This window comes from Suncus etruscus, chromosome X, assembly GCF_024139225.1.
Source record: "Suncus etruscus isolate mSunEtr1 chromosome X, mSunEtr1.pri.cur, whole genome shotgun sequence".
Classification (NCBI taxonomy): domain Eukaryota; kingdom Metazoa; phylum Chordata; class Mammalia; order Eulipotyphla; family Soricidae; genus Suncus; species Suncus etruscus.
In genome coordinates this window covers 51,804,705-51,929,810 of record NC_064868.1, presented here as the reverse complement: position 1 = coordinate 51,929,810, position 125,106 = coordinate 51,804,705, and the positions used below count along the sequence as shown (strand labels likewise).

Here is a 125,106-nt window from a genome sequence, read left to right as displayed (position 1 = left end):
TCTCTGCTAATTGGTTATTTGTATAAAGGAACGCTACTGTCTTTTGTGTATTGACTTTGCAGCTGGCCAATTTTCTGTATTGGTTAATTGTTAATAGGAGTTTTTCTGTGGACTCTTTAGGGTTTTCTATGTATATCATCATATCATCTGCAAAAAGAGATAGTTTGAGTTCCTCTTTCCCTATTTGGATTCCTTTGATTCCCTTTTCTTGTCAGATTGCTATTGCTAGGACTTCTAAAACTATATTGTATTCAATATAGTGTGAGTGGAGAGAGTGGACAGCCTTGTCTAATTCCTGACCTTAGTGGAAATGCTTTCCTTTTTTCGCCATAAAGGATAATTTTGGCTGTGGCCTTATTATAGATAGCTGTAAATATCTTGAGGATGATTCCTTCCAGTCCTAGTTTGCTGAGTGTTTTCATAATGAATGAGTGTTGGATTTTGTCAAATGCAATATCTGCATCGATTGACATAATCATGTGATTTTTGTCTTTCTTGTTGTTGATGTGGTGTATGATTTGATTTGATTTGTGTATGTTGAACCATCCTTGCATCCCTAGGATAAAACCTACTTGGTCATGGTGTATAATCTTTTTTGATGAAGTGCTGGATTTGGTTTGCTAAGATTTTGTTGAGGATTTTTTTATCTATATTCATTACTGAGATTGGTCTGTAGTTTTCTTTCTTGGTGGTGTCTTTGCTATCTTTGGAAATGAGTGTGATATTAGCCTCATCAAAGGAATTTGGAAGGATTCCTGTCCTTTCAATGTTTTGTAAGAGCCTGTGGATCAGTTGTAGTAATACTTCTCGGGATGGTTGTAGAATTCACCTGTAAAGCAATCTGGACCTGGACTTTTGTTCTTTTCTTATAAGAATATCTTAATTTGGGGCTGGAGAGATAGCATGGAGGTAAGGCGTTTGCCTTTCATGCAAGAGGTCATCGGTTCGAATCCCAGCGTCCCATATGGTCCCCCGTGCCTGCCAGGAGCAATTTCTGAGCATGGAGCCAGGAGTAACCCCTGAGCACTGCCGGGTGTGACCCAAAAACCACAAAAAAAAAAAAAGAATATCTTAATTTAAACATATTGATTACAAACATGATTGTAGTTGGGTTTCAGTCATGTAAAAAACACCCTCCTTCACCAGTGCGACATTCCTAGTTCCAAAGTCCCAAATCTTCCTCCTCCCCAAACCTCCCCAGCCTGAAAACTAGAAAGGCTTCATACTTTCCTCATTCATTCACGCTGTTATGATAGTTCTCAGTGTAGTTATTTCTCTAACTGCACTCACCATTCTGTGGTGAGCTTCATGTAGTCTCTGAGAATTATTGCAAGAATGTCATTTATTTTTCTAAAACCCATGAATGAGTGAGGCTATTCTGCATCTATCTTTCTCCCTTTGACTTATTTCACTCAGCATAATAGATTCCATGTACATCCATGCATAGGAAAATTTCATGACTTCATCTCTCCTGATGTTTGCATAATATTCCATTGTGTATATGTATCACAGTTTCTTTAACCATTCATCTGTTGAAGGGCATCTAGGTTATTTCCAGAATCTGATTATTGTAAATGGCACTGCAATGAATATAGGTATGAGGAAGGGATTTTTGTATTGTATTTTTGTGTTCCTAGGGTATATCCCTAGGAGTGGTATAGCTTGATCGTATGGGAGCTCAATGTGCAATTTTTGGAGAAAACTCTGTATCACTTTCTATAAAGGTTAGACTAGATGGCATTCCTACCAGCAGTGGATAAGGGTTCCTTTCTCTCTACATCCATGCCAGCATTGCTTGTTCTCATTCTTTGTGATGTGTGCCAATATCTGTGGTGTGAGATGGTACCTGATATTTGTTTTTATTTGCATCTCCTTGATGATTAGTGATGTGGAGCATTTTTTCATGTGCCTTTTGGCAATTTGTATTTATTTTTTGTCCAAGTGTCTGTCCATTTTTTCTCCCCATTTTTTAATGGGATTAGATGTATTTTTCTTGTAAAGCTCTGTCAGTACCTTGTATATTTTGGATTTTAGCCCCTTATCTGATGGGTATTGGGTGAATAGTTTCTCCCACTCTGTGTATGACTCTTGTATCCCGGGCACTGTTTCCTTTCAGGTGCAGAAGCTTCTCAGTTTAATATATTCTCATCTGTTGATCTCTGCTTCCACTTGTTTGGAAAGTGCAGTTTCCTCCTTGAAGATGCCTTTAGTCTCAATGTCATGGAGTGTTTTATCTACATGTTGTTCTGTATCCCTTATGGTATCAGGCCTGATATCAAGGTCTTTAATCCCTTTGGATTTTACCTTCATACATGGTGTTAGCTGGGGGTCTAATTCACATTTTTTTGCAAGTGACTAACCAGTTGTGCCAACACCACTTGTTGAAGAGGCTTTCCCTGATTCATTTAGAGTTTCTTGCTCCTTTATCAAAAATTAGATGATTGTATCTGGGGAACATTCTCTGAGTACTCAAGCCTATTTCATTGATATGTGGGTCTGTCTTTATTCTAATACCATGCTGTTTTGATAACTATTGCTTTGTAATACAATTTAAAGTTGGGAATAGTAATGCCTCCCATATGACTTTCCCCAAGGAGTGCTATAGCTATTCGAGGATTTTTATTGTTCCAAATGAATTTCAGAAGTGTTTGATCCACTTCTTCGAAGATTTTTATGGGTATCTTTAGAAGCATCACATTAAATCTGTATAGTGCTAAGGGGAGTATTGCCATTTTAATAATATTAATCCTGCCAATGCAAGAGCAGGGTATGTGTTTCCATTTACATTTGTCCTCTCTTATTTCTTAGAACAGGGTTTTTATAGTTTGTTTAAATTTTATTGTTTTTTATTTTTATTTTGATCATAGTGGCCTACATATATTTCACATTAGTATTTTAGGTACATATTAACATTGAATCAGGGGAATACCCACCACCAAATTTGTCTTCCCCTCTTCCCCGTTCCCTTTCTGCAACCCATATACCCCAGCATCACCCCCCGTGCTGCTAGAGTAGGTGGTCCCCTCTTTCTAGCTTACTATCAGTGATCATACATCTGTTTGGTCCTGGTGCCCTCCCTTGTTTCTCCCTCAATTTGAGAGGCTAAGCTAGATAAATTTAGTTATGTTGTTTTGTTTGAGGGGGAAAAAAGCAATAAAGTGGGATAAAGAATAAGAAAAATAATTAAAAAATTAAAATATGCTGAAAATGGGCAGAGTCCTTCTAGTGGCTATCAACCTCAGTTTGGGAGACGACATGAAAAAGGTAATTGAAACACCATAACAATACAAAAGTAAATGTCAAATTAAATATCCAGTGAGCCCTACAGTAATGAAGAGAAGCACCACACAATAGTCTCAGTTCTGAAATCAAATCATGCCAGAGTGCAAAAAGAAAGAGAAAGATAAGATAAAATAATATGGGTCCGGAGAGATAGCACAGCGGCGTTTGCCTTGCAAGCAGCCGATCCAGGATCAAAGGTGGTTGGTTCGAATCCCGGTGTCCCATATGGTCCCCTGTGCCTGCCAGGAGCTATTTCTGAGCAGACAGCCAGGAGTAACCCCTGAGCACTGCCGGGTTTGGCCTAAAAAACAAACAAAAAAAAGATAAAATAATATAAAATAAAAAGGAGATATCAAATTCAATATCTACACCAAAATAAGGACGTCAAAAAAACAATATATATAAATATATATATGTATATGTGAAAATGATTATTTTGTGCTTCTTTTTTTTTTCTTTTTCCCCCTGCATAGGCACAGTAACTATTGGGGGGATATTATAGAGGGAATTCCCTTGGCCTAGGAGATACAGGGTTTCTCCATCCCTGAAGTATACTGTCATGGGATTAACTATAGACCCCTTGCATGATCATTTACTCTCCCGTCGGTGCTTTTGTGGTGTATGGAAGACTTCTGCTTCGTCATGGCTAGTAAAATCAGACCTCTGTATCTAGAGATCTCGGTGACTGTGCATCTCAAGGAATGGAGCTTATGATGAAGGCTTTCTTTGTGGTTCTAGCAGTTCTGCTTCTTTAGTGTCCTTTTAATTCATCTTCTGTAGTTGGTGTAGAACAGGGTTTTATAGTTTTCATTGTATAGGTCTTTCACATCTTTAGTCAAGTTGACTCCTAGATATTTGATTTTGTATGGCACTAATGTGAATGGGGTTGTTTTTCTTTCTTTCTTTCTTTCTTTCTTTCTTTCTTTCTTTCTTTCTTTCTTTCTTTCTTTCTTTCTTTCTTTCTTTCTTTCTTTCTTTCTTTCTTTCTTTCTTTCTTTCTTTCTTTCTTTCTTTCCTTCTTTTTTGGTCTTTAGGTCACACCTGGTAGCACTCAGGGGTCACTCATGACTCCAGAAATCGCTCCTGGCAGACTTGGGGGACCATATGGGATGCCGGGATTTGAACCACCTACTTTCTGCACACAAGGCAAACACCTTATCTCCATGCTATCTTTCTGGCAGGGGTTGTTTTCTTAATGTCCATTTCTTCACTATCATCATTGTTGTATAAAAAGGCCATTGATTTTTGTGTGTTAATTTTGTAGCCTGCCACATTTCTATGTGAATTTATTGTTTCTAGAAGATTTTGGTAGAGTCTTTAGGGTTTTCGAAGTAGAGTATCATGTCATCTGCAAACAGTGAACGCTTGACTTCTTCCTTTCCTATCTGGATTACCTTCATATCTTTTTCTTGCCTAATTTCTATAGCAAGTACTTCCAGTACTATGTTGAATAGCAGTGGTGAGAGAGAACAGCCTTGTCTTGTACCAGAATTTACAGGGAAGGCTTTTAGTTTTTCTTCATTGAGAATGATATTTGCCATTGGCTTGTTGTAGATGGCCTTAACTATATTGAGAAAGGTTCCTTTCATTGCCATCTTGCTGACAGTTTTTTTTGTCAAGAATGGGTGTTGGAACTTATCAACTGCTTTCTATGCGTCTATTGATATGATCATGTGATTTTTATTTTTCTTCTTGTTGATGTTGTGTATTATGTTGATAGATTTAAGGATGTTAAACCGCCCTTGCACTCCTGGGATGAAACCTACTTGATCACAGTGAATGTTCTTCTTGATGAAGCAGTGGATCCTATTTGCCAGGATTTTGTTGAGGATCTTTGAATTTGTGTTCATTAGGGGTATTTCTCTGTAATTTTTGGCAGAATCTCTGTCTGATTTTGGTATCAAGGTGATGTTGAATTCATAAAAGTTATTTGGAAGTGTACTTGCTTTTTCATTTCATGAAAGAGCCTGGCCAGGATTGGTAGTAGCCTGTGGCAGACAGAGTGGCAAGACCACCCAATTGAAGGATGAAAGAGAAAGAGAAAGCAGCATAGATGTGTGCAAGAAAAATAATAAATGAGTTTATGAATTTTGGGGGAAAAAGGAAATTTTGTGAAAGTGTAACCAGTGACTTCAAATTGGAATGATGGAAAGTTCCAAGACCAAACAAAGTAAGGAATATGCAGAAGGCTTGGGGTTGCTATAAGGATGAACCTGAATTAGAAATAATCCAATGTTTTGTGTAAAGAATCTATGAAAAAGGAACTTAGAAGCTCTGAACTTGTGTTATGCTGCTCTTAGAAAATTGGACCTATAGAAATGACCCGCCTGGTGTGGGGGGAATATTTTGCCTTGTGTGCTGTTAAGAAATATTATAATGTGTTACAATCTGGGGACTTGAGGGACAAAGTAATTGTACATGGATTCTGTCTTATTTATCTTAATGTTCTTTGGCTGAAATTTCAAAGTTAAGATATCAGCAAGGGGACTTCTGAGAATTATGTTATGGGTGATTGTCCTTCCACTGTAACTTTACCTTGTCCTCTTTCTTTGCATCCTTGTTCTCATAATTAAAAATAAAAATTAAAAAAAAGAAAGAAATGACAGGAATTTCAAGTGGAATTAAATACTATATGCATAATGGTTGACCATGTGTCTATAAATTGAGAAACATTTGCTTTTTCTCTTTTCTTGGCATGTTTGGTATTTTTATGTTTCATGGCACTATACTTCAGTTTTATACTTCATGGCACATGTATATGTACATGCAGAAATTTTCCTCTCTGTAATGGGGATTACTCTTTATACAGTTAGAAAATCTTAAAAGTCAGCTAGGGGCCACAGAGCTCTCTTCCATGGAAACATAAATGAAATGGGTTGAGGTTAAAAGACAGGAGCAGATCCAGTAATAATGAGTACTGTTACAAGCACTCTGCTAACTTCAGGGAAACCAGCAAGGCAGACTAGGGAAATCAGAAGGCATCTAAGAATGTCTAGATCTGCAATGACTGGCCACAAACTTGCCCCTGTGTTGAGAAAAGTTCTGGAGATTAGAATGTCTCCCCACTCTGGAGAGGGCAGGAAGAAACCCCCTCCTTCCTTGAAACTTCTAAGAGGATTAGAGACCCCTGACTATTTTCAGCTCATCATGCTGACCTGCTCTTTGCATCTTTACATTGGCCAGGCCTGATAGCCCTGATGTGACAATTAAAGCATTAATGTTTTATTAATAAACCACCTGCTCATTTCTAGATCAATTTCCAGAAATTTTGTTAATAATTGGGTGCCCTGTGAATGAATCCTCAGGGTCCAAAATCAGGACCTGGAGATATGTTGGTCTGGGAGAACATTTCAATGAAAGAAATAATCCACACTGTGAAAGGGGGCAAGAACAGGTTCAACAATTCCAACACTCAAGTCAGAAACCCCAAAACACAAGCCTTTCTGCTCCTAATAAGGAAAACAGCTTAGTGGAGGAAGACTGTAAAATGAATGCAATGCCTTCTTGAAACCCAGGCTTTTTATCAACAAAAAAGACCACACCCTAGGGTGGAGAATGAACGCTAAACGGGGAGGGAAACAGTAATCCAACACCAGATCACACTTTAGTGTGGAGAATGAATACTGAGTAGTGTAGGACCCAGGAATCCAACATTTCCCCCTAATTGGCTTCATAGAAAAACAGTAATTCATATTCCATGGTTCTATAAAAAAAGCAGATGTCCCTAACAAAAAGATAAAGGAGTTGGTAATATATTGCATAGGTGCAACAAAAGTTGGGAAAAATGTTTGGCCTAAAAACAGGGTATTTGTACCCATGAAGCATCCTGCCATAAGACCAACTGCAGGATCCAGGCATACTAATATACTTAGCCCCAAAGTCTTCCTTCAAGGTCCCAGGAAAATTTTGCCAAAATCACGATTTTCACTGTCAAGTTTCAGTAATTGGAGAATTTCGTGTTAGCACATATCTGATGTTGAAGTCAGGATGTTCTGATGCGTCTCCTAGTTTCAGTTCACCATTATGTGGCAAGGCAGGGAAATCTGTCTTCAAAGCAAATAATTGCTGATTCCCAAGCCATAATCAGGTTTCCATGTTAGCCCACTCAGGGGCAAGTATGTGCTAAGGAAGTTCCATTCATTCCTAGACAATCTTCAATTTCCCTAGCCCAATTTACCTTTATAGTTTCCTTGTCACATCAGGGTTACCAAGGCTTGACCGATGTAAAGGTGTGAAGGTCAAGACAACATGATGAGATGGAAGGTTGCCTTAGGATTCTCATTCTTTGTAGGAGTGTCCCGGTAGGAGGGGCCTGTCCCATCCCTCTTCAGGGTTGGGAGAGACTCTGATCTCCAGAACATTTCTTGATGTTGAGCTCAGATCCGAGGCTCTGGTCAGTCAGTTCAGATCCAGGGTCTATACAGGTAGAAGGTCGATTCCTGATGTAGGTACAGAGAATCATGCCAGACCCTAAAATGAGATCCAACCACTTTTAGGGGTAATCTGCCAATATCCAAGCAACTAAAGCCTAATTCAAGTCACTACAACAAATGTTCAGGCTAGAAGGCCCACTGTAGCAAGAAATTCCTGAGTGCACATCCCTAATGAATAATAACTCATCTTAGTATCAAATATTTTCAGATTTTATAGTGCCCTTGAGAAAGGAGTGGTGCCATAGGATACTACTGGGGCTGAAGGGTAAGATAATAACAAACCAAACAATCCCTGAACTGGTTCTATAAAAAGCACAAAACTTCAAGGGTACTATCTATACAATCTTTTAAGAATTCCTACTAGTAAATTTAAAAAGGAGGAAAGCTGTAACTGCATAATGAAATATACAATAAAGAAAATATATGTTGAAGAGATACACTTAAGAAGTTTACAAAGAAGGTATACATATAGGTATATGTGTATAGGTATTTTAGATAGTCTGGTGAGAGGATAAATTCTTGATTAAAAACTTTAGTTGGCAACTAGTCTTGTGGACTCTGAAAAAATGGCTCATAGCAGTCACAGATCAGGAAATGATTTAACACTGAGGATCCCTCAAAGAGAGATGGAAAGAAGTAGAGGAAAAGACTCTGTGGACTTCAGGGGAAACTTCTACGTCTGTCTGCCTGTGCCTGTGCTTCTGAATCCCCGAAGGTTTCCTCAGAGGCCTAGGGAGCGCACCCCCAAAAAACTGCATTTTGAAAAGGCTGAGTGAGAATATTCTGGCTGCGGGGGTCACTGTCCAATAAGCTGAGGTCTCTGGCCTGTGGAGGCTCTGCCCTGTTGTGCCTTTGTTCACTCTGAGGACTGTCAACTAGAGGCAGCAGAAGAGCGACTTTGCTTCGATTCGCTGCTGCACACTCTTTCTAACCAATGAACCCCACCACAACACGCAGGAAAAACCACACTACTAGCGTGACAATGGGGAAACCACGCAAGCAAAAACCATCCACAGAGAATGAAGATGAAAGCTCGGATGACCTAATAAATTCCAACAACCTGATTAACCTTTCAGATAAGGAGTTTAGAATAGGAATATGGTATATGTTCGTAGAACTCAAAAAAAAAAAAACATAGATCGATCTGAAGAGAACACAAAGACAGAAATAAGAAAACTCCAAACTGAAATAACATATCTGAAGAACACGGCTGCTCAACTGAAAATCTCAATGGATAGCCTCGCCAACAGGGTATCAGCAGCTGAGGAGAGAATCAGAGTACTGGAAGATGTGATGCAGAAAAATTTAACACAACAGAAGAAATTGGAAAAGAACCTTAAGACAAATGAACTGGCAATGGGAAAAGTACTCAAGGCATGCAAACAGATGAAAATAGAAGTCTTTGATAAACTCAACAGAAACAACATAAGAATCATTGGAGTCCCAGAAACCAAGGAAGGAGATCTCCAGGAAGAATCAACTGTCAAAGATATCATCAAAGAGATACTCCCAGAGATAAAGACTACATGCAATCAAATCCTGCATGCCCAAAGAGTACCAGCTAAAAGAGACCCAAAGAAAAACACCCCAAGACATATCCTCGTTACAATGACAAATCCCATAGATAGAGATAGAATACTGAAAGCAGCAAGATCAAAAAGGGAAATTACATTCAAAGGAGGATCCCTAAGACTTGCAGCAGACATGTCACAAGAAATTCTCAAGGCCAGAAGACAGTGGTGGGATATTGTGACAAGACTGAATGAAATGAATGCCTCACCGAGAATACTGCACCCAGCCCAACTCACGCTCAGGTTTGAAGGAAGAATACACAGCTTCATGGATAAATAACAGCTCAGAAACTTCACAGATGATAAACCAGCCTTAAAGGAAAAACTGACATGTCTACTCTAAGACAAGAGAGACCAACAAACACGCAAAATTATCTACAAATATGGCATTAAATTCTATGACAATCATCTCCCTCAATGTCAATGGACTAAATTCACCAATTAAAAGACACAGAGTGGCAAAATTGGACAAAAAGATGCATCCAACCTTCTGCTTCCTACAAGAAACACACCTGAATAGTCAGAACAAACATAGACTCAAAATCAAAGGCTGCAGGAAAATCATCCAATCAAACAACACTCTCAAAAAAGCTGGGTGACCATATTAATATCTGATGACACCAACTTTATACTCAGAAAAGTGGTAAGGGACAAAGATGGACACTAGGTACTAATGTACTATGTACTATGTACACTATGTATTAATCAAGGGATATGTGCAACAGGAAGAAATCAGACTACTAAACGTATATGCACCCAATGAGAGACCAGCAAATTATCTAATGCAATTACTGACAAATCTGAAAGAAGAAATCAATAATAACACAATCATTGTGGGAAACTTCAACACGGCCCTATCAACACTTGATAGGTCAACCAGACTGAAACCCAACAAAAACATACTAGCCCTGAAAAGAATTATGGAAGAAAGAGGACTAGTAGATATATACAGGACACTCCATCCCAAAAAACCTGGATACACATTCTTTTCCAATGTACATTGGTCATTCTCCAGAATAGACTACATGCTGACGCAAAAAACATACCTCCATAAAATCAAGAGCATAGAAATCTTGCAGGCTACCTTTGCTGACCACAAGGCTCTGAAATTAGATGTCAACTACAAAGCCACACAGAAGAAAAACTTTAACAATTGGAAATTAAAGACCCTACTACTGAACAACCAGTGGGTTCGAGATGAAATCAAAAAGGAAATCAAAACTTTCCTGGAAATAAATGATAATGAAGACACAGACTGCCAGAATCTATGGGACACAGCAAGAGCAGTCCTGAGAGGAAAATTTATAGCTCTACAAGCACACATCAGGAAGGAAGAAGGAGCATACCTGAATAACTTAATGATGCAGCTCAAAAAATTAGAAAATGACCAACAAAAGGAACCAAAAAATAGGGAGACAGAATGAAATAACAAAGTTGAAAGCAGAACACAATGAAGTAGAAAACCAAAAAGCAATCCGAAAGATCAACGAAAGCGGAAGCCGGTTTTTTGAAAAAATAAACAAGATTGATAGACCATTGGCAAAACTCACAAAGAAAAAGAGAGAGAGAAATCTGATAAACCGTATTAGAAATGAAAAGGGGGAGATCATGACAGAAATTGCAGAGATCCAAAGGATAATCAGAGACTACCTTGAGAAACTTTATGCTACAAAACATGAGAACCTAGAAGAAATGGAAAAATTCTTGGACATTTATAAGCTTCCACATTTAAATAAGGAGGATGTAGCATATCTAAACACCCCCATCACTACTGAGGACATTGAAACTGTAATCAAACATCTGCCCAAAAATAAAAGCCCAGGCCCAGATGGTTTTCCTAATGAATTTTTTCAAATCTTTCAAGAGGAGCTACTACCAATCCTAGCCAAGCTCTTCCATGAAATTGAAAAAACGGGAAACACTCCAAAACAGCTTTTATGAAGCCAATATCACCTTGATACCAAAACCAGACAGAGACGCTGCCAAAAAAGAAAATTAAAGACCAATATCGCAGATGAATGCTGATGCAAAGATCTTCAACAAAATCCTGGCAAATAGGATCCAAGTAGGTTTCATTCCAGGAATTCAAGGATGGCTTAACATCCATAAATCTAATAACATCATACACAACATCAACAACAATAAAAATAAAAATCACATGATCATATCAATAGACGCAGAGAAAGCATTTGATAAGGTCCAAGACCCATTCTTGATCAAAACTCTCACCAAGATTGAAATGTAAGGAACCTTTCTCAATCTAGTTGAAGCCATCTACCACAAGCCAATGGCAAATATTATCCTCAATGGAGAAAAACTAAAAGCCTTTCCTCTAAATTCTGGTACAAGACAATGCTGTCCTCTCTCACCATTCCTCTTCAACATAGTACTGGAAGTTCTTGCTATAGCGATCAGGCAAGAAAAAGATATCAAGGGAATCCAGATAGGAAAGGAAGAAATCAAGCTCTCATTGTTTGCAGACGACATGATACTCTACTTCGAAAACCCTAAAGGCTCTACCAAAAAGCTTTTAGAAACAATAGATTCATATAGCAAGGTGGCAGGCTACAAAATCAACCTACAGAAATCAATGGCCTTTTTATACATCAATAATGATATGGAAGAGATGGAAGTCAGGAAGGCAATCCCATTCACAATAGTGCCACACAAACTCAAATATCTTGGAGTCAACTTGACCAAAGACAGGAAGGACCTATACAAAGAAAATTATAAAGCCCTGCTCCAAGAAATAAGAGAGGACACACGGAAATGAAAACACATACCCTGCTCATGGATTGGCAGAATTAACATCATTAAAATGGCAATACTCCCCAAAGCATTATACAGATTTAATGTGATCCCCTTTAAATACCCATGAAATTCTTCAAAGAAGTGGATCAAACACTTATGAAGTTCATCTGGAACAATAAACACCCTCGAATAGCTAAAAAATCTCCTACGGAAAAGAAAAATGGGAGACATTACTTTCCCCAACTTTAAACTGTACTACAAAGCAATAGTTATCAAAACAGCATGGTATTGGAATAAAGACAGACCCTCAGATCAGTGGAATAGGCTTGAGTTCTCATAGAACGTTCCCCAGACATACAATTAGCTAATTTTTGACAAAGGAGCAAGAAATCCTAAGTGGAACAGGGAAAATCTCTTCAACAAGTGGTGCTGGTAGAACTGGTTAGCCACTTGCAAAAAAGCGAACATAGACCCCCAGTTAACATCATGTATGAAGGTAAAATCCAAATTGATTAAAGACCTTGATATCAGACCGGATACCATAAGGTATATAGAACAACACGTCGGTAAAACACTCCATGACATTGAGACTAAAGGCATCTTCAAGGAGGAAACTGTACTTTCCAAACAAGTGAAAGCAGAGATCAACAGATGGGAATACATTAAACTGAGAAGCTTCTGCACCTCAAAAAAATAGTGCCCAGGATACAAGAGTCACCCACCGAGTGGGAGAAACTATTCACCCAACACCCTTCAGATAAGGGGCTAATATCCAAAATATACAGGGCACTGACAGAACTTTATAAAAAAAAAAACATCTAATCCCATCAAAAAATGGGGAGAAGAAATGAACAGACACTTTGATAAAAAAGAAATACAAATGGCCAAAAGGCACATGAAAAAATGCTCCTCGTCACTAATCATCAGGGAGATGCAAATCAAAACAATGATGAGATACCACCTCACACCGCAGAGATTGGTGCACATCACAAAGAATGAGAACAATCAGTGTTGGCGGGGATGTGGAGAGAAAGGAACTCTTATCCACTGCTGGTGGGAATGCCGCCTAGTACAGCCTCTATGGAAAGTGATATGGAGATTCCTTCAAAATCTGGAAATTGAGCTCCCATTCGACCCAGCTATTCTGCTCCTAGGAATATACCCTAAGAACACAAGAATACAATACAAAAACACCTTCCTCACACCTATATTTATTGCAGCACTATTCACAATAGCCAGGCTCTGGAAACAACCAAGATGCCCTTCACCAGACGAATGGCTAAAGAAACTGTGGTACATATAATATACATAATGGAATATTATGCAGCCATCAGGAGAGATGAAGTCATGAAATTTTCCTATACATGGTTGTACATGGAATCTATCATGCTGAGTGAAATAAGTCAGAGGGAGAGAGAGAGAGACGCAGAATAGTCTCATTCATCTATGGGTTTTAAGAAAAATAAAAGTCATTTTTGTAACAATCCTCAGAGACAATGAGAGGAGGGCTGGAACACCAGCTCACTCCATGAAGCTCACCACAAAGAGTAGTGAGTACAGCTATAGAAATAACTACACAGAGAACTACCATAATCAAGTGAATATATGAGGGAACTGGAAAGCCTGTCTGGAGTACAGGTGGCGGTGGGGTGGGATGGAGGGAGATTGGACATTGGTGGTGGGAATTTTGCACTGGTGAAGGGGGTGTTCTTTACATGACTGAAACCTAATCAAAATCATTTATGTAATCAGGATGTTCAAATAAAGAAGAAAAAATATTCAAATCAAAGTCAACAAGAATAGACTCAAGTAACCCAAGATATAACAATCTAAACTTAAAATGCTCTTGTTAAACTGTCAGTGCATTGAGCTAAGTGAGGTGGTATAAGATGCACTCTGGGGCCTGGAGAGATAGCACAGTGGCGTTTTCCTTGCAAGCAGCCGATCCAGGACCAAAGGTGGTTGGTTCGAATCCCGGTGTCCCATATGGACCCCCGTGCCTGCCAGGAGCTATTTCTGAGCAGACAGCCAGGAGTAACCCCTGAGCACCGCCAGGTGTGGCCCAAAAACCAAATAAAATAAAATAAAATAAAAGATGCACTCTGGGAAACTTTGGTGGAGGGAGGTCAATACTGATGGTGGAAATAGCCCTAATTCATTGTCATTGTATTCCTAAAATCCAAATATGAAGGACTTTGTAATTCACAATGGTTTCAATAAAAAATTCTTCAAAAGAAACTTTGTTTGGGGACCACACTCTAGGCACTCAGGGATTATTCTTGGCTTTATACTCAGAAATGACTCCTTGAGTGGGTCATGAGACCTCAAAAAAAAAAAAAAAAGAAGTAGAGGAAAAAAGAGAGAGAATAAAGGAAATGATAATTTGCAAAAATGGATTCAATGAGTGGGACCTGTAACATAAATCTGTGGTATGCTGTTGACTCTTTCTGAATGATCATATGCTTTCCTGTGCAAGGTGCAGGGTTCCTTCTCTAAGATACAGCCCTTAAGTACATGGGCTGCTAATGTCTTCTTCTTCTTTTTCTTCTTCTTCTTCTTCTTCTTCTTCTTCTTCTTCTTCTTCTTCTTCTTCTTCTTCTTCTTCTTCTTCTTCTTCTTCTTCTTCTTCTCCTCCTCCTCCTCCTCCTCCTCCTCCATTTCTCCTCCTCCTCCTCTTCTCCTCCTCTCATCCTCCTCTTATTATTATTATTTTTCTTCTATCAATTCAGTCATCTATGTTAAATAGAGCACACGCTGTCAGTTTCTCTTTAGGAAAGGAAACTCAATACATAAAATGCAGCAGATGATACTACATCGGGTAGCCACCACTTATAGTCCTCACTACCACATTGCATAGTACTCTACACCTTAAAACTATGCTTATCCTAAAATGCTCCAACCATAATCTAACCGTGAAACCTTAATTTAGCAAAGCCCACACTCGTCAGTGATGAAGTGCTAGAAATTGGAAAACCTTCCAATTATGACCTACTGGCCCAATTTTTTTAACTTATTTTTACTGTATTTACTGATATTTCTTTTCTCTTCTATCTTATCTTTTGTTTTCCATTTCTTTCCTAATCTCTCAGCAAATTATTTATCTTTTCTTAATTCAATTATTTCTTAAAAGCTCAGATCCATCTTAGGAGTGTCAGTCCTCCAAAAACAACTTAAAATAGATCTCTAATGTCTATTTATATGTGGGCATAAATTTGTAGACAGTGGATTCCTCTCTGGTTGCCAAACCTAAATTGTAAACAAACCATGCCTATAGTGTATATACCCCTTTTATATATTATCCATCCTCCACCCGTCGGAAACACTTCTATCCTTTCTTCCCCCAATCTTGACCTGATATCCCTATTTATTTAACTGTCTTTACCCCTCAGTTTTTAACTCATTAGGTACTGAGAACAACCTCCTGCCCCCAAAAGCCACCACCCAGCTCCCAAAGCAAAAGGTCCCACATCCCGTGCCCCGGCAAGAAACTACAGCCAACACTCCTGCTACCCTATGCTTAGTGTCCCTTCTTCTCCCCCCCCCCCCCAATGTGGACTGTTGCATGCTACTGGATTCAGCTCCTTAAGGACACTCATCTCAAGGATCTGATCCCTTACTGCTGCAAATAATTTCTCAAACTCAACAAGACCACTCTGTGTGATGAAAATGTGCCCTGGATTTTATTCCCCACAAGAATATCTCAAAAGACTTAATGGGGAATCCTATATTACCTCTATAATAATACTTCTTAGTGTGTTTATTCCCAAATGTAAGGTAGCCTCTTCCAACACTTTTTAAATTATTTTTTAAATTTTATTTTTATTTATTTATTTTATTTTATATATATATATATTTTTTTTTTCTTTAACATTGCCTGTTTTGGTTCTGCTTGGTACGAAAACCTAGAAGAAAAGTCTTGCCTGGGATAAAAGCTCAGGTCAAAACCAGGGCACAGAGATTGTGTAGCCTGTCATTCTTACCCCCAAATACACCAGCAATACAATATGGCACCATTCCCTTTTACAAAGACATACTAAAAAAAAAGGAAAATTTTATGTATAGAAACAAGCTCTTATCTACTAAGGATAAGAACTCTTACATTTTATAATACAGGAGCACCTCTCACCCTGAAGATGTGTCATGTGAAGCCAACTTAGACTCCATGTGGTCAGATAGCGACTATCTAACTCAGAACCCTAGATCCCAGACAGAACCAACAAAGTTCCCTGCAACAGCACCAGGAACCAAACTTCCCCTGGGAAATTACTAATATCTCTCTGGCACAAACTTGCACAAGTTTTGATATGACATAATGACAATGAGGAAATGGCAACAACTTGATCTAAGAGCAGTTTATCCTATCTCATCACCTAACGATGAGATGAAATCAGAAGACATGCCATCCTTTGATCTGTGCAAAAACCAAGATCGCTAACTGCAGAAGACTGACGTTGACAACCACGATTGGGATAAACTTATCCTAGTACCAATAAGAAAGACCCTAGCCTAGGCTTTGGCCTAGGATTTGTATAATAAACAAGATCTCTAATTCCAAACTTTGACAACTGTGACTGAGCAGAACTTCTGGAAACATAATGAAAGACTCTATCCTTAGGCTTCGTCCCAGGATCGGTGCAAAAACCAAGACCAACAACTACAGAAGACTAATTACAACAACACTGAAGGAACAGAACTTCCAGAACCATAAAGAAAGAGTCTGTCCTAGACTTCGTCCTATGACCTGAACAAATACCAAAATCTCTAGCTACGGAGGTCTGATTTTATCAATCCACAACTGAGCAGAAAGTTTCCTGGCATCATAAAAAAAAAACCCCGTGGGTTGTGAAAATGAGCATGTACAGAGCCTGTAGTTGTCCCCATTACAGTATGTCTCAAGTGCAGAGAAACCCCATATCTCTTAGGCCAAGGGAATTCTCTTTCTAATTTCCCCAATACTTACTGTGCCAATGCAAAAAAAAAAGAAAGAAAAGAAAAGAAAAAAGGAAAAGAAACAAACACAAAACCTTGCCACACCAGCACTTCTTTCTTTTTATCTTTTTTTTTTTTTTTTTGGTTTTTGGGTCACACCCGGCGGTGCTCAGGGGTTACTCCTGGCTGTCTGCTCAGAAATAGCTCCTGGCAGGCATGGGGGACCATATGGGACACCGGGATTTGAACCAACCACCTTAGGTTTTGGATTGGCTGCTTGCAAGGCAAGCGCCGCTGTGCTATCTCTCCGGGCCCTCTTTTTTCCTTTTTTCTTTTCTTTTTGATCATTGTCATGGTTATTATTTGTTTTTTTTGTTTGTTTGTTTGTTGTTTTTTTTGCTGTGGTGCTGTTTTTTTGTTAGGTTTCTTCTTTCCCCCCTTTCTTCTTTTAAATTGATATTTGTAACCCCTAGATGGATTTTTCCCAGTTACTTTTCTTTTTTTTCCATCAGTACCACAAAATTTGAACCATCTTGTTCTGTCTCATAAATTTAGGGGGAATATGGATGGTACTAGGACCAAACTGTCATATGAACATTGAGGGAAGATAAAAAAAAAAGGATAAGACTTAAACACCAAACCCAAAGTCAACAACAACAGAATCGTTACCCAATCTACAATAAGCATTACACAGAGGGTACTAGTTACACTAGCAGTCCAGGGGGCAACGAAGGGAGATATGAGATGCATGCTGGGAACAGGGGTGGAGGGAGAACAACACTGGCGGTGGCCCTGATTCATTGTCACTATGTACCTTAAATATTACTGTGAAAGATTCATAATTCACTTTGGTCACAATAAAACATTATTAAAAAAACTGAAATCAGGGCCCGGAGAGATAGCACAGTGGCGTTTGCCTTGCAAGCAGCCGATCCAGGACCAAAGGTGGTTGGTTCAAATCCCGGTGTTCCATATGGTCCCCAGTGCCTGCCAGGAGCTATTTCTGAGCAGACAGCCAGGAGTAACCCCTGAGCAACACCGGGTGTGCCCCCCCCCCAAAAAAAAAAAAACTGAAACCAGTTGTGAGCAACAGTCTTTGGTGAAAGGAAGTAGTAAAAAGTGACTGTCAAGACCACATCAGCAACAGCAGTGTGCCTGCCTTCTACTTTGAGGATGACTTGCAGTTCAATGACTCTAGTACCTCCAACAGCAGCAACAGTCAGAGCGATGACATAGAGCAGGAGACCTTCATGCAGGATGAGCCACTGGAGAGGAACAGGAGCTGCTCAAATTCCAATGGTGCTGACAAGCCCCTCTCTCCATGCAGTGGGTGGTCCGCAGCAAAATCAGCTGAGTTGACTCATATTGATCCTTCAAACTTATGCTAGAATAGCAGTATAAGCTGCATTGTGGCCTCTGAGGCAGCAGTTGCATCATCTTCTCCAGAGAAATAAAGGGCCATATACAAAAATGCGCTATATATAATATAGAGACATAATCACACTAAATAAACATAGAGGTGGCCACCACACACACACTCATATACACACATATAGATGGACCAACTTAAATCTACAAGTTGCATTAGGAAAATTGACCCAGGTGGAACAGGTCAAAGCACTTCAAAATATAAAGCTGGCATGTCAGGTGTAAAAATTGTATAGTTCCTTAGGGTAATCGATGTTGATGAAGGGGTAACTTTGCTGAAAAAAGGCTTCATGATTTAGAAATTGCATAGAACATTCTTAAATAATCATAACATTGAAGGCTAGAATACTAAGCAATATGGTGATGAGCACTGTAAAAAGTCTATGACAATCAGATGCCTTATCCAAGGATCTCTGGAGAGAGACATTATATCAAACAAGCAGTTGTAATAAAATGGAAAATGAATAATTTAAAATATTTAGGACATTATCATAGTGAGCATTATATTAGGAATGCAATAGATAATATCACTGTAATGTGAAACTAGGGTATCTAAGTTATCTCCACAGATCACTGTTAATAACAGTATTAAAGGTTATTATAAACATAATAATATAAAAATTAAGCACTAAAACATTCTAATAATGACACTATAGTGGGTGTCCACATTCTGCTGGTTTTTTTTGTTGATTAGACATTAGACTATTACAATAGACATCTCTAAAGAGCATTCAGTTAGATATCTGCTAACTTAAACATTTGTATCTGTTGCAGCAGGTCTCTTTGAAATATAAAAACATATATAAGCTGCTGAAGATTTTACAGAAGAGTTGGCAATTTCTGAAACTTCTTGATCATAAAATTTAGACCAATGTTGTCTTGCTGTATTTTTTAAAAAAGGCTGTGCAATGATCCTTTTCCATTTCACCATAATAGTTAAAAACAGAGAATAAATTATATTCTTCATGGTTGTTCTTAGAGTCCATAATGTACTGTGATAAGGGAAAGTTTTCTCAAGAGAAGTCTTAGTAGTCTGTAGTTTTTTTTGTCTTCTTGATGTTGTAGAAGTGTTTCAGATGCATTAAATGCATAGGTGATAATTTCCAAATTTCTGTCCTTTTAAGGAATCCTGCTGTGTGTTCCAGTGGCTGCAATAAATCCTATTATTATCTCAGTTCTTCTTTATAAAACACTTTAAGGCAACCTTAAAACATTGCTTTGACATCTCTAGATGTCAATTGCAAGGATATATAAGTAAACATCTTCAGTGTCTGAGATTCTTGGTGGTAGATGAAGCATAGACTTGTGGATTTAAGCTGGCCTTGGAAAAGGAATAATAGATTCATTAAACTGCTTGAGTCTCTGCCAACTTTTTTTTACAGCTTTTTATTCAACCACACGATCACTATTTTTCTCTATATGTTTATTCCAACTCGCCAGCTTTGTTCAAGTTCTGATGAAGACCCTCTGTCAATAATAGAAGTAGTTCATGTGGATCCTGCTATCTGTCTCCTGCAAACTGATGATTTATCCTTTCAATTGTCATCTTAAAGTCTTTTGGGTTGACATACCTGTGCTGTCCTACCACAAGGCTTACCAAATTCTTACCAAATTCTTCCACATTGCTGTTATGTAACAACAGATTTAAAGTATTAATGTTCTCCTTATAATGATTCTGGTAAAAGTAATCAGTCAAACTGAAAACATTATAGAGGCATCGTAGCACTGAGTTCATGTAACACGTGTTCCCTAAATTATGAAGTCTGGTGAGAGCAGGACCCAATACCTCATCTACATATTTGAAATTGTGGAGCTGTTTATTTCCACTCCCGAGTTTCTGCCTCAGTGTGTGCTGTCAGTTTATTGTCCCGGTTACTTGTTGAGGTCACAGCATTTTTCCTGCTCTCATACTTTTGACTGAGTAATCTGTGTTGATTCTGAGGGAGGTTTGCAGATTTATCAGCCATTTGTGTTTGAGTTTTTCATTTGTGGGAATCCTGCTTCTGACAAGGTGTAGTGGGACCCAGGCTTTCTTGCAGTGTTGCCATTTGCAGAAACATAAGCATATCCTTTTCCTCTAATGAGGAGATTAACAAAAATACATTCATTATCCATTTTCCCAAATAGGTGAATTAATTGCCTTTTTACCCGAACATCATATTTGAAGTGTTTTCTGCAGCTATATATGATTCTCCATGGGGTAAATTTAAGAAGTTTAGTGAAAATAATGTTAAGAATAATGTGTCCATGGTGGCATGCCCCATTTCCAGTCAGCAATCTTGCATTGGGAGACGGGTACATGCACATGCAGCTCAAGGAGGGCTGGTTCCTCCAAAAATGTAATGTACCTTTGCTCAGAGGGCAGAGGTACGTCAGAAATGGTACTTTTCTGGGCTTGGGAATTAGGAAGAGGGAAGCAGTGTGGATAAAGGGTCAGGATTCCTGAAATGAACTGGTGAGCTATGAAGATTCAGCTACAGTAGGGTAGGTCCCTGCCAAAGAGTGATATACTGGGAATAGATGGCAGACAAACAGGACTGGCATTTCTTTGGGCCTGGGGCATCATGTGGCAACAGAGTCAGTGACCCTCTGGAGGCTAAGAAATGCAGATTCAGCTCCAGCAGTGCAAATGCTGTCTCACCTGGGCTTAGAGGGCCAACTGTCATCATAACTGTTACCTTTCAGAACCTGGGCCTTGTGAAGAGGGGAGTAGTGTTTTGGCACTTTCTAGGTTCTCACTTTGAGGGTTTAGGTTATGCGAATTCAAGTCTAGAGCTCAGGTCCTTCACCAAGTGTGCTGAACCTTGGCTCAGAGGGCAGATAGTCAGGTCAGTAGGCTTTCTGGACCTGGGGCTTGGAAGAAAGGAGTGACCCAGCTGCAGGGTTAGGGGTTCCATGTTTGGAGGCATGCACATTCAGCTCCAAATGAACAGATCCTCATCAATTATGATGCATTTGGGTTTAGAGGTCAAACAAACATCACAACTTTGATCTTACTGGACCTGGTGCTTGAGAAATGGAAGCTGCATGACTACTAGTTCTGAAGTCTTTTGTTCAGAGACGGGAGCACATAGTTTCAGGCTCAGTAGTGCAGGTCCTTCCGCATTTGTAACACAATTATTATCCAAATTTAGAAGGCATCAGGATAGTGCCACTCCAGGACTTGGGCTTGAAAAGAAGGGAGCTGCATGATTTCAGGGTCTGGGATCTTCTTAAGCTTAAGAGGCTTAAGCATGCAGACTTAGCTTCAGGAAGGCAGGACCTTCCAGAAACTTTTCACACCTGATATCAGAGCACAGCCACATCAGGACTGGCACCTATATTGCCATGCGCATTGGAAAGAGGAGAGCAGTGTAGCTAGTTTCTAGAGTATCACATTTGAGTCTTAGGTATGCATATTCAACTCCTGGAGGGCTAGTCTCTTTCAAAGTGTGACAAACTTGGAATCAAAGAGCAGCTCTAAAGACTTTCCAGATCTGGGGCTTGGAAGAGTGGAGTGATACAGCAAAAGAGTTTTGTGTCTCTTTGAAGGAGGGTGGCACATGTAGATTCAGCTCCAGAGGTGAAGGTCCCTCCGCAATTAGCATCAGAATGCAGACAGTCATCAAAATAGGCAGCATTCTGGGACAGTGGCTTGGATAGAGTAGAGGAGTGTGGTTTCATGGTCTGGCATCTTCTATTGGGAAGATGGGACATGCATATTCATCTCAAGAAAGACGTGTTCTTCTCCAAACCATCTCTGCATCAGAGATCAGTAGAACAACAGACATCATGGCTTGTGTCATTTGGGGACTAAGGCTTGGAAGAGGAGAGCAGTGTGGCTACAGAGTCATGTTGGAAGGCTGGGACATGTAGGTTCCACTCTAGTAGAGTAGGTCCATACTTATATAAAGCATCTGGGATCAAAGACACACAGCAGGATTGGCAACTTACTGAGCCTGGGCCTTGGAAAGGTGAGAGTAGGAATTCAAGAGGGCTAGGTGTATCAGTTCTGAACACTAGCACATGCAGATTCAGCTCCAGGAGGGAAGATACATTACAAGCATTATGCACCTATAATCAGAGGGCAGACAAATTTCAGAGCTGGCAAATTTCTCACCCTGGTTTTTGGGATGTGGCTATGGCATACAGATTCAGCTTTCAGAGGGCAAGTCTGTCCAAAACCATGACAGGTATAGATCAGAGAACAGATAAATTTCAGGATTAGTTTCTTTCTGGGCTGTTGGATTGGGAAGATGGGAGCAGTGCAACTAGAGTCATGCTGGAAGGATGGACATGTAGATTCAGCCACAGAAGAGGAGATCCCACACCAAGCATGACACACCTTAAATCAAAGGACAGATTTTATGGCAGCTCTGTCCAGAAATTTCACACACCTGAGATCAAAGAGCAGAGACACTTCAGTATGACAACCTTCTGGGCCAGAGGATTGGGAAGAGATATCAATGAGGCTACAGTGTCAGAGGTCTTGTGTTGGGAGGCGTGGCATGCAGATTTAGCTCCATAAGGGCAGGTGTGTCTTCTAGCATGACACACCTGGGACTAGAAAACAGAAAGAGGTCAAAATGGTGACATTCTGGATTTATGGCTTGGGAACGAGGAAGCAGCACTATTACATGTTTGTTTTCTAGGTTGGGACATGCAGATGCAACTTCAAGAGGCAGGCCCCTCCATAAGCATTACATTTGTGGGATCAGAGGCAGACCAATATCTGGGCTCATAGGGGATGGCTGGAGATACAGTCTGGGATCTTGCATTGAGAGGATGAGGCATGCAGATTTAGCTCCAGAATGAAAGTTCCTTCTCCAAATGTAAGGAACCTTCGGTGAGGGGAGAGACATATTTCAACTGTGATACATTTTGGGCCCGGAGCAAAGAAAGAGTTAGCAGCAAAACTACTGCATTTGGGTTCTTGGATTGGGGGGCTTTGGCATACAGAGTCAGCTCTAGGTTGGCAGGACCCTATCCAAGTATGACATTCTGGAAATTAGAGATCAGATTGTTTTTCAGAATTGATGAATTTCTGGCCTGCAGTTTGGGAAGAAATGAGACACATGGTTACAAGGAGTTGGGTCTTGATTAGGAAGCTGGGGCATGCAGAGTCAGCTACAGGAAGGCAGGCTTATCACAAATTTAAAGCACCTGGGATCAGAGGATAGATGGACTAGGCACAAGTACTGGAGCCTTTATGTGCCTGGACCTTGGAAAGAGATGATTGGTGTGGCTACAGGGTCTGGGGGATCTCATGTTGGGAGGCTGGGGTGTACAGATTCAACACTAAGCAGGCTGGTTCCTCAACATTAATGATGCATCTGAGCTCAGAGAAGAGAAAGACATCAGAACTGGTACTTTTCTGGGTGTTGGGATTGGGAAGAGAGAAGCAATACAAATAGTCATGTTGGGAGTCTGGGATATGTAGATTAAGCTCTAGGAGGCAAGTCCCTCCCCAGGCATTTTACACCTGGAATCAGAGGACAAAAAAAGACATCAGAACTGGAGCTTATTTCTGATCTTTACTTCAGTACAGGGAAGAAGCACAGCTACAGCGTATAGGATTTCATGTTGTAAGGGTGGCACATGCAGCTTCAACACCAAGAGTGCAAGTATCTCCCCAAGCATGGTGCAATTAGGATCAGAGAGCAGATGGACATCAGAACTGGCAACATTCAGGGCCAGGGGGTTGAAAATATAGCGGTGCAGCTACGTGGTTTCATTGGGAGGTTGGGGCATTTTGATTCAGCTCTATGAGGGCTAGGTTCTCCCTATACATGACCCACATGTGATCAGAACGCAGACATATGTCAAGAGTAGTGACTTTCAGGCCTGGGGCTAGGGAAGAGGCAAATAGCAAAACTATAGGCTCTGGGTATTCAGATTGGTGGGGGGACTTGGGCATGCAGAGTCAGCTCTAGGAATCCAAGTTATCCCAAGTGTGTCACAACTGGGATAAGAGATGAGACTTCAGGACTGACGACTTTCTGGGCATAAGGCTTGGGAAGAGAAGAGCAGTCTGGTTATTGGGTCTTGTGTTGGGAGGTTGGGGTACACAGATTCAGTTTCAGGAGGGCAGGTACCTCTCGAGTATGACAGATATAGAGAATAGTGCATTTCTGGGCATCTTCTAGGGAAGAGATGCACGATGTGGCCAAAAGGTCTCTTTTATTCAAGTTGAGAGGGTGGGGGTATGCAAATAAAGCTTAAGAATGGCAAGTCCTTTCCCAAGAATGATGCATCTGGGGTCAGAGGTCAGACGTATGTCACAACTGGTGACTGTCTGGGGCTGGAGCTTGGAAGAGAAGTGGCATGACTATCTGGTCTTTTTGGGAGGCTTAGGAGTATAGATTCAGCTATAGGTGGGCAGATACCTCCCCAAGTCTGATGAACCTAAAACATAGGACTCCTACATTCAGTGCCTGGGGCAAAGGAAAGTGTGGAAAATCTATAGATGAGTCCTAGGGTTGGGGGGCTTGGACATGCAGATCCAGCTTTAGGATGGATGACCCTTCCAAAAATTGACACATTGGGGTGAGAGGACAAATAGGTGCCAGATTTGGCAATTCTGGGTCTAAGGCATGGAAAGAGAATATTGTGAGGCAACAGTGTCAGGGTTCTCTTGTTGGGATGCTCTGACATGCAAATTTAGTTACAGGAGGGCAACTGTGATCAGAGATCAGGACAGAGGTCAGGACTGGTGAGTTTCTGGACCTGAAACTTGGGAATAGGGGAGCATCACAGGTACAAGGTGTGTTAAAGACTGGGGAATGCAGTTACAGCTCCAGGAAGCAGGTCCCTCCCTAAGCATTAAACATGTGGGATCAGAGGGCAGGGGACACCAGGACAGTGACTTTCTGAGACTTGGAAAGAGGGGAAGAGTGCAGATGGATTATCTATTTGGTCTGGATTATCTATTTGGAAGGATGAGGCATTCATATTAAGTTGCAGGAGGATAAGTCCCTTCATGTGCATTACACACCTGAAATCAAAGGGCAGAAAAATATAAGGACTGGTGAATTTATGATGCTGGGACTTGGGAAGAGGGGTGTGGCATGTCTACAATGTTGTGTCAAGAGTCTATGGCACACAAATTCATTTCCAGGAGGTCAGGTCATACCCCAAGTGTGAATGACCTGGCAGACAAAAGTCAGAATTGGTGCATTTCTGGGCCTTGGGATTGGGAAGAAAAGAGTAGCATGGCTAAAGCATTGTGTTAAGATGATGGGGCATGCGTATTAAGTTCTAGAAAATTAGCTCCCTTTCCCAGCATCACACACTTGTAATCAAAGGGCAGGCAGAGAACAAGACTCACTTTTTCCTGAACTTGTGGCTTTGGGCAAAAGAAGCAGCATGACTACCTGGTCTCCAGTCTCATGTTGGGAGGTTGGTGTATATAGATTCAGCACTAGGAGTGAAGATCCCTCCCCAAGCATGAAGTACCTGGGTGCAGAGGGCAGACAAACAATATGGTCACTTTTCTGGGCCTTGGCTTTGGGATGAGGCCAACGTGTTTGTAGGATGGAGCATGCAGATTTAGCTACAGGAAAGCACGTTCTTCCTCAAGCATGATGCATCTATGATCAGAGGAGAAAGAAGCATCAGGAACGGCAACTTTCTTGGTCAGGACCTTAGAAAGGTTACATGTTCAGTGTTTCATTTTGGGAGCTTGGGACATGCAGATTCAGTTCTAGGAGGGTAGGCCCCTTCCTGAGCATTACACATCTGACATCAGAAGGCAAGCTGATGTTAGGACTGACCAATTTCTGTTCCTGGGTTTGGGAAGAAGGGGGTGGTATGGTTATAGGGTTGTTTTGGGAGGCTGGGGCATTCAGATTCAGAGACAGTAAGGTAGTTCCTTCCCCCAAGCATTATGTATCTGGATCACATCAGTACTGTTATATTTTGGGGCTAGGGCTTGGAAGGAGGGAAGAAGAGTAGCTACATGTTCTGGGGTCTTTATTTGACAGTATCATGCAGATGCAGCTCCAGGTGGGCAAGTCCTTCCCCATGTGTGAAGTTCCTTTGAACAGAGATCAGAAAGATGTTATGCCTGGTGACTTGCTGGGCCTGGGGGCTTTGGAAAAAATGTGACATGGCTAAAGGGGCATTTTGGAAGGCTGGGACATGCAGATTCTGTTCCATGATGATGCTGGTCTCTCTTCAAGTGTGATACACCTTACATAAGGCACACAGATATCAGGACTGGTGCCTTTCAGGTCTAGGGCTTGGGAAAAGGTCAGTAGCAAGGCTACAGGTTCTGGCTTCTCAGGTTGGGCGTCTTGGGTATGCAGATTTAGTTTCAGGAAAGCAGTTCTATCCTCAAACATGTTGTAACTGGGATTAGAGGGCAGAAAAAAATCAAGACTGGTGTCTTCCTTGGCCTGGGGCTTGGAAGAGATGCTCCATGTGGCTACAGGTTCTGGGACCTCTTATTGGGACAATGGCATGCAGGCTCAATTTCTGGAGGTCAATTTCTTGCCCAAGCGTGAAGAACGTAAAATAAGAGTTGACTGAAGTTGGGCCCAGAGAGATAGCACAGCGGCGTTTGCCTTGCAAGCAGCCGATCCAGGACCAAAGGTGGTTGGTTCGAATCCCGGTGTCCCATATGGTCCCCTGTGCCTGCCAGGAGCTATTTCTGACCAAACAGCCAAGAGTAACCCCTGAACACCGCCGGGTGTGGCCCAAAAACCAAAAACCAAAAAAAAAAAAAAGAAAAAAGAATTGACTGAAGTCACAACTGGCAAATTTCTGGTTCTGGGGTTTGGGAAGAGAGTAGTGAGACAACTACTGAGTCTAGGGTCTCGTGTTGGGAGGCTGCAGTATATGTAGATTCAGCTGCATGAAGACAGGTTCCTCCACATGTGTGACACATCTGGGATCAAAAGGCAGGCAGTCATCAGAACTAGGGACTCTCTGTGCCTGGGGTTTGTGGAGAGGGTGGTATTGGTTCTTAGCATTTGATTACAATGTGTGTAGTAGTTGGTGTTTTTGTTTTAGTTTACTTTGATTGGCATACTTTGGAAACCGTGAATCATTACTATAATTTTTCTCATTTTATCTATATCCAGCAATGCCAGGGATCATTTATGGCTCTGCACTTAGGGATCACTCATGGTGGGAGAATATATGCAGTGCAGCAGATCAAAATAAGGTCAGCCTCATGTAATGCATGTTGTCTTACCTGCTGTAATAATTTCTCAGGCTCATTACTGTATTCTTTAGCCTTTTTCAAAAATTCAATCATTTCATCTTTCATCAGGTTATTTTTACATTTATTGATTTTCTGTTCAAATTATTTTTCCAGGGCCCGGAGAGATAGCACAGCGGTGTTTGCCTTGCAAGCAGCCGATCCAGGACCAAAGGTGGTTGGTTCAAATCCCGGTGTCCCATATGGTCCCCTGTGCCTACCAGGAGGTATTTCTGAGCAGACAGCCAGGAGTAACCCCTGAGCAATGCCGGATGTGGTCCAAAAAACGAAAAAAAAAATATTTTTCCAATCATTAACTTAATCAAATTGTATTATAAATTCTTCATGAGGCAAATTAAAATGTCTGATTGTTACCCTTTTTTTTACATGGTGTTTTTTTCTACATCATTTCCTGGTAATTCATTATTAATTTGTAGGACTCTACCTAATCCTATTTTTTCTCAAATGTTGGTACAGTTTGGCTTGGTTCCTTGTGTCCTTGCAGATCAGGGATCTGTCTGCAGTACTTGGGTTGGGGTTGGGGCCTGGCACACCACCTATGGGGCTGCTGCTACTATTCTGAACAGTTCTCAGAAATGGGAGTTTCATGTTGAAAGAGGGGCACACTGGTCTTGGGGAGTCTAATTCACGTACTTCCAGGACTGCTAATAGTGTCCTGGGAAGTTGTTGATAAGTGGCATGGGATCTATTTTTGTCACATGATAAGTCTGCTTGGCATACTCAACACTAAAGAGTAGCTGCCTTTTTTTCTAGGAAGTATTAAGTACAGATGGCAGGTCTTCATAGTATATATGGAAATGCTAAGGTTGAAGGTACTCTGCATGCCTGAGGTGGCTGTAGCTGCTGCTGTCATCTATATAAGGAGTGTGACTACAATGGGTGCATGGTGCACTTGGTTTAGTGAAACTCACCACCCAGGGGTAATAGTAGCTACTATTATCTTTAGAAATATTTTGTTTGGAAAGCAGTGTTCTTCAGTTGTTTGCTGGGGCTAAGCAGTTACCAATTCCAGAGTAGTTGCTGCTTTTGAATAGTTACTAGCATGTTTCTTTTTGTATCGTGCTTTTCTTTGAAGCCATTGATTCTATTTTTAACTTCATAAATTCTGTTAATTACAAGTGCTAGTGTATTCTATAGCTCCCTTTATGTTATTTTAATAAATTCTTTAATTTCCCTGTAAAATTTTCTTCAAGTTTATTGAGTTTATCTTCCCATGTTCCCTCAGGTCAGTGAACACTGAAAGGATTGTGTATCTAAAGTGAATTATTAGCAGTGTTGTACTTGATGTATGTTTGTACTTGATATGATTTACTAGAGGACTTACCTGTATATCTGTCCTCATATTTTGAAACTACTGAGCCCACTAAATATATATTAAATAAATAATCCAGATTGCAACCCACATTGTCATATGTAACAAATCATCCAGCACTCACCCATGAATCCCACAGTTTTTCTCTAAATCACATACTACTCTGTGCTGAGGGAAGGGGATAATGAAGTTGGAGGTCAGTGTCATGTCTATGTTATCTTCTTCCAAATTCTCTTAACAATCACTTACATGTTGTTACTAAATTGCATTCCCTGTCATTCTTGTTCCTTGCAGCCAATCTGGGGTCTATAGTTTCTCTGCATCCTCTTCCATCTAGCCATTGTTTCCTCTCCTTCCCTCATCCTACCTTCTTTCCTTGAGTGGTGCCCAGTGTAATGCAATATTTTGCTTCTTTCCAGTTGTGGTCTTTTCCTTCATAAACATCTTATTGTGGGGAACTGTTTGTTGTAAGTTAAAGGTAGAAAGTCAATTTCCTAAGATGCCAAGTTTGTGATAATACCTATCCATGGCTTTGATTTTGTGGATCCCTGAGATAGAGATTCATTCATTTCACATTTGGTGATATAAATCTGAGGTACATAAATGTTGAGTCTATTCTTCAATTGATTTTGTTTCACAATTATTTCATGGTTTCCATTAGACATTTTGCTTCCTAGCCATAACTTCTTAGAATAATCAGCTCCTGGAATCTGAAACCCAAAGGCAGATAGATGCCTTATCTTTCTTATTCTCAGTGGAATATGTAAGATACATATTTCAGTGACCACTCTTCTTGCCAAGAAAAGCTATCTAGATTCTAAATATGGAATGTAGTAATTTTTCCCTAAGGCAGTTGGTGTAGAAGATATGCATTAAAATCAGATGGACAAGATTTATTTATACATTATAGATAATTATGATGGGTCAAGTAGAACTTCTCTGTATACATTTCTATATGAATTTCCTTAGTAAGAGCACCAATTTTACAGGGCTGTATGAGGAATCAAATAAGATAATTAACATAGGGGAAGGAGAGCAGCTGATCTAAGATGGATAGTAGTTTGAATCCCAGCATCCCATATGGTCCCCTGTTCCTGCCAGGAGCAATTTCTGAGTGCAGAGCCAGGAATAACCCTTAAGCGCCTCCAAGTGATAATAAAGAGATAATAAATATAAATTTCCTAATAATATATTACATATATTTGGTACTTAGCAATTATAGATAGTAATAGAATAGATCATCCAAATGAAGGTGTTCATCTATGGGTTTTAAGAAAAATAGAAGACATTATGTAATAATACCCAGAGACAATAGAGATGAGGGCTTGAAGGACCAGACCACAATATGATCTTTATCACAATGAGTGGTGAGTTCAGTTAGAGAAATAACTACACTGAAAACTATTGTAGTGAGTGAAATAGAATGCCTGTCTTGAATACAGGTAGGGATGTGGGAGAAGAATGATGAGGGGCATTGATGGTGGGAAGGTTGCATTGAAGGGGGTTGGTCTCTTTTTTGTTTGATATTTTTGGGCTACAGCCTGTGATGCTCTTAGTGTTTTAAGCTAGCAGTAGCAAGACCAGTTGAGTCCTCTACTTCTCTCATCATGGCAGTGAATAGGTCAGATTTATGACTACAGTCCAATGCTGAAGAAGAAATAAATGAAACATATGCAGACAGGTTTGCTGTGCCAGAGGCAGCCTGGAAATTTACTTCTGGATTTGTCCTTTTCCACTCCCATTATAAACATTGTATTTGATCATAATGGGATTCAGTTTTATCGTTCTTTTCCCTTCCCACCAAAAGCTTGTAAACAAAAATTCCAAAATCCTTGGCCTTAGATTACAGAACCAATAAGTGGAGAAGTAGTTGGAGTGGTTTGAGTGGGAGAGCAATGATGAAATTGAATTAAAGACTTGGTGAAGTGAAGTAACTTTGTACCATAACCACAAGCATTTTCACTATTGTAAACATGAGATTCAAACTATTATAATAAAAAAAAATAAAGTTTACTGGGCCCGGAGAGAGAGCACAGCGGTGTTTGCCTTGCAAGCAGCCAATCCAGGACCAAAGATGGTTGGTTCGAATCACGGTGTCCCATGTGGTCCCCCGTGCCTGCCAGGAGCTATTTCTGAGCAGACAGCCAGGAGTCACCCCTGATCACCGCTGAGTATGCCCCCCCCCCCAAAAAAAAACAAAAAGAAAAAACAAAAAAAAATAAAGTTTACTAAACGAATGGAGTGGTGGTGGTGGTGGTGGTGGTGGTAAAAAGGTATCCTGGTGGAGTGATGCTGACATTGAGGTGGGTGTGAAGAAGGAATATCATGTGCATAAATCTAATATCAATAATAATGCTAATCATGGTACCTAAATAAAATAATAAATTATTGAATATTAATTTTTATAACCATATAACTACTCTTAGAGATTACTTCTGACTGTGTTTATTAATCACTACTGAAAGGGCTCTGGGTACAGTATGGGGTGCTAGAGATTGAACCTAGAATGGCCATGAGAAAGACAAGCACCCTACTCATCCAGACCACTAATGAATTATTTCCAAGAGCAAAAATAATCCAAAGACTTCTTAAACTAAACCAACAGTATCACCTAAAGAAATCAAGAAGTTAAATTAGACAACAAGATTAGAAATTTAGCAGAAAAAATATAAAATTAAAGACAGAATTAATTACTTAAAAGAAAATGACGTCTTCAGAAAGCTAACAAAAATAGAATTGGAATATGGACAAATTATTAGAGACACATCATTGCAAAACATCAGGTTAGAAAATCTCAAACACAGAAAAAGAAAACAGCACAGGCCACGTTGTGAAGATAGCACAATAGTTTCTACAAGAATCCAGAGAGTTCTGGGCCAGAGCAGTGGTGCAAGCATTAGGGTGTTTGCCTTGCACACGCTAACCTAGGATGGACTGCAGTTCAATCCCCCAGTGTCCCATATGGTCCCTCAAGCCAGGAGCGACTTCTGAGCTCATAGCCAGGAGTAACCCTGAGCATCACTGGTTATGTCCCCAAAACCAAAACCAAACAAACAGAAAGAATACAGAGAGTTCTTGACCACAGAGTTTAAAGATATTTAAAAATTTCAGATACTATTTATGAAGAGGGCAAGAACAGTATATAAGAAATAGATAAAAACATTAATGAGCAAAAATTTAGAGACATACAAAAAGATATACCATGGCTCTTCTAAAAGTGATCCCTAGTACAGAGCCAGAAGTAAGACCTGAACACTGCCTGGTGTGTCCTAAAATGAAAAAACCAGCCATACAGCAATTTAAAAAAAATCCAAACAAGCAATTAAACCACAATTGCTGGATATAGTAGGTAACTCTTTCAAAAGGAAGTCTGGAATCCAAATGGGGAATAATATTCTGGCCTCTGGAAAGCACTGCTTTAGGATATCTAAAAAACCATTTGTCTTCTGGGGAGAAGTGCACCACAGCACTCGCCAAAAAGTGAGCAGAAAACCTGTCAAAGCACCATGGAAGAGGCAGGACCAGCACACCACAGCACTCATCATGAGGGGAGCAGAATCTAGCCATGACACAAAACGTGGGACAGCACTCTGAAGTGCTTACTGTGAAAGGGATGACTGGCCCACAATGCAGAAAAGTTGCAACCAGTGTGCCACAGTGCTCTCTGTGAGGAGAGCCAAGAGCCTGAACCAAGACATGTAAGAGGCAGAACCAACATGCCAAGAGAAGAGTGGCTGCTTTGCTCCACAGATGAACATTTCTTCTAGTCAATGGCTTCAGCACACTACATAACTACATAACCATAGTTTCACTGCAAATGTCACAATGAGATTACAATGCAGAACCCCAACATGCTTAATGAAAGACGGTAGTTCTAATGAGCCAAATAGTACCAGTCACATATAGAGCCTCTCAGACAAGGACTTAAGAGAGGAAATGTTAAGAATGTACAAAGAACTCAAAGAAATCGTGTAACAAAATGAATGAACTACAAGTAAGACTCAGATCATATGAGAGTAGAAATGAGAAAACTTCAAACAGAAGTAGCAGGACTGAAAAACTTGGTATGAAAATGAAAAACCAATAATCAGTGAGTTCAATGACAATTCCATGTAACAGAAATGGTTGAAAAAAGCCTTAAAATAAATAAACAAAAGATGTAAAAATCATCAAAAGAAGCAAGCAGACAATATATTTCTGGGATAAATTAAATCAAAATAACATAAAAATCATTGGTGTCCCAAAGACCCAAGAAGCAAACATTCAAAAAGATTAAGCAATGAAGGGCATCATTGCTGAGAAGACCCCAGAGCTAAAGAGTTCATGAACCCTAATTTTGAATGTCCAAAGAGTACTAGCTAAGAGACCTGAATAAAAGCATCCAAGGTACATCCTTGTCACAGCATTAATATAATAGAAATTTTAATATTTTTAGAGTAATTCAGTCAGAAGATCCAATAGGATGTTCATACCCTAGTGTATGTAGCTGATCAAAATTCCCTAAGAAATGGTACCAGCAGGCACACTGAGAAATATTTTCCCTCAAGCGTGGATGGCTGGAAGATTCCTGAGAGATCTCTCACCAATAGGCCCACTAAGCCTTCTTTCTCAGTGTGAATAATTGAATGAGACATTCTGTTAAAAAACTGACATTCTGCTTTCTTTACTACAAACATTTAATTGGCGTATGCTCCCTTCTGCTGTGTGTATATAGTAAAATATTTCTCTTTTTAACATAAGACATTTTACAAGCCAACAAAGGCTTGGTTAAATTTCTCTTAACCTGGAAAACTCAGCATCAAAAACAATTTCTATCCTCCTTGTCTTTGAAAGCCATAGCAGTTTGTAACTTTGTCTTTGCTTTGCTTCAGAGACTTCCCCTAGACATTTTGAATACCTGCTAACTAATTTACACTCCAAAAAGATTTGGCCAGGATAACATTGGACTATTGAACTTTACCAGGTATAGATTCTGTATCCTTCATATAAGTTTATCTTTTTTTTTGGCCACACCTGGTGATGCTTAAAGGTTACTCCTGGCTATGTGCTCAGAAATCGCTCCTGGCTTGAAGAACCATATGGGATGCCGGAATATATCGAACCACAGTCTGTCCTGGGTCATCTGCATGCAAGGCAAATGCCCTACCACTGAGCCACCCCTCCAGCCCTACAAGTTTACCTTTTTTATTGCCCCTTCCAAAAGCCAGACCTTAGGAACTTGTTACTTGTTATAGCCCCTAGATCTAAAAACCTGTTGCTCCAGGAAAAGGAAATTTGATAAGGAAACCTGGCTTCTTGCTTATCTCTTAATTTACATCAGTATGATACCTACAGCCTGGCTAGAGATGAACTACTTGAGATGTTAAAACTAACCTTCATTTTATCCTCTGGGATCCTAACAAAACTATTCTATTTTAAGGTCTACAAACCACCCAGAGCCATGTGTACTGTTATAAATATCAAACAATGTATACTGGTATGTTTCTCTTAACAGAGATATGTTGAACTTTGCAAAGAAACAAAATGTGAGTATTCTTTTTATACTTGTAGCTGGCAATATTCCCCTAAAAATCCCTAGTCTAGATATTAAACTTAAAACACTGTTTCTCCACAAACATTGTGTACTCTCATTTTTCTTCATAGTTCACAGCCCTTGCATCCATTCTCCTTGAGAGAACTCAAAGAAGTTCTCTAATACAAACAGATCCAAGAGCTAGTCTGCGACACATCCTAATCAGAAGGATGAAAACCAAAGATAGAGATAAAATACTGAAAGCAGCAGGATAAAAAAAATTACATACAAAGTGCATTCTTGGAATTTATAGCATATTTATCAGAAGCAACACTCCAGTCCTGAAGACAGTGGTATATAGTGAAAAGCACAATGAAATGAATAACAGCCAAGATAACTTCAACCAATGAGACTTTCATTCAGGTTTGAAGGGAAGATATACTGCTTCATGTATAAACAACAGTTAAGAAACTTCAGTCTCAAAAACAACCTCAAAAGAACTGAATGGTCTACTTTAGGGCTAAGCATACAATCAAAAACACCAAAGTCCTAAAAAATGACAAAAAAAAAAAAGAAAATCATCCCTCTCAATGTCAATGGACTAATGGCATCAATTAAGAGACAGAGTGGGAAAATGGATAAGAAAATTGAATCCAGCGTTTTGCTGTCTGCAAGAAACACATCTGAATAGTCTTCAAAGTCAAAGGTTGGAGAACAATTCTTCAAGCACACAACTCCCTTAAAAAGGCTGGGGTGGCCATATTAACATCAGACAACATAGATTTTAGGCTTAGAAAGTTATGAGACAGAGATGAAAGTTCATTAATAATCAAGGGTTGTGTAAACCAGGAACAAATCACACACCTCAGTCTATATGATCTCAATGAGGTGCCAGCAAAATATTTAAGGCAACTGCTAATTGACTCGAAGAAAGAAATCAACAGCAGCACCAGAGACTTCAACATTTCCTGGTTACCTCTTGATAGATCAAAACAGGATAAAACTTAAGAACATACTGGTTTTGAAGAAAGAAATGGAAGAGATTGGCTTAGATATGTATAGGGGTTTTCATCCCCAGAAAGCTAGATACACATTATTATCTAATGCATATGGGGCATTCTCTAAGACAAACCGCATGTTGAAAAACATAATTCCATAAAATCAAGAGGATAGAAACCATATCAATATAATCTCAGATCATGATGCACTGAACAAAGAAGAGACATGGAGAAAAAGACAGACACAGAGAAATAGGTTTAACACCTGAAAATTAAACATCTCATAACTGAAATACAGAGGAAATAAAATTCCTAGAAACAAGTGATATGAAAACATGAATTTTCAGAAATAGTGGGGCACAGCAAAAGCAGTATTAAGAGAAAAATTAATAGTTTGCAAGCATACATGAGAAAGAAAGAAAAGGCCTACATAAGTAACTTAATGCCATAGCCTAAAAAAGGAAATAATGACCAACAAAATAAACAAAAAATAGGCAGGTGGAAAGATATAATAAAACAGAGCAGAAATTAATGAACTTGAAACAAAAAAACCCAAAGGTCAGTGAAAGCAAGAGTTGTTTCTTTGAAAAAAAATAAACAAGTTTGATAAACCACTAGGAAGACTACAAAGGAAAAAAACAGACATAATAAACTAAAAAGAAAATAAAAAAGGGATGCTACTGCAGATACTACAGAAACTAAGAGGTTAATGAGTGATTATTTTGAGAGTACAAAAGGATCTGGAGGAAATAGATAAATTCTTGGATTCCTATAATCTCCCAAGGTTGAATAAAGATGATCTAGAACAGTGGTCCTCAAACTATGGCCCATGGGCCACAAATTGTATTTGTTCCTGTTTTGTTTCTTCACTTCAAAATAAGATATATGCAGTTTGCATAGGAATTTGTTCATAGTTTTTGTTTTTACTTTAGTCCAGTCCTCCAACGGTCTGAGGGACAGTGAACTGGCCCCCTGTTTAAAAATCTGAGAACCACTGATCTAGAATATCTCATCAGACCTATTACTATTTGGAAACTGAAATGGTAATCAAAAGCTTTCCCAAAAAGAAAAGCCCAGGCCCAGAAGGATTCACTAGTAAATTCTTTAAACCATTAAAGAGGAACTACTGTCATTCCTTTTCAGGCTCTTCCAGGAAACTGAAAAAAAAAAAAAAACAAACCCAGAAACACTCCCAAATAGTTTCTGTAAAGCTAACATTATCCTGATACCTAACAAATAGAAACATCACTAAAAATTAGAACAAAGGGCGATATCCCTGATGAGTGAAGATACTCAACAAAATACTAGCAAACAGAATCCAACAACTCTTCAAGAACATACCAGGAACATGTAGGATTAATTTTAGAAATGCAGAGGTGGTATAACAAATGCAAGTCAATTAATATAATACACTATATTGATAAAAGAAAAATAAAAATTGTATGACTATATCAATAGAGAAAGCATTTGATAAGGTCCAGACCCATTTAAGATTTAAAAAAGTTAACAAAAAAACTTAACAAGACGGGGTTGTGGTAGCATAGCAGTAGGGCTTTTGCCTTGCACACTGCTGACTCAGGAGGGACCTTGGTTCAATCCCCAACATCCCATGTGGTCCCTTGCGCCAGGAGCAATTTCTGAGCACAGATCCAGGAGTAATCCTTGAGAGTTGCCTGGTGTGCCCCCCTCAAAAAAAAAAGAAAAAAAACATGGAGATGGAAGGAACTTTTCTCAATATAGCCATGGCAAACATTATAATCATTAGGTAAAATCTAAAAGCCTTTCCTCTAAGTTTTAGTACAAGTTTGCCCCCTCTCACCACTTCTATTCAACATATTACTATAAGTACTTGAAATAGCAATTAGGAATGAAAAAATATATCAAGGATATCCAGATAAGAAAGAAAGAAGTCAAGCTCTCACTGTTTGCAGATGAAATGATAATATACTAAGGAAATCCTTCAGACTCTACCAAAAAATTTCTAGAAACAATGGATTTGAAAAGTGGTAGGCTAAAAATTAATATGCAAAATATATGCCTTTTCTATGCACAAATAATGCGAGGAGACATTAACAAAAAATCTCTTTCACAATTGTTCCTCATAAAATAACTAAAGAGGTGAAAGACCTATAAAAAGAAAACTAAAGTGCTTCAAGAAATAAAAGATGACAAAAGGAAATGGAGACATATAACTTGCTCGTGGATTGGGAAGGTTAATATCATTAAAATGGCAACACATTCCAAAGCATTTTATAGATTTAATGCAATCCCTATAAATATACCCATGACATTCTACAAAAAATGGATCAAACACTCTTTAAATTCATTTCTAGCAATAAACATCTATAAAAAGCTTAAGCAATCCTAGGGAAAATAAGATCAGGCACACTTTCCCTAAACATAAACTGTACTATTAAACAGTTGTCATTAAAACAGTAGAAGATAGAAGATAGAACCTCAGATCAACAGACTAGATTTGAGTATTCTGAGATTGACCCCCAGGTATACTATCAATTAATCTTTGATAAAGGGGCAAGAAATACAAAGTGGAGCAAGCAAGGCCTCTTCAAAAAGTGTTGGGAAAACTGGTTAACTGCATGCAAAAAAGTGAACTTAGAACTCTAACACCAGGCATAAGTGTCAAATCCTAAAGGATTAAAGACCTTGCTATCAGACCTGAAATCATAAGGTACATAGAGCAAAATGTACGCAGAACATTCCAGGACACTGAAGCTAACGGTGTCTTCAAGGATAAAACACCACTTTCCAAGATAGTGGAAGCAAATATAAATAAATGGGACTACATTCAACTGAAAAGCTTATGCACTTCCAAGGGAACAGAGAATAGGATACAAAACTATCCAAGGAATGGAAGGAACTATTTGCTCAATACCCATCAGATAAAGTGATAATATATAAGATATATAAAAAGAAAAAAAAGCATTTAACCCTATCTAAAAATGAGAATAAATGAACAGCTATCTCCTCAAAGAATAAATACAGAGAGTCAAAAGGCAAAAAATTTCCACATCATTAATCAGGAAGATACAAATCCAAACTATAATGAGAAATCACCTCACACCTCAGAAATTGGAGCAAATCATGATCAAGACCATCTGGTGCTGGTATGGATGTAGAGAGAAAGGTAATCTCATTCACTACTAGTAGAAATATAGACTGTTAAGCCTTTCTAAAAAACAATATGGGCATTTCTCAAAGGACTAGAAATTGATTTCCCATATTACCTAGTAATACTACTCCTGGGAATATACTCTATGGATGCCCCCCCCAAAAAGCATGAATATTATGAACTCCTGTTTTTTGTAGCACTATTCACAAGTCAGAGATGGGAAAAAACAAATTTCCTGAGAACAAATAAGTGGATAATGAAACTGTGATGCATGCAGTTTTATGCAGCTGTAGCAAAAATTAAATCATGAAATTTTCTTATATTTGTATGAATATGGAAAGAATTATGCTGAGCAAAATGAGTAAGAGAGATAGGATTAGACATTGAATGATTGCTCTCATTTGTGGGATATAAAATAATAGTAATATCCAAAGACAATAGAGATAAGCACCAGTAGTACTGTCACAAATAATGGGGAAGTGCAGTTAGGGCAGATAACTATGACAATAATAGTTGAGATTAAAATTCTGGACAAGAATCAGGTGCTAAAAGTAGGTAACTGATATGCATGATACACCTTCTGTCACTACATTGCAAAGCAGTGTTTAAAAGAGAAAAAAGGAAAAAGTGCACGAGCCCGAGAGAGAGAGAGAGAGAGAGAGAGAGAGAGAGAGACAGAGACAGAGAGAGAGAGACAGAGAGAGACAGAGAAAGAGAGACAGAGACAGAGAGACAGAGAGACAGAGACAGAGAGAGGAGAGAGAGAGTGAGTGAGCAAAAGAGAAAGAAGAAAAGTTTCTGCCACAGAGGCAAGCAGGAGGAGGCTGGGGGAGGGCTGGAAGCAAACTGAGGACATTTTTGGTGGGAAATGTGTACTAGTTGAAGGGATAGTTTTTGGACATTTTATTACTGAAACTCTAACATAAACAAGTTTGTAAATGTATCCTATGGTGACTTAAAATAAAATAAAAAAAAAACACCTAGAATGTGTTTTTAACTTGATGGGTTCTTGGTAATTTGTTTGTTTTTTGTTTTTGTGCCACACCCGGTGACACTCAAGGGCTACTCCTAGCTATGAGCTTAGACATCGCTCCTGGCTTGGGGGACCCTAACGGATGCCGGGGGATGGAACCCAATCCATCCTATGTTAGCCACACATGCAAGGCAAACACCCTGCTTGTACCACTGCTCTAGCCCTGGTTCTTGATACTATTAAATGAGATAACACAAGACATTTACAGTGTGACATTAAATATTTTGTTAATAATATTATTGTTGGGCTGGAGAAAAAGAAAGGGTAAAGCACTTTTCCTGCATATTCTGACCTGGATTCACTTCCTTACATCACATATGCTCCCTGGAACCCTGCCGGAAGTGTACTTTGAGCCCAGAATCAGGAGCACATCTATGTATCCCCAAACCAATCACACCCTACCAAAACATTATTGTTTTCATTTGACAATCTAAGTTTTCTTTTTTTCTTCATGGTGTCAGCATTAAACTCATGGCCCTCACACATGAACAATCCTCTTATATTTTTTGAACAGGTAATTAATGTAGCAAATACTAATGTATGAAGTAGGATAAAGTTAGTTCCGGTACAAATCAGTACCCTAACTTTTTATGCTACACTGAGGATTTGAATAATTCTAGTATCATCAAAGTCCATTTATTGTCATTTACAATGCTTCATTTTTCTTTAGGAGATGTAAACTAGAACTTCAAACTAGAAAAAAAAATTAAACACTACTTGATTAGCTTAATGAACCCACCCCATAAGGTGTTATGAAATATAAAAATCAATGCTGAGCCTCAGCAACAGAAAACTTACATTTGATAAATCCTCTCTATTTTCCCTCAACTTTTTATTCATGTATTCTCTTATTACATCCTCTTACAGACCTCTCATGAACCTCAAGCCTTTATTGCTGGAACTATTTCCTCAACTGTATCAGTTAGATGATATAACCAGGTTTATTTTCTTTCAAATTATTTTCACCTAATTTTCCTTTATAGTTATTATCATCATTTTATATCTAAACTCTTCTCTCTAGCTTTAAGGCTATAATATCCTTTCCAGACAATCTCAGTTTGTACTATTTTTCAACGTGCAATTGCTTCTTTTAGGATAATTAATCTTTTCAATAAAAAAGATGAAGAAATAAGAAAAGAAAAAAAGACACTGAAATCCCTTACAGCAGCGATTTATTTACAACTGATGTTAAAGAATATTTTAATGCTATTAATAAAACAGTAATATTACAATCATATAGGTTTCTATATGATAAGAAACATAAGTAGATACTGGGAAAAGCTTTGGCATATGCAACTATTAGAACCAAGATACCAGAATACTTACTTTATCAAAACTTTGTGGTCAGAACATATACATATCACTACTTTATGTAATACCAACTTTATGAACAATTTATCCTCTAAGTCTGCACTCAACTTTAAAGACTGGGAAATAGGAAAGGAATACAGAATTATTAAGCATCACAATTTTCCAGGGCCTACATATACATATACAACATTAAGACTAGGAAACAGTATTTCGATTTTTTTTCAGAAACATTTGACAATGTTTAACACATGAGAAGACACTGCTTTGGTCCATCCACTCTTTCCAGCTTTTCAAAGTGTTTCCTGGCGTTGCGGATATTGATCAGAGTAGCTGCAGAAGCTGAAAGGTAGGGGTGGAAAAGTTAACCAAAAGATAAACAACAGGTCAGTCAATGGAATGTTTGATTGCTAAAAACAAATAAAAGAACCAAATCCATTAACATATAAGATAGAGAACATCATGAATAAGAATATTCTAGCTCAATCAAGTTTTTTCTGGTAAGTGAGTCTACTACATTCTATACATAAAATTCCTTTTAAAGGGGGCTGGAAATGATAGGACAGAGGATGAGGTTTTGCCTTAAATTCCTGGCATTCCACATGTTTCTCCAAACCTGCCAGGAATAATTTCTGAGAACAGAGTTGGGAGTAACCTCCTGAGCACCACCATGCATAGCCAAAATATGAAAAAAATTCTCCCCCGAAATTTTAGAAAATCTTTTGGGTCAGGACTAATATTTTATATTATCATTTTAGCAATATTTAATTAAAAACTTAATATATTTTATTATATATTTATAGCTTTTAAATTATTTTTAAATTTTCTTAATTGAAAACATTTTTTGCAAGTGCTGACTCAACACCACATGTTGAAGAAGCTTCCCTTATTCCATTTTGCATTCATTGCCACTTTATCGAAGATTATTTGATTGTATGTCTTGGGAACATTCTCTGAATTCTCTAGTCTATTCTACTGATCTGAGGGTCTGTCTTTATTCCAATACCATGCTGTTTTACAGTTTAAAGTTGGGGAAAGTGATGCCTCCCATATTCCTGTTCCCAAGGGTACCTCTAGCTATTCGCGGGTGGTTTTTGTTCCAGAAGAATTTCAGGAGTGTTTGATCCACTTCTTTAAAGAATGTCATCTAACACCATGCACAAAGGTCAAATCCAAATGGACTAAAGACCTTGATATCAGACCCAAAACCATAAGGTATATAGTAAAACACTCCAAGACACTGAGTCTAAAGGAATCTTCAAGAAGTAAAAAGAACTTTCCAAACAAGTCAAAGCAGTGTTAAACAGATGAGACTATATTAAGCTGAGAAGCTGCTACACCTCAAAATTAATAATGCCTAGGATACAAAAGCCACTCACAGAACGTGAGAAGCTATTCACCCAATACCATCAGATAAGGGACTAATATCTATGATATACAAGATACTGACAGAACTTAAGAATAAAAAACATCTAACCCCATCAAAAATGGGAAGAAATGAACATACAATTTCTCACAGAAGAAATACAAATGGCCTAAAGGCACATGAAAAAATGTTTCACATCACTAATCATTAGGGAGATGCAAATCAAAACAATATGAGGTACTATCTCATGCCACAGAGACTGGCACACATCACAAAGAATAAGAACAATTAGTGCTGGTGAGGATGTGTCAAGAAAGGAACTCCTCACACCTATATTCATTTCAGTGCTATTTACATTGGTCAGAATCTGGAAACAACTAAAATGCCCCTCAATAGATGAATGGCTAAAGAAACTGTTGTACATACACACAGAAGAATATTATGCAGCCATCAGGAAAGATGAAGTCATGAAGTTTTCCTATACATGGCTGTACATGGAGTCTATTATACTGAATGAAATAAATCAGATGGAGAGAGAGACACACACAGAATAGTCTCACTCATCTATGGATTTTAAGAAAAATAAAAGACATTATTCAAATAATTCCTGGAGATAAGGGGCGGAAGTTCTAGCTCACAATATGAAGCTCACCACAATGAGTGGTGAGTACAGTTACTGCACTGAGGACTATCATAACAATGCCAATATGTGAGGGAAGTAGAAAGACTGTCTTGAATACAGGTGCGGTGGGAGAGAGATGGGGGCATTGTTGATGGGAATGTTGCATTGGTGAAGGGAGGTGTTCTTTTTATGACTGAAACACAACTACAATCATGTTTGTAAACACGGTGTTTAAATATACTTAGAAAAATAAAGATAAGAGATTAAAAAGTACAATAAAAATTTCTTCCAGTAACCCTAAAAAAATAAATTATTGTTTTTGTTTTGTTTTGTTTTGTTTTGGGTGTTATTTTTGTTTTTGTTTTTGGGCCACACCCAGTGACACTCAGGAGTTATTCCTGGCTATGCGCTCAGAAATCGCTCCTGGCTTGGGGGACCATATGGCATGCTGGGGGATTGAACTGCAGTCCGTCCTAGACTAGCGCGGGCAAGGCAGATGCCTTACCACTTGCACCACTGCTTGGGCCCCTATTTCAATATTTATAAATAAAGTCTGTTTTAAAAATTTGTACCATATAAACAAAATCACATACTTTGTGTCTCTTTTATTTCAATGCCTTAGATTTAGTGACCTGGTTTTGGGGAGTGCTCATGAGATACTCATTGCTTATTGCTCAGTAATATTTGGCATACCATAGGGTTTGGGATATAAACCGGGCCTTCCACAGGTTAAGTATGTAGAACTAACTATTTTAGCTGATTTTATTATTTTTTTAGCCACATGCAGCAATGCTCAGGAGTTACATTCTGAATTCAAAAATTACACCTGGACATTCTCAGGAAGGTTCTCATATGGGATGCTAGAGACCAAATCTATGTGTGCTGCATGAAAGGCAAGCACCCTATCTGTTGTACTATTGCTCTATCCACTTAGCTGATTTTTAAGTTCCCTTAAAGACAGACATAATATCCAAGAATATAAGTATAATTTAGCTTCAAGTAAAAATATACAAAATAAAATATTTATTTACCATTGAACTAAATAGATATTTTTAAAAACTTGTGTTAAAATATGTTTAAAATTCTAAGTATTTGAGAGAATCACAAACAGGTGGAGCTCAGGAGCTATTCCTGGCTCTGTGGTTATGAGATCATATGTCAGGATAGAACCATGGTTGGCCACAAGCTAGGCAAGCATCTTAAGTTCTATAAATACTTTCTGGACCCCGATATTATTTTTAAGTGTACAGATAAGTAGCATGAAGTACATTTAACTACTGTACAGTCACCAGAACAAAATAGATTTTACTTATTTAATAAAGCAGTACAATTGGTTAATAGTATGTCATTTGAGTTTAAACTTACGAATGGATGGATCAGACATCACAACCATGACATAAGTGTTGGATGTAAAGATGTCAATGAAAGCAGCAAAATTAGAGTTCCTGACTTCCATGCTCTGGAAGGAAGCAGCCAATTTGCTATAGAAGGAATGAGAAACATAAGTAAGAACATTAACAAAATAATATACAAAATTTGTGACTTTTATATTAGAACATTTTCATCTCATTTCACAATTCCATTATGATAATTATCCTCTAACCCACTTGATTTTCAGGTTAGGACTTATGAAATAAAAGTATTTAAATAAATACTGAAATAAAAGGTTAAAAATCATGTTACCATACCACAGACCCTGGCTCTGTCCAAAGATCAGAAGTCAGTGCCTTTGTATCCATAAGAGGGTTTCAAGAGCACAGAAGCCAAACGCTCCCCAACCAGTCAGTATAGTATTATAAAGGCAAACAGAGCATCTGTGGCATAGATCCTGGCTCTACCCAAAAACCAGAAGTCAGCACCATGGTTTCCCTCCCCCAAGAAAGCTCTCCCAGATATCTCTGGAAGTGAGGAGGACACTGAGCATGAAGCAAAAAAAAAAAAAGGCAACTACAAACTACAAAGAAACATACAACTAAAAAGCAGCATAAAACCACCTGATGGTAATGGGCAAAGATTTTAATACTAAAAACTCAATTAGTAACAGCCCCTTACAAAATCTCTTTGAAAAGGACTTCAGAGTAGAAATGCTTAGGCTGTATAACAAGTTCAAAGAAACAATTAAGTGGAACAGTATAAATCAAGAGGATCTGAGACCAGAAGCAAGAAAACCAAAAAAATAAAGACAAAAAAAAGCAAAAAAAAAAAACCAAAACCAAAACAAAACAAAACAAAAAAACACAAAACGACAGAACTGACTGCTCACTGGTTGTAAGTGGCAGGTCCAGCATGTAAGAGTACACACCCAATTTGGTTCATTCCACAGAATGGACCAGGAAGAAGAATGGGAGTCTTCCTAACTTTCACCATATTCTTGCAGGTTTTCCCAAGAAGTCAAACAATAAATATCCCCAAACTGGAGAGCAAATTGCATACGACAGAAGTTTCACTTTCTTCACACATTAAATATACCAGCCTACCACCAAGTCCTAAGAAAAATGAGGCAGAGAAAGAGCAGGCTCCTCTTTGTGATTCAGAAGTGCCATTTTTGCACCCAGCACTTTAGTAGACATGATCTGATTAAAAGGATTTCACGTGACTAAAACTTTCAACAAAATGTGGATTGAAAGAACATTCCTCAGTATAGCAAAAACCATCATAAACAAGCCCACTGCAAACATTATACCCAATTATACCCAATGGTATAAACTAAAGGCCTTTCCTCTAAGATCTGGCTCAAGACAAGGTTGCCCTCTCTCACTGCTTCTATTCAATATAGTACTTGAAGTGCTTGCTATAGAAATTAGGCAAGAAAATGATACCAAGAACAGATAGGAAAGGAAGAAGTCAAGTTTTGACTGCAGATGACATGAAAGTATATTTAGCAAATAAAAAGAATCCACAGAAAAGTTTCTAGAAACAATAGCTTTGTATATTACAATGGCAGACTACAAAGTTAACATCCCAAAGTCCATGTCTTTTTCATATATAAAAATAAATATATAAATATTTAATATACAAATATATAAATTATATATGAATATACATATATAAATAAAATGGAGAGAGGAATTAGATGAAAAAATTCTATTCACAATTCTGACAGAAAATCAAGTATCTTGGAATCAACTGAAGAGGTGAAAGACCTGTATAAACAAAAATACAAAACATTGCTGCAAGAAATAAAAAATACAGAGGAAATGGATAGGAAGGATTAACATCATTAACATGGCGATTAATATAATTAACATGGCAATAATTCCCAAATTATTGTATAGATTTAAAGTATTTAAAGTATTATTTAAAGTATTTTAAATGAAGGACATTTTTAACAGTATCTCAGAGACAAGAGAGATGAGGGCTGGTAGGTGCAGCTCAGGACATGCAGCTCATCACATAGAGTGATGAGTGCAGTTGCAGAGATGACTACACTGAAAACTATCATAAAATGTGAATGAATGAGGGAAGTAGAAAGCCTGTCTCGAGTACAGGTGTAGGGGGGTGGGGAGGAGGGAGATCTGGGAAATTAGTGGTGGGAATGTTGCACCGGTGAAGGGGGGTGCTCTTTACATGACTGTAATCATACAACTATAATCATGTTTGTAATCACGGTGTTTAAATAAAGATAAAAAAAATGAAAAAAAAAATAAATAAAAAATAAAAAAGAAGTGAAAAAAAAAAGAAAGAAAAAAAAATAAAGTATTTCCCAGAAGGATACTCATGAAATTTTTCAAAGAAATAAATCAAACATTTTTCAAAGAAATAAATCAAACATTTTTGAAACTTATATTGAACAATAAGCCTCCATGAAGAAGTAAAGCAAGCCTTGTAAAAAAGAAGATTGGAGGCATCATTTTCACCAACTTTAAACAAATACAGTAATTAAAATAGCATGGTGTTGGAATAAAGACAGACCCTCAGATCAATGGAATAGACTTCAATATGCTGAGAAAAGGGCAGGAAATACAAAGTGGAGCAAAGGAAGCCACTTCAACAAATGGTGTTAGGGAAATTGGTGAGCTACATGCAAAAAAAAAATACCTCAGATCTGCCTTTAACACCATGCACAAAGTGTAATCAAAATAGCACAAAGAGGGACCGGAGAGATAGCATGGAGGTAAAGCGTTTGCCTTGCATGCAGAAGGACGGTGATTCGAATCCTGGCATCCCATATGGTCCCCCGAGCCTACCAGGAGCGATTTCTGAGCATAGGACCAGGAGTAGCCCCTGAGTGCTGCTGGATGTGATTAAAAAAAAAAAAAAAAAGAGAGAGAGAATGAAGAGTTTGATATCAGAACTGAAATGATATGGTGCTTAGAGACAACATAGGCAGAACTCTCCATGAAACTGAATCTAAAAGCATCATCAAGGATGAATCAACAATCACCAAGAGGGCACAACAGGTAGTACATTTGCCTTGCATGTGGCCAACCTGGGTTCAAGAGTGGTTTCTGAGTGAAGAGCCAGGAAATCCCCGAGCACCACCAGGTGTGGCCCAAATACAAAACGAACAAATAAAAAAGAAACAAAGAAACAAAAACAAAACAGTCACCAAGAAAAAAAAGAGATTATAAACAAATGGGGCTGCATTAAACTAAGAAGCTTCTGCGCCTCAAAGGAAATTGTGACCAGGATGTAATTACAGTCCATGGAATGAGAGAAACTATTCATCTAATATCTTTGTAATAATGGGTTAATATCTAAGATAATGTCAATGCCTGAAGAATGGAGGAACACTTCTTCAAAAAACATATAAATGGCCAAAAGGTACATGAAAAATGCTTCATAATATTACTTATCAGAGAAATGCAGATTAAAAACAACACTGAGATATCATCTCACAAGACAGAGACTGGAACACATCACAAAGATCAAGAACAACCAGTGTTGGTGTAGATGTGGGGAAAAAGGCACACTCATTCACTGTTGGTAGGAATGCTGACTAGTCTAACCTTTTGGGAAAGCAATATAGATATTTAACAAAAAACTAGAAATTGAGCCCCCATATGACCCAGCATGCTGCAGTCTCCAAACCCAAGACCCCAAACTCTGAGATATGCTTCTTACCTTTTCCAAGACCCAGGCCCAGAAAGTCACCAGTCCTGATTTCTTTCTGCCCTCTGATACCCAAACCATGCAGTAATTAGCACATCTGCACAAAAACATTCCAATTTATATCTTCTATTTCAAGAAATGTGAGCCCTAACACTACTTCTCTCAGACAGCACACAACATGAAAACTTAGTAAACCAAACAGAATAATCGACAGTTTTCTTAGTATACTCAAATAACCCTGCATGGTTAGGGAGATATGAAAGACAGACATATTAGTAACCACCTTGTGTACAATCAATGAAATAGATAATTTTCTTAAGTAACAGAGAACTCGCAACTCCACCATTAAAACCCACAGAACGCAAAGAACAATGGAGAATCTATGGAGGTCAACTGTATTTGTGTGAAGGAAGAGAAACCTAGGCAAATCTCTAAGATCATAAAAATGCCTAAGCCTGGTTGATTAGAACTTATATTCATCACCTAATACAATTAGCTGCCCATCCACCTGTCCCAAAATTGTAAGATCACCCTAGATACTGTATCTTCTCCCCAGGTAGATGGGTCTGATGCAGATAGCCATGAAGGATTAATAAACCATCCCAATAAAGAGAGCCATGGAGTCAGTGACTTCTCCCTTATGGTGTCTCGAGCATGCCAAGCCAAACTCTCCTTTATTTTCCCAGAACCCATTCAACCAGGTGGGGCAGGGTACAGACACCCAGGTGGGCTTTAACATATAAAAGGTCTAGGTTTAAGGAAAAGAGGAAGATGGGATAACACCTTTATTTTGTGTCAAGACAAAACAGATTTTCCCTTGAAGTTTTCTTAATTATCTTCTCACACTAAATTGTTAAGTTTTAAGATTTATGTATGTCATGTTCATTTTAAAATGTGTTAACATTGATTTTTAAAACAAAAATAGACCCATGAATAGAGAAAAATATCCACATGCCATAATTTCATAAACAACTCACTAAATTTGGGCATCCAAATTATTACAATGCATAAGGTACTTGCATTGAGCTAAGTTGACCCAGGTTTTATTCCTGGCATTGCATATTTGGTCCCCAAGCACTGCCAAAAATGATTCTTGAGCACAGCTTGGTGTATCCCAAAGCCAAAACAAAACAAAACAAATAAGCCAAACAAACAAAAAATCAAAGAAAATAACCTCACATTAATGCAAGTGACCTTATTTGAAAGATAAACAAGATATCTTGGCGAGAATTTGGAGGAAAACGAACTGATATACTGTTGTGGGCAATGTAAAGTGGTGTATAAATACTCATTTAAAAATAAAAATTGAAATTCCACATGATCTGGCAATATTGATTCTAGGCATTTATCTGAAGGATATGAAAATAATAATTCAGAAAGATAATTGCACCTTTGTATATAGCAAGACAATTCACAATATTTAAAAACATGCAAATTTGTAATATTCAAAACAAAAAATTTTGTAACTACCCCTTAACAGATAGATGACTGAGAAGAGTATATACACTTAATAGAATTCTACTATGCCATTAAAAAGGAACAAATTGTACCATTTGGGGCCCAGAGAGATAGCACAGCGGTGTTTGCCTTGCAAGCAGCCAATCCAGGACCAAAGGTGGTTGGTTCGAATCCCAGTGTCCCATATGGTCCCCTGTGCCTGCCAGGAGCTATTTCTGAGCAGGTAGCCAGGAGTAACCCCTGAGCACTGCTGGGTTTGGCCCAAAAACCAAAAACCAAAAAAAAAAAAAAAACCAACAACAACAAATTGTACCATTTGAAACAAAATGGATAGGACATAAGTGATCATGCTATGTGAAATAGAAAAGGACACAAAAGACAGTTATTGGATGGTTTTACTCATATATGGAATGTGGATTATTAAAGCAAATGAGGTGGAAGAAAAGACAAACTCCTAGACTCAGTTGACAACATGGTGGTTACCAGAGGGAAAGAGGATGGAATGGGAGGAATGAACAAGGGGTATTTTAGTGAATGGCATTAAATATTGTTCATCAGCTCATGAAGGAGTGATGATATTTATTCATATATAACCATTTAAAACTAGACTCAAAAAACCCAAAATACTGTAAATAAAATATTTAAAGGTTTGAAATCATGTGATATCACTTTTTATTAGGAATTACAGGACAAGTTCCTATCTACTCATAACCAAAAACTGTGGGGGTACGGCCATAAAAGGTGGCTCTGGGAACACTGCCAAAAACATGAAGGTGGAGAAAGTCCTCGAAAGATGCAGAAAAGGGCTGCATTAACTCATTCCTGCTGAGGACCAGTTCCAAAACTTGAAATCAAAATTTAACACATGTGTACAGGCTATCATATCGACCTTTCAACTTGATTCCTTGCTTAAATTTGCTTCGACCTTCTTTTACTTTATTTTAATGAGCTAGAATTTATTACCTGCCTTAATTTTTTTCCTAGATAAAGGAAAGAAGGGTGAAGAGCATCCAGCTTACAGCAGGCCTTAGGCTTTCAAAGTCATGTGGCCTGTCCTTGGTAATGATGGGACAGACATATACATATATGCCACATATGGTCCATCTGCCTGTATTATTTGGCTCACAATTGATGTTATAAATATCCAAATAGTCCTTGGCAGGAAAAAGGTTCTTTAACTGTAGAAATTACACATTTAAATACATATATAATATTTGAGTAGATTTGAGATGTTTTATTGTTATTTTACTCAACCTGAAAAACTATTTTGAAATGTTTTATGTTTTGTTTGTTTTTAAAATGGTATGCAACCTGAAAAATATTGCTTTATGCTCCTTCCTGGGAGCTGGGAGTCTAGCAGTATGGGGTTCGGCAGGCCCCCGCCATGCCGGAGACCTTCTTAACCAGGCCTGGGGGGGTGCGGGACTTGGGTAACCCCAGCACCCCTCTACTGCCTTGCTCCAGATCTCCAGGGCTTCCCCGGGCCACATGCCTGGGCAAGCCGGTGAGTTGGGCCCCTTGGTGGAGCTTGAAGGTACCCTAGGCTTTCCCCCATTATCCATTCAGCTCCTTAGGGAGGGCCTGGGTGGGGCTCCGAACTTCTGGCCTCCCAGCTTCTTGATGCAGTCACTGGTAATCTCTTTCCAGTCTTTATTTTCAAAATCGCACAAGATACATTAATAGTACTCACTATCATTGAATTATGTTTTTATGTATGCAGACTATCCATTTTGTACTCTGCCCTTTTGCACACCCCTACAAAAGATCATTTTTCTCTTTAACTTCCTTAACCCCTATCATCATTACTCCTCATTTACCCTTTCTAACTTAAGTACTGTAGAGTCCTAAGTCACAAACCAAAGTGGTGCCCTGGAGTTAACACCCACCCAACTATTCCAAAAGGCATAAAAAGGACACGTATGTCTTTTCAACATTTTATGGGTGTTTTCTTTGACGGCTATAACTTTTGCTGAATATTTTCTTATACAGTGACGATCCCCCCCCTTTTTTTATCTTCTCTTTGTGAACTGCTCAATATGGAATTTGGTGTGAAAGAATCCCTCAGTTTAATGCTTATGTTTAAACCCAGTTATGGGTATTGTTAGACGTGTTCTTACGCCCCCATATACTCAGATAACATCATGTGGCTTTATTTCTTGTTTGCTTAGGCACACCAAAACAGGAAAATACTATACATACTAATAAGTTCTTATCTAATAGAGATGGGAACACACAAATCTTGTAGTGCAATGGGACCTTACACCCTGAACACTGACATAAAGATCTGGCACAAGCCTCAGAAGAATGGGCATTCTCCATTCACCCCTGATCTAGAGAAGACATCTACAAAACATCCAAGGCTGTCTATAACATCACCTGGAAGCAATCCTCTACCAGGGAAGACCCTACAGCTGCTCTGACATCGATCTACTCAAAAGAGACTTCCCTTAACACTGAGAAGACTTAACAAGAACAACGACCTGCTTACTGGACAGAGCTTGCTGTATTGTCCCTTAATTGTGAGGTGAAACTAGAGGATACTCCACACCAGCCTGACTTCAATGTAGGATGTGCAGATCTTTAATACAGAAACCTGATGCCAACAATAGGACTGCATGAAAAATAAAACTGTATTGGCACTACAGACAATGACATGGATTGAATAAACTAGTTTGCCTGGAGCCTAGAGTAGGTCTTATGCCAGAAAACTTCAGGGGTAGTGGTCTCCTTGTATTTAGACCAAGGCTATTCCTTTCTATGACCCCCATATTTTGGTGGGCCTATGAAAAGAATATTTGCCACTCTAACACCGTTTTTACTGTGCCCTTTTGACTAACCCTTAAAAAAAAACCTCTTAAACTTTTGATGTTAACTTAAACTAATATGTATGTACATGAATATATAAAAATACACTATGCCTTCAAAGTTAAGGAGTCACATAAATCTCATGGCTTTAGGTTGCTTTGTGTACTGCTAAGAAATGTTATAATGTACTACAATCTGGGGACTTGTGAACAAAGTAATTGTACATGGGTTCTGCCTTATTTTTCTTAATGTTTTTTTGACTGTAAGTTCAATATTTAGGCATCAGCAAGGGGATTTCTTCTGAGAACTCTGTTTATGGGCAATTGTCCTTTCACTATAACTTTACCTTGTCCTCTTTGTATCATTGTTCTCATAATTAAAAATTAAAAATTAAAAAATATTGCTTTATTAATATAATATTTAACTATTCAATTGATCCATCTAAGAGATTTTAAGATCATTTTAGATGTTTTTATAAATATATCAATTTTATATATACACCTCAAATGATTATAATTTGATATACTTTAAGAAATAATTAGGTTTATTATAAATATATTCTTGAATATTTGCAAGAATAATTTATCACTAAAACATCAACTTCTGTTTTGTTTGGACATACCCTGCTGTGCTTAGGGCTTACTTCTTCCTTACTCTGTGCTCAGGGATAACCCTAATGAGGCTCAGAGAACCATATATGGTGCCAGGATGAAACTATTTCTCTAGCCTTCAAAAATAAACCTTAATTTTTTATTAACTAATAAATTTCAATTTTAAAAGATATTTGAATTAAATAAAAGAAAAATTTCAGAAAGCTTCAAAGTGTGTTAATGAGTAGTTTACCCTGTGCATATGTTTTATTTAGGAAAAGAATTCTGATTACTAAATTGTAATTTTGATCTATTTACAATGCTAAGATTCAAACCCTATTTGATTAAAGTAATATTAATGATTTCTAGACTCTGTGTATATATATATACATACATATATATATATAGGCCTGAATTAGGATATTTACTTGAATTACTGTAGTTTTATATCAAATTTTGATATTCATAAAAAGTAAATTATATTTTCTTGTTTCTCAAGATAAATTTTCTATTTATTTCTTCCAATAGAATGCCAGATATCTTGAAAGGGTTCTCTGCTTAAACAGTTTTTATATGCTGCTTCTATGTCACTGGAGTTTATTAAAGATAATCACTTTTACCTCAGTCAATTATAGGTTCCTTTACAGCTTAGTAAAGAAACTTTTGAATGGATGGGTCATGTAATAATGTTTCTATCAGTCCCATATACAATAGTCCCAACAAACACCTAGGCTAGGTATGCATTAGGTTACATCATCTTTATTTGTGCAACTGCAGTCTAGGATATTCTATGAAACTGCCTACAACACATTTCTCTTTTTCCTGATATTATGTGGCACATTTCTTATAGTAAATAGACACAAATATATTATTATTGAGAGGCTATGTGAATGTCTCATAAAGGACAGATAAATTAAATAAGATCTCTTACCTGCAACTCAATTTGAACTGTTTAATAATGTTGCTGATTTTCTCAAATCTGTGAGCATCATGCTGTTCTTTACACTGATAATGAGAAATCACCTATGAAGAAAAGGAATACCTTTTAAATCCATATAAACTTGACCCTTGGCTCTCTTCCTGTCTCATGCACTGCCAACATTTTGTATGACATTGCCATTCACGTGGATTACTTATTCAGTATCATCTGGTTATCATTTTATTGGGACATTTAGGCACTATTTTGGAGCACTACTTTCTTATTTAATCACTAAATATTTTAATCATTAAATGTTTATCTTATTAAAGTATCTCACATATACTTTTTATTTTTAAAAGTACAAACCAGAAAAATTCTTAATTTTGTTTTAATTGGTAGTGCTCAGGAGCTCTTTCTGGCTCTGTATTTAGGAGTGAGACAGGAGTGACTCAGGAAATATGCGTTGTCACAAATAGAAATGGGGACAACTGTGTGCAAGGTACACCACTTATCACCACTTGCACCACTTATCTCTTTGGCCACAGGAAGAAAATTATTAACTATCCTTAATAAATTTATGTACTGATTTTTTTTTTTTTGGTTTTGGGTCACACCCGGCAGTGCTCAGGGTTACTCCTGGCTCCATGCTCAGAAATCGCTCCTGGCAAGCTCGGGGGACCATATGGGGCGCCGGGATTCGAACCTATGACCTTCTGCATGAAAGGCAAACACCTTACCTCCATGCTATCTCTCTGGCCCCCATGTACTGATTTTTAACAAAAGCAGTAAATTAGTTATTTTTGGTACTACATTTAAAAATCTTAACTAAATGATTCTAACATCTGAGGATTTACTATTTATAAATTAACAAATTCATGGTAAACATGCATACCAGCTAAAAAGTACTTCTTCTAATACTTTCAGATTTTAATAAAACCATACAGATAATTCCTACAGGTTGAACACTCAGAGGTAAAATTTATAGAAAGCAATGTTCCAGTATCAATATTGTATTCATATTGTCATTCATCTAAAGAAAAATCACAAAAAATTCCACAAAATTAAAACCCTTCTTAACAAAATTCACAGCTTAATAATTTAAAAGGTCTCTCTTACTTGACTTCAAACTACTCAAAGTGAGGATTAAAAGAGATTGTACAGCAGGTATGGTGTTTGCCTTGCATGCACCTGACCATGATTTAATCCTCAGCACTTCATATGGATAATGGATCCCAGCCAGGAGTAATGCCTGAGCATCACTGGGTGTGGCCCCAAAACAAACAAACAAACAAAAAAGAAGTGTTGTATATGAAAATATTTCCATAAGATTATTCTTTGCCTATTGTCCCACCTTGATCTTCCAGGTAGGGGCGCTGTTGAGAGCCGAATAAATACCGTATTTTCCAGCGTATAAAATGACTGGGCGTATAAGACGACCCTCTAATTTTGCAGCTAAAACATAGGTTTAGGCCTATATTCGCTGTATCAGACAGAACGTTCCTGTGCTGCAACTGTATGTACCACAGTGAGCCAATCACAACAAGCAAAGGTTCAAAGGTTATACTGTAATAGACTTTCTCTCTGACTCTGGCCAATCTGAGCAGGCTTTTGACAGTGTAGATTCGGGTCCAAAACATTGTCTAATTTGCATGCATAAAAAGCCTGCTTGGATTGGCTGAGTTAGAGAGGTGGTTCGAGCAGCCTTGCAGTGATTGATCCCTTATCATAGGCACCTTTTCTGGCAATTACCTGGTGGCATCAGTTAATCTCCCCCACTACATGAACCAAACAACACCCCATCCTCCAACCCTAGCACTGAACCACCAACACGATTAGCTGGGTTTTGCCAGAAGTGGCCCCCAGATCTCCTGAATACTGTTTGGGAGCTCCCAAGAAAGAGATTTGGAAACTCTGTGGCCTGATTTTTTTGTTTCGTTTAGCAGTATATTGAAACATTTTCGGGATATACTCGGCGTATAAGACGACCCTGATTTTCGGTTGACTTTTTTTGTTTCAAAAGTCATCTTATACGCCAGAAAATACGGTAGTTTGGGAGCGAGGTGTTCAAGGTCTGTTGCCAGAGTTGGCTGGCTGGCTCTAGGTGTGTTTTGGAGCTCGCAGCAAGCTGACAAAGGACTCTCTTTGCCCAACCTTTTACCCCTTAACCCTCTTGTCTGTGTGAATTATTTGCTGCTGATAAATATTATCAGGATCTCCCCCCAAAAGGGGACAAGATGATGGGAATCAATTTCTCATTCTGGGACCTCTTTGCGGATACTTAAACAATCAACAAAGGAGTAAATGGGACCCAACAAATAGGGCAACAAAGAAGAAACCCCTTACAATGAAAATGGCTGAACTTACTCTCCAAAAACCCAAAGCCACTGGCCCAGGGAAATAGTACAGATATGAGCTCTGAGCACTGCTGGGGTTGTCCTCTTAAGACCAAAGCACCACATCCTAGATAGAACATAGCATTCAACTAGTAATGACAGCTTGGCCTCCTGAGCACCATTTGTGAGGTTCAAAATAAGCCAAACCTACATGTGCCACATGTTGGTCTTCAAAATAATCAAGCCCATGTGCTATAGTTTGTAAAGAATATGGACCTATTAACTAGATTAACTAACCTCTATGAACAGGTGTGGTGGATAGGATGGGAAAACACTGCTGAAGCAGGGTGCAGACTGAACAATTCACTTGCTTGTTACTATTAATACCGAGCAGAAGAAAATAGCACTCAAGTAGCAGTCAGTTAGCATTACTTCAACCAGTAAGCTGGGGCAGAAACAGTCTAGTCAGGACTCACCTATATCAGTTACATAGGACATCACCTATATCTGCTAGCAGAAAGAATGATTTGCAAATACAGCTAAGTCAACAAATGCTTTCCACAAAGGAAGAAAAACGTCACTGTAATTTCTGCCCACTGTTGCTATAACGGACAAAAGAAGCCAACATATAATAATCGCTTGCTAATTTTATGCTTAGCTTATTCTCCATTAACTTGTTCCACTTTTTTCTACAAAATAAACCATTTTATAGAAATGGAAACAAATTCGTAGATTTAGGCATGTGTCTAAAACTACAAAACACTGGTAGTTTAGAAACAAATTTACTTGTGAGTTACTCTGAAAGTTACACTGTTAGGCAATTACTTGTCCAGTGATTTGTGGCATCTCAAATTATTTGCTTTTAGTGCTATTTTTATTTATAAATATAATATTGGTCATACATGTAGTAAGTGATAAAATGTGTTATCTGAATTTATAAGAAGAATTTTATAATCAACGACATGTCTCTTTGCTTCTATGGTCATTTGAATGTAGCTGTGTCACTGAGTTAATACATATTTTCCAGAGGACAGAATAAATAGAACTTAAAAAAAGGAGGTGTGGGGCCAGAGCTATAGCACAGCGGGTAGAGCATTTGCCTTACACACAGCTGAACCAGGTTCAATCCCCGGTATTTCATATGGTTCCCCAGTTTGCCAGGAGTAATTCCTGAGTACAATGCCAAGTGTTTTCCACGCCCCTTCAAATTGGGCATTGGGTTGGACTACACCCAACAGTGGTCAGGGACTAGTCCTATTTCTATGCTCAGGAATGATCACTGGTGGTACTTTTTTCTTCCCATTTTTGGTGATAGAGATTGCACTTTACATATGGAGTTACATCCCAGCATGAAGCTACAGAAATTTGGCTTGATCATGAAGCATAGTTAAAGTCACCTGAAATTTATGGGATAAGCCTACGTTATCTCAATAAAAATTTATAGTAAAAGTTTTTCAGTTTTTAGCTGTCTTTTGGGGAATGTGGGCAAAATACAATTTTCATGAGAAAAAAATGTGTGCATTTTCTAACAGTCACCCTTTTTTAAAAATTACTTTATTTAAGTACCATGTTTACAAAATTGTTCATTGTTAGATTTCAATTATAAAGTGTACACTATCCTTCACCAGTGCACCCTTCCCTCCACAGATGTCTCCAGTTTCCCTCCCACCCCATTCCCCATCCCACCTGTCTCTAGGGCAGGCAATCTGGTTCTCTCTGTTACTACCTCTCTCTATCTTTTTATTTTGATACTGTAGTTTACACTATTAGCACAGATCATTAGCAGAAATAATTTGATACTTATACATAAAAATACTTACGCTTTGCTAACTTCTAAATGGCTGCATATACAAGAACATTTTTGGATTACTTGCTACCCATACTAAATAATGACATTTCAGCCAATGATACTACATATGCTGATGATCTCTATATAAATCGCCATCATCTATGTGGTTTGGTTATAAGTTCTTTTGATGTTTACATGACAACAAATTCTTAATGATACATGTCTCAGAAAGTATCCCCATTATGAAGAGACACAGTATTCTACTACATTATAAAAACATGTTATACATAAGAAGGGAAAAGATCTTTCTGAAAGTAGTAATATTTTCCTCTCTATGACTGAATAGATGAAGGTAAGTACATCTGCAAAGAAAATTCTCACCAGAAAAGTAGCTCTCTCAAATAGAAGCACTTCATCAGCCTCAATAATTTCAGCAAAAGTTCTTAGGTTCATCTCCAGCTGCTGAACATTGGGAATCAGCTGATAAACAATGCTGGACCAAGCCTAACAGAACAAAAGCACAGTGTAATATTACTAATAAATAATCAGTCCCAGACCTTTGCAAGTGAATAAGTGCACTACAACATATGAATAGCAAAAAATAGCAACTGAGTCTTCAAAATACTGTTAACCAATATTACACAAATAAAATGAAAAAATTAAAGTAATATTACTTTTTATCCTTCAGTTGCATTTTATATTTTACTTTTATAAAATGCTGGAAAATATTTACATTGATAAGGAAAATAAACAAATCATTTAATTCCATCAAATTAGAAAAAATGTTAAAAGCTCTAATCTAACAGGCTGAAAAATTATTCTGATCCAGTCAGTAGTGTAATTATACTGGAGTCTAACATTATATTTAATATAAAAATTGTATCTAAAACATAGAATGTAATATACAATATTATACTACACTGATAATATTATATATAAATATCATATTAAATATACATCCAAGAACCAATTTTTGGAATAACCAGTCACATGGAGAAATGGCCCCATTCTCAATATATAAGGAAATTTAGGATACCATGATTCCTAAAAACTTCCAGTCAGCTATATATTTATTCCATGGAAATAAAATTGGTCAACTATGTGTTTGTCCAAAACTATCTTTATTCAAATGAGCATAAGTAATGAAAAAAGTTGAAATTAAACGTGTCCTCTCTTTCTTTTCTTAAGAATTTTTAATTTAAATTTGCATTATATTTCCTTCTATCTCAAATTTGGTAAGGTATACAATCTTGTTATTTTTCTTACTATAGAGCAGGAACCTGGTTAGTCATTATTTTTCTAATATCCTCAAGCAAGGATGTATTGAATGTTTATAGAAGAAAACTCAATATGAAGATTTAAGTCAGCTCTATGCAACACTGAATAAGACAGTAGTGCCAGTCTCTATGTCAATTAGTTTGACTGCATAGTCATTGGGATTCCAGTTCAAAGTTCCCAAGTAGGTGTTAATGTCACTGCTGAATTTAATTTGGAGAAGTTATCAAAGCTAACCACAGCAGAGGCATTGTCACTCACAGCACTACTGTGATTAGACAACTGAATTTGGTCATGCTAATGTATTGCCAATCTTCACAACACAGTTCAGCTCTTAATGTCCATCCTTATTCACAGTAACCTGTTCTATGGTAATATGGGCTTTGGAGAAAAATCTGACCCAAATGAATTGATCATGGCAAAATGTCCAATTCATTGTGAGCTGACAGGATTGCTGACTCAATCTAAGATCAAACCAAAACTCTCTTATTAAGTAAACTATATATCTCTTCAAATTATTAATCGCAGGTATTAATTTTTTTTTGGATTTTCGGGCCACACTCGTTTGATTCTCAGGGGTTACTCCTGGCTAAGCACTCAGAAATTGCCCCTGGCTTGGGGGGACCATATGGAACGCCAGGGGATCGAACTGCAGTCCTTCCTTGGCTAGCACTTGCAAGGCAGACACCTTACCTCTAGCGCCACCTCACCGGCCCATATTAAATATTTTTCATAATATTCTTCTAGCTCTTTTCCATGCTATTAAAATAAGAAAACTCAGGAACTTATAGAGATATACGCACCTTATAGAGAGTTTCATCCCAGATAGATGTTCGGAAACAAGAACATTCCAATGGGCGGGACAAACGCCTAAGATCTTCTTCTCGCTCTTTAAATATCTGAACAAAATGTTTAAAACTAATCAGCATATCACAGCTCTCTTTTTTATGGACAAATTTTAGATGTAGTTATTCCAAGATACTTTAAATATCTTTAAAAGATGTTTAAAAGAGAAGCTTTTAGCCTAAACATGTAAAAAAAAAAAGGGGAGGAGCTTTTCCTTTTTCCTTGAGAAAAATCATACAGTAGGTATACTAACTTATAAATTAGGATAGCAAAAATGATTTTGCATCAGGTCTAAATATGCAATAACTATCAGAATCTTTGAGGATATTACAGCTTGAATAATCACTGAGGGCACTAGATAAGAAAATTAATTCTACTATTTAAATTAGTGTTAGCAAAATATATTGAACATTCCAAATCATAGTTAGTTGATTTCAAGATAACTATGTTCTGCCAGAGTTATATCATACTATACATTTTTATAAAAAACAAACTGAACCTATGTATTTGTATAGAAATATTTTCAACTATATATCAATTTTAACTATATAAACATAACACCCACAACAGTATCTACACATCAAAGTGTATAAACACTCATATTCACATGGAAATATTTATACAAATACATGTACACATACATATTTTCCATGACCAGTGTATCTGAAGTGTTATATATACTATATACACTATACTTATGATTCAAAGTCTCAACTTGACCACATCATGGTTCCCAGACATTGGTCAAACACTAGTTGCTATAAAGTTATCTTCATTAGAGGTTAATATTTTAGATGAGATAAAATTTCAACTAGTATACTGTGAGTAGATTCTCCACATTGGGCTGGACTCTATTAAATTTAAATCAAGTGAATGTCTTCAGAAGAAGACTGTTTCTAATCTTGTCATACTCAGAAATCACTCCTGGCAGGCCCAGGGGACCATATGAGATGCTGGGGATCAAACCCGAGTAGGCCATGGGCAAGACAAAAACCCTACTCTATTGCTCCTGTCCCTCAAAAAAATTTTATAAAATACTTCAAACTGGTGGGATTAGATGTTTTCTTTCCTTGTAAAGTTCTGTCAGTGCCTTGTATATTTTGGAGATTAGCCCCTTATCTGATGGGTATTGGATGAATAGTTTCTCCCACTCAGTGGGTGGCTCTTGTATCCTGGGCGCTATTTCCTTTGAGGTGCAGAAGCTTCTCAGATGAATGGCTAAAGAAACTGTGGTACATATACACAATGGAATATTATGCAGCTGTCAGGAGAGATGAAGTCATGAAATTTTCCTATACATGGATGTACATGGAATCTATTATGCTGAGTGAAATAAGTCAGAGAGAGAGAGAAAAACGCAGAATGGTCTCACTCATCTATGGGTTTTAAGAAAAATGAAAGACATTCTTACAATAATAATTTTCAGACACAAAAGAGAGGAGGGCTGGAAGTCACAGCTCACCTCATGAAGCTCACCACAAACAGGGGTGAGTTTAGTTAGAGAAATAAATACATTGTGAACTATCCTAACAATAAAAATGTATGAGGGAATTAGAAAGCCTGTCTAGAGTACATGCAGGAGTTGGGTGGAGAGGAGGGAAATTTGGGACACTGGTGATGGGAATGTTGCACTGGTGATGGGTGGTGTTCTTTACATGACTGAAACCCAAACACAATCATGTATGTAATCAAGATGTTTAAATAAAATATATAGAAAAAGAAAAAAAAGAAAAAATACTTCAAACTGGGCTGGAGTGATAGATAGTATGGCTTGCCATATGGGTTCAATTCCCATCACATTTATGGGCTCATAAGCCCATCAAGTTTCCTTTCTTATTCTTGAGCACAGAGCCAGGAGTAAGCCCTGGACATAGCTGAGTGTTGCCCTCAAAACAAACAAAATAATTCAAACTATAATACTCCTAAAAGAAAATACAGGCAGTGTCTCAAGAGATTAAGGTTATGAACTCTTTTAGACTTTAAAAGCAAAGACAATAAAAGCAAAATTAAATGAGTAGCATTACATAAAACTCAGGAAATATTGAAATGAGAACACAACTTATATAATAGTTGGACATATTTGTCAGTCATGTATTTGATAAGGGGTTAATATCTAAAATAAAGAAGTTATAGAATTTGGTAGCAAAAGCACAATTTGATTTAAAAAATGGACATAGAACCTAAGCAGACAGACATGATAGATGGCCGATATTTATATGAAAAGATATTTAATGTCACAAAAAATTTTTTTAACTATCTTTTGTGTCTTCCATTATGTTTCTTTTTTTTTTTTTTTTTTTTTTTTGGTTTTTGGGTCACACCCGGCAGTGCTCAGGGATTACTCCTGGCTGTCTGCTCAGAAATAGCTCCTGGCAGGCACGGGGGACCATATGGGACACCGGGATCCGAACCAACCACCTTTGGTCCTGGATCGGCTGCTTGCAAGGCAAACGCCGCTGTGCTATCTCTCCGGGCCCTAATGTCACAAAATTTATTGTATTGTGAAACTTAGTCTATTTATTCCTAAATTATGTAGTATCATTCAGTCATTATTGACCTAAGCTACCTACCCATTACTATACCACTTCTATTACTTCTACTTTTATCATTTCATCTATTGATATATACTGAGTTTATTTTCATATCTTAGCTATGGTGAATAATGCTGCAATGGAGACAAGTATCCATATGGTTTAGAAAATTAGTCTTTTCATTTACTTTCGATAATGGATTCAGAAGTGTAATTTATGGATCATATAGGAATTCTATTTTGAAGTGGAATTAATTTTCTAAAAAATTTATACTTCATTTTTAAATTATTATTGGTGAGACATGGTTTACTGTAGTGTTCATATTTATACTTTAGCTATAAAATGTTACTGCACTATACCCATCACAAAATTCCAATGTTCCTCCTCAATTTATTCTCCTCTGTTCTCACCATCCCTTCTCATTCCCCATCTCCTACTTGGAAGCTCTTGTTTTGTTTTCAGAATGTACAGGCTTGTTTTCATTGGCCATTATATATTTTAATTTCCTTATATAATATATGATTAAGATTATATATTTGTCTTTCTGACTGATGTCACTTATGATGACATCTAACTCTAACCATATTGTGGCCAAATGTGATATTTCATCTGACAGCAGAATAGTATTTCTACTGTGTGTTTTATATATACTACAATTTCTCTATCCACTCATCTGTTATTAGGTTCTTGTGTATTTTCTTAGATTTTAACCATTATAAACAGTGCTAAATGATCTGTAAATTCCACTTCTGAATACATTATCCAAAGTAAATGAAAGGACTAATTTTCCAAACTATATACTTATTCTATTGCAGCATATTTATCATAGCTAACATGAAAATAAACTCAGTATCTATCAATAGATGAAAGGATAAAAATAGAAGTAATATAAGTGGTATAGTGATGGTAGTTTTACAATGATTAGGTAAATAATGACTGAACGATACAACATAACTTAGGAGCAAATAGATATACTTATACTAGACTAAGTTTCACATTACAATAAATTCCCTCAGCTTGGTACATGTTCATTAAATATATATTAAAATGTTTTCAAGGAAGAGCTGGAGAAATAGTACAGCAGGTACAACTGTTGCTTTGAATGAAGCTGATCTGAGTTGAATTCTCAACACTACAAATGGTCCCAAACACAGACATAAAGGATCTCTGAACACAAAAAAAATAGTACTATCAAAATAAATGTTTCTAAGGGAGACTAGTTTTTATTTTTTTAAATGATAAAAGTAACTCCTAGGATTTATTCTTATACTTATTTCTATTTTTGCTAATGAAAAAGATTTGTTACAGATATTAGTATAGGATCCAGTAGGAACAAAGCTACCTTTGAAAGCGAAAATTCTACATTTAAAAATACTGATTGCTCATAGAAATATGGAAAAGTAAAATTAATGAGTATCTATTTCAAAATGTTAGCAAATTTAGTGATAAAATATTTACAAGTAGGGGCCAGAGAGATAGCATGGAGATACGGCATTTGCCTTTCATGCAGGAGGTCATCGGTTAGAATCCCGGCGTCCCATATGGTCCCCCATGCCTGCCAGGAGCAATTTCTGAGCCTGGAGCCAGGAATAACCCCTGAGCACTGCCGGGTGTGACCCAAAAACCACAAAAAATATTTACAAGTAAAATGGCCCAATAATAAAAACAAATGGGCATTTATTATTTTAGGAAACTATTGTGATGCTTCAATGAAAAGTCATATTTCAAGAAAATGCAAATGATTTAATGAAAATACCAAGATATATGTAAACAAATTCTATGAAATATAAAAATAAGGATTGTGGCTAAAAGCAACAAAAATTCATTTGAAAAAATATATATGCTGTTTTTTCCTTAAATTAAAACTACAAATTTACCTATATCTCTAAAACTTTATAAAGCACATCAATCATTTTGTGTAACTACTTTCCTGTGTCTTACCAGGTCCCTTTGATCCTCCTGTACCAGATCCATTTTGTGCACCAAACAAAAGATTTTGGCATCTGGAGAATTTTGCAGAATGGCCTCCAGGCATGACTGGTAATAGTGTGTGTCTTTTTCCAGTTCGTGACTTTCCACATCAAAGACATAAATCAGAACTTCCACATTTCGAAAGATGTTTTCTCTCTGGCTAGTAAAGTAATTTTCCATGAAGGTGTCCTGTCTAATAGAAAAATCTAGGTAGTCAGTCCTCAATTTAGTCACACCTAGTCACCATCTACTTAGGCTGGGTTAATCAATGTGAATGATAATCTTAAGGTTTTATTATTTTCAAATGGTTATTCATAGCTTAATTTTTAATTATCAAACACACATATCATAAAGTTTTATCAAGGCAATTTAATATATTATCTAGTATCATTATTGTATTTGTCTTAAGTCTTGATGACAGTGTTATCCTAACAACTTAGTAATTTATTCACTATCTTATCATTAAACATGTTTTACTCTGCAGATATCTTGAGATTTTAAGTGACCTGTAATTACAAAAATTGTATACAATACAATTCTTGAATCAGTAATGGATCATTTGCATCACCTAAGACATCAATTTCATGTAAGTTTTTCTTCCATTGAATGTTAAAGTATTTCCATATTATCTAAATGCTTTATTATATTTAACCTCATATTAAAAATACAATACCTTCAATTTCCACATATACAATATTCATTTCAATATGAGAAAAATATTATTGAAATATTAATTTGTTAGTACATCAAATTTTGCATTCTCATGCCTTCTTTTTTTTTTGGTTTTTGGGTCACACCCGGCAGTGCTCAGGGGTTACTCTTGGCTCAATGCTCAGAAATCGCTCCTGGCAGGCTCGGGGAACCATATGGGATGCCAAAATTCGAACTACTGTCCTTCTGCATGCAAGGCAAACACCCTACCTCCATGCTATCTCTCCTGCCCCTTGCATGCCTTCTTTTATTGATGAAGACAGTAAAAACTCCTTAGTATTATTGACTTCTAGTCCAAAATTAATTTGCTATTCTTATTATAATAACCCAAATTATTTTCATTATAAACAAGAGATAAAGTCAATATTCATTATGCCAGTATAGCAGCTACTTTTAAAATCTAAAGCTATCGTTTATTTTAAACTTAGTATAAATACAATTTAAAGGCAAGTGATCCAAATAAGTCTAAATTCAACTTCCCACTTTGGAGCCATACCTTGCCCCTCTTTTGTGTTTTGAACACATATCCCTAAGTAAATTTTGTCACTTGCTCCATTTGGTCTGTCTTGTAACTATTCCCTCACATCTACATCAAATTTACTACTTTTTGATTTTTTAAATAGTATCTTTATTTAGGCACCATGATTACCAACACATTTGTAGTTGAGTTTCAGTTATAAAAAGAACACCCCCCTTCACCAGTGCAACCTTTTTAACCACCAATGCCCTTAATCTCCCTCCTCCTTCATCTCCTACCTGCATTCGAGACATTCATTTTACTTGTCTACTTTTAGATTTTAATTCACACATATTTACAAAAAACATATTTGAATGCTATGATTTATGTGAATAGAGTCAACTTAAGTTTTTACACCAATACACTGTTCTTTTTTTTTTTTTTTGGTTTTTGGGCCACACCCAGTGACACTCAGGAGTTACTCCTGACTTTGCGCTCAGAAATCACTCCTGGCTTGGGGGACCATATGGGATGCTGGGGAATCAAACCGCGGTCCGTCCTAGGTTAGTGCATGTAAGGCAGATATCCTACCACTTGCACCACCACTCTGGCCCCAATACACTGTTCATATTTTTAACTTACTTCAAGTAATAACACAAGTTTGTCATTTTTTAATTATGGGAATTCACTTCCCTGAATTCCAGGAAAGCAAGAACCATGTCTATTTTCCAGTTTCATGGCATTTAGCTCAACATCAGTTGAGTATTTATCGAATTAAAAACAATGAGATACTCTAGATCAATTGGCTCTTATTGCTCTTTACTCCTAAGGCAGTGTGCTGCATTATTTTGCTGTTGGCAAAGACATCAACCCAGCTTCCAATTCTGTCTTTGCTATTAACACATTGTGTAGCATTGGGATAGTTATGATTTCACTGCAACTCAGCTATATGGACACAATTGCAAATAATGGTGCCTATGTAAAAAATGATATAAAAAGACATAATATCTTAGTATTTAAAAGCAAGGGACTTGGGCTATACTCTTGATACAGAAAACAGAGTTGGAGCCAATAATAAACAAAAATTTCTTTACAGAGAACTGTTAGAGTGTTAATTGATTCATCTGCTAGAAGCACCTGGCATCATTTTCTTACAAAATTTTAATGTATTTGGTCACTTTTATATTATCTAAGGTATAATAAATTTTACTTTGTAATGTTCAACAGTGCACATTTCCCACCATTCTCCAACCAGCCTCTCTGCTTCTATGACAGTTTACTTGTCTCTAACTTTTTTCTTTTAGACACTATGGTTTGCAATGCTGTTATTGAAGGGTTAACATACATATCACTTTACCTCCTTTCAGCACTCAGTTCTTATCCAGAATAATCAATTCTAACAATCATTGTCATAATAGTCCTTCTCTGCCCTAACTACACTTCCCTGCTATTTGTGGCAAGATTCCTACCATGGGAGGTCCTCCTGACCCTCGTCTTTCTTATCTTTGGGTAAAATTACCCTCCTATATTTACTTTTATATCCCACAAATGAGTGCAATAATTTTATGTCTATCCTGCTCCCTCTGACTCACTTCTCTACATATCATTATAAAAGCAAATTTCATTACTTCATTTTCCTAACATCTGCATAATATTCCATTGTGTAGATGTATCAGTTTCTTTATCCACACATCTGTTCTTGAGAACTTGGGTTGTTTCCAGATTCTGGCTATAATGCAATGAACATAATAGTGCAGATGCATTTTCTGCATTGTGTTTTGATGCTCCTAGGGTTTATTACCAGGAGTTATACTGCTGGGTTCTATGGGAAATAAATTTTTAGTTCTTTGAGGAATGTCCATATTGTTTTTCAAAATGGCTGAGCAGGTCATTCGTTCAACAAATACCCACTGATTACCTTTATTTACTCTATGGATAGCTCTATGCTAAAAGCTATGAAACACTATCCTAATAATTATGCCTACTTACTCTGTAAGGTACCCTACTATGCATTTTGTACATATTACCTTCATTTGTCAAAATAAATATGTGAGTTGGTGTCATTATTATTTCTATTGTGTAGCTGAAGAAATGGTAGCTTGGAGAAGTTAAATTATCTAACCAAGATAGCACAGTTAACAAAGCTGAGCTACAAACCCCAGTATTATTTTAGAACCTAGGTTCCTAATTACAATACACTATACACTTCTTCACAGAGATGCCAATGGTTTTTCTTAAAGTGGAAAGCAATGTCTGAATACAAGCACAGTGTGCATCTATATTTGTAAGTTGTATGTAAGACTTGTATGTAAGTTGTATGTAGGTGTTGTATGTAAGTTGTATGTAAGTCTTGACCACGAAAGGGAAATTATCTCCTAATCAACTTTGAAATAAGTGATCAGATTTGATCTACAGTGTTTATACTGCCTGGAAATAATGATTTAAATTACACAGAATGATGTAATATGGTGTGGTAGCTAAGAGCTCAGCACTGGTGTTAAGCAATCTGAAATTTAAAACTAACTTCCTCACCTTCAAAAAGGGAAATATTTATCCTATGTTTAAATACCTAAATGTAAATTGTGTTAGGCCTATTTAACATATCATGTGTAATTTTCTCAATTACATAAAAGTCACAGGTCTTTATTAAAACAATATATACCCAATATATTTTAAAATAATAATTACTATAGGAATATTATTCATACTGATTACACTAGACACCATGATAATTATTACTGGCCTGACAAACAAAACAGAAGATGGTACTTACCCACCACAGTCCCACAGGTTCAATACCAGGTTACCCAGAAATCGAACATGAGAATGTTCTATGTCAACTGAAAGGCAAATATGACAAATCTAATAATTGTAGCGTGTAAGATGAAATTAAAAACCAGGAAACATAAACCCATTGAATTTAGAAGGACCAAAGTGGAGTGAAATGCTCAAAGCTACAAGAAGGTGACTTTCAGCTTAATAGAGTGGTTTAGTGCTAAGGAAAGAACCTAAACTACTCTGAGCTACAGAACTGACTCTCATGTAAGTCATTTTAATTTTTAGTTATTTAGTGCTTAAAGCAGAAGAAACACCAATTATAAAACTAATGTTTAAAATTTTATAATACAAGACAAATGTACATCACTTAACATCTAGTACCTGACACACATTTTTCAATCAACACCCTTCACACACAAAAAGATGAATATAAAAACAGCTAAAATCAAACATCAAATATAACCAAGCTCATTCTCTCTGGTGATTTCATTATTTCAGTTAATAACCTTACAGGTTTTCCATTTATTGGGAGAGGGTTTATTTCTTAACTCCTTGTCTATAAGTTAATTAATTGCTATTATTTTTAATCTCTTTGAATTCCATTTTTATACACTCTGTCACTAACAATTATTTATACAATCTGTCACTAACAATGTCAATCTCTTTGAATTCCATTACTAATACAATATCTCACTAACATTAAGAAAAGTCATCATCTTCTGAAGTCTACACAATTACAATAGCTCCATAATTTCCTCCACAGGAAACATTACATGCTTTATTTCATTCCATATACTGCTAATTTCATCTTCTTAATACTACTTTGAACATGTCACTCCCCATTAAAAAAGCTTTCAATACTTCTATGCATAAAAATTTCATTCACGGTTCTTCACAATTTGGCTTCCAAATAAAGTTCACAAATCCCCAATAAGCCACAATAATAAAACATGATAAAAGTTTTACTTCATTCTATTTAGGCATATTTACTGTCTTCCTAAGCCCCACTGCCCTTCCAATATGCTTTTTTTACCAGTGGTCGGAAACTTGCTAAGAGAAACCAACTAGTAAATATACATGAGCAAAATTTATCATGTATGGAGAGTAATCACCTAAGGGAAAATGGGGTGAGTAGCAATTACTCAGTTCTAGCTCGTTAGCCACGTGAGACTGATTTAGGATTCTAGATCCTCAAAAGTTTTGTGACTATTTGAAAATCCATATTTTTATGAAAAATTATATACTAATAATTTCATTTTTTCTAAAGTTCTGCATAGGCCAAACAAAACAGATAGCAGGCCTTATACAGCAAACAGCTACCTAATTGCAACCTCTGCCTTACACTTTCCTCTCATCCTATACTTTGCCTCTTATGTTAATCTGCTGAGAAATAACACCCATCTTTTTTCAAAAGTTAGATTCAGCTATTAAAATCTAATTTAAATCCCACCTCTTCTAAAAGTCCTACTTGGCCACCCTCACTTAGCATTATCACTCCCTCTAAATCCATTTAAACATTTATTTGGCATCTACTCTCTGCCAGGCATTAAAAATCATATGGTGGGCAACAGAAATTCACATCCTGGAAATTTCTGAAACCTTAGCTATTGTCTTTATAATTTTTGTGATAATTGATTACAGAATCGTAATTCTTCAATGACTGTCAAAGCTGTTGCTGGAACACTTTATTATCTAACACCTGCAATTTTATTTTCTCAAAACTAGTTCATCATCAGCAAAAACATATAAAAACATTAGTACTGGAGTGAAGCAATTTTTTGTCCAAATATTATTTATACATTTTCGTGTAATCTTGGGTAATCTGAATATTAGGTTCTTCTTAGATTAAAAAAGACATGTAGGGAATACTATTGACCTCACAGAATTACTATGAGGATTTAATTACTATGAGGATTAAATTCAAAAGTGCCTGGCACATAGTAGGTGCTAAAACTACTTCCCTTCATCCCTTTAATTCCCCCTCATTGTAAAAGGAATCATATCTTACATGTCTTTGTACTTCCAACAGAGTCTACGAGAGAGTAGGTGCTCAAACTGCTATTAATTTGAAGACTATGTAAACGGTCTAGTACTAAAAAAAATGGAAAGAAGTTCTACTGAGAAAGGAAAAAACAATAACAAAGAAAATGACAGGATTCAGTGACTGTTTAGATATGAAGTACATGACATAGAAATTTGATCTCTACTGCCATATCACAAGAATTCTTCTCTCAAATGACCTTTAAGACTATACTGTTGAGTACTCTCTTCTCAAAAATTCTCATCCTCTGGCCTCTACTTTCATACATAAAATTTATTTTAGTCTTCTATTCTTCTTTCTGTCCCTTCGATGTTGAAAGTTCTTCAGAATTCAATCAATATCCATCTCTTTTTTAGTATTATTTACCAAGGCAAATTAATATATTCACATATTTTGTTATTGGTTGGACCCATAATTATTAATCTAAACTAATTTCTCTCCACCTTTCTTAATTATATACTGGCATCTTAAACTAAAAGTATCCTAAACTTAATGTATTCAAATGGAATGTATTATCAGCCCATTCTTCCTACAAAAACCTATTCATCTTCAAACTTCTGTATTTCTATGAATTTGATACATTGTTTAAGCCAAACTCTTATTTTCATCCTTTAGTTAATTTGTCCTCACGACTCTACCCAAATCTATATTCAAATTCTGATTCTACTATTTAAATATATCCAAAATTAATCTGCTTCTCACCATACCCATTATCACCCTACCCCAAGTGAAGCCACCATTACATCTTGTCTGTTTTGCTAAAAAGTCTTCATCTTGTCAAATTTTCCTCTAACAAAAATTAACAAAAATAATTGTATAATTGTTGTTAAGCTGTCTTATCCTCTGCTTCCCTTCTAATTTCCATTTCACAGATAAAATGATTTCTTCAACATGTAGACATTTATTGCATTCTTCTTAAGAAAAAAACAGTTTCTATATGCTTATATACCCAGAAAAAATGGTTAGGAGGATAATTTTAAAGTATTAATGACAATTTATCTCGGAAAATAAGTCTAAGAATGAGAAAGGAGGAGACAGAATTTTTTTGTGGTTTTTGGGTCACACCTGGCAGTGCTCAGGGGTAATTCCTGGCTCCAGGCTCAGAAATTGCTCCTGGCAGGCATGGGGGACCATATGGGACACCGGGATTCGAACCAATGACCTTCTGCATGAAAGGCAAACGCCTTACCTCCATGCTATCTCTCCGGCCCCGAGACAGAATATTTTATAATGATTGGGTTTTTCATAAGTATTACTTCTATAGTTCAAACTGCTAATTGAAAACAATAAATTCTATTCATGTTAATTATACTCTACTTAAACTCTAATGGACTGCCATCTACCCTTAATTCAAGGCATTTTCTACCTCCTTTAGTCTTTCTTACCTACTATCATTTTTAACAACTGAAAAAACCCGAGAGCTTTGAGAACTCACATACATTATAGGGCAGAAAGAAGAAACCTTTTTAGTGTTTGGGCCACACCTGGCAGCGCTCAGGGATTAATCCTGGCTCTGAGCTGAGAAATTGCTCCTGGCAGGCTCGTGGAACCATATGGATTTCCAAGATTGAACCCAGATCGGCCACATGCAAGGCAAATGCCCTACCCATTCTGCTATCGCCCCAGCCACAGAAGAAACAGGTTTTTTTTTTCCTAAAATAGGGCCAGAGAGATAGCACAATGGGTAGAGTGTTTGCCTTGTACACCTACCAGAGTTGGCAGCATCCCATATGGTCCCCTGAGCCTGCCAGGAGCGATTTCTGAGCACATAGTCAGGAGTAACTCCTGAATCCCTCCAGTTATACCCCAAACCTAACAAATAAGTTAATAAAGAATAGTTTAAGATAAAAAGGACAATCAAAATAATAAAGCATGAAATAAAGCTTAAGAGAACAGAGAATTTTGAGCAGGTAGGAAATTATAGAGTCATCAACAGTGTTTATGACTAAAATATGTATTATATTGACAAATTTGTTATTCCAGTAAGCAAATTTTAGCAGCCCTCTAATAACTTAATATAACTATCAATTTGAATCACCAAATTATTCCAAATTTCAAAACATAATAGGCTTAAGTTTAATAAAATAAAATTGTATTGTTTTTAACTCTGACAATCCAGAAAAACAATAAACAATAAAGGTAATATAATATTTTAACAGCACTTTTACTATTTTTAAAGAAAATCAATAACTATAAAAATAATAGCAGGTAGAAATAAATGCACTAAATGTATCTTCAGTCTACAAGTTTAGCAACAGAACCCATACTTCTTAACAATGTAAAATTAGTTGATATACACAAAAGCATTAAGATCAAATTATTTATTATTTAAAGCACCACGGTTTACAAACAAAGCCATAGTTACGCTATAGACATACAATGTTTCAGCACCAATCCCACCACCAGTGTCACCTTCCCTCAACCAATGTTCCCATAGTCCATCCTATATGTCTTCCCTCCCTGAGCCTGCCAGACAAGCATTATTTAAAGTATGCTTTTACTACCTTTAAGGAATTGTAGTAATTGCTAAAAAAAACTTTAATAAAAGGTCTAGTTGATTTATCCTTAATGGCAAGAGTTCTGATCCATTAACAGTGCCTGGAACACAAGAAGTTCCAGAAAATTATCTGTTGAATAATTAGTGTATAGGCTTAATTTACAGGAGTCATACAATTTGCATCTGTTTTCCTGAAAATTTTGAATGATGCTACTACTATGTACCATTCAAAACTAATTTAAATAACTTGAACAAGTCTAAAATTTGGGATGCAAGGTATTTACCAGATACAGTTATCTCCACTCTGTTGATTAACTAAAAATAGAAATGTTTACTGGACTTAAGAAAGTGCTTCACAGAGGTGTTTGCCTTGCAAGGAGCCAATCCAGGACCAAAGGTGGTTGGTTTGAATCCCGGTGTCCCATATGGTTCCTCATGCCTGCCAGGAGCTATTTCTGAGCAGACAGCCAGGAGTAATCCCTGAGCACCGCCGGGTGTGACCCAAAAACAAAAACCAAAAAAAAAAGTGCTTCAATAAAATATGCAAAAGAGAAAAAAATCTACCAAGAACTGCACTATAGCATACTGAATAAAGAAGGAACATAGATTGACATACTCATTCTAATACCTAGTAGTTGAAAGGGCTAAATTTTAGGTATATTATTAAAATGGTACTAGGATGAAGTCAAAATAAATAAGGCAAGAATAATTAAGGCAAAATAAACTAAACATCACCTAAACATGACCCTAAATCTTCTGAAAACATGATTATTTGGGTCTATAAATATATTGTGAAAAAAGATATCTATAAATCAAGCAAGGAGAAGTTTGACATGTACCCTTTTTCTAGAAGGAAGTATGATGTTCCATAGGGCCCTATCTGAACAAAAGTTCTTGATAAATGATTTCGATAAACACTAAATGAAAAAACACTAAATGAAATGATTATTGAATATAAAAATGAACAAAGTTAGAAAGACTAGCTAAGATCTCAGATGAGAGAATAAGTATCTAAAATGAAAATAGGATTCTTTGGTGTTTTTTTTTGGGGGGGGCACACCCGGTAACGCTCAGGCGTTACTCCGGGCTATGCGCTCAGAAGTCACTCCTGGCTTGGGGAACCATATGGGACGCCGGGGGATCGAACCGCGGTCCGTCCTAGGCTAGCTCTGGCAAGGCAGACACCTTACCTCTAGCGCCTCGGCGCCTGCCCCGAAAATAGGATTTTTATCCCCTCTTGACAGACAAGAAAACTGATGTTTCTAAAATATGGACTTATCGGGCCCGGAGAGATAGCACAGTGGTGTTTGCCTTGCAAGCAGCCAATCCAGGACCAAAGGTGGTTGGTTCGAATCCCGGTGTCCCATATGGTCCCATATGGCCGTGCCTGCCAGGAGCTAAGCTATTTCTTTTTTTTTTTTTTTTTTTTTTTGTTTTTTGGGCCACACCCGTTTGACGCTCAGGGGTTACTCCTGGCTATGTGCTCAGAAATCGCCCCTGGCTTGGGGGGACCATATGGGACGCCGGGGGATCGAACCGCGGTCCTTCCTTGGCTAGCGCTTGCAAGGCAGACACCTTACCTCCAGCGCCACCTACCCGGCCCCAGAGCTAAGCTATTTCTGAGCAGACAGCCAGGAGTAACCCCTGAGCACCGCCGGGTGTGGCCCAAAAACCAAAAAAAATATATGGACTTATCCTAGTCTTCCACAGTTAATACACACTGAGTATAGGAGCATATTAAGGCTAAAACAAATAAAGTTAAATAATTTATTAAAATGTATAAATGTTTATTCTTCAAAATATTAATTATGTAAGATGTTTTAGATCGAGGCCATCCTTGTGATATTTAGCCTACTGATATAGGAATGGCAGTTCAGTTATTGGTTCAACACTGCAGCACTGCTTCCCAATGCTGCTGCCGTCCAAAATTCATGGCTGTGGGTGCTAGGACCAACCCTTCCCAGAAGTCTGTGGAAGCCAAGTCAACGTAGATGAGCTGTCCACATCCAAGAAGGGCAGAGCAAAAGAAGCCCAGCTTCTCAAGTTTGCTCTGCAGCCACGCACATCCCCTACATGTGATATTTAGCCTACTGATATAGGAATGGCAGTTCAGTTCATGGCTCAACACTGCAGTGCTGCTTTCCAATGCTGCTGCCGTCCAAAATTCATGGCTGTGGGTGCTAGGACCAACCCTTCCCAGAAGTCTGCGGAAGCCAAGTCAACGTAGATGAACTGTCCACATCCAAGATGGGCAGAGCAAGAGAAGCCCAGCCTCTCAAGTTTGCTCTGCAGCCACGCGCATCCCCTACTTGATGATTCCAGCACAACACACTGAAAACATCACACTATAAATGTGACAATGAGGAAATAGCGAGCTCAGGCCAACACCATGCATAGAATATGATAATGGCAGATCTCATGAGCCAAAAGCTGCCAACCACTTACTTATCCTCTCAGATAAGAAGTTTAGATTCATTGGAGTCCCAGAAACCCAAAAGAAAATCCCCATAAAGAATCAATAGTCAAGGATGTCATTGCAGAGAAACTTCCAGAGTGAGATAATGCATGCAACCAAATCCTGTATGCCCGAAGAGTTCCAGCTAAAAGAGACCCAAAGAAAAACACACAAGAAACATCCTAGTCACAATGACAAATACTACAGATAGGGATAGAATACAGAAAGCAGCAAGATCAAAAAAGGAAATAACATTCAACAGAGGAGCATCCTTAATATTTACAGCAGATCTGTCACAAGAAACCCTAAAGGCCAGAAGGCATAGGTGGGATAGAGTGACAAAATTCAGCAAAATGAATATTTCACCCAGCCAGACTCACTTTCAGGTTTGAAGGAAGCATTCATAGCTTCACGGACAAACAACAGCTCAGAGCTCAGAAAAATTACAGACTCAAAACCAGCCTTAAAAGAAAAACTGAAAGATCTACTTTAAGATAAGACAGACCACAAAACACACCAAACTCTTACTAAAGATGATACTAAAAATATGACAATTCTCTCTCTCAATGTCAATGGGCTAAACGCACCAGTTAAAGAAACTGAGTGGTTGGAGCCAGAGAGATAGCATGGAGGTAAGGCGTTTACCTTTTTCAAATCCCGGCATCCCATATAGTCCCCTGAGCCTGCAGGAGTGATTTCTGAGCATAGAGCCAGGAGTAACCCCTGAGCATCACTGGGTGTGACAAAACAAACAAACAAACAAACAAACAAACAAAACAAAAACAAAAAAAGAGACACCGAGTGGAAAAATCAAAAAGCTGCATCCAACATTCTGCTGCCTACAAGAAACACATCTGAATAGTCAGAACAATCATAGACTCAAAATCAAAGGTTGAAGGACAAATATCCAAGCAAACAACTCCCTTAAAAAACTGGAGTGGCCATCTTAGTATCAGATGACACAAACTTTAGACTTAAAAAAAGTTATAAGGGACAAAGATCGACATTTTGTAATAATCAAGGGATCTGTACAACAGGAAGAAATCACACTCCTAAATATATATGGCCAAAAAGCACATGGAAAACTGTTCTATATCACTAATCATCATGAGACGTAAATCAAAACAACAATGAGGTATCATATCATGGCACAGAGGCTGGCACACATCACAAAAAATAAGAACAACCACTGCTGGCATGGCTGTGGGTAGAAAGGAACCCTTATTCACTGATGTGGGAATGCTGTCTGGTTCAGCCTTTATGGAAAACAGTATGAATGTTCTTTAAAAAAAATAAACATTGAGCTCCCATATGATCCAGCAATATCACTTTTAGAGATATACCCTATGATCAGTGAAACACAATACAATAATGCCCTCTTCATTCCTATGTTCATAGCAGCACTATTTACAATAGCCAGAATCTGGAAACCACCCACATGCCCAACAGCAGATGAGTGGCTAAAGAAACATGGTGCATCTCTACAATGAAATACTATGCAGCTTTTAAAGTCACAAAATTTCCTTATACATGGATGGAATATTTGGAAAATATTATGCTGAGTGAAATAAGTCAGAGGGAAAGATATAAGCATGGAACAATCTCACTCATCTGTGGGATTTAGACAGCATAATAATAGCACCCAGAGATAATAAAGATGAGGGCTGAAAGGACCAGTTCGTGATAACAAGCTTATCACAAAGTGGTAAGTGCAGTTAGAAAAATAACTATAGTAACAGCTACCAGAGGATAGAGAGAAATACATAGTTTTTCTTAAAGGCACGCAGGGGAGAAGGTGGGAAATTGGTGACAATGGTGGCAGGAAAGTTGCACTGGTGAAGGGAGGTATGTATTTTATGGCTGAAACACAGTTACAAATATGTTTGTGACCATGGTGCTTAAATAAATATATTATTAAAAAACAAATACAGGGGCCAGAGCGGTGGCACAAGCAGTAAGGCATCTGCCTTGCCCACACTAGCCTAGGACGGACCATGGTTTGATCCCCCGGCGACCCATATGGTCCCCCAAGTTAGGAGTGATTTCTGAGTGCATAGTCAGGAGTAACCCCTGAGCGTCACCAGATGTAGCCCAAAAACAATTATATATAAAACAAAAAACAAAAAACAATAAAATACAGTCATCTTACTCAACTATGATCAAACACTTTGATAAGGATGTAGATAAGTTAAAGCTAAGTTCTTAAAATGCTTCATAATGATGTTATATGAGGACTAGCTGGAGAAACGGAAATGATTAATGTGGGGAAGATTTGATCTTAGAATAGACTGAGACTTTAATCAGAATCAAATATCTACAGAGGCTCAAGAAAGAGAGTAAGTCATGAGAAATAAAGTGAGAGATACATGATTCTACCTAATAGCTTTCTAATCATTTTTGAAATTTTGAGATTTTCTGCAATTTTGAGTCTATTTTACACTCCAAACACCTTATGAATATATATTGGGTTTTCTTGTCCTTTTTACCCTGGAACATAAGGTGTTTTTTAAATGTTTATCATTCTTGGGGCCGGAGAGGTGGCACAAGTGTTAGGGCGTTTGCCTTTAATGTGCTGACTTAGGACGGACCTCGATTCAATCCCCCAGCGTCCCATATAGTCTCCCAAGCCAGGAGCGATTTCTGAGAGCATAGCCAGGAGTAATTCCTGAGCATCACTAGGTGTGGCCCAAAAAAAACCAAAAAAAATGTTTATCATTCTTGAAACTAGAATGAGAGTCCTTAAGAAATACTGAGGCCTTAAAGCATGCATTATGATAAAATGCTTGTCCATAAAGCATTCGATACGATAAAAAAAACCTAGATCAGGAATCTTTGCAAGTCAGGTAGGGAAATAGTTTTATCACCTTGAGGACAAGAACCAAGGCAGAAATCACAAATGCTTGGATGTGCAAAATGAAATGGTTTTAAACCTCAAAGACAAAATGTGTCTCCCAGGAGAAAAGATTCAATTAATTGACAGCCATGGCAGCAGTTACTCTACAAAAAGAAAACAAGTTTATCATTTAAAACATAAAGAGCAGAGTAACATTTCTCAAATCAGAGTTGAACTCCAATGAGACCATCAATCTGGATTTAAGAAAATTTAAGTTAAAGCTACATGATTTACAAGTTTATTTATATTTGAGTTTTAGACATAAAGTGTTAACCTCCCTCCAGCAATGTTCCAGAGACCATCTCTCTTCTACAAATTCATCACTTTATTTGCTAATGAAGACTAGACTTGTTTAAAAAGTTTTAGGTCACTTTATTGTTATGTTTGTCAATTAATTCTTCTTTATATAATACCAATACTAATCAAGTGCAATCAAGTGTGCTATGTAAATTATTAATAGAGACAGTCACCTGACTACAATAGATAAAACATCTTACTTGTTGAACCAAGTCGTCGTGTGTCTCTGGCAATATAATTTGCAAAGATAATAGACTTCATGCTGGTCTTACCAGATCCACTTTTGCCCATCAATAGTACCTAAAGATAAAATGGCGATAAAAATAAGAAGTTAGCAAATCAAATCTAAAAGAATCATTTTTCCTGTACTTGTTTTATTCAAGTAACACAACCTAACCTGGTATGAATACTTCTAACTACTTGGTTCCCCAACTATCTAATATGAATTACTCGTCTTATTGCTAATCAATAGTACTGCAGCAAATGTTATGCTTTCACTATGTACTATCATCAGTTATGTTAGAGAAATACCTATTTGAGAGGTAATTGTAACTTGGATCTCATAATCTAATGTTTTATACACTACACTATCCAGCTTATTTCAGTAAAACTGAAATTTCATCTTCCTCCAAAGAAATCTCCTGTCTCATTCTGATGAGAATATATCATTGTTCTCCTTCCTTTCATTTACCTCCAAGATTTTGCTCTTTTTCTATTCAAAAGAAACCCATGATCTTCAAGATGAAGTCCTAAAACTATATATATGTAAGTACACCGTATTTTTTTCATTTTTACATTTTATTTTTTACTTTTTTTATATCTTTATTTAAATATATTGATTACAAATATGATTGTGATTAGGTTTCAGTCATGTAAAGAACACTCCCTTTTCACCAGTGCAACATTCCCACCACCAATGTCCCAAATCTCCCTCCATCCCACCCACCCCTACCTGTACTCTAGACAGGCTTTCCAGTTCCCTCATTCATCTGCATGGTTATGGTAGTTCTCAGTGTAGTTATTTCTATAACTGCACTCAATACTCTTTGTGGTGAGCTTCATGAAGTGAGCTGGAAGTTCCAGCCCTCTTCTCGTCTCTGAGGATGGTTGCAAAAATGACTTTTATTTTTCTTAAAACCCATAGATGAGTGAGACTATTCTGTGTCTATCTCTCTCCTTGACTTATTTCACTCAGCATGATAGATTCCATGTACATCATGTATAGGAAAATTTCATGACTTCATCTCTCCTGACGGCTGCATAATGTTTCATTGTGTATATGTATCAGTTTCTTTAGCCATTCATCTGCTGAAGGGCATCTTGATTGTTTCCAGAGCCTGACTATTGAGTACACCTTAATTTGATTTACCTACTCTTCCATCCTCTTTTGACTCCCAAAGCATGAAACATTAAAAATTTTATTAGTGGGCCCGGAGAGATAGCACAGCGGCATTTGCCTTGCAAGCAGCCGATCCAGGACCAAAGGTGGTTGGTTCGAATCCCGGTGTCCCATATGGTCCCCCGTGCCTGCCAGGAGCTATTTCTGAGCAGACAGCCAGGAGTAGCCCCTAAGCACCGCCAGGTGTGGCCCAAAAACCAAAAAAAAAATTTAATAGTTATCTTTTTATTCTTGTTATATTATTATTGTTTATATTGTTTGTGTTCTATTGTTTTATATTTTATTATAATGTATTGTTGAAATTTATGGTCTTGGTTTGCTATTTCACCATCACTAAAGTACAAAAGACCTGTGCCATGTCTCAGAGTCTCTTCTCTTTTACCACTGTCACCTTAATCTGGGGCTTAATGTGTGTAGTCTAATACACAAAGTTTGTTTCCCTAAATACCACAGATATGTGAGATCATTCCCTGCTTTTCCTTCTCCATTTAACTTTCCACTCAGAAAGATACATCCAGTTATATCCAAGTTGAAGAAAACTTAATCATTTAAATTTTTCTGGCTGGGTAGGGAAAATTTTTTTTGGCTGCACAGTGTTCCATTGTGCATATACATCACAACTTTTTTTTTTACCAATTCATCAGTTATTGAACATCTAGGTTGTTTCCATATCTTGACTACTGAAATACTGCAATGAGCATAACATTTTTGAAAAAAAAGGTGAATATAACCTTTATGATTAATTTTGTGTTTTGGGGTAGATGCCAAGAAGTACAATTGACAATAACCAACATGCAAAAAATGAAATTGGATTCATGTATCACACCATACACAAAAGTTAGTCCAAAGTTTATTAAAGACCTCAAGATTAGACCAAAATTCATAAAAGACATAAAGAGGAAAATATAGAAAGCTCTTAAGAATCTGGAAACTCAAAGGGCTCTTCAACTATCTGATCCCATTGGCAAAAAAACAATTTAAAATGGGCCTACATCAAATTAAAAAAATTCTATATATCAAATGAAAATGGCTAAAATAAAGATACCCTACTAAATTGGAATGATATTTACACATAATATCTCAGGTAAAGAACTAATATTTAAAATATACAAAGCACTCACAAATATCAGCAGCAAAAAAAAAAACCCAATTACACCATCAAGAAATGTGAAATGGGGGCCAGAGTGGTAGCGCAAGCAGTCGGGTATTTGCCTTGCACTTGGCTAACCTAGGACAGACCACAGTTCGATCCCCCGGCATCCCATATGGACCCCCAAGCCAGGAGCAATTTCTGAGCGCATAGCCAGGAGTAACCCCTGAGCATCACTGGCTGTGGCCCAAAAACCAAAAAGAAAAAAAGAGAAAGAAATGAAAGAAAGAGAAAGAAAAAGAAAAAAGAAAGGAAGGAAAGATGAGAGGAAGGAAGGAAGGAAGGAAGGAAGGAAGGAAGGAAGGAAGGAAGGAAGGAAGGAAGGAAGGAAGGAAGGAAGGAAGGAAGGAAGGAAGGAAGGAAGGAAGGAAGGAAGGAAGAAGGAAGGAAGGAAGAAAGAAAGAAAGAAAGAAATAAAGATAGAAAGAAAGAAAGAAAGAAAGAAAGAAAGAAAGAAAGAAAGAAAGAAAGAAAGAAAGAAAGAAAGAAAGAAAGAAAGAAAGAAAGAAAGAAAGAAAGAAAGAAGAAAAGTGAAGAGAAGATGAATAAACATTTCCAGGCAGAGGACACATTGATGGCTAAAATGGAGATGAAAAAGTGTCCTTCATCACTTATTTTTCATACTATAAGACCACCTCCCCCAGAGCGTCTGATGGAGATTATGTTCTCCTGTGTCTGAGCACAGGAGAGGTGAGCATCTAAATACTACTTGTGTCTTATGGTCAGGTGCATCTTATGGAGCGAAAAATACGGTATGTGCCATCTTATCCTAGTAAGAATGGGATATATACAAATACTGCAACCAGTGCTTGGCAGGTAAAAAAGGAACTCTTACTGATGGGAATGATGTCTGACTCAGTCTTTATGAAAAATAACATAGAGACTCAAAAAGTAAGTGCTTGGTTAAAGTCTAGTCATATTAAACTGAACTGTTTATAGCATCAGTGATAGCTCCAGGATCTGTAGGGAGATCCTCTCTTTGTGTTTGTTTCATGCTGTGCACTTCGCCAGTTAAATTTTTATTCCCTTTTCTTCTATAAACTTCTATCAACTAAGCTGTTCTCATCATGAAAAACCTGGATCAGTAATCATCTCAAGAATCCCACAACCCTAGATTATTTTAGATATGTCTCATTGTTTTCCTGTGTGGCACTCTTACTCTGCTGCAAAGACCACAATGCACTATAGTCATCCAGCTTCCTTGAGCCTATCTTTCACAATATTATGCCTAAAATATAAGATACTCAAAATAGGGGCCGAAGAGATAGCATGATAACGTTTGCCTTTCATGCAGGAGGTCATCGGTTCGAATCCTGGCATCCCATATGGTCCCCCGTGCCTGCCAGGAGCAATTTCTGAGCCTGGAGCCAGGAAAAACCCCTGAGCACTGCCGGGTGTGACCCAAAAACCACACAAAAAAATACTCAAAATATTTCACTTACATCTATATTCATTGCAGCACTATTTACAATAGCCAGACTCTGGAAACAATCAAGATGCCCTTCATCAGATGAATGGCTAAAGAAACCGTGGTACATATACACAGTGGAATATTATGCAGCCATCAGGACAAATGAAGTCATAAAATTTTCCTAGACATGGATGTACATGGAATCTATTATACTGAGTGAAATAAGTCAGAGGGAGAGAGATAGACACAGAATAGTCTCACTCATCTATTGGCTTTAAGAAAAATGAAAGATATTCTTGCAATAATTTTCAGAAACAAAAGAGAGGAGGGCTGGAAGGTCCAGCTCACTACATAGCTCACCACAAAGAGTATTGAGTGCAGTTAGAGAAATAACTACATTGAAAACTATCATAACGATGTGAATGAATGAGGGAAGTAGAAAGCCTGTCTGGAGTACAGGCAGGGGTGGGATGGGGAGGAGGGAGATCTGGGACATTGGTGATGAGAATGTTGCACTGGTGACCCAACCACAATCATGTTTGTAATCAAGGTGTTTAAATAAAAATATTAATAAAAAATTCAATCAAAAATATTTTCAAAAAAAATAAACAAACTATCGAAACAAAGATACAATGGTTTTTGGTTTTTTTTTTTTTGGTTTTTGGGCCACACTCGGCGGTGCTCAGGGGTTACTCCTGGCTGTCTGCTCAGAAATAGCTCCTGGCAGGCACGGGGGGGGTGGGCATATGGGACACTGGGATTCGAACCAACCACCTTTGGTCCTGGATCGGCTGCTTGCAAGGCAAACGCCACTGTGCAATCTCTCCGGGCCCATTAAATGGTATTTTTAACATTGAGAATGCCCAATGGAAAGAGTGGCTTTACAAAGAACAGTCTTCTCATCAATGTAACATTTTTGCTTTTTGGATGGCACATCTTGTGATGCTCATATCTTATTCCTGACATCACTCCTGGCAGTGCTCAGAGTAACATATGTAGTGCTAGGGTCAAACCTAGGTTAGATAAATGGAAAACAAATAAATGCCTTAGTCGAGGAGCTATTTCTCTAGCTCTCAATGTGAGCATATAAGAGAGAGAAGCATTAAAGATGATACAATTTTTACATTAGGCATAAATTGGGTAAGGTGACATTCAAGTCTTTTCAAACATATAATTTTTAAACTATATAGCCAATTACTACATTTTTAAAATAAATGGGTATATATTCTACCAAAATCCTAAGATATTTTATTAATATGGTCCAATTACAAATTATAAGAGGTTATCTATGGAAATACATTGCACTGAGGCACAATTTAATCTACCTACTCAACTATATAACATTATTTCATTAAGAAAAAGTTATTGATGAGCCAGTCTAAAGTTACTATTAGGTATTTTAGGCATTTTAAGGCATACTTGTTGAGAGAAACTTGAGCAGGCTCAGCAAGAACATTCCTTTAGTGAACTAGATTATTAGATGAAGCTGGAGGTCTTTTTTCTTTTTTATAAAATCTTACCTCAATTGCTTATGAAGGGCTTATGGGTTATTAAGTCTAATTCTGTCATGTAACATCCTACGTGTTCTACATGCATCTGTTCAAACTTACAAAATTACAAGTAAAATCACTAATTATAAATTAAGAAACGAAGTTCTATAGGTTCCCTAAATTTGTTCTACAGTTATTTCCATACTAATAAAAACTAAACCCCCTGGTGAAGAACAGTCCCATAAAAGCACACACTCAAAATGGCTTAACACTTATAATACACAAAGAAGGAAAAACTGAGTTTGGGTTCAACATAACTATGCAGGAAGAGAACTCAGTAATGCATTTATGGCTTATATAAAATGAAAATTAATTTTTAAATTTGAAGACAGATTTGCACAGCTATGATAGGGTGTAAAGATATGATATACATTTATAGTTTATCTTTTTAGATGTGTAGTCAAAAACAGGTTCTTATAGGGCATACTATGCAACGAAGTCGTTTGAATTCCATTATTTGTGAGGTTATAAATAGGTTTTGTGTGTGTGTTTGTTTTAGGTCATGCCCAATAGTACTCAGAGCATACTCCTAGTGAGGTTTAGGGACTAAATGGGGTGCCAGAAATTGAAAATGGGTTGGCTATGGGAAAGGTAAGTACCCTATCCACTATACTATCACTCTGGCCCAGTTTGAAGCATCCAAATGATCCAGTTAGATTTATATACCAGAAAAATCTTATATAAACTAAGGGGACAAAGAGTCAGACAGAAAACTTAGATTTCTGTTCAAGAAAGATGGCATTGGAGCCAGAGAGATAGCATGGAGGTAAGGCATTTGCCTTTCATGCAGGAGATCACCAGTTCAAATCCCAGCGTCCCATATGGTCCCCCGTGCCTGCCAGGAGCAATTTCTGAGCATGGAGCCAGGAGTAACCCCTGAGCACTGCCGGGTGTGACCCAAAAACTACACACAAAAAAAGAAAGATGGCATTATGTATACAACTACGATATTGAAAGTAACTTCTTACTTTTACCTTTATATTTCTGGTAGACCTAATACGTCTTACCTTTTTCTTCATAGCTGTGTTTGGTAGCACCCATCTGCAGATAGAAACCAGAAGACAATTTCCATGATTGAATTGCTTTAGAAATTAGAAATAAAGAAACTTACATATTCACATATAATGGATTTATAAAAGAGCATATTTAACACAATAGCCAAATACAACTGTGTGTTTTATCCAGATGAATATTTGTTCAAATTTCTTAAATTATAAAATTAGGATGTCATTCCTGATATGCAATTATGTGAAAGCTCATAACAAAATGTATTTAGGAATATAAAAGAGCCATTAAGCTTCAATTTTTATAATTTAAAAATTTTATTAAAGTATTATGTAAATGCTTTAATAAATTGTCTTTTTAAATGTCCTCTATACCTGCCTACCTTAAAAATAACTTTAGTCCTTCAGTTGTCCTTCCAAGTCACATTTCACTCATCAAAGATACAAAGTGTATTTTTAAAAAATCTTACATTCATATACTTACTGGCAAAGCATTATTTTTAGTGAAAAGACAGCCCTCCTAACTCAACATGAAAATGCTAAATCTCTTCTACTGACAATTCAAAGAAACTAACAACTGCGTCCTCAATGAGAACACAAGGTATGATTCTGCCTTGCTAGTCCTCATTCCAGTTTATCCTAACCGCCAAAAGATTAATACCATTTAACTTACTTTACCTTACTGGAAACTGCAGTAATTTATAAGCATGGTTTGTTCTAATTTACAACATTCTATTTGGAACCACCCCCCATTTTCAGGTTTAACATAATACCCTTCACCCACCCAAGCGATCTTTCCGGTTCCCCTAAGGGAGGATCCATTCTTGGCCCCAAATTCTCTTTCTCCATCTTTTTCTCAGAGGCAGGTTCTTCCATTATGCAACAAGTCCTTTCCGGTCCATCCTAAATCCGCAGTACTCTTCCTGCTTTTTTCCCCCTTGTTCACCCACTCAGACGCCTGTTTTCATCATCTGAGACCCTTCGGTCAGCTCTATTCTTGCCTCCGCCTTTGTCCACAGGGGGGCTGCTTTCCCCACAGTTACCTTTACCTCCTGGAACTTGGCCTCAAAGCACGGACGAACTGGCTCACTCAAAAATTAAGGAATTCTGTGGTGCAAAGGAAAGATGGAGGCTAGAGGGAAAGCGGGAAGGAGAGGATTCGTCTAGAGAATAGCCCTCCAAGGTTCCGTAATCAAAAGAGGGCTTCACCCGCAAAAAATAAAAAATCGTAGGAGCGGTGAAGATGACTGAGCTGATCCCCGGGGTAAGCACAGAATGCTGTGCTCAGCCCACTCCTTATTACTGAGCCTGATCGACTCAGCCCGCTGCTGCAGCACAAGAATTCACCACCCTTCCCGCGAGTAGGTCCCAGCCACCCTCACTCTACTGTGGGCCAAGATCACGTGAACAGCAGCCGTAAACTCTGTCATGTGATTGCCCCTACCCAAGGGGCGGGTCGTAGGGGAAAAACCAAAGAGACTGCATTGAGCAAGACAGGGGTACGGGCGGTAGAGGCTAAGTGGCTCCCTCTCATAAAGAGGCAGTCCTGAGGGTGCGTGCGAGTAGCCAGAGAATGTCGGCTTTGCTGGTGAGTTGGCCACACACATTGGAGAATTAAAAGGATACTGTTGTAGTTCCAGTGCATCAAGGAATGTGTGGAATAATCTTCACCTGTCATCTCACTCACAAAAAGCATTCAATAATATAAGGAATATGTTTTAGGAAGTAAAGACCGCTTTTAAACATACCCTGGAGTCCCCAGAATTCCACCTGACAAATTGCTCACTAAAAACACTATTACAGAAAGTCACTGTTTCTCTGTTGCCAGCTTCTCTTTTGCCTTCCTTAAAATGATCCATCTTCTCTAAACTCTTGAGGGAAATCTTTTTAAAGCATCATCTAGAAGAAGCCATTTTTTCTGCTTTTCATTCTTCTCACAATTTAAGAAAAAAAAAAACCGTCAACACAATAATCTTCACACTCATTTTTTTTGCTCAAGTCCATGAGAAATAGATGAATAAAGGAAAGAACAGGACTAGAGGTGGTAAGGGAGAAGAGAGAAAGGCGGGAAAAGTGGAAAGAAGAGCAATAAGTATAGAGAATAGAAGATATTTGAAAAATACTGAGTAAACAAAATAAATTAAGAATTGAAGAGTTGTTCCTAAACATGTTGAAAAAGATTGGTACAATGAATTAATTTCCTTATCATCAAGATTTTGATTTCTACCAAAGTATTCCTGGATGTGTATTTTTACATTGTCATTGTAGAATCTTTTCTACATGTAGTATTTTTACATTGTCATTGTAGATGAGGTCGCCTTTAAGTTTTATCAAATTAATTTTTTGTCTTGTTTTGTTTTGGTGCCACACCCAGCGGTGCTCAGGGGTTACTCCTGGCAATCTGCTCAAAATAGCTCCTGGCAGGCAAGGGGACGATATGGGACGCCGGGATTCGAACCAACCACCTTAGGTGGGTCGGCTGCTTGCAAGGCAAACACTGCTGTGCTATATCTCCGGCTCCTTATCAAATTAATTTTAAGGGGCCGGAGAGATAGCATGGAGGTAAAGCGTTTGCCTTTCATGCAGAGGTCATTGGTTCGAATCCCGGCATCCCATATGGTCCCCTGAGCTTGTCAGGAGCGATTTCTGAGCGTAGAGCCAGGAGGAACTCCTGAGCGCTGCCGGGTGTGAAAAACAAAAACAAAAAAAAATTTTTAAATTTAATGGTGTGTCCTTGTCAGCATGTTAATTGACTTTGCAAAATTATTTATACATTCAGTAAACATGCCATATCTCTATTTTATTTATTATGGTAACAATGGTTTATGAGACTACAGATTTTTATGTTTAGGGTTAAATATTATCACACCACAACTATCACCAATATGGTGACTGTCCCTCTAATATGGTTCATAAATCATTCCTGTTTGCCCCCACTCCCACTTGGTAATATGGTAATATATATTTCATTGTCAATATTATTACAATAAATATCACTAATTTCAGGTGCTTGTGGACAGCATGTAAGAGAATTTACTATCTTTAGACTATTTACAAAATTTAGACTATTAAATGTATTAACAACTCTATTTTTATAGCTCATATAGATATATCTCTACTGCCTTACTCTTGGAAGTCTTCAGTAGCAGCACACATCCACATCCAAGAATGCAACCTTAACTGCAGCACTTTCTTAGCCTCCTTCCTCTTGTCCCTTGGAGTCTTCTCACAACACATTATACTAAGTTCCCTGATTTTATATAGGCTTTATATTACTGTCCTCTAGCTGTTCCTGTCCTCTAGCTGTTCCTTATATATTTTTGGTCACACATAAATTAGGTCACGTATATCTTGCTATCCATTGGATTGTATAAATATATAAGGGACTAACCAGAAACCCTATACTCCATAATCATCACATACATCTAAGTGGCCTGAGATTTCCACTCTTTAATTTTTTCTGATTAGTTACTAAACCATCAGTTCACATATGTTCTCTGCAGATAGATTTGGGAACCAATCAATAAGAAAACATATATGAATGATAAATTAAATCAGAGGTTTTTATTATCTTGCCCTTTATATTCATTTTCTTATTTCCTCAGTAGCAAAATAATTTTTCATTGGACATTGTCTATCCTCTTGTATTTTTTTACTTAGTTACCACATATAAATTAGATCACCCATTATGTGTTTTAGTTTAGTTTAACACAACACTCTCTAATACCATCCAATTTGTAGAAAATTGAAATATTACCTCTTTTCTTATGCTATGTACTATTCCATTAAGTATACTAAACAACTTAGATCAGGGGTCTCAAACTCAATTTACCTGAGGCAGCAAGAAGAAAAGTTGGGGTGAGGCAGGGCCGCATATGGGATTTCACAAAAAAAGTCCTCAGATGTCATTATTAACAGTTTTAATTATTTCTTCTGAACATGAACATTGAGTGAAGATCATGAACAGTTCTTCTGAACATGGCATCTTTTGCCTATTCCTTGTTGCCAGAGACTTGACAGCACTTCTCACAAATCTGAACCACATTTGGCTTTAGAGAGGAAGCAGTTGAGACCCTCAGTATGGCTTGAAGATGATCATCATTAAGTCTAGACCTGTACTTTGACTTATTGAAGTTCAATGTGGAGAATAACTTTTCACACAAATATGTGCTCCCAAAAAGGCACATGGTGCACATTAACATTCGGGAAAGCTCAGGGAAGCTGGGGGGCAATTCTCTCAAAAACTGCCCATGCATGCCTGCTTTTCCACTAATCTCCCTGAACTTGGCTTTGAGATCAGAGTTACATTGCAGGTCAATGACCTCCATTTGAAGCACAGGAGGGGCATCTTGCACATCAAAGGGAAAGGGGTCCACAAAAATTTGGAAAGTGGCTCTGTGCTTTTTGAAATCTGCAAATCCGTGATCAAATTCCTTCTCTAGCTTAAAAATAGCATCAACATATTTCTCACCACTGAATGGTATGCCTGCATCCACAAGTTCCTTGCATGCTGGGATTTCCATAACACAAGTTTTGTGGAGAATGCTCTCACGTTGTCATAGGCAGCACTGATAAGCTGCCCTGGGCCTTGTAACATCTTGTTTAATCCATTCAGCTTATGTGTGATGTCAACAAGAAAAGCAAAGTCCATGAGCCATTTGTGATCACTCAACTCAGAAACAGCATTCCCATCCTTTTTGTGTGTGTGTGTGTGTCACCCGGCAGCGCTCAGGGGTTTCTCCTGGCTCTATGCTCAGAAATCGCTCCTGGCAGGCTTGGGGAACCATATGGGATGCTGGAATTCGAACCAAGATCCTTCTGCCCTCTGCATGCAAGGCAAACGCCTTACCTCCATGCTATCTCTCCAGCCCCGAGCACCCATCCTTTTACTTCCCAGCCTGTCTCTATAGTAGTCACTTTTATTTTTACCTTCTAGGCACTGTGGTTTGCAAAACTAACTAAAACAGTATAACATATATTACTTGAGCTCCTTTCCTTTTTTTTTTTTTTTTTTTTGTTTTTGGTTTTTGGGTTACACCCGGTAGCTCTCAGGGGTTACTCTTGGCTCTACACTCAGAAATTGCTCCTGGCATTCTCGGGGGACCATATGGGATGCCATGATTTGAACCACCATCCTTCAGCATGCAAGGCAAACGTCCTACCTCTATACTATCTCTCCGGCCCACTTGAGCTCCTTTCAGCATCCAGTTTGTCTCCAGAATGATCACTTCCCGTTATTATTTTCACAGGGATTCTTCCTCTGGCATAACCTATCACATTGTGGCTAGCTTTCAAGTCCTCCTGGCCATCATTTCTTTATCCATTAATCATCTGTCAATGGCCATTTGTGTGGTTTATTGATATTGACCACTGTAAATAATATTTCAATGAATATAGTTTCATTTGAGTTTCCAGATTTTTATTTAAAATATTGTGATTTACAATTGTGATTTTTAGTTGATTCTTAGAAATGTAATGTTTTATCACCAACTCCATCACCATTGTCAACCTCCCTCCATCAATGTGACCAGAATCCATCCATCCCATGTCAACACCACCTCCTCCACAGTTTTCAATCATAACAAGCAAATTTTAATTTTGTTTGTTAAACTTTAAGGTTGAGTTTAATGATATTATTGTTGTTGACTCTGTAGCTTTGATAGTTCTGTCCTTTCAGAACACCAACAATGCACCTGAGTACCCTTGGCCCCTGTTCCCCATTACTTCACATCTGTGTGTCTCCTCCTTTACTCATTTTCTTCCCTTATTCTTACTATACTTCGAGGGCAAGAATGTTATAAACAGCCTGCACATTTTAAACTATTGAATTATTTCATGCAGTTATTCTAAATATCACATATAGAAAATGATACCTATATTTATCCTTCTTCTGGCTTACTTCATTTAACATAATACCTTCCAGTTTTATCAGTATTGCAGCAAATTGCATGATTTCATTATTGCCTTACGGATATGTAATATTCTATTGTATATATGCACCACTTATTCATTATTCACACATCTGCTGTTGAACAAGTAGGTTGATTCCAACTACTAGCTATTATACTGAATGCTGTGATAAAGTGTTTCATGTATGTCCTTTTGAATGAATATTTTTCTTTCCTGGCATACATACCAAAAGTGGAATGACTATGTCAGATAAAAGATCAATTTTAATTTTACTGAGTACATCCATAATGTTGTCCCTCAGAGTTAATAAATCAGAGAGCATTCTCACCAGTAGTGTATAAGAGTTCCTTTTTTACCACATATTTGTCAACACAAATTGTTCCCAGTATTTTTGATGAGCCATCTTCATTGGCGTAGGGAGATATCAAATTGTCATTTGATTTGGATTTCCCTAATGATAAAAGATGATGAGCATTAATACATATTCTACTGACCATCTGTTAGTCTTCCTCAAAAATTCATTTCCTCTCCCTAGTTCAGATGATATTTTTAGATTTTGTGGAGTTAATCTTTGTGAGTAATTTATATAGGTCTCTGTCCACTTTGGTTAAGTTAATTTTAGGTACCTGATGTTTTTATATATTGTAAATGGGATAGACACTTTGATATATTTCTCCTAACTCATTATTTGCATAAAGAAATGCTACTAGGTGAAGGACCTATACAAAGGAAACTACAAAAGCCTGCTTCAAGAAATAAGAGAAAACACAAGAAAACGTAGACAAATACCGTGCTCATGGATTGGGAGGATTAACATAATTAAAATGGCAATACACCCCCAAAGCATTGTACATTCTTAATGCAATCCCTCTAACGATACCCATGACATTCTTCAAAGAAGTGGAACAAACTCTACTGAAATTCATTTGGAACAATAAACACCCACGAATAGCAGAAGCAATCCTTGGGAAAAGGAATATGGGAGGCATTATGTTCCCTAATTTTAAATTGCATTACAAAGTAATAGTTATTAAAACAGCATGGTATTGGTATAAAGACAGATCTTTAGATAAATGGAATAAACTTGAGTATTCAGAGAATGTTCCCCACACATACAATCAATTAATTTTTTATGAAAAGACAGGAAAACCAAAATTAATAAAGGAAAGCCTCTGCAACAAGTGGTGATAGCACAATTGGCTAGACACTTGCAAAATGTGAACTCAGACCCCAATCTATCATCATGCACAAAAGTCAAATCCAAAAAATTAAAGACCTTGATATCAAACCTGAAACCATAAGGTATATAGAAAAACAAGCAAAACAGGCCATTGAGACTAAGGGCATCTTCAAGGAAGAAACAGTACTCTCTAAACAAGTGAAGCAGAAATAAACAGATGGAATATATTAAGCTGAGAAGCATCCGTGCCTCAAAGGAAATAGTGGCTAGGCTACAAAACCCACCCACATAATGGGAGAAACTATTCACCCAATACCCATCACTTAAGGGGCTAATATCAAAATTATACAAGATACTGACAGAACTTAACAAGAAAAAAAAACATCTAACCCCAACTAATAATGGGGAGAAGAAATGAACAGAAACTTTGTCAAAGAAGAAATACAATTGGCCGAAAGACACATAAAAATGCTCCACATCATAATTATCAGGAAGATGCAAATCAAAACAACAATGAGGTACCATCTCACACCACAGAGACTGGCACACATCACAAAGAACAAGAACAATCAATGCTGGTGGGGATGTGGAGAGAAAGGAACTCTTATTCACTGTTTGTGGGAATGCATCTAGTCCAGCCTTTGTGGAAAACAATATGAAGATTCCTCAAAAAAATGAAAATTGAGATCCCATACAATCCACTTCTGTGGATCCAGCTATACCACTCCTAGGGATATACCCTAAGAACTCAAAAATACAATTCAAATGTCCCTTTCTCACACATATATTTATTGCAGAGCTATTTACAATAGCCAGACTCTGGAAACAACCAAGATGCCCTTCAATAGATGAATGGCTAAGGAAGCTGTGATATGTATACACAATGGAATATTATGCAGCCATCCGGAGAGATGAAGTCATGAAATTTTCCTATACATGGATGTATATGGAATCTATTTTGCTGAGTGAAATAAGTCAATGAGAGAGAGGATAGAATAGTCCCACTCATAGAATAGTCTCACACATCTTTGATTTAAAGAAAAATTAAAGTCATTATTGTAATAATGTCCAGAAACAATAGAGATGAGGGCCAGAAGGACCGGCTCATAATATGAAGCTCACCACAAAGTGCGGCGAGTGCAGTTATGGAAATAACCACACTAACAATTAGCATGGCAATGTTAACGAGTGAGAGAAGTATAATGCCTATCTCGAATACAGGCAGGGATGGATGAGGAGGGGGGTATTGGTGGTGAGAATATTGTACTGTGAAAGGGGTGTTCAGCTTATGACTAAAACCCAACTATAATCATGCCTGTAATCATGGTGCTTAAACAAAGATTTTATAGAAATAAAAAAAACATAAAAACAAACAACAAAACAAAACAAAAGCAATTGCTAGAGCAACCATGTGACTTGACAAAGCTGTAACAATAATTTAAAAAAAAGAAATACTGCTAATGTTTGCACCAGGCCAATTCAATAGACTAACTCTTTTCTCTGAATAGATGGAACCCAAGACATGAAAAATCATGGGTACACATACTAAGCAGCAGAAAGCTGACAATCTCAGGAGAAGTCAGGCCAAGCACTGCCCTGACAAAGCCAGGTCTGCTCCATGACCCAGAATTACTTAGTATTTTGCTTATGGCTCTGTCTCACTAACTCTTTACAGTTCTCTTCGGGAATACCAATCTGACCAAACTTTAGGTAAGCCAGTATTTAAGCTGATATCACCAGAGCTTTTTTGGAGAGAGTGCGGGCAACCTCCCCAGGCACCCTTCTTTCTTCTAGGAGCTTTTCCAGCTGAGAACTTGCTCCTACAAGCCACAGTATCAGTAATAGTGCTTTGAATTTCTGGACAACTCCATCTGTTTGATGCTGTCATTCCCTTAGGAACACACCAATTTAAGAGAATGAACACCTAACAACAAGAGCTTACTGCCATTGTATTAATTACTTCATTGGAGGCACAATAATTTTCACAAATGTGCTTGCTACTGTACTTCTTTTTTCTTTTTTTTTTAAATTTTCTTTCTTCCCTCTCTTTTTCTTTTATTTTTTTACAACTTTGATCTCACTTATCTGGAAACAAATGTTTTATAGTCAACTATGTCAACTATGTGATGCATTATCTTTAAGTAAAACAAAAAATGGAATGCAGCCAATCTTTGTATGTTGACTTTTTAGATGAACACTTTGCTGTATTGGATTATTGTTTCTAGGAGCTTTTATCTGAACTCTTTGGGATTTCCACTGATGTCATCTTTAAACAGAGATAGACTGATTTCCTCTTTTCCAATTTGGATCCCTTTAATTTTCTTTTCTTATCTGATGGTTATAGTTAGGACTTCTAATACTATCAGATAGAAGTGGAGACAATGAGCACCTTGCCTTGTGCCTGCTCTTAGTGAAAATACTTTCAGTTTTACATTATTAAGAATAATACTGGCTATTCTTTTTTTTTTTACAAATGTCTCTCTTACTCTCTTGAAAACATTTTGTCCCCATTTTTCTGAAGGATTTAATCATGAATAGGTGTGTTGGTTTTCTCTGCATCAATTGATATGATCAAATCATTTTATCTTTCCTTTTAGGATGAGTTGTATGGTGCTATTAATAATGAATTATCCTTGATCTCCAGGATGAATCCCAGTGGATCATGACATAAGGTATTCCTTTGTGTTGTTGGGTTTGTTTTACTCAGATCTTGTTGAGGATTTTTGCATCAATGTTCATCAGGGACATTGGTCTGTAATTTTCTTTGTCGGTAGTATTTATTTCTGTCAGCTTTGCATATAAGTTTAATGTTACTTCATAAAAGGTGATAGATAGCATTCCTCCTGTGGTATATTGGAAGAGTTTAAACAAAACTCAACATAAACCCATCTGGGATGGAACTTTCATTCTTGGAAGATTCTTTACTATTGTTTTAATTTCTTTGCTTGTGAAAGGCTTGTTTAAACTATTTTCTTCCTACCCACTCAATTTTGAGAGATTATATGTTTCTAGTTCTATACATTTTTCTAGGTTCTCTAGTTTGACAAAGTAAATTTGTTCATAGTAAGCTCTAATGATGCCTTGGATTTCTGTGGGTTATGTTGTAATTTCTTCATTTTCATTTCTGATTCAAGTTATACAAGCACTTTCTCTTTTTTCTTGTGAGTCTTGCCAACAGTTTGCTTACCTTGTTTATTCTTTTGAAAAACCATTCCTGGTTTCATTGATTCTTTGTTTGTCATTTTGGTTTCAATCACATTGATTTCTGCTCTGCTTTTTAATATTATTTTTTCTAGTAGTGTTTAGGCTCCTTTGTTAAAGGTTCTCCAGATAGATAAGGTGTTCCTTGGGTTGTTCATTTTATCTTTTTTCTTTTCTCCTTATGTAGGCCTGTCTCACTAAGAGTTCCAAGTAGTGTTGTTGTATTCCATAGATTTTGGCAACTTGCTCTTCATTATCATTATTATCAAGGAAACTTTTTATTTCTTCCTTGAATTCTTTGATCCAACTGTTATTATGCAGCATGTTTTTCATTCTACTTGTGATAGTTTTTTTGAATAATCAATATCTAACTGACATTGTGGTCTGTTAGGACGCTTTCTTAAGTGTTTTAGTCTTTTGTAAGTTAGACATGTCCTAAAATGTGACCTATCCTACAGATTATTCAGCATGCAATAGGGAATAATATGTATTCACCTTTACGGATGGAAGTCCCTGTATAAATTCATTATTATAAATTCAGTCTCAGATCCTCAAGTTTTTCCTATAGGGCTATTAATGCCCTTACTCATGTTCTGCTTAGTGAGCCTATCCAGTGATGAGAGTGGCATGATGAAATATTTCAGTACTATCATGCTTCCAGACATTTATTTCTCTAGGTTCGTGAACAAAAGCCTTACAAACTTTTCTGACACAGTATTTGTTAAGTATGTTGACTAGTTAATACTTCTTGGTCTACTGTTCTCCTGAAAAATAAGTTGTATCCATATTTGTCTTAAATTACTTTCTTGAGGTTGATTGCAATTGGTTTAAGATTGGTTTTCCCAGATTGTTTTTGTTTTGTTTTCCAGGGGCTTATGTAATTGTTTTCCATCTTTTTATTCTGAGCCTTTGTCTATCCTGAGATTTTAGGTGTGTTTCCTTAAGCAGTAAATGGATGATCCAAACCTTTACTATGTACCTTTTAGCGGTGAAGTTTATGCCATTGTCATTCAAAAACATTGTCAGAAGGGGCTGTCATGTCATTATATTGTGTAGAGTTGTTGCTTCTATGATTGGTTATTAGGATTATATAAGTGACCTTTCAGTGATTTATTTAGAGTTGGGTTGGATATTGAGAATGTTGCCAGTTCTTTTATATCTGAGAATATCTTTATCTCTCCCTTTTATGTAAACAAGAGGTTTTCTGATTCTAGGTTGAAAATTTCTTTAATTCAGTAATTTAAATATTCCATTTCACCTTTTTCTTGCTCAGACTATTGCACTTGGGAGGAATGGTGTATCATGTTCTTTCCTTTTTAATTAGGGTTTTTCTTCTTCCTTACTGCTTTAAGAAGTCCATCTCTCTCGTGGATTTTGCCACTTTTGTTTGGAAATCTTTAGGTCTCAAATTTGTGGAGCTGCCTCTTTTCAGAGAGTGGAAAGTTCCCTGATATTATCTCTGCATTTTTTTTTGGTTTTTGGGCCACACCCAGCAGTGCTCAGGGGTAACTCCTGGCTATCTGCTCAGAAATAGCTCCTGACAGGCACGGGGGACCATATGAGATACTGGGATTCGAACCAACTACCTTAGGTCCTGGATCAGCTGTTTGCAAGGGAAACACCGCTGTGCTATCTCTCCGGGCCCTTATCTCTGCATTTTACATGTTCTTCCCCTTTTCCTTTTTCCTCAAATTATAGTATTCCTATAATCCTGAGGTTATTCCTATGCCATTGTTTATTTAGGGCTTTTACATTTTCTTTCATCCTTTTGGCTCTTTTTTTGACTTCTTTTAATGGTGGCTTATAATTTGACTTCAAGTTATATACAGTTTTTCTTCTGTGCACTTCTGCTACTGTGTTTTGTTAGCATGTGTTTTAGTACATTCAATTCCATTTGTATGGATTATCTCATCTTCTGATTGAGTTCTTTGCACTGGTTGAATTTCTCATCTATTGCTTGCTTAATTTTGTTGGCTAGTGCTTCCTTTATTTCTGTTGCCAATGCATTGAGTGTTGATTTTGAGTCTTTACTAGTCAAACTCAAACATTTTGATGGGCTTGGAAATTTACTCTCCTTATCTGCAACTTCAGTTGACCTTTTAGAATACTCATTCATTTTAATATTATGTTGGTTTTAATGCTAGATATTCAGGTTCTCCATTACTTGAGAAGTAACCTGATGAATTGTTTCTATGAAATGGTGATATATCTGCATTTAAGGTTATTTTCCTAACCATGCAGGTTTATTTGAGTATTCTAAGAAAGCTTTTGACTATTTACTCTGTTGGGTCAATTGAGTTTTGAGGCTGTACATTGTCAGAGAGAAAGAATTGCTATGGACCTCCTATATGAAATGCAATATATGCATATATACATATATATGAATATCTTAAGGCAGATATGCAAGAAGACCTCCTCTGCAAGTCCTAGCTGTTTCACAGCGATGCATTTCTTGGTGCCCACTTGGGTGAAATGGCACTTTTCAGTCAAAGTGTTGTGTTAGCAATATTTCCTCATATATTAATGTCCTTGTCCATAAAGTCTTCAGTTGAGGCATGTGAAAGCACTTGTTATTCTAAAGGAATGCACTTGGTGAAAAAAATTAGATAAAATAGATGGAGTAGAGGGTCAGCCAGAGTCTGGTAATGGTGGATACTAAGCATAATCTCTAAGAAAATAATGGGCCAGTATATTGTGAGATAAAAGTAGCCATACATGCTCTGATTTTAATTTCAAGAAAACAAAGGAACATTGAATAAAGAGACCAGGTTCCCTGCCTAAAGAGTAGTCTGCTACATTGCAATCTTATAGAGTGTTCATCTTTGAATAAATCTCTGCTTGCAGGGCATGACAGTCTCTGATCTTGTTTGTACATTGCCTTGTCCCAGGTCCAAAAACCACTGGAGATTCACCTGAATCCACTAGAGACTCAAAACTGAAGCCATAAACAGGAGCCTGAAAGAGATTCATGCAGTGGGGGATGGCATTGGCTGTGAATTTATCTGTAAGAGTAAATGGAAGAGTTTCCTGGAGTAAATAGGAGAATTCCAAATAGGACATTCTACTCATTGTCTTTCTACTTTCACTTTGCTTCTTATGCATATGCTTACTGAGCAGGGGGTGAAAATGCCCCTTTCACAACTTCTTCATTGTCTAAGTGTAACTAAACAATTCATGGTTCCTAGATGGAGGACCCTTGGATTTAGAAACTTGTGATAGGATTTCAAACAATATTGTGAGAAAATATAAGCTAGGAGAAAAAATACCAGTAAAATTTTGGTCCTCTTGTGCACTAATTTGAATCATTATGATTTCTGTTATTGGAGGCTGGTACTAGAAGCAGAAGGACTGGCTAAGTCAGTGAAAAAATTTACAGGAATACGAGTTGGATGATGATACACTTGCAAAATAAAAAATGTGTACATACTACTTCAATTCTTCCAGATCTTCCCCTGCCAAAACCTCCCTTTGACAAACGGAGCTCAGAAGCTCTGGTCCTTTTGGATACTTCTTTGCAAACCGTGATGAAGTAGAGCCATGCAGGTATCACCTTTTAGGCAGAGCCTGCATGGAAAATGAACAATCCCTCTCTCAAGGAGTACAGAACCTAGCAATAGATAGATGGACAAGAAAAAAGGATGAAGTGATTTTGTTATGGAATTTACAGAAGATGACATTAAATTTGACCTAAAAAGAGTAAGATCATAGCTAGACAGGTAAGGGGATAATGGAGGAACCAAGATAACTATAACAAAAATAAACAATAAAAATTGCCATTAAAAATAATTAGGACTCGGGGCCGGAGAGATAGCACAGAGGTAAGGCGTTTGCCTTACCTTCATGCAGAAGGACGGTGGTTCGAATCCCGGCATCTCATATGGTCCCCTGTGCCTGCTAGGGGCGATTTCTGAGCATAGAGCCAGGAGTAACCCCTGAGCGCTGCTGGGTGTGACCCAAAAACCAAAAAAAAAATTAGCACTCAGTCTTGGTTCTTAGATGGCCTTCCATATAATAACCAGACTAGCTCATGTACTATGCTGGGTTCCCTATGCATTTGATGAAGTGATTTAAGAAGAGTATTAATGCATTGAGTCCTAATTCTCCATATTATTATGAACAACTTGTTCGATGGTCACAGGCAGAATTTTGGATTCCTCATGATTGGTATGTAATATGTTGAACAGTGCTGACATCTTGTCAATGCATATGATGTAAGATGTGGTTTGCAGAGGAAGGCAAAAGAGAATGCTAAAAATCAGAAGACTTTCCATACTATTTTAGCTATGATTTTAGGGACTGGCCCTTCTGTCACTGTTACTCAGTAGATTACATGGGCCACAAAATTATCACTGATTCTCACCTGGGAAGTGACTTTGAATGCCTGGACCTGAATTAATCTATGGGTTCCTGTGTCCCCAGATATACTAAGGTAATTTAGAGAAATGACAAATCTTACTCAGATTTTTGTTTTTGTTTTTGGGCCACACCCAATGACACTCAGGGGTTACTCCTGGCTATGCATTCAGAAATCGCTCCTGGTGAGGGGGACCATATAGGACCCCGGAGATCAAACTCAGGTCTGTCCTGGGACAGCTGCATGCAAGGTAAATGCCCTACCACTATGCTATCGCTCCGGCTCACTTACTCAGATTTTTAACTAGTTAAGAAGCAATTTAAAAGCAGGTTAGAGAAAAAAGCAGGTTAAGGACCAGGATGTGCAAGGGAGATTGTTGATACAGTTGTCATATGATAATGTACAGGGACTCTCAGAATACAATCAGATGGGTCAGGGAAACTATAAACAATATAGAGTTACTACTGGTATGTAGAGATGTGAGCAATATTCACTATAGGTCAGTGGTTGCCACAATGGCCACAGTCAAGGTTCTTTGGGACATGAGCAACCAGTGTTATAACTGTGAGAAAGCTGGCCTCAGGAAATGTCCAATTCACCCACAATGTATCAATTTTTGTTGTCAAGCCTTATGGCCTACTTTCCTTAAGTATCTTAATTCTATAATTCTACATTACATGAATGAAATATTAGTAGCAGCTGAAAAAGAGGCTGGCATGAAGGACACATGAATGTTCTTTCTTCTTTAAGACTCACAGTATAGCCAGAGAATGTGCAGACATTGAGTCCTTATAAATATCTAGGGAGCTTGGAGGATAGACATACCTCTCACCCCCAGACAATGCAAATTAGTATGCAGCTACAGACCCTAAATGGTTTTCAGAACTTATTAAGAAATATTAGTTGGCTTTATACTTTCTTGGGGATTCCCAACTATGCTTTGAGACATATTTTTAAAACCGTAATAGGAGATTCTCCATATAATAGCCAACAGGCATTGAGTGTAGAGGCTCAATGGGATCTCCATATGTTAGAGAAAGCTTTAAACTTCTGAATTTACAAACTAAAAGGGGGGATTCAAGAGAGAAGGAGAATGGACTTATTAATAAGGAAGCTCAGTAATTGAGTATCTAATCATTTTTCTTCTCAAGTGGACGAAACATCCATTCCTATGTTGGTCCCAGTCTCACTAACTGATTTATGTCAGGGAGCAGAGGTTGTGGTAATTGGGAAAGAATATACTCTGTCATTTTAGATGGATCCACCATGCTCACAAAGATATGAGGAGAAAACAGCAAGAAGAGAAGGTCTTGAAAATACACAAGGTACCACATTGCCTGAAAAATGATTACTGACCATAGTTGCAGTGTTTTCTTGTGCCTCAGCAGTAGGTGGAGAGAATTATACATATTGGACATATATTTCTCATCTTCCATAGTGGACTGCGACTGATTGTGTTTACTGGTGACTCTATTTATATGCCAGGGCCACGAGCTAAATAAGGACAATCCCACTCTGATACGGAAGGAAAATAAATAAATCTGACACTGTGATATGACACTGTAATTGTTAGCCTTGGGCAGTTGCCTTGTGTGCTTCTGAAAACAGGTTTTGGCTCATTTCTTGCCTCTAATGGTGGGAAGTGCACACTTATGGGCTTTAGAGCCTATTCTCTTAAACTTACAGACCTTAATGCCACTGAAGATCACAATTCAATATGTCAGCCAATTTCTTATAAGCATTATGTATTTTATTTTCTTCATTGGTCTAGTTGTGGAGCCCTTAGAGGAAAATTTTTTTATTTATAATATCTTTATTTAAGCATCTTGATTACAACTATGATTGTGATTAGGTTTCAGTCATGTAAAGAACACCCCCCTTCACCAGTGCAACATTCCACCACCAATGTCCCAAATCTCCCTTCATCCCACCCACCCCACCTGTACTCTAAACAGGCTTTCCAGTTCCCTCATTCATTCACATGATTATGGTAGTTCTCTGTGTAGTTATTTCTATAATTGCACTCACCACTCTTTGTGGTGAGCTTCATGGAGTGAGCTGGAAGTTCCAGCCCTCCTCTCATTGTCTCTGAGGATTGTTACAAAAATGACTTTTATTTTTCTTAAAACCCATAGATGAGTGAGACTATTCTGCGTCTCTCTCTCCCTCTGATTTATTTCACTCAGTATGATAGATTCCATGTACATAGGAAAATTTCATGACTTCATCTCTCCTGACAGCTGCATAATATTCCATTGTGTATATGTACCACAGTTTCTTTAGCCATCCGTCTGGTGAAGGGCATCTTGGTTGTTTCCAGAGCCTGGCTATTGTGAATAGTGCTGCAATAAATATAGGTGTGAGTAAGGGGTTTTTGTATTGTATTCTTGTGTTCCTAGGGTATATCCCTAGGAGTGGAATAGCTGGGTCAAATGGGAGCTCAATTTCCAGTTTTTGGAGGAATCTCCATATTGCTTTCCATAGAGGTTGGACTAGACGGCATTCCCAATCAGCAGTGGATAAGAGTTCCTTTCTCTCCACATCTCTGCCAGCACTGATTGTTCTCGTTCTTTGTGATGTGTGCCAATCTCTGTGGTGTGAGATGGTATCTCATTGTTGTTTTGATTTGCATCTCCCTGATGATTAGTGATGAGGAGCATTTTTTCATGTGCCTTTTTTTAACAATACATAATTATATGCTGGGCACCTTATGGGAAACTTGTAGCACACTCTTCTGATGATTGTAATGCCACAGTTTGTGATTATATTACACAAACATTGTGGAATCACAGGAAATGTAGTGTCTAAAGTCCAGTTTGGATTGATGGCCTGGCACCATGGGTATTAGATATTTCATGCTGCACCTGTTAAAGAAAAAGGAGAGAGTAATGGAACCAGAACATCCTTTGTAATCATGGCAAAGAAAATTCTCAGGAATTAAAGTTAATATGGCCCATTACTATTTTGTATATATGCTACCATTTATATTCAAGCCTGTCAAAGAATGCTTTATGTCTTAGCTATTGGAACAATTTATTTTAATTATCTAATAATTACATTACTTGCAAAAATGCAAACTATATACTTGTACCATTCTATTGTTTTCCACCATAAATCCCAGTCCATATTGTTCCTCAGTGCTTGAACACATACAAGGCTGCAGGTTCACCTGATCAGACCTTGGAGTCATCATTAGGAGTCCTACATGTGATGGACTGCTTGGTGAAGATAACTAAGTGATTCATTGGATGGCTGATTGTTCTAATGACTGAAGAAAAATCCATAACAGTCACTGCTGCAGTGGCCAGCAAAACCCTGTATACAGCTATCATACTCATGACTATGTAGCTAAGTGTACTCAGTAATATTTGTTGTGGAGACAGCAGGTGAATCTGGATGAATATTTAGAACAGAAGATGGGAGGGTTGCAACTGGCAGTACATGGCTGGGAGAAAAATTCAAAGCTTTGCAACAACAATTATGTTACATTGTGACTGGAATACCACCTCTTATTTTATTATCCTAATCTCTGTTAAGAAAGAATATATATATATACAGGATCTCATCAGGCTTGCAACATCGCTTCAACCTTAACCAAGTGTTCATTTCTCTATATAATAAAAGGGGGTATGCTTATCTGACAGGGGAGATACCATAATTATGAAGGAGTTTTTCCCAGGGTGAGGCTTATCCATTGCTCTCCAGGTGTGCTGACCTCTGCAATTTCCCCCAAGTGATTTCCTCAACTATATAATTTGTCAAAGTGGGGGACTGTGTTTGCACTTTCCCCTTCAATAATAAAAGTGGGGAGTCATTGACAATGGTTCTCTCATCTCTGAATTATCTTTCTCATGAAGTCTTAAGATGAGGCATGTGAAAGCACTTGCTGTTCTGAAGAAATGGAGAAGCTGAAAAAAGGAGGATACCAGGCATAATCTCTAGGACAATAATGAACAAGAATTTGTGGGAGAAAAGTGACCTTGCATGCCTTGAATTGCATTCCAGGGAGCAGGGAAAGATTAAACAAAGAGACAAGGTGTCCTGCCTGACAAGTAATCTTTTATGTTGCAATATTATAAATAGAGTGCTTGCTTTCAATAAATTGTTGCATTCTGGACATGATAGTCTCCCATCTGGTTGATACATAGCAATGTTCCTGAACACAAGAGGTTCACCAAAATCAACTAGGGATTCACTGAGCAGCTGACCAATGCCAATCTTGCCTGTCTCCTAGCAAAGCTTTTCTGTGGATGCTTTAACATGCTCTGAAAATGGCTCTTTGAATACAAAATAATTCCAGCCTCAAAGGCTTCTATTTATCTTCCTGCCATACACGTTTTAGGGTGGGGGACACTAACATAGGTGAAAATGGGACTTCTGAGTCAAAAAGCAATTTGCTGCTGCATGTCCTGTCTGACACACCACTGCTTTTCAAAGGCGCACTGAGGTATGAAATGGCTCGAGTAGAGAGCATTCTACAGTCTCTAGTCTTGTTTGTCTTTCAGCCAAACTCTTCTCTAAGTGAACTAATCTAAAGTAAATATGGCTCTTTTGAGTCAATAAGCAGCCCACCATGCACAATCCTGTCTGTGTTGCAACAACACTATTCTCTAGGAGCACCAAATTTAGATGAAAATGGCTCTTTTGAGTCAAAAAGTAGTCTGCTGCCATTGATCCTGTGAAATATATTGCTGTGTTATTCCTTGGAGACACTTAAATATGATGAAAATGGCTCTTTAGAGATGAAAAAGCAACCCTCTGCTGTCTCATGGCTATGCTTTTCTCAGGTGAACTGTGATAAAATGACTCTTCTAAATCAAACATTTGCGCACCAATTCCAGTTCTGTCTGTCTCCTTGCCACACTTTACACATAGAACAAAAAAAGCATGAGGTCAAAATGGCTCTGCTTAATCAAAAAGCAACCTGCCAGACAGACCATGTTTCTATCAAAGCAAGACACTACTGTGGACTCACTAACCTGGGATGAAATGGCTCTGTGAGTCAAAAAGCATCCTATTGAAACAGTCCTGTATCAGGACTCTCTCAGACAGCCATGTTTTTCAATTGGCACATGATTTGGTTGAAAATGGCTCTTTTGAGTCAAAAGACAGCCTACCACCACTTTTCAATGGGCTCACTATCCTAAGGTGAAAATTATTCTTTTCTTTTTATTTTTGAAAATGATTCAAAAGGCAGCATTCTGATATAGGCACAGTCTACATGACCATGCATTTTTCTCTGTGCACAATTAGATAAAATAGACTTTTTGAGTAAAAGAGCAGCATACTGTCTATCCTGTTTCTCAGCATTGCTTTCCTTTGAGGACTCTCACCTGATGGTTAAATGGGTCTTTTGTTTTGGGGTTTTTTTTGTTTGTTTGTTTTGTTTTGTTTTTGAGATACACCTGGTGACTCTCAGGGGTTACTCCTGGATATGAGCTCAGAAATTGTTCCCGGCTTGGGGGACCATACGGGATGTCAGGAATAAAATTGAGGTTTATCTTGGGTCAGCCTCATGCAAGGCAAATGCCCTATCACTGCGTTATCGCTCTGGCCCCATAAATGGGTCTTTTGAATCACAAAGCAGGCCTCTTCCACTGCCCTTGTCTTTGTACCTGCCACACTCTATATGGGTTCACTTACCAAAGGTGAACATGGGACTTTTGAGTAAAAAGCAGTCTGACAGTGCAGGTCCTGTTTACCTTGTAGCCAAGCTTTGCTCTGGGTTCACTAAGAATCAAAGAGCAGCCCACTGCCATGAACCTGTATGTTTCATCACCAAGGTTTACTCTGGGAGCAATAACCTAAAGTCAAATGACTCTTTTGTGTCAAAAAGCATCCATTGATGGTCCTGTCTCTTAGCTTTAGTCTTCTCTGGGCACACTAGCCTAGGATGAAAATTGTTCTTTTGAGTCAAAAAACAACTCCCCCTATTGATATATGTCTCAAACATGCTATCTTTGAACACAACAATTTGAGGTGAAAATAGCTCTTTTTAGTTAAAAAGCAGCCCACAACTTCCAGTCTTCTCTGTCTCATGTATATGTTTTTTCTAGGGGCTCACCTTAGTGATATGACCCTTTTGAATCAAAGAGCATATTCTATATCCAATTCTGTCAGTTTCAAAGCCAGATTTTTCTCTGGGTGCATGAACTTTGGGTGAAAATGACTCTTTTGAATAAAAAAATACATGATACCACAAATACTGTGTGTCTCATACCCACTCTATTCTTTGTACACAGTAAACTATTGTTAAATGGCTCTTTTGAGATAAAAATCACTACTGTCAGTCCTATCTGTCTCATGATCATGCTATTCTCAGGGGTGAACCTGAGTGAAATGGCTCTTCTGAATTAAAAACAGCCCTCTCTGGTTGGCACCAGACTTGCCTTTCTCAGTGCACTTCTCTTCTCTGGGCTCACGGTTTCTTGGTGTATATGAATCTGCTAAATAAAAATACAGCCCACCATCACCATTCCTGTCTCTCCTACAGTCATATTTTCTCTGGATACACTCTGGTGAATGGTTCTTCTGAGTCAAATAGCAATCTTCTATCACCAGTCCTCTGTGTCTCATGTCCAAGCTTTAACCTGGGTGCACTAACCTCGGGACAAAATGGCTATTTTGTATCAAAAAGCAGTCCACCAACACTGGCCCTGTCTGTCTCACAGACATACATTTCTTGGTTTGCACTGGAGTTAAATGGCCATTCTGAGTCAAAGAGCTACCCATCTATACTGGTACAGACTATTCTCTTAGTAGTCTAACTTGGAGTAAAAATTGTTCTTTTCACTCAAAAAAAGAGTCTGCTGCTGCCACCAGTCCTGTCTCATGGCCACGTTTTTCTTGGGAGCAAATTAACCTAAGGTGAAAATGGGTCTTTTGAATAAAAAGTAGCCTGCCACTACCAGTTCCTTCTATTTCATGTAAATGCTCTTCTATGTGCACACTAAGCTGAAATTTAAATGTCCCTTTGAATCAAAAAAAGCTGCTCGCTGCAACCTCTCTAGTCTATAATTCAGCCACATTCTTCACTCAGTACAGTACCCTAGGGTAAAATTGGCACATATGAGTCAAAGAGAATCTCATGATCATAGATCCAGTCTGTATCTTGGCCTAATTTTTTTTCTTTTTGGGTCCCATTTGGCAGCGCTCAGGGGTTACTCCTGGCTCTACGCTCAGAAATTGCTCCTGGAAGGCTTGGGGGACCATATGGGATGCCTGGATTCGAACCACCGTCCTTTAACATGCAAGGTAAATGCCCTACCTTCATGCTATCTCCTGTTGGAGGCCCTTTAACTAGAGAGCAATATGGAGTCTCTGATGCCTGAGAAGACAAAAAGTCTGTGTACGTGACAGGTTACTGGTGGCACTTCCCCCATGAACCTAAAAAGAAAAAGCTGACCATAAAAAAAGCTTTTACCAAAGGTAATTGGATAAAGAACAAACATGCTATGTAAAGGCTACAAGTTGAGATTAGATCTGTAGCATTGTTAACAGAACAGAGCATCCCAGGATCACTTATAGTTAATGTATAACAGGATCACTTATAGTAGAGGTATAGTAAAAGTAGGATCACTGCTAGTAAATGTATAACTCACTAATAACCCCCCTAAAAATATGTGATGTATGAGAATGTTATGATGGAAAAGTACTGAACCACCCCTTCCCCTCTTTTGTCTGAAAACGTTCTCATGCTCTATAAAAACTAGCCCCCTTTTCAATAAACTTGGGACTCTTGATCGGAACCTTTCGCCTTGAGTCTCTCTACCTCCCAGCCCCTCTTTTATTTTTCAGGTCGGAATTCTCTTCGTGACTCACGAATAACTTCGTGATCCTCATCCACCCTGTGGGCCGGAGTCCCTGGGGGTCGCAATCTCCCTGGCCCGTGGCCTAATTTTCTTAATTGAGATTATTGTGAATTACAAGCCTTTCACAGTTGTATTTCAGGCATATAGTGACAGTGAATTAGGGACATTCCCAACATCATTGTTGACCTCCCTCCACCACAGTTCCCAGCATACATCCCATACCTCCACCCTTAGCCCCCTGGACTAAGTATAACAGGTCAGTTTTGTGTTTAGTTTGTGTCTAAATAAATCTTTATTTAAACACTATGATTACAAACATGATTGTAGTTGAGTTTCAGTTATAAAAAGAACACCACTCCTTCAACAGTGCAATATTCCCATCACCAGTGCCCCTCATCTCCCTCCTCGCCCACCCCCTGCCTATATTTGAGACAGGCATATTACTTCTCTCACTCATTAGCATTGTCATGATAGTTGTTAATGTAGTTATTTCTCTAAATGCACTCACCAATCTTTGTGGTGAGTTTCATATCGTGAGCCAGTCTTTCCAGCCCATATCTTTATTGTCTCTGGGCATTATTTCAATAATGTCTTTTATTTTTCTAAAAACTCATAGATGAGTGAGACTATTTTGTGTCCATCTCTTTCCCTCTGACTTATTTCATTTAGCATAATAGTCTCCATGTCCATCCATGTATAGGAAAATGTCATGACTTCATCTCTCCTGACAGCTGCATAATATTCCATTCTGTATATGTACCACAGTTTCTTAAGCCATTCATCTGTTGAAGGGCATCTTCGTTATTTCCAGACCCTGGCTATTGTAAATATTGCTGCAATGAATATAGGTGTGAGGAAGACATATCTATATTGTGTTTTTGTGTTCTTGGGAAACAAAGTAAACTTAGTTTACCCCAAGTCAGTCCACACCCTAGGAGTGCTATAGCTGAATCATATGGGAGCTTACTCCAGACTTTTTTAGGAGTCTCCATATTGTTTTCCATAAAGGCTGGACTAGATGGCATTTTAACCTGTAGTGAATGAGAGTTCCTTTCTCTCCACATCTCTGTCAGCTCTGATTGTTCTTGTTCTTTGTGATGTGTGCCAGTTTCTATGGCATGAGATGATACTTCATTGCTGTTTTGAATTGTATCTCCTTGATGATTAGTGATGTGGAGCATTTTTCCATGTGCCACTTGGCCATCTGTATTTCTTCTTTGAGGAAGTTAGCCCCTTATCTGATGGGTATTAGATGAATAGTTTCTCCCATTCTGTGGGTGGCTTTTGTATCCTAGGTACTACTTCCTTTGAGGTGCAGAAGCTTCTCAGCTTAATATAGTCCCTTCTGTTTATCTCTGCATCAACTTCTTTGGACAGTGATGTTTCCCTTGCACCATAAAATGTATGGGTTCTTATCCCTATTAGGTAAGAACTTCTTTCTGTACATGAGATTTCCCTCATTTTTGTGCGCCTATGCAAAAAAGGAACAATGCCATATTATATTACTGGTACATTTAGGGTTAAAAATAACACGCTATACAGTCTCTATGTCATGGTTTTGAACTGGGCTCATAATCAAACTCCCAATCAATACTTTTTCTACTATAATTTCCTACTAAACAGATAAAAAGTGAGGATAGGAGAGGCTACCTCTATATATGGAGATAGACACTGAGTTATAATTATTAATAAAATGCATCTACAGAAAATACAAAGAAAATATAGATACCCCATTAAGTTTTTTGAGTTAGTTTAAAGTAGGGATAAATCAAGGGCACATTTTCATCCCACTCAATGGTTGTGTGGAGACTGAAAACTTGTTATTAGCAGCCAGGGATCAGGTAGTGTCTTGAGCTGGGGGTCTCTCTGGGGCTGAATCTGATAGCAAGCAACAGTCCACAGTAAGGGGAGATGGGAGAAAAAAAGTCGTGGCCTAATTTTAAGAGTGTACTCATATTAAATGGCCCTTCTGAGTCAAGGAGCAGCCCACAACCTCAGGTCTTATTTGCCTGTGGTCAAGCTTTTCAAGGGGAACACTCAAGTAAAGTGGCTTTTCTGAGTGAGAAAGTAGTTAACTGCTGCCTGTTCCATCTTGCCAATATTATTTTCTGGGAACCAAAATCTGGGATGAAATGGTTCTTTTGAATCAAAAAGCAGCAGCTGATGTTGGTACTGTCTTTCTGTTAGCCACTCTTATTTTATTTTATCAATTGTTTTGTTTTATTATCATTGTGATCTACAAAGTTCTTTATAGTTGAATTTTAGTATACAGGGAGTCAGGGTCATTCCCACCAGTGGTGTCTTCCTCCCTCCATCAATGTTCCCAGAGTGCACTCTATACCACCACACTTTGCCCCCTGGTCTTCCAGTATCAGAGGCCATTTTAAGTTTATATTGTTAAAGTTTACATTTCTTTATTTTATTGTTGTTGAATTTAGCTTGAATATTTAGCTCTGTCTTTTAAACCTCCACCAATTCACCCGAGACCACTTGGTCCCTGTCCTCCATCCTTTCTTATCTCTTTTTTCTTAATGCAGAAAATATGGGGGCTAGAGTGATAGGACTGCAGTGGGGCATTTGCCTTGCATGCTGACTACCTGGGATGGATCCGGTTTTGATTCCCAACATTCCATATGATCCCTGAGCTTTCCAGGAGCAATTTCTGAGTGCAGAACCAAGAGTAATCCCTGAGCACTGCAGGTTTGAGCAAAATAAATAAATAAATGAATATATACATTAATTAATTAATTAATTAAAATGTAAAACAAAGTAATCCATGCCCCGAGTTTCCATGAAAAGGCAGGAGCCCCTATTTAAAAGATAAGAAAAAGAAAAAAGAGGGTAGCAGGTCTTTTGCATAGGTACAGCAAAAGTTGGGGATAAAAGAAAGGAAAAACCTTCAGCCTAAAAAATGGGAGGCCCTACCCATTAAGAATCTTGCCTTAAGACCAGCTATGAGCTCTAGGTATACTAAGTTCTCTTACCTCAAAATCTTTCTTAATGGTCCTAGGAAAAGTTCTCCTCAATCACAGTTGTTGCAGTCAGGGTTCTGTAATTAGAGCTACTGGTATTTTCTTTGATCCTATGTCAAAGTCAGGGTGTCATGGAGCATCTCTTATTTCATCTCACCATTAGGTGGTGATGTATAGGTACCTGCCCTGAAAACAAGTTGTTGATGTTTCCAAGTCATCAGGGTGTCATATGAATGCACCCTAGTCCAAGTAGGTGCCATGGTAGCCTTAAGACTTTCCCCAGTAAAAGTTAGATTCCTGGTGCTGATGCAAAAAACTGTGCCAGTTCCAAAGATGAGATCTAAGGTTTGGGGTGAATGGCAGATGTCTGATCAATTGAAGCCTAAATCAAGTCACTTTGACAAATGTTCAGAGTGAAAGGCCCCCCGCAATATAAAATTTAGGAGTTCCAATCCCTATTAGATAAGAAATTTTTTCTATACCTAAGATTTCCTAATTTTAGTTTGCCTATGCAAAAAAGGAACAATGCCACATGATACTACTGGTGTATATGGGGGTAAAATAACAAGCTAACCAATCCCTATAAACTGGTTTTAACATGAACTCAGAACCCAAAATAAACTTATATACTAGAATATCCTACTAAACAAATCCAAAAAATAGATGGGGAGAACTACATCTACATAAGGAAATACACAATAAGAATTATACCTATTAAGGAAAAACATTAAAATAAATATATATAGAGAATATACATATCTCCTTTAAGTCTTTTGAAATAGTCTGGAGGAGGGAATAAAATTTGAAGCACAACTTCAGCCTGCAAGTGGTCTTGTGGAGTCTGAAAAATGGCTCCGAGCATCATCCCCGCTGGAGTGTCCTCCAGCTGAGGGTTTCTCAAAAGCCGAATCTGGTACCAAGTAACAGCCCACAGCAAAGGTAGATGGGAGAAAATGGACCTCAAGAGCATAGCAGCTTCTTCCTGCACTGAGGCAAGGTGGGCTGAAAAGCTGTCTTTTCACTCTGGGAGCTGTTTGGCAGCTGGTTAGGGTGGGGGGAATGTTCTGGTTCCTGAGGAGTTAAGAACTGAGGGTAAAAAAAGGTTAAATAGGGAGAAATAACAGTTCAGAGATGAGAGAGTGAAAGGATCAAAAAGGATTTCTAAAGTGGTAAGCAGGGAAGGAGGAAAAGGAAGGATTATATATAACAAGGGAGAGCATTATATTCAACATAGACATTATATACATTACATTAGACAAACACAGAGGTAGCCAGCACCTACACTTATGCACACACATAGAGAAACAATGAAGATTGATCCATAGGTTGCAGTTGAAAAACTGACCAAGGTGGAATTGAGAATGCTTAAAAAATATAAAGCAGTCAACTCAAATAAAAAGGTTTCCTATTTCCTAGGCAAATCATTATTGGTTTGTAAAGTAAACCTTAATGAAGAAAGGCTTCCTGGGTGATATTGTACATAAAGCATTCTTAAAACAATCGTAATTTTCAAGTCTAGAATATGAAACAATATGGTAATGATCAATGTAAAAGGAGTCTACACCATGAAGTACAGTATAACGGGTCTTGAGCATTCAGGTTCCTTTCTTGAAAGTAAATTGAAATCATGGCATTATAATATAATAGTAAATGAGCTTGAATTTAAAATATATTGCAATAACATATCAATGAATGAACACTATAGCAAGAGTCTATGGCATGCAGTTGCCTATTCTAATGTTATCTGTGGACATAAACATTTGATCATGTTAGAAGTTATAATCAAATGGAAAATAGATTAGAATATTTATCAAGACAACTTAATGAGCACTATTTCAAATCTAATATAACACTGTGATACCAAACTATGGCAACCAACCTATATGTCCAAGAACCACTGTGAACAAAAAGATTAAGATGTTATTTTAGACATGTTAAAATTAAGACACCAAAAATTATTGTAGTGAGCACTGTAGTGGGAGTCTATAGCTTCCAAACACATTCTGCACCTGCTTCTGTAGATCAAAATATTAGAACATTATTAGAGACATTTAGAGCAGTTGATTGAACACCTGCTCAATCTAATCAGCTGAATACCTTGCTGCAGTTCTCTTTGAAGTATTTAAGAGAATATAAGCTTTTAGGTTTCTCCTATTCCACTCAGTTTCTTCCCTTCTCCTCACTATACTCTGGAGTTTAGCCCAGGAGTAACACCTGAGCATCACTGAGTGTGGCCCCAAAACAAAAATATTGAAAATGTACTGCTATGTGTTTTCTTATTTTGTGCAATACAACTTGCGATTTCTTCTGATGTGTATCTCAGATCAGTGGAACCATGGAAGCAACAAAAAACTGTGAATATGTATTGAAGCACTAAGGAATTAATATTCAAAAATTACAATATCCAGAATAATGAATATCAATTTACTTTTGAGAATAAACATGGAATGAAGCAAGGGTTTCCTCTGGCAGAATTTAAGGAGAGGTATATGGTACTTCTCACACATTCCACATTTTGATATAGAATTTGAAAGGGTGTGTTTTTTTTTTCATGGGATCTGAGACAAAAGTTGATCAGTAAAGAACTGGATCTTATTTTCAGCAGCTGATTCAAATGTCCCCTACAAATCACCTTTTGTGAGTGTTTATTGCCTGGTGGATGGTGAGAAGTGCTTCTGGAGTCTACTTTTCTTTCTAGAAGTGCTTCTCCAAGTTCTGGTCTATTCCATGTTATTGTCCTTTATGGTCTTAACTGACCCTAAACCCTCTTTTCCCATACGTACTCATAAATTTTCAAAGAAATATCATTACCACTGAAGTTTAGCTGTTACACCCTGAAAACACTCAAGCAACCTGTGTACTCTGATAAAGAGAGTGGTCAGCTGAATAAGCAAATTTATACAGATATTCCCAGCTTACATCTTATTGGATAACAGCACAAAATTCAAATAATTTATGTTAATGAAGTAACTTTTGCTTTAATAACAGCCTTCCAAGTGCCTCTCTCTTTTTCTTCTTCTACCTCAGCCGTGTCATGTATTTTACAATCACTGTAAATTTCAACTTTGTTTAGCCATTACTTAATTAAATAAGAGTTAATTCTTTCTTTTTTTGGTTTTATTTTGGGTCATACCCCGCAGCGCTCAGGGGTTATTCCTGGCTCTAAGCTCAGAAATCGCTCCTGGCAGGCTCCGGGAACCATATGGGATGCCAGGATTCAAACCACTATCCTTCTGCATGCAAGGCAAACACCTTACCTCCATGCTATCTCTCCAGCCCCAATTCTTTCATTTTTAAATGAAGTTTAAACCAAAATTGTTCATAGTAGTTTTTTTTTCCAATTACATAGTTGTTCAGAATTGAGTTTCAGTCATACCACATACAACACTCGTCACCAGTACACATTTCCCTCCACCAGAGTCCCCAGTTTTCTCCCACAATTCCCTTTGCCCTCTTTCTTGCCTGTTTCTGTAGCAGACATTTTTCTTCTCTTTCTTCTTTTTTTCCTTTTAGGTACTGTGGTTTGCAATATTGTTACTGAAGGGGTATCATGCATATCCTTTTATCTCCTTTCAGCAACCAGTTCTTGTTCAGAGTGTTTGTACTCTTTCAATGCTAATACTTGGCACTAACTCTCTGACTTCATTAAGCTATTTAGCCCATATTCATAATTAGCTATTTTATTATTATTTTCCACTGGAGTCAAATGGTGAAGATCACTGCTTCTTCCCCTGAGCTAGCTAGCAAAGATTACATGTGACAAGCCCTTAGTACAGAGATATTTAACAAATCTTCACTCAACAGACTTTTCCATTTGTTAAAACATCTTGTCCCCCCAAATATTTGAGGTTTCATTGGGATGATTGAGACTGTACTACTGCACTGATTAATATTTTTATCAAAATTCAGCAATTTTGTGCTGCTCCAAGTACTGCAAAGGTAGGCAAGGCATCCTTCATTGGTGCTTGCTCTTAGGGGACTTAGTTCTTAAAGCTTTTGGTTGTGCAAGTAAATGTAGAAAGCTCTGAGAATAACCAGAGAGATGTTATATGTTTTCTGTTTGGTTAGTTTGGCTTTTGTTTTTTGTCTGCCTATAGGTGGTGTGAATGAGAGACTGACTCCCATATCTCCAGATTTTCTACTGGGTAAAGTAGAAGATTCAGAAGCTCCTTGATAGAAATGGATGGGAAAACACTAAAATCCTGGGTACAGCAAGATAAGAAAGTATGAAATCTGAAGATGGGAAGAAAACTGTTGCCAGATAACAATAACTATGGGTCACCTTTTCAGGTAACTCTAAACTTTACCGGCCAGAGGGGAGTTAGAATGTTATTTCTATCTCCACTGTCTTGTGGACACACATATACACATTTTAATAAATATTAGGTGTAATAAACACACTTTTTTAGGGGGATGAGGTGATTCAGACTATACCTGGCAGTGTTGGAAGGCAACATCAGAATAAAACGAGTCAGAAGCAAGCAGACAAACACCTTAACCCCTTAACTCCACTCAATACTTTGAAATAAAATTTCCATATTCTAACACTCAAAGGCATGGTTATGTTTCTTTAATTTGTTAGTCCTAACAAAACATTTCCTATTAGAAATGCTTGGTTACTTTTAGGGGTGGCACAGATTTATCTCTGGTTCACACATGAGACTCCACCACTTGAAAGCTTTAATTTTTATTATTTCATGACTATTGTTACATTTATTAAAATAAGAAGAAACTCCTAACTTTTCAGGCTCTGCCCTATTTACTTGTATTCAATCTTCATTTATCCCACACACTTTTCCCTTAACAAAACATATATAGCTTAGTGAAATATTTGCTTTTACACAATCTCTGTATTACTGTATTCACATGACCTTCTTTCCTCATCTCTAATATTATTTTCAAAACTCATGTTGTCATATTAACTAAGAATTTTCTGACTGTTCCCTCTTTTTACTTTCAGTAGTGGTCTGTGTCTTTTCTGCTATAACCTCCCCTATCTCTCAAGCTCATTTTAGAGTCTTTTGTATTTCTACTGTGTTTTCCTTCCCTCAGTCAATATGTCCAACTAAGATAAGGATAAAAATATATTTCATAGTGTGCTTAAATATTCATTTCAAGTCCCCTGTGGTAATTTAAACACTTCTTTGATGACCTTTTCCTGATTCCCATTCTCCCAACAGAGATTATATTTGGGCTTTCTATGGCTTCATAGAATTCATTCTCATTCCCTATTACAGCATATATCACACTGCTAATTTATATCTCTTTCTCCCATGTAATCTATAAGATTCTTTGAAATGGAGGTATTTATCACCAGAACCTAGATTTGTAGCTCAAACATAATTGGTGATTGATTGTTGGTCAATTAATGTATTTTATTTATCATTATAGTTTTATTTTTCTGTACTTTGCAAATAACTGGTCCATATCACAGTAAGTATGTATTCTTTACACAACAGAAAAGGTTGTTTAAAAATGGTTGATATAAATAAAATCACCTTTTCTTCCTTGCATATACTGCTTAATTCAAACTGTCCATGCGATAGAAATAATGTACTAGAACACAAATTCTGATGTACAGATTTAATTTCATAAAATTCACACACCATACTAAATTCAGTTACAGACAAAAAAATCTGCTTGGATCCAATTTTGTACTTTTGTGACCTTAATAGCTGACTAAAATTAATAAACATTTACAATAACCAAAAAAGATTCTCAGTTTCACAGTTAAATATTAGAATTGATCACAAAAAATATATATATAGCGCCCCAGAAACATCCCCCACGTTTCCTAGTGTTTTTCAATTTAGGACTTAGGTGATCTACTCCTTGGATGCCTTTGGTACTCTTTCCATCATGCCCTAAGGGTTTGACCCAGATTTCCCTAAGGAAATCCCTTAGCACCCGAATTGAGGATGGCTTCAACTTCTGCATCATCATCTGAATTCCAGTCATAATTACATGGCAAGTCCTTGGAACAACGGTTACGAACTCGTGCCACAAAATGCATTACTTTCAGCTTGCTGGATTCCGCGTGTGCTCTAGGTCCCCAGAAGAACTCGTATTCCATGGGACTGCTACGAGGCACTGCTTTATAAATCAGGTACCCTCTGCGTACAAACTCCTCTGTGACGATCTTCTTTGGATCTCCAAAGACGCTGTGTTGGCGGCCTGGCTGCATCCCCAATTTCCCAAGCACTTTCCAGACCAGGGCCTCCTTGACTCTGTTATCCATGATGAAGATGAGAGCCAATATAGACATCAGAAGACTCTTCTTGGTGCCTTGAAAATTGCTCTGGGGTACCACGGACTTTTGTGTTTGAGCGGTGCTTGAGACTTCCAGGGGAGCGGGGACCTCCTCTTGAATGCTGTAGACCTCCTCCGGAATGCTTAGGTCTTCCTCGGAGGTGCTTGGCACCAGGCTGGCAGCCATAGGGATTTCAGAGGTTTCTGAGACCGGGATCTGGCGATTGTTGCGATTTTCTTCAGCGGCTCTCGCGTTCCGGCGGCGTCTACTCTTTCGTCCCCGAGGCATGTCTGCAGCTAGAATGGCAAAGCCTGCTGCAACCTAAAGGAATAATGGCTCTAGACTCTGCAGAAAACAACTCCACTGAAGTTGTCAACGCCAATAGCGTCTTTTCAGCAATAAAATAGATGTTCTGAACTAAAAAGTTCCCTCTCACGCAATCCAACAGCCTTCTGGCAGAAGCTCTGAAAAAATTGGCTCCACCTCTCTTGCTAAGCATTTCTTAAGACCGAAAAGGAAGTGGGCGTTCCTTCCACCCAGACTTCCTTTGTCTGATAGGAAAAGAGCCGCCCTTTAGGGATGGGATTAAGGTTAAAAAAATACCAGTTTTGGGCAAAGAATTCAGATAGAAATAAATCTTGAAGGATTCTTTTTTTTTAACTGTACTACAAGTTAGACTTGCTTGGTTTGGGAAGGAGTGTATCCTATTCCTGCATCATTTCCATTGAAGGCTGTGTACCAGTGCATGTCTGTGTGCTAGTGTGTGTGTGTGTGTGTGTGTTTTAAGAGAAGCAGTGCAATGTATTCATGGGATAGCTCTGGTTTGCTCTTCTATCCTCTTTTATTACAAAAAGAATCTGTTCATTCCCCAGTTCTCACATAGAATTTCTGTGATACAGAAAAATTGGTTATTCCTAAAATACTGTATGACTACTGCAAAATTGTGCTGCAAGCAGAGGTGCAGAACATTTAAGATGCTATATATTATGGAATATATCTTATACGAATATGTGTTATAAATTTATGGAATAATTGAGTAGGGATCAGACTTATTATCTATTTATGTGATAACTGAGACTGGATTTGACTTAGATATTTTTATCTGTAGTATTGATTTGACCATTTTTATTTTTTGTTTTCTTTTTTTTTTAATTTTTTTTAAATTTATTTAAACACCTTAATTACATACATGATTGTGTTTGGGTTTCAGTCATGTAAAGAACACCACCCATCACCAGTGCAACATTCACATCACCAATGTCCCAAGTCTCCCTTCTCCCCACCCGACCCCCGCCTGTACTCTAGACAGGCTCTCCATTTTCCTCATACATTCTCGTTATTAGGACAGTTCAAAATGTAGTTATTTCCCTAACTAAACTCATCACTCTTTGTGGTGAGCTTCCTGAGGTGAGCTGGAACTTCCAGCTCTTTTCTCTTTTGTGTCTGAAAATTATTATTATAAGGGTGTCTTTCATTTTTCTTAAAACCCATAGATGAGTGAGACCTTTCTGCGTTTTTCTCTCTCTCTGACTTATTTCACTCAGCATAATAGATTCCGTGTACATCCATGTATAGGAAAATTTCATGACTTCATCTCTCCTGACAGCTGCATAATATTCCATTGTGTATATGTACCACAGTTTCTTTAGCCATTCGTCTGTTGAAGGGCATCTTGGTTGTTTCCAGAGTCTTGCTACGGTAAATAGTGCTGCAATGAATATAGGTGTAAGGAAGGGGTTTTTGTATTGTATTTTTGTGTTCCTAGGGTATATTCCTAGGAGTGGTATAGCTGGATCGTATGGGAGCTCGATTTCCAGTTTTTGGAGGAATCTCCATATCGCTTTCCATAAAGGTTGAACTAGACAGCATTCCCACCAGCAGTGGATAAGAGTTCCTTTCTCTCCACATCCCCGCCAACACTGTTTATTCTCATTCTTTGTGATGTGTGCCATTCTCTGGGGTGTGAGGTGGTATCTCATCATTGTTTTGATTTGCATCTCCCTGATGATTAGTGATGTGGAACATTTTTTCATGTGTCTTTTGGCCATGTGTATTTCTTCTTTGTCAAAGTGTCTGTTCATTTCTTCTCCCCATTTTTTGATGGGGTTAGATGTTTTTTTCTTGTAAAGTTCTGTCAGTGCCTTGTATATTTTGGAGATTAGCCCCTTATCTGATGGGTATTGGGTGAATAGTTTCTCCCACTCAGTGGGTGGCTCTTGTATCCTGGGCACTATTTCCTTTGAGGTGCAGAAGCTTCTCAGCTTAATATATTCCCATCTGTTAATCTCTGCTTTCACTTGCTTGAAGAGTGCAGTTTCCTCCTTGAAGATGCCTGTAATGTCCTGGAGTGTTTTGCCTATGTGCTATACTATATATCTAATGGTTTTGGGGCTGATATCGAGGTCTTTAATCCATTTGGATTTTACCTTCGTACATGATGTTAGCTGGGGGTCTAAGTTTAATTTTTTGCAAGTGGCTATCCAATTGTGCCAACACCACTTGTTGAAGAGGCTTTCCCTGCTCCATTTAGGATTTCCTGCTCCTTTATCAAAAATTAGGTTGTTGTATGTCTGGGGAATATTTTCTGAGTAATCAAGCCTATTCCACTGATCTGAGGACCTGTCCTTATTCCAATACCATGCTGTTTTGATACCTATTGCTTTGTAGTACAGTTTAAAGTTGGGGAAAGTAATTCCTCCCATATTCTTTTTCCCAATGATTGCTTTAGCTATTCGAGGGTGTTTATTGTTCCAAATGAATTTCAAAAGTGTCTGATCCACTTCTTTGAAGAATGTCATGGGTATCTTTAGGGGGATGGCATTAAATCTGTATAATGCCTTGGGGAGTATTGCCATTTTGATAATGTTAATCCTGCCAATACATGAGCAGGGTATGCGTTTCCATTACCGTGTGTCCTCTCTTATTTCTTGGAGCAGAGTTTTATAGTTTTCCTTGTATAGGTCCTTCACATATTTAGTCAAGTTGATTCCAAGATATTTGAGTTTGTGTGGCACTATTGTGAATGGGGTTGTTTTCTTAATGTCCATTTCATCCTTATTACTATTGGAGTATAGAAAGGCCATTGATTTTTGTGTGTTAATTTTGTAGCCTGCCACCTTGCTATATGAGTCTATTGTTTCTAGAAGCTTTTTTGATAGTCTTTAGGGTTTTCTAAGTAGAGTATCATGTCATCTGCAAACAGTGATAGCTTGACTTCTCCCTTTCCTATCTGGATTCCCTTGATATCCTTTTCTTGCCTAATCACTATAGCAAGTAATTCCAGTGCTATGTTGAATAGGAGTGGTGAGAGAGGACAGCCTTGTCTTGTGCCAGAATTTAGAGGGAAGGCTTTTAGTTTTTCTCCATTGAGGATAATATTTGCCACTGGCTTGTGGTAGATGGCCTTCACTATATTGAGAAAGGTTCCCTCAATTCCCATCTTGCTGAGAGTTTTGATCAAGAATGGGTGTTGGAACTTATCAAATGCTTTCTCTGCATCTATTGATATGATCATGTGGTTTTTATTTTTCTTGTTATTGATGTTGTGTATTATGTTGATTTACGGATGTTAAACCAGCCTTGCATTCCTGGGATGAAACCTACTTGATCGTAGTGGATGATCTTTTTAACGAGGCATTGAATCCTATTTGCCAGGATTTTGTTGAGGATCATTGCATCTGCATTCATCAGTGATATTGTTCTGTAATTTTCTTTTTTGGTAGCATCTCTGTCTGGTTTAGGTATCAAGGTGATGTTGGCTTCATAAAAGCTATTTGGAAGTGTTTCTGTTTGTTCAATTTCATGAAAGAGTCTTGCCAAGTTGGCAGTAGTTCCTCTTGGAAAGTTTGATAGAATTCATTAGTGAATCCATCTGGACCTGGGCTTTTGTTTTTCGGCAGACATTTGATTACTGTTTTAATTTCATCAATGGTGATGGGGGTGTTTAGATATGCTACATCCTCTTCCTTCAACCGTGGAAGATTATAAGAGTCCAAGAATTTATCCATTTCTTCCAGGTTCTCATTTTTAGTGGCGTAGAATTTTTCAAAGTAGTTTCTGATTACCCTTTGAATCTCTGTCATATCAGTAGTGATCTCTCCTTTTTTATTCCTGATACGAATTATCAAGTTTCTCTCTCTCTCTTTCTTTGTTAGGTTTGCCAGTGGTCTATCAATCTTGTTTATTTTTTCAAAGAACCAACTTCTGCTTTCGTTGATCTTTCGGATTGTTTTTTGAGTTTCCACTTCGTTGATTTCTGCTCTCAGCTTTGTTATTTCCTTCTGTCTTCCTATTCTTGGGTCCTTTTGTTGAGCATTTTCTAGTTCTATTAGCTGTGTCATTAAGCTACTCAGGTAAGCTCCTTCTTCCTTCCTGATGTGTGCTTGCAAAGCTAGAAATTTTCCTCTTAGTACTGCTTTTGCTGTGTCCCATAAGTTCTGATTGTTTGTGTCTTTGTTGTCATTTGTTTCCAAGAACCTTTTTATTTCCTCCTTGATTTCATCTCGGACCCACTGGTTATTGAGAATGAGGCTGTTTAACCTCCAGGTGTTAAAGTGTTTCTTCTGAGTCCTTTTGGAGTTCACAAATAATTTCAGAGCCTTGTGGTCAGCGAAGTTAGTCTGCAAAATTTCTATCCTCTTGATCTTATGGAGGTATGTTTTATGTGCCAGCATGTAGTCTATCCTGGAGAATGTCCCATGTACATTGGAGAAGAATGTGTATCCAGGTTTCTGGGGATGGAGTGTCCTATATATATCCACTAGGCCTCTTTCTTCCATTTCTCTCCTCAGGTCTAGTATATTCTTGTTGGGTTTCAGTCTGGTTGACCTATCCAGTGTTGACAAAGTCGTGTTAAGGTCCCCCACAATTATTGTGTTGTTGTTGATATTATTTTTCAGATTTGTCAAGAGTTGTATTAAATATTTTGCTGGCCCCTCATTCGGTGCATATATGTTTAGGAGAGTGAATTCTTCCTGCTCTACGTACCCCTTGATTAATATAAAATGTCCGTCTTTGTCCCTTACAACCTTCCTGAGTATAAAGTTTGCATTATCTGATATTAGTATGGCCACTCCAGCTTTTTTATGGGTGTTGTTTGCTTGGATAATTTTTCTCCAGCCTTTTATTTTCAGTCTATGTTTGTTCTGACTATTCAGGTGCGTTTCTTGTAGGCAGCAGAAGGTTGGATTGAGTTTTTTGATCCATTAAGCCACTCTGTGTCTCTTAACTGGTGCATTTAGTCCATTGACGTTGAGAGAAAGAATTGTCCTGGGATTTAACGCCATCTTTATTTCAAAATTTGGTGTGTCTTTTGGGTAGTCTTGTCTTAGATTAGGTCTTTCAGTTTTTCTCTTAAGACTGGTTTTGTGTCTGTGAAGTTTCTGAGCTGTTTTTTTGTCTGTGAAACCATGTATTCTTCCGTCAAACCGGAAAGTGAGTTTTGCTGGGTATATTATTCTGGGTGAAGCATTCATTTCATTCAGTCTTGTCACAATATCCCACCACTGCTTTCTGGCATTGAGTGTTTCTGGTGACAGGTCTGCTGTAAATCTCAGGGAAGCTTGCTTGAACGTGATTTCCCCTTTTGATCTTGCTGTTTTCAGAATTCTGTCTCTATCTGTGGGATTTGTCATTGTGACTAGGATGTGTCTTGGGGTGGTTTTTCTGGGGTCTCTTTTGGTTGGTACTCTTCGGGCATGCAGGATTTGATCACATATATTCTTTAGCTCTGGAAGTTTCTCTTTAATGATGTTCTTGACCGTTCATTCTTCCTGGAAATTTTTTTCCTGGGTCTCTGGGACTCCAATGATTCTTAAGTTGTTTCTGTTGATCTTATCATAGACTTCTATTTTCATCTGTTCCCATTCTTTGACTAATTTTTCCATTGACTGCTCATTTGCTTTAAGTTTTTTGTCCAATCTCTCCTGCTGTATGGAATTGTTATGTATCTCATCTTCCACAGCACCAAGTCTATTCTCAGCTTCTGATACCCTGTCCCAGAGCTTATCCATTTTGTCATTCACTTCGTTTACTGACTTTTTCAGTCCTGTTAGTTGACATGTTATTTCAGTTTGGAGTTTTGTGATTTCTGTCCTCATATTTTCTTGGTTCTTATTAGTGTTCTGTTCAACTCGATCCAAGGTTTCTTGGAGTCCGTTGAGCATCTTCCATATTGCTAGTCTAAAGTCCTTATCTGAGAGTTTGATTAGTTGGTTGGTCATTATCTGGTCCTCAGAATTGTCATCTTCATTCTCTATGTCTGATGCTGGCCTGCGTTGTTTCCCCATTGTCACACTTGTATTGTGGGTTTTTCTACGTGATGTGGTGGTATTTATTGTCTATATGATGCAGGCAGCACACTCCTCTGGCTCCTCCCTTTCTGCATGGTCTGACTTGCCTCTAAGGGAGGGGAGTCCTCCGTTTGCCTCACACTGGGTCAAATCTTAGGCCCAAGCATGAAACAGAGAAGACAGTCCAGAGAGAAATGTTTGCTTCTGTGATATAGCGCCATTCTTAGTGTGATTTTTCCTTCTTGTTGCAATGGTGTTCTTTCCTTAGAAAGAGTGCACGGCCGCGTAGCAAAGCTACGCGGCCATGCTCCGCTGGAGCCTCTTTTTGCCCCACTTGCAAGAGTTTCACACAAGAGGACAGTAGACAGACATAGGTCACACTCACAGTTTTTCACAGTTGGGCCCCACTGGGCCGGTGTACTTTCGCAGATTTTCCCCGCCTGGTGTCACACACAGGGAGCCGGCTTTTGCAAAGCCTTGCCAGTTTTCATGCTCTGTAGTCCCTCCCTGAAAATGGCGTCTGGACGAGAGAGGTTTCTGGAGCCTCTTTTTGCCCCACTCGCAAGAGTTTCACGCAAGAGGACAGTAGACAGACATAGACAGGTCACACTCACAGTTTTTCACAGTTCCTATTTTTTGTTTTCTTAAGTCACCTTGTTATTCATAAAATAGTCCACCCCCGCCCGCTCTCTGCTTCTCTCTCATTTTCTTTTCTCTTGCTCTCTCCTATATCGATTTCTCGAGATTCACAAAATGCAAACTATTGTCTAGCAGCTTACTTAGGAAGCAATTAGAATAAGAACATGACTGAGATTCTGGGGATTGCTATGGGTATGGAGAACCACGGAAATTAAGGGTGATGCCTCAAATTCCTTTGGCTACATTCCGATCTACCTGAACAATTATTTATTTTACTTCTTTCTTCCGTTTGGTTATTGGAATGTAATTTAGAGGAAATTAAATTCCATCCATTCTGGAGTCTTCTCATTGTTTCGTGTGTCTAAAAATCTCTTCTCATTTCAGTTAATTTTCATCCCCTTACAGGCTTTCATTTTCATGAAGACATTTTTTTTAGTTTGCTCAAAAGTGGAATTTGTCCATTTTAACTCCCTTGAAACAATTTATAGCAAGCACTTTGTAATTTTTCTTTGTCATATCTAGACACCATCTTGCACAAATCATTTCACTGCTAAGTCTTATTTTGTCGATAAAGTGGAGGTACTAACATCAGAAGGTTGTGAGAATTAAATGACATAAGATATAAGATACTTATCACATGAGTAGCACAGGATTTCCCTCAGTTGTTTCAAGCAGTATGTGAGAGTGGTGTTAAAAATATATTATGGAAATATCTTTTATACAGCTACTTACCTGAACATTTATATTGTTTTAACTGAAACAGATTTAATTTTACTTGACAAGACCATTTTATAATCCTACCAAGGGAAATGGACCTGCCTTGACCATTAATGTCTGATATCATTTGGTAAAGTGTGCAAAAGTGTATGACCACACCTAATTAAAATTTTCTAGGATGGGGTAGTGAATTCATTCTGGAAGCAAACTTGTCAATTGAATTGCATCTTACACACCCCAGTAGTCTGTGCATGTATAGGAATGGGATGATTGGTATGGAGAAAGAAATAGTTAACACATCAGTAGAGATGCAGCCCATATTACTTAACAACTCTTTGACATTGTGAATTCAGTTAGCATCACTGTCCTCTCATTTGTCATCTGACAAAAAAAAGAGTCTCACAACAAACCTGGTACACTAAACCAGGGAAATACTTTTCTTTTTTGTGAGTTTCTCTGAAAATAATATAGCCATGTATTTTGTGAATGAGAGAAAATTATTCTGAGTTCAATCTTTCTCCATTGGTTTAGTTTGCTATTTTTGGTTGTATGCATAAAAGTCTACAAAAATTACCTTTGATTTTTAAAACAGCTTAGACATTCTGATGGAATTTAATGTGGATTCAATCTGCTAAACTAAATATCTTCCTAAAATGTGTTCTTTTTTTGAGATGCATGGTATTCCATTGTGTA

At 37.7% G+C, this 125,106-nt stretch overlaps 2 protein-coding genes and 1 non-coding gene across 4 annotated transcripts; 1 reads left to right on the top strand and 2 right to left on the bottom strand.

Annotated features, from left to right (window-relative positions):
- Nucleotides 1-40,736: 40,736 nt before the first annotated feature.
- Nucleotides 40,737-86,033, bottom strand: RRAGB (Ras related GTP binding B). Of its 2 annotated transcripts, none has more exons than XM_049767300.1 (11): nucleotides 85,874-86,033; nucleotides 85,093-85,126; nucleotides 78,776-78,875; nucleotides 70,401-70,484; nucleotides 68,388-68,454; nucleotides 64,417-64,639; nucleotides 59,902-59,997; nucleotides 58,205-58,327; nucleotides 53,714-53,805; nucleotides 44,243-44,358; nucleotides 40,737-41,231 (listed from the first exon to the last, which is right to left on the bottom strand). In XM_049767300.1, the coding sequence occupies exons 1-11, from the start codon at nucleotides 85,963-85,965 to the stop codon at nucleotides 41,134-41,136; spliced, it is 1,125 nt and encodes a 374-aa protein (XP_049623257.1). In that variant the 5' UTR covers nucleotides 85,966-86,033; the 3' UTR covers nucleotides 40,737-41,133. The 2 variants fall into 2 exon arrangements, with proteins under 2 accessions (XP_049623257.1, XP_049623258.1); XM_049767301.1 differs by having other exon boundaries at nucleotides 64,417-64,606.
- Nucleotides 86,034-103,363: 17,330 nt separating this feature from the next.
- On the top strand, nucleotides 103,364-103,526 carry LOC125999991 (U1 spliceosomal RNA). The gene has a single exon (XR_007492404.1). It is a non-coding gene; the product is annotated as a U1 spliceosomal RNA (small nuclear RNA).
- Nucleotides 103,527-116,404: 12,878 nt separating this feature from the next.
- On the bottom strand, nucleotides 116,405-117,055 carry MAGEH1 (MAGE family member H1). Its single transcript, XM_049766903.1, has one exon. The coding sequence runs from the start codon at nucleotides 117,053-117,055 to the stop codon at nucleotides 116,405-116,407; it is 651 nt and encodes a 216-aa protein (XP_049622860.1).
- Between the last annotated feature and the right edge of the window lie 8,051 nt (nucleotides 117,056-125,106).

Excerpts from the sequence above, each read along its gene's own strand:
- MAGEH1 (XM_049766903.1), bottom strand. The coding sequence starts at position 117,055 with ATGCCTCGGGGACGAAAGAGTAGACGCCGCCGGAACGCGAGAGCCGCT.
- RRAGB (XM_049767300.1), bottom strand. The coding sequence starts at position 85,965 with ATGGAAGAACCTGCCTCTGAGAAAAAGATGGAGAAAGAGAATTTGGGG. Across the intron at positions 68,455-70,400 it reads TGTTGGAAGTACAAAGACAT|TTGACATAGAACATTCTCAT; the intron begins GTAAGATATGAT and ends TTTGCCTTTCAG. Across the intron at positions 59,998-64,416 it reads AGGAGGATCAAAGGGACCTG|ATATTTAAAGAGCGAGAAGA; the intron begins GTAAGACACAGG and ends CATTTTGTTCAG.